This window comes from Lycium barbarum, chromosome 10 (genome assembly GCF_019175385.1).
Source record: "Lycium barbarum isolate Lr01 chromosome 10, ASM1917538v2, whole genome shotgun sequence".
Lineage (NCBI taxonomy): Eukaryota > Viridiplantae > Streptophyta > Magnoliopsida > Solanales > Solanaceae > Lycium > Lycium barbarum.
In genome coordinates, this window is record NC_083346.1 from 3,420,760 (window position 1) to 3,544,964 (window position 124,205).

General features: G+C 33.0%; 5 protein-coding genes and 1 pseudogene across 5 annotated transcripts; 5 read left to right on the forward strand and 1 right to left on the reverse strand.

Moving 5' to 3' along the window:
- The first annotated feature begins 4,114 nt into the window (after positions 1–4,114).
- LOC132615976 (plasmodesmata-located protein 7) lies at positions 4,115–6,232 on the forward strand. The gene is made up of 3 exons (XM_060330575.1): positions 4,115–4,926; positions 5,644–5,754; positions 5,885–6,232. Exons 1-3 carry the CDS (start codon positions 4,194–4,196, stop codon positions 5,890–5,892), a joined length of 852 nt encoding a protein of 283 aa, XP_060186558.1. The 5' UTR covers positions 4,115–4,193; the 3' UTR covers positions 5,893–6,232.
- Positions 6,233–28,950: 22,718 nt separating this feature from the next.
- Positions 28,951–29,539, forward strand: LOC132615059 (uncharacterized). The gene has a single exon (XM_060329614.1). It carries the CDS (start codon positions 28,995–28,997, stop codon positions 29,388–29,390), a length of 396 nt encoding a protein of 131 aa, XP_060185597.1. The 5' UTR covers positions 28,951–28,994; the 3' UTR covers positions 29,391–29,539.
- A 12,811-nt stretch (positions 29,540–42,350) lies between these two features.
- On the forward strand, positions 42,351–46,001 carry LOC132614133 (probable inactive receptor kinase At1g48480). The gene is made up of 2 exons (XM_060328500.1): positions 42,351–43,981; positions 45,095–46,001. The coding sequence occupies exons 1-2, from the start codon at positions 42,676–42,678 to the stop codon at positions 45,709–45,711; spliced, it is 1,923 nt and encodes a 640-aa protein (XP_060184483.1). The 5' UTR covers positions 42,351–42,675; the 3' UTR covers positions 45,712–46,001.
- Positions 46,002–61,091: 15,090 nt separating this feature from the next.
- LOC132615301 (putative F-box protein At1g50870) lies at positions 61,092–62,510 on the forward strand (annotated as a pseudogene).
- A 21,094-nt stretch (positions 62,511–83,604) lies between these two features.
- LOC132614761 (protein JAZ7-like) lies at positions 83,605–88,315 on the forward strand. Its single transcript, XM_060329286.1, has 7 exons — positions 83,605–84,053; positions 86,463–86,533; positions 86,638–86,741; positions 86,840–86,933; positions 87,047–87,173; positions 87,267–87,324; positions 88,024–88,315. Exons 1-7 carry the CDS (start codon positions 83,972–83,974, stop codon positions 88,130–88,132), a joined length of 645 nt encoding a protein of 214 aa, XP_060185269.1. The 5' UTR covers positions 83,605–83,971; the 3' UTR covers positions 88,133–88,315.
- Positions 88,316–88,938: 623 nt separating this feature from the next.
- LOC132615230 (ADP-ribosylation factor-like protein 8c) lies at positions 88,939–93,523 on the reverse strand. The gene is made up of 6 exons (XM_060329792.1): positions 93,269–93,523; positions 90,859–90,940; positions 90,724–90,756; positions 90,527–90,648; positions 89,613–89,774; positions 88,939–89,269 (listed from the first exon to the last, which is right to left on the reverse strand). The coding sequence occupies exons 1-6, from the start codon at positions 93,304–93,306 to the stop codon at positions 89,152–89,154; spliced, it is 555 nt and encodes a 184-aa protein (XP_060185775.1). The 5' UTR covers positions 93,307–93,523; the 3' UTR covers positions 88,939–89,151.
- Positions 93,524–124,205: the final 30,682 nt, after the last annotated feature.

The window sequence follows — 124,205 nt, forward strand, 5'->3', positions numbered from 1 at the left end:
ACTGTTCAACCGGTTCCGGTTTTACCAGTCCGGTTACCTGTTTGAACCGGTAAAACCGGACCGGTTGACGGGTTTACTATTACCCCCTAAATTTTTTAAAACAAAATAATTACCACCCGAAGTGCTGACGTTGCAAGGAGAGTGAAAAACACAAAATCTGACACGTATCATTTTTTAATTGGGCACTTCACATTTGATTACACCTAATTAATTATCATTAAGGTTTAAAGTTTTTTTTTCTAAACTGTTTTTTTTTTAATGCGGAAAATTTAATTTTTTTTATTAAAAATTTGTATTTTCTTAAAATATGAAAAATTGAATTGTTTTTAGAAAATGTGAAAATTTATTTTTTTAGAAAATAATTCTGGAAAACTGATTATTTTTTTCTATATAAGAAAAAAAAATCTAGTTTCCTGATTTAATTTTTTTAAAAAAAGGGGCTTTCCACATCTTAAAAAAATAATTAATTTTTCCAAATTTTTATAAAATTTTCACATTTTGACAAGAAAAAACACTTTTTCCAGATTTTCTAAAAAATAATCCAGATTTTATTTGAAAAATAAAAGTGTCCTAAAAAATGAAATCATAAAAATCCATTTTTTCCATATTTTAAAAAAATCCATGTTTTCAGATTTGTTTAAAAAAAATCATATTTTCAATTTTTTTTTAAAATATCCATTTTTCATTATTTTTAAAGAAAATTCAGTTTTTAATTTTTTTTTAAAATTGCCATGTAAACGAAAAGTATTAAAAAAATAGAAAACAAATAAATGCACATATGGCAAGGAGAGTGTATGTCACTCTCCCATAAGAGAGTAGATATCAGCGCTTAGGGTGGTAATTATTCTGTTTTAAAAAAGTTCACGGGGGGTAATAGGACCCCTGAAAAGATAAAGTGTGTCGTAACAACTTCGGCCAAAGTTCAGGGGGGTAATAGTGTCTTATCCCAAAATAACTTGAGCAAAAATTTCGTATATATTTTGTAAGAAATCTATTGGTATGTTTTGTAAACTGAAAATTATCGTCATATTTTGTAAATATACCATATTCTTATGTATATATATGTCATTCTCCCGAAAATATAAGGTAATATTGTACCTTTATCTTATACGATTATAATACTATTTGGCCTCTTCAAGGGTCATTATATGAATTCTAGAACATTTTTTCATATTGGATAGGAAATTCCAGGCATAAAGTATTGCAAATTGAGAATTCTCTCTCCTCAATGTCCAAAAAAAGCCCATGCACGCACAAACACAATATTTTGTATTTTTTTTGTACAAATTGATTTTTAATGTTATGTACCAAAATGAACTAACCTCATATTACAAGTACTTTCACTGATAAGGAAAATGGTTGAGGCGCTTTATCATGTTAGCCTAAGTACACAACTTTGGCTTTGCAAAAGTATACGTAATGTACGTTACACGTACACATTTATCAATTATCATGCATCAAAAGAATTTGAATCTCAAAACTTCAATATTGACATAACTTTCTCTAATATTCTTACTCTTTTTTATCGCCGATCATTTCACTTTTTCATTATTTCATTTCATTTCTAGTTTTTTTTTCCTAATCCGATGTCGGGTATCTGTATTGGGCCCCAATTAATCTAGATTTGCGCTACATAAGGCTCAATGGGAAGTACTCCCTAATAAGATTTTTTCCACACTCAAGGCTTGAACCCAAGAGTCCAGACCTCTGATTAAAGGTGAAGACATTTCTATTGCTAGCTAGTTAGTAGTTTGGAATCGCTATAACTTGACTGAATAATTATTTATATATTTTCAAATGGATCACTGTAGAAAAGGTTTTAAATACACTTCTTATCAAACCACACAACAAACGATCAATAGTATTTACAATGATGTAAAAAGAATGAGGTAAATCAAAATCCAGTGAAAAATGTTACAAATTGTTTATACTATATTAACCGTGAGGGTCACAAAGCCATATTTATTTATCCATGTAAAGTACCGTGCTTTGTGTATGTTCATCTAATTATACTCGAAGTTTATGTTAGAATCTTAGTACGATGGTCTATTACATGGAATTTCTGCCACATGTATTCATTTATATATATAACAATTTCCTTTCGAAGATTATGATGGAGTGATAGGTACTCCTCCATACTTAATCAAAAATTTGAATTCGAGTCCTGGAAATGAAGTCGCATATGGTAAGGAGTAGGGGTGTTCATGGTTCGGTTTGGGTTGGTTATTGATTAAAACCATAACCAAACCAATTTAGTCATTTTTTAAATGTCTAAAGCCATAACCAAACCAAATAAAATAATAACCACCGGTTTGGTTATTGTCGGTTTGGTTCTATTTTTCGGTTTATTACTAGCAGCCATGAGACTTATCAGTAAAACATTAAAAAGTTGAAAAAGACATGTCTTTTTATTGGTTCAAACGATAACTTTTATTTATAGTTTAAGGTGGAACATACATCATAGAAGCATTTTCACGATTAGTGATAGTGTAGTACTCAAGTTACCCAAACTTGCTAAACTATTACATATAGAGCTGAAAACTAACTTAGTAGTGGTTGCACCATTTTTGTCATCTTAATACACATACCAGGAAATAAAGTAGAGCATAAGAGTTTTTAGTTATTGTTACAAACATACATATTAATTAAACATAAAGACTACCTAAAATTAAAATTAAAATATATGAAATAAAAAAACTTTGTGTAATGATCCCAAACTTTGGGGCAGTACTTGCATTTTGCCGTCAATTCTCCCATTGTATTAGAAAAACTTTGTGTAATGATCCCAAACTTCAGATGTTTTTCTATCATTATTCCCAAGGCTAAGGTCTCGATTATAAGGAGTTGTTCTTTTCTGCTTTTTAGAAGGATTACCCACAGAAGAAGTATTAGGGCATTACCATGTGCTTGAGTTGCAGCAAATGCTTATGTTACTGAAGTATCTTTTATAAGAACCTCCAAATCTACAACCTCTGTCCTTTTCATATGAAAAATATTAGAAGTTTAGGACTCCTTCAGACAAGAAAAAAGAAAGGTATAAATTCGAAAAAAAAACAACAACAACCTAAAATCAAATAGCTGACAAAGAAAGACTAAAAATTTAAGTTAAAGACATTAGACTTTAACGTGAGCTTCTGTTAGTAGATTTACACTTAAACACTTAAAGACATGGGCTTGGACATATTCTTAAAAACATGGGTCTTAAATAATCATGTGAAATAAGTAGACTAAAAATCAAATTAATGATTAAAAAGTATAAAATATTTATAATTATTTACGAAAAACTAATATTATACATATAAATAATTATAAAATTTATGTATATAATTTATCGGTTTGGTTCGGTTATTTATTCGGTTATTTTTTAATAGAACCATAACCAAACCAAATATTATCGGTTTTTAAAATTTAAAACAAAATCAAACCAAACCAAACCAAATGTCGATTTTTTTATTCGGTTTGGTTAAATTTTCGGTTTGGTTTTGATTTTAACCAAAACCGTGAACAACCCTAGTAAGGAGTCTTTTATGACCAAAAAGAGATTTTTTGGCGGGAATCCATATTAATCGGAATCCAAAACGAATACCGAATACCGAATGAAAAATCAAAATAAAATTTATACAATAGTTTAGAAAAATTCACGTATAATTCAACCTTCAATATGCCCTCTAGAGGGGCATGGAGCTTATATATTAATGATTCAACTGAATTTAATATTTTTATCAAAGCACATATATATATTTATTGCAGAAAGTTTAATTAATTCTACAGTAAAAATCTTTAAGATTAAACCTATCCAGTATAAATACTCAATCTACGTCTGACGCCAAAAGACAGGAGCAAGTTGAGTCAGTAAATATAATATTTCTTTTAGCTCAAGTTTTGATGGTAAGCACTAAAAAGTACAACTTTTACTTGATCAAGAAAGTTGCTCTCTTTATACATTTTTTTTTTTTTGAAATATTTAATAGAAAAGTTACCAATTAAAAAGAATGCATTAGTCTGGCCCATAGCTTTATGCTATTTCCAATTTCTCCCCTTAAACTTTTTGCATGCAGTATGTTCAATAAATAAATAAAAACCATAATACAAAAGAAAGAAGATAACCTTTTTCCTTAAATACTCATTGAAGCAACCATATCTCAAACTCTCCCACATTCATAGCTATAGAGCTCTAAAATTTGCTCAAGAACATGACTAAAATTCTCCATTTTCTTCTCGTTTTCATGTACATTTTCTTTTCTTTGTTCTTTCCTATAATTTTCTCTGATTCTTCTGTTGATGGTTTTATTTATGGTGGTTGCTCACAAATAAAATATTCACCCAGCTCGCCTTACGAGTCGAATCTCAACTCACTACTCACTTCACTAGTCAATTCAGCAACTTACTCGTCGTACAACAAATATAGCATAGTGGGGTCCACCCAACAAGACATGATCAACGGTCTATATCAATGCCGAGGCGATTTGTCCATGCCGGAATGCGCCACGTGTCTAGCACGCTCGGTGAGTCAACTCACCGAGTTGTGCCCGCAGACTTGTGGTGGAGCTGTACAATTACAAGGGTGTTTTGTAAAGTACGATAATAGTTCTTTTTTGGGCTCGGAGGATAAAACTGTGGTGATGAAGAAATGTGGGCCGTCTAATGGGTTTGATTTAGATGAAATGGGCCGAAGGGATGCTGTTTTGGGAAGCTTAATGGGTGGTAATGGGCTTTATAGGGTTGGTGGGTCAAAAGATGTTCAAGGTATGGCCCAATGTGTGGGTGATTTAAGTATGTCCCAGTGTCAAGATTGCTTATATGAGGCGATCGGGCGGTTGAAAAAAGAGTGTGGTGGTGGTGTTTATGGTGATATGTTTTTGGGAAAATGTTATGCTAGGTATACAACTAGTGGAGCTCATCTTTATGCTAAACCTAATCATCATGGTAAGTATATTTTAAAAAATATTAAGGTACCTCTCGATATAATGTAAGAATTTACTCGCTTTCAGTGTTTACATAAAATTGGTGAATGAAAGACATATTTTTTAGACACGCATTTAAATATCAGTTAACTGTAGAGTAATATGCATTTACCAATCTAGATATGTTATGTGAGCGTACAAGGAGTAGCTAGAGATATTTAAAAGAGAGAGAGAAATTTGGCTTCCTATCAGTTTTGGGTTCCACTAATTCAAATTCTCGCAAAAAGTTTCACTTGGGGGTAAAATATTTTCTTTTGAGCTAGAATCCGAGATCTTTGATTAAAGATGGAGGGATACTTACTACTTCATCATAAAATTTAGTTATAGTTAGGGATATTCACATATTTTAGGTACAGCGGGATATTCACATGTATTCCCATGTAGTTTAAGGTTCTTTTTCTACAAAGAGTGATCTTGCTTTTAAGAAAACTACTAAAATAAGAGCATTTAGATGAATAAAGAAGATCATCTTTCTATATTTTGTTTCGAGTCATTTATAGAATTTAGCTATTATGCTTTGTTTTTTTAATATTCCATAGACAATAACTTATTTATCTTCTAGTGTCTATGATTAATTTTTTTTATATTAGATTATGCTTTTTTTAGGGGATTTGGTAGAATTGCCCTTTATATTTTAATTAATAATATGAAGTATGTATTTAATCTCTATTCATGGCAGATTCTCATAGTGAAAGTGAGAAGACATTTGCACTTATCATTGGATTATTAGCTGGGGTTGCTCTTCTCATCGTTTTCTTAACTTTCATGAGAAGAATATTTGCAAGAAATGGTAAATGCAATTAATTTCTTACCCTCATTTATAACATTTTGTTATCGATTTTTTTTTCTTTTACTTCTACATTTTGATTATAATACAGTAATTGATTTTGTTTTCCTTTTTTTTCTTTTTCTTTGTGCAGGTAAATAAATTGTATAATAAATTCTGCAAATTTGATCTGCTTTTGCTGGCCTTTTACTCCATGATCTACATCAAATTGTCCTTTGCTTTGCTTTTTATCTTTAGTCTTTTTAGGAGAAGATTTATTTTATATTATTTTTCATTGAAAAGGAGATTTCTAAGTGAAGATGAGCTCCAGGGATGTGTAGTGTGTACTATCAAAAATAAGAACATTGAAAAAGAGAAGAAAAAGCCTGATTCCACTCTTTCACTTTGATGTAAAGAAATTACTTTTGCTTTTTGTGAATGTTGTACTAATTGGATACTTTCACATATGACTTTGGATTATGAATTATTCATTGTTTCATTATTTCGGTACTTCCTCCGTCTCATGATAAGTGCCACCTTATCAAAAAAAATTGTCCCATAATAAGTGTCATTTTAAGAAATCAAGATATAAATTGACTAGTTTTTTCCAATTCTAGCCGTAGATAAAAACTGACAAGTTAAAGTAATATCTAAATGATGATTGGAAAAGTCACATAGTAACTTAGTATTGTTGGATTTCCAACATCAAAAGGTTTGCTTGTCACGACCCAACCAAAGGGCCATGAGGGGCAGGGGCGGATCCATGTAGAAGGACGGGGATGCCACGGCACCCGAACCCCTCGGTTGAAACTCTGTATATGTATGTGTATATGTATAAGAAAAACACTATATAACAATTTTGCCACCCGGACTAACAAATGAATGAAAAGTGCCACTGGCAGTAGGCTTAACCTGCCACCCGTGCGACTCGGGTTCGTACCTCTGCGTGCAGTACTTCTTCTGCCGTTTTTGCTTGCTTGATCTAAAATTAACTCTTTTTTGCTTTAATTAATTCTTCGCTCTTTTACTTCCTCTTTCTTTAAGTATAATATTTATATACACCCGTTGTGTGCGTGTCACATATCAATGAGTACTACATTTTAAAACGTTACATAAATATTAACAAGGATATATTTAAATATTAATTTAAAATTATAAAAGAACATTTTAAGTTTTAAAATGATGAATGTTATTGTGTTAAGAGTTTTACAAATTTAGAGGTTACTTTGATCATTCACCAACGTTCGTGCTAAGTGAAGATGAGTGGTTTAAGCTACAATTCTTGATTCTTTCTAAACTATATACACACAAGGGCAATAGAGTATGAATATATTGAGGTAATAATATTAGATGATTTATACAATTCAAATTCTTAACGTGGGAAATCTTTTTCTTTCTCATAGTTTTAGAGAATAAGGCCTCTTATTCCTACAAAAAAAACTTGGGCCGCTTAGGTATTTTTAATCTCAGAATATCTATCTAAAAGGGGTCTATATAAATCGAAAAAGATTAATGACCCGAACCGTAATCCAAATTTGAAGAAACCAACCCGTTTATCCTATTTGGACGGTGTGACACCCGGAACCTCCAAATCCTGGCTCCGCCTCTAATGACGGGCACCCGAAGCTAGCCTATCGAGTACCTCAAAACATACATCTCATAGTCATATCTGAGTGGGCCATGGAGCTAACTCATAAATATCATAACTGGAAGGGACACATGCCCAAAAGATATATAAATGTACATCATCAAACTGTACCCATACATACTAGTCAACATGGCTGTCAAATAATATAACACAATATGGACTGAAAGGTCACATAACAACTAATTGTACATATCTGTCTACTAGCCTCTACTTAGAGTACATAACATAATAAGGACGGGACAGGGCCCCGCATGCCCAAATGTACACAAAAGGATCATACCAAGCTGAGCTGCAACTCCGGAACAAGTGGAGTGCTCCTGTACCAACGGTGAGATGGTAGCCTAAGAATCTGTACCGTCTCCCTGTTTACCTTCGGGCATGTACGCAATCTACAAACAAAAGGACGTCAGTACGGATAAAGTACTGAGTATGTAAGGCATAAGAGTAACATAAGAAACTATCAGGTAAGTGAATGCAACTTGTATGTCTGAACTGTCCCTGAGAGTGAATCATGTATATAATTACTGCACATCTGAACTGCCTCTGAGGCTAATGCTATGCATAAATACTGTGCATGCATGCATGAGGTCATATATATGTATATATATATATATATACGTGTGTGTGTGTGTGTGTGTGTGTGTGCGTGTGCGCGCGCGTATATAACGCCTGTCAAGCCTCTGTGGGCATCCCATCGTATCATATTGTATCGGCCTCTGTGAACATCATCATCATTGTATCATCATATGACCAGCTGATAAGGTGGTAGTGCGTATATAATGTTGTCACCTTTCCCATACCCCATAAATATATATATAAGTAACTCTAAAGATTATACTGAATCTGAAGGAAAACTTTCTAAAGATACATTGTAGAACATGAATCAAATGAGTCATCCCTAACTCTAAGAGTAAAACCATTATGGATTAATGTTACGTGTATGTTCGGTTCCCAAGGATCACGCCAAAAGAAAGAAAGGGATAGCCTTACATACCTCGTCATCTCCTTACTACTCAACGCTTATCCTCCCGAGTTTGCAAATCTACATTCAAGATGATTCATAATAAGGTCAAGCTATTGAAACTCTGATAAGGTCAAGCTAGACTAATAAATAAGCTAACGAAAATTGGGCAGCATTTCCTTTATATCTTCTACTTCCATCCATCTTCTAAACAACACCCAAACATCAATAATAATGTCAAAAATTCCATAGTCAAGAGATTATATTCAAATTACACTTAAATCAATCCAAAACTTCCTTTCAAATTCCATTCATAGTCAACAACTACAACATAATACTTTATGACATTCCCTGCCATGATTCCCTTCTCCTTTATGACTTACTAACCTCCAAATCAACTCAACATAAGTAATAAAAGAAGGAACATACCTTATACTTGAAGAATTTAAACTCACACAATCTTGCTTCAAAACCAAATCCACCACAACTTCAACTAAAAGCAAGAACAGACATCTTCCATGAACTAGCTTAGGGTATTTAAAGCTTGATCTTCACTTGAATTAGCTTAAGACGTTTATGGAGGATTTAGGATGGTTGAGAGAGCTTGAAAGGTCAAGAAGAATCTGATTTTTGGTGAAAAATATGACCCCAAGTCGTGGCCCCTTTTATTTATAACAAAAAGAAAATTTCCACCACCTCAACTTCGACGATCAACTTGACGGATCGTCGATCTGCTCGACGACCGTCGAGTGGTGGCGTCAAACTGCCGGATCAGAGCTGACTCTGTGATGGTGGTTTGATGGTGGGGATTGACGGGCCGTTGACCTTCTACGGTCCGTCAAGATGGGCGTTGAGTTGCCCAATTGTCACACTCAGTTTCTTTTGGTTCGTTCAGCCTCCAATCTTCCCGATACTTGCTGGGCATAACTTAAACTCTCATACATATAGAATGAACATGTAGAATATCTTAAGACCTTGAGAAAAACTTCACTTTCTAACTCCATGTCGGCTAACATACAGTGAAACTCATCATATAAGGTACGGGGTGTAACATTGCTACTTTTGCATGCTCTAATCAAGAAGAAAAAATAATTTATTTTAATTATATAGGGATAATTTGGTAAACTTCACATACATTATTGATTTCTTAATATGCGTGTTTTTGGCTATGATACCACTTATTATGGGACGGGGGAGTAATAACATTACTTTGATCTCCTTCTCATCAACTGTGGCTTAAGCTATTTTTTTTCTTATATGTTTTCCTCATAAAGTAATTGAACTAATAATTCATATAACAATTAAAAAAAAAAGAACTAAACGGGAAACAGTACGACTATTAAACATCAAAAAGGGCTTTTTAGAGAAAAATTGGGAATTAGGAGGTCGCTCGTAAAAGTAAAGTGTGTAACTAATTTTTTCGAACAAAAAGATAAACTTATGTATTTACCCAAAACTTTATTTTGAGATACCAAGTAAACATAGTTTATTGTATTTTCTCTTTAGTCCATCTATCCCAATTAGGGGTGGGCATGATATGGTAGATACCGATTACCATACTGTAATCGAAATGCAGTATTTATCAATAAAATATCGAAATACCAAATACCATACCGAAGTATATAATTACATATACAATTCATATATATTAGTATTATAATTGTGTAATTATATAATTCATATATATTAGTATTATAATTGCAACAAATATATAAACTAGTATTAACATCGACTTCTCGTTGTAGATTATCCCATGGAGTTTTTTTTTGGTTTTTTTTTTTTGCTTTTTGGGACTTGGTATAATTAAAAATAAAGGAAAGAAAAGTCATAAGGATTGAACCCATGACCTTGAGGATGTAAACATAGCCTCTACCCAATGCTCCACTCAACATATTTTGACAATGTGTTCCTTTAGTTAATATTAGATATATTTTTAGAATTATACACATAGTATATCGAGTTTAGTTGAGTGACCATGTGTTCACGTGACCCAAAATTTATGCATAAATTAGCCCCTGAGTATTAGTACAAAACTAATTGTTTAGGTGTTCGAACTTTTACTACTCTATTTGATTGAAATGTCTTTTTTGTGTAATTGATTTATGAAGGGGATTGCTTGTACTTTTTTTTTTTTTTTTTAATATGTTTACATGTATGAGGTGCTAGTACAATATATTTGAGATGTTTTTTTAACAGCTGAAATTACAATTCTCTACGATATGAGTATGTATAAGTCGAAGTCGAACAAATTATGATACCAATTTACCGTACCGCAAAATATTAAAATCGAACTTAAAAAATACCGAACCATACCGAATTAATTTGATCTGGTAATTATATAGTATTTTTAGAAATTGAAAATCGAAATTACTGTATAAAATTTCAAATACCGTACAGTGACACCCCTAATCCCAATATAAGTACTTAAATTCGAGTTTTATGCCAAATTGAATTTTTAAATTGATATATCGTAGTACCTAGACTTCTTAGAATAATAAATTTTTCAGTCAAACTCCTAGATTAATCATAAAGGAGTCCTTGGCCTTGTAATAGATGTTTGTGCCATATTCTTTTGGGGCAAGGTGCCACTTGTGCCCCAATCGTCTCTAAATTTTAATTTTAGCTGGATGACCCTTTTCGGGTTAACTGTTTAGTAAATAATTATTTATTTATTTTTCTGCTTATGAAGCTTTTAGATTACAATCTACGGATTTTTATTGAGCAAATTAAAAATTTTAAAAAATGTTAGATCATGTTTAAAAATTTGTAAACGTTAGATGATATTTTAATATTTCATCAGTCTCTGCACTATATTTATTCGACATTTAAAAATATGGAAAAAAAAAACTAAATGTTGAACTAAAAAGGTGCGTAAATCAAGCCTTCAAAAGGAACATAATGTGGCTTGAATCTCACCAAGAATATTATTACACTTTTTTCTGTTGCCTTAGACATTGAAAGCGATAAAAACGTACTGCAAATTAAAGAGGCACTCTTATTTGTCTCGAATAAAAATTGGGACCACAAACGTTTATACCCCATGGAGTAGGGGATGAATTACATGGTCCGAAAATTTCAAAGGGTCAAGAATAATATCATTGAGATTGACATCTAGAAAAAATTCAGATCAAGTGAAAGAACTTTTTTAAAAATGATATAAAATTGATGAATAAGAGAGGATAATGACTATTTTGGTGAATCAACAATTAATGGAGAAAATATTATATCAATTCCAAACACTACTAAAAAATTACTATTTTCCCACTGATTTCCCACTGAAAAATTTTCAATGGTTATTTTCCACTGAATGTCGGTGGGAAAACCTAAATGATAGATTTCTCACAGGAAAAAATTAGGGTGTTTCCCACTATTTCAATGGGAACTTGTTTCCCACCATGCGTTCTCCCAATAAGATTATTCAGTGGGAATGAGGTGTGAAAATTATGTTTTATCGCACAAATTTCCAATTGAATGTCGATGGGAAAACACTATTTTTCTAGTAGTGAAAAAAAAATTTGGTTGTATATATCTTGTGTTGACCTACAAATGCATCGGTTTGTAGATGTGAAATTACGGTGATGGAAGATTTTTAATTAACCCCAAAAAAATTACTCTTTCATTGGACTATGATCTTGACTGTCTCTCTATGCTTCCACCATTTACAATCAATCAAAAATGTGAATAAGTAATACACACGATGAATGGAAAATATTAGTGGACGACATGTTATATCATCTATAAATAATAAAAAGTAATTCAATATTCCTTATCGTGTCACATAAAAAGTGAAAGGAATATAATGAATCAATCTTGTATATTCTCCGTTTAATTGCATGTTCATGAGCTTTTTTTTGGCAAAAGTTATAGACCAAAAAGAAAAAGTGTATAACAGTAGTTGCTAACTGGCTTTTAATTACATGATCAATCATATATAGGTAGCAAAAAGCTATAGTCTCTTTATGCTGAAAACATAAGCAATTATCCAAACATGCATGGGAAATATTCCCTACACTCATTGTAAAGTTAGGAGGGGCATATCAAAGATTATCTAATAAAGTTATAAATTCATAGTGGCAAAATCAGAAATTTCACTGAGAGAATTCAAAATATAATTAAAGTAAATATATAAAAAACTCAAAGAGATTCACTATTTATCATACATATATAAAAATAATGTTGATTTTTTATATACAGTATAATTTTTCGACGAAGAGGATTGGGATGAATTCCTTGCGCCCCTATCTCCAACCATATATATATATAGGTCCATGTAGTTTCGCTATTATACGAGTGTCTTGTACCAATATATAAAGATTTGTGTTGTTTTTCTAAATTAGATTGTAGAGATTTTCTAATTCCCGTCATTTAATTATTTTTTTAGGTGACTCGATAGTGGTAAATTTTTTTACATAGTCAGTGTATATATACATTTAGAAACATTACAATCGGGAGCAATTGCCCTCTTTAAGCTTAAAATTTAAACCTTTGGCTCCGCCATTGCCTCCTCCACCTCATAAAGAAAGAAAGAGAGAGAAAGAAAGAAAAATCAATTATATGGAACATATTATATATTATGGTGTGTATTAAGATCTATTAAACCCTAGTTTTGTTATGCATTCAAACGATGATTAGGTGAAAAGCAAATGACACGAGCTGTTTTGAGCAAAGAAATTAAATCTAGACAAACCAATTATGTGTTGGGAAGAAACAAGCAATAACCAAATTGCACGACGAGGTAACAGCGGAAAAAATACTCAAGTCGAAACTTCCCACACTATTTGAACCAAGAGAAGACAATAAACACTAGCACAAATGGAAATCCAGGCAGCAGCTATACCAACAATAAAATAGCAAAGCAAACAAAGATAAATCGAATGGAAGAGACACCAAATTTACGTGGGTAAACCCCTTCAAGGTGAAGAGGAAACATCCACGGGACCTCCGGCCCACAAAAGCTCCACTATAATCACCAAGAGTTACAACAATATTCTCCAAATGGCTAGAACAACAAAGCCAAGCACGGAGCAACAATACATAAAAGTGGCACCAAAACTAGCGAAGAAATGAGAGAAATCACCCCCAAAAATGAGCTACTGTTTGTACTCCAAAACTGGATCTACAGACCACAAAATCCGATCTCTACCGTTGAAATCGAAGAACCAGATGTTGAGAACCCCCAGTTCAAATTTCAGCACGATCCAACGGTTAACGAATCAGAAAATACAATTTAAAATGGACTTCTTTAGCAGAAAATTTCTGGACGAAAATCTGCTTTCTCTCTCACGTTTTTCTCTCTATATGGCTACTATGAATTCACTCTTGTGTTGTAAAAATAAGACCTAAATTGATCCTATATATAGAGGAAATTTTGGACAAAATTGGCCTGGTCCAAATTGGATTGAGTTTTACTAATCCAATTCTACATAGGAAGGGAAAACCCAAAAATCTAACAATTCCCCCCTCCCAACTATGTGGAGGAAACCGTCATCCTGGCGATCAAGCAACACTCTAAATTTAGACTCACAGCCAAGCCTAGGACAACCTGAATAGATGACATCTTCACAAATGGAGAAACGATTTCATCAAAATCAACTCCATTCTTCTAATTAAAGCCCTTGACAACCAATTTAGCCTTGTACCGTGGAACTGGGTTACCATCTTCATGTTTCACCCTAGAACCCACCTGTTTTTCAAAGCTTTTCTATCTCTAGGAAGCTTAACTAGATCAAATGTATGATTATCATACAAGAATTTAATCTCATCTTGCATAGCATCAAACCACCTTTCTTTTTCTTCACTATCCATGGCCTCGTTAAAACTTTCAGGTTCTCCCCCATCAGTCAAGAGTACAAACTCATTGGGAGAATAATGAGATGAAGGTACTTTCTCTTTAATAGATCTTCTGAGAGAACTCTCTTGAACATCAATAGCAACTGGTTGCTGGCCAACCACATCATCTTCCACTGGAGCATCAACAACATCATGCTGGTCATTCTGAACATGATCACTATCTTCATTATCAACTTGATCTTCATTATTTTGAAGATTTTCTTCAGGTGCAATAGTCACAAGAATTGGATCAACATCAACTAAGCTTTCATTGCTCTGAGAATCAACCTTCTCAGCTTTGTCAAAATCTTCAATTGTCTAGTCTTCAAAGAACATAAAATCACGGCTTCTAACAAGTTTCTTCTCAACTAGATCATAGAAACGATAGCCAAATTCGTCTTGAACATAACCAATGAAGATGCACTGCCTAGTTTTAACTTTTAACTTCCAGCTTTGACCTCTCATCCTTAGGAACATGCACAAAAGCCTTACACCCGAAGACTCTCAGATGAGCATAAGAGACATCCTTACCAAACCAAACTCTGTCAGGGACATCACCATCCAAAGCGACATTAAGAGATAAATTGATAACATAAGCAGCAGTATTAAGTGCTTCTGCCCAAAATGAATCTGGCAGCTTAGCATCTGAAAGCAAACATCTAACCCTCTCAACTAGAGTTCTGTTCATCCTCTCTGCTAGACCATTTAACTGAGGAGCCTTTGGAGGAGTTGTCTGATGCCGAATACCCTGCTGTCTATAATAATTATCAAAGGGACCAATGTATTCACCACCATTTTCTGAGCGGATGCATTTTAGTTTCTTCCCTGTCTGTCTCTCAACCAAGGCCTGAAAAGTCTTGAACACGTCAAGTACTTGATCCTTGGACTTCAAAGGAAATACCTAGATTTTGCGAGAATGATCATCAATAAAAGTCACAAAGTAAAGTGTACCACCACGAGAGCTTACTTTAAAAGGACCACATAAATCAGAATATACCAACTCCAGCAAATCCAGCTTTCTTGAAGGTGAATGACTCTCAAAAGAAACTCTTTTCTGTTTCCTGGCTAAGCAATGAACACATCTCTTTAACTTTGCTTATTTCACTCCAGAAAGAATTTTTTTCTTAGCCAAATTATCAATCCCCTTCTCGCTTATATGACTCAACCTTCTATGCCATAACTCTGATAAGTATCATTCTCCACTAAATTTACCGAGTCACTACAAATGGAGCCCTGAAATAAGTACAAGTCAGATATCTTGTTACCTCGAGTCATTATCATTGAACCTTTAAGAAGCTTCCACTGGGCACCACCAACAGTTTGATCATAACCCTCATTATCAAGTTTTCCTACAGAAATTAAATTCAGCCGAACATCTGGAGCATGCTTGACATTGTTAAGAACCAACCTCGAACCATGATTACTTTTCAAGCAAACTGTGTCAATACCAAGTACCTCAACCTCACTATCATTGCCCATTCGTAAATTTTCAAAATTACCCGGAGTATAAGAAGAAAATAATTCCTTCTTTGGCATGACATGAGAAGTGGCACCTGAATCCACAAACAAGGTAGATTCATCACAAACAAGATTGATATCATTTTTACCACAAGCAACAAGAAGATCATTTTCAGCAACAATAACAACACGATTTTCATTATCGCTTTCTTTCTTTTGCCTTTTCTGGTCTCTCTTAAAGTTGTAGCAATGTTTCTTGATGTGCCCTTTCAAGTGACAATAGTCACATGTAAGAGTCTTGTACCTGGTGTTGACACCCAATTTTGTCCCGCCTCTCCTCCGAAATACCTATTTACGCTTCTAATATTTTGGGAAAATTAAAAATATATATTTTGTTTTGCTATAATTATTAGCCTCTTATTAATACTCACGTTTTATTATTCTATTACAGTTACTATTATTATTATTATTTACTATTATTATTATGTTATCATTTTAGCACATTTTACCGGTTTACGCACTCACATCCCATTTATCTTCGCCTAATTAAATAATAATTTTATTTACTGTGGATTTTCGAAATATTATTGCACGGCTATTACAACGTCATTTTTTATTATCTGAGCACTAATAATTACATATTTTATATTAAGTAACATTTTAATCCATATTAATTCAGTCCATAATTAAATCCTAAAACTATTTTGGGCTAAAGCCTAATTTGTAAAACCAACCCACTTTTCGGACCAATCCACATTTTTAATACCCAGCCCAACATTTTTTCAACCCACTATTCATTCAAACAGACCAGCCCATACCCGTTTTGATTTGTACCCGACCCGGCCCAAATACCCTTTTAACAAAATATGAAAACCTTAGGGTTTCATATTTTTTCCTCCAGGCCGCCCCCCCCCCCCCCATCGTTTTCTCTCCCTTCCTCTTTCTTTCCTTCCTCTCTCTTCTCCCCTTTTCCCCATCCGCTCCTCTTCTTCATCATCTCCCAACCCCACCACCGCCGTCTACACCCCGCTCCCACTTCCCTCTGTTCCCCACTTTCCTTTGTCCCCGCTCCTCTCAAACTCAAACCCTAAAATTCGCCCTATATATAATCGTTTTCCAAGTCAAGAACAGGGAGGATTTTTGGATGGGTGAAATCCCTCAAAAACAGAGGATCTTTGTTCGATTCATGAAATTCCTCCAAGAACCCGTTTTCTTTTAGCTGTAGAAACCCCCCTAGAAATTGAAGTTGAGAAACCCCAAAGTTTTTTTTCTAAAATGTCAAATCTGCAGTGGTTATGGTGGTTCAAAATATCGAGTCGAAATACTAAAACGAATTTCTTTTTTTTTGTCTGTTCTGTGGTTGTTGTGAATCCGAGTCTCGCAACCTCGATTGAGTAGTGTTCGAGTGTAGATCGAAGATTCGTACCCATTTCGCTGCACCCGAAGAAGGTAATTTCCCCTTCCCCTTTTATTTTCTGTCTTATCTATTTTTAATCGCTATGTAGTTTTAGAACAGGCTGATTAGTTAGTTTAGTTTGGTTCAACTGATAGTTTGTTTGTATGTTGATGTTAATTCAGGCTTAATTAGTTTGTATGATGGTTTAATTATCGAGTTTGGCCCTGTTTATGCAATTACATATGCTATGTGTGATAACTTGGATTTAGTTAATTCAAATGCATGAGTTAATCGCGCTAGTTGGTTTAAGTCGCATATTGTTACATAAATCTGGACAATTAGTTTGCAGGATATTTGAGCTTGTTTAAGTGTTTGTTGTTAGGTTAGGCATGATTAGTGGTTAAATCTGTGATTGATTTCTGTTTGCTTCTGATTATAACACAAGTTTGTTTAATGCAATCCAATAATGACATAGTAATATGGAGGGCTGAAATTGTAACAGAGAGAAAGCATATCCAGTTTGTACTATGATAAGGGCGATGGTTTGTGGATAAGATAAATAAATCTGGTCTAAAATTAGCATAAGGTAAAATTGATGTGTTGTTTGGAGCTATTAACATCATCAGTTTCAGTTCTTGGGCTTAGTATATATTGTCTTAAGGAGGTTAGATGTTGTTTCAGGTTTAAACATCTAAAGATGTCTTTTGAACATACTTGACCACCTGACAGCCTTGATACATAGACATTGATCCCTATTTCTCCCCACCTCAACTCCCTATTCCTGTCGATGTGCAAATTGTTCATTTTTCACACCATCAGTCTAAAAACAGATCTGGCCTATTCCCTTGTTATTTTGGTTTTAGTTCCTATATAATAATAAGTAGTTTGTTCTGTGTTTAGCTATTTAGTTTGTCTTGCTTAGTGTCGTAATTGGTAAGAAACTTGTATTCAGTTATTTAGTTTATTTTTGCTTGGTATGGCAGTTTGGTAAGAAGCTGTATTTAGCCATCTAGTTCGTTTGCTTAGTATCGTAGTTGGTGTGACATCATGTTTAGTCATTAAGTCTATTCTGCTTAGTGTTGTAATTAGTATGAAATTTACACCCAAAGTGTCCTAATTTGTTTGCTCAATTTGAAACTGTAATCATAGTTGAAGTAGAAAGATCCTTCTGTTTGCTTGGTATTTTAATCATCTGGCCAGCTTAAGTTATCTTAATCCAGTGAAGCCTTGTATGATAAGTGATTTTATAATTAAGCATGACTGTATTTTTTGCCTGGTTTAAACCTCCTTAACTGCGTGTTTTAGCTTAAGCCTATATGAACAAATTCTTTATTTATAAAGGGTCTCGTCCTTTCACGGTTTCTTCATCCGAGATGGGTAAAGTATGATTATGAGAGTGAAAATTAATTTTGTATGTTTAAAGGGAATCAGATTTCCAGAGTTGTTTCTGTGCTATCTTTAATGTCTCTATCCTAGTCCATGAGTTGGTTCTGATAAGTTTTGGTGTTACATTGTGCCATCAGCTGCCTCCAACTTCTGAGATTGGTCTTAGTGTGAAGCTTGAACATGCATTTTTATCTATGTTTAGTTCCAGTTTTCTTTCCTTGTGTGTCACAAATTGCAATCTGGTCATCAGTTGATCACACATCATAAGTATTAGAGCTGAGTAAAAGTTTGAATGTGTAAGCTCCAAATGATCCTTCAGGTTTCCCATATACATGTTTCGCTAAGTATATTATGCATGCTAGGTGTCCAGGACTTGTTTGTCTGTAGCTGGGATGTTTTCTGAACTGTAGCTTTTGGCTTTTGAGACTTCTATGTGACTGTCACATTTCGGGATAAACTTGTTGCTTCCCTGTCTGCCATTTTGTTGATGTTGTTTGCAGTCAAGCATGCTGATCACTCTTAAAGTACTCTTAATGGATTAAGTGCTGGAAATGAGTATATATGATATACTCGGCGTAATGGTTGCTATTATAAATTTGCTGCCTTTTTAGAAGAAGCAGATTTCTATACTTTGATGAAATGTCACTAATTCAAATAAATACTCCAGACCCTGCGTTTGCTCCTGCTTTCTAACTTCATTTGTGTGCTTACACTTGCTTTCTTTTATCCCCATGACTACTTTATTGCTTTCTATACGCTGTATGATTCCATGTACGTCTCCAATTAACTCCTAATAATGCATATGTGTGCACCATTGCTGTTTTATTCCTGATTTATGTGTACGTATATACGAAGTATACTTCATGTATATGTACATCACTTATGTAATGTATAGTCTATATTATCATTTGGTGTTGTTCAAATTCTGCGCGTCGCTAAAAGCATATTTCAGTTAGTTATGTATATCTGCGCATACTACTGGTATATCTATATTTAAAACCGCTACAAATGTGTATACACGAAGTATACTTGAATATACATAGTATGTACCCAATCTACCGACTTGTTTGAGTTTATATTTCATATGTTTAACATTATTCACTGATCGTATACTGATCCTTTTCCTTTCGTTTTTTTTTTGCATGATCACCGCATACGAGTCCGAGGGACTCGTTCTTCTTCCATATTCGGGGTTGGGCTAAAAGCCCAACAAAACCATCTCCGCCCAGCCCAATCCGCAGCAAAAACCCAAAAGAAAGAAAAATGGAAATTCTGGGCCAAGGCCCAATAGTGTGGACAGTTCCCAGCAGTCAAAAAAATGGGCTGGCCCATTCGATATTTATTTCCCTATTTTATTTTATTTTGTGCATATTAATTTGTATTATGCAACTAACTCTTTGCTTGTTTTGTTTTCTTAATTTAGATAAATCCTAATGAATTAATAGGTTTAGTTTTAGTAATGGGTAGTTTAGTTTAAGGAAGACTAACAATTAATTCCATAAGTTATTCTCTTCTTTTCATGCTTTTATTTTATTTGAAATAATCGATTTGCAAAATGACATGACTATACATTTTAAGTAAAGGGAATCACATTTTTATCATAAACGTTTCAAAACGTCACTAATACGCAATTATAAGTATATTTTATAGATAACCCTTCAAGTTTGAATCAATCATGCATATTTTTAGCTAAGCATAATTAATAAGAAATGACTCACTTCCTTTTGAATCCTATTTATAAGCCTAGATTTTCTACATTGCTACATTCATATAATATAATTTATCCAAAGTTCAAAATTGCTAAATCTTTTCTCAAAAACTATTATTTATGGGCAAATTATCATATTTTATACAAATCTTATATTAAACAGCATTTTATTTTAAAGTTTAGCCACATTTATAAGTCTTCTTTAAATGACATTTTTTATCTTAACAATGCTTATAAGTTTTATTTCATGCAAATTATCACATTTCCTATAAATCTTATTAAATATTATCTTTTATTTAAGGCTTCATCAATATTTTCAAGTCCCATTTAAATTTTTAGAATCTTCTCTTACACACGTTATTATGTTTTTCTACGAGTATTATTTTAAACAGCACTATTATACTTTCGTCTAAAACCTTAACAACATTCATAAATCGTATTTTCAAAAAATGGCATTCAAAGTCTCTGTTATACAAATTATTATATTTTCTGTAAATCTTATTTTAACTAACATTATTTTCTTTTAAAACTTTAGCAATATCTAAAAATCATTTTCTAAATTTTAAGCATTTTATTTACTCTCAATTAATTAACCTAAGTTTGGTCGGATAACCGTAAGTTAACGGATTCTAAAGGATGTCTAACCCCTTCCCTTTAGGATAATATAGAGCCCTTACCTAGAATCATACTGGTTAAGCATATTATTAATTGAGGTTTAGTTTTAACTTTACCTTAGTTAACATTTAGATGTCCTAATTCATCGTTAAATTAATTAGGTGGCGACTCCTTAAAATAAAGTAAAAAATAGGAATCACCAATACGTCATACTCCTAATTTTGACTCCGGGTTAAAATGGGGTGTGACACCTGGAGGATCTTAACTTGCTTCTACTTTTGCCTCTGTCATTCTGACCTCTGAAGTTACTTCTCCCCCTGCATTCAGTAACCAAAACATCGGAGTGTGAAGTTGAAGAAGACGAAGATAGATTGAGATCTTCTTCTCATCTCTTCATTCAAAACACCACTCTTAACATATTCCATCGTTACACTATCACTGGGAGCAGAGTTAGTCAAAGAAACTCGAAGATTTTTCCAAGAGTATGACAGAGTATTAAGAAGCCAAAGTCCTTGTATTTCTTCATCAAACTTGACACCCATTCCAGACAGCTGATCAAGGACACCCTGAAAATCATTGATATAATCAGAAATAGGGCTGCCCTCTTTGTATCTAATCCAAGCACGGAGCAACAATACATAAAAATAACACCAAAACTAGCGAAGAAAGGAGAGAAATCACCCCAAAAAATGAGCTACTGTTCGTACTCGAAAACTGGAGCTACGGACCACAAAATCCGATCTCCACTGGTGAAATCGAATAACCAGATGTTGAGAACCCCCAGTTCCAATTTCAGCACGATCCAATGGTTAACGAATCGGGAAACATAATTTAAAGTAAAAATAAGACCTAAATTGATCCTATATATAGAGGAAATTTTGGACAAAATTGGCCTGGTTCAAACTGGATTGGGTTTTATTAATCCAATTCCACATAGGAAGAGAAAACCCAAAAACGTAACATTATGAAGATTGAAGTGTGTCGTTATATTTGGATGCACGGCCTTTCCACATACTCAGATACCTTTTTTCCCAATATCCCTTTCTCTTTTGACTGTTTTTATATTAGGAATTGTGAGAGGAGGAGCCGATCCATGAAAGTTAGTATGTAAGTTGTAAGTTGTGAGCTATCTCGTTTTTTATTTATTTAAGGAGGGATGAAACACGAGGGCTTTTAGTGGGTTACCCATCCTAGTAATACTCTCATTCAAGCACAGTTAACTTCGGAGTTCTGATGAATCTGGTGCGTTAGTGCTGATATGCTGTCTCTATTAAGTTAAAAACAAATTCTTGGGAGTTCCTTTTATGGTGCAATTTAAATTGCATCCATAAGAATTGTGATGGAGTGGTAAGTTATACTCCTTTATCCTTAATCTGTGGTCTCGAGACCTTGCTATATACGAAGTTCCCTTTGTTAGGAAACGGTTAAGAGCGGAAGAATCATATTCATCCCTCGGCAATCATTGTTGGTGGTTGTGTGTTGTCTCCATACATGAATTGTATAAGAAAATCAAGCCAAATTTGCACCTCCAATTTAAATTCACATTTTGCTATTTTAGTTATCTATTTAGCTTATTACTTTGTTCATGAATCACATTACTGTTTTATAATAGAGCAAAAGAAGAAGCACTAACCTTGATAAATTTTATTACATTCAAATTTTTAATTACTGTTTATATCAAAATACTAATTAATATATATCAATAAGTTTACCTGTAGTTAAAAATTTAGTTATGTACTTTGTGTAAAAAAAAAAACTTTCAGAAGCATTTATAAACTCTTCCCTTTTAGGGATCTAGTAGCTCAGTTGGTTGACTATCTAAACTTTCACCTTATTGGTGAGGGTTCAAATCCCCACATTGTAATCTCCTCCCCATTTCCCCTTCCCCTACCCCTTACGTAATAAAAACAATTTAAAAAAAAAAAACTCTTGCCTTCGATGCGGGACCATGTATTGATAGCAAACTGGATACTAATGGTAAAATGAATTGGGTCATTCTGAATGACTGGGCCTCCCCATTCCTATTTATCTTTTTCTTCTTTTTTTGGATTTTTTAAATTTTTCTCCTTCAATTTAGTTGACGCAAAATGGAGTACTAAAGAAAGAAAATGTTTCATCCGTTTAATTTGCCTAATAAAGCCCAAGTAGCCAAATAAAGGATGATATCCATTTTCTTAAACAGAGCCCACGTAGTTGTAGCACTTAATACCATCTGCAGTAGGGCTGCTCAAAACCGAACCGCCACCGATAACCCAACCGTAAAATTGATTTATTGGCTTATTGGTAGTGGACTATCGGATTAGCGGTTGGAGAATGGATTAAAATCTTGTAGTTAACGGCTTATCGGTGAGGGGGCGGATTACACAATTTTCTTATCGGGCAAACCGTTAACCCGTTAAGAATTTATCATATTTATATTTTTACCCCTAAACATATAAAATATGTATTGTAAACCTAAAACACTAAAATCTAAAGCTAAAGCACTAAAGTGAAAAGTCTGAAGCATCAGTAATTATCTTCGGTAAACTCTTCCATTAACCATAAATTATTATTATTATTATTATCATTATTATTATTATTATTATTATTATTATTATTATTATTATTATTATTTTGTGTTGGAAATTACTATTGCAATAATTGTGGTTCCAGAGAAAGGTGGTGAAGAGATCACCATCGGAAGGGTTGAGATTAAACTTGTGAATTCTTAACTGTTAAGTCCTGCCCTGTGGCTATGGGGCTTAATTGACTTCCTAGTTGTTAAATTATAAATAAAACCTTCGTCTTTCAAGGCAAAAAAAAAGAATAGTAGTTACGCAATTTAACCGATACATCGCCCGATAAACGTCCGATAATTGCTAACCCGATACCGAACCAACCGATATCTTATCGATTGGCTAGCGGATTAATACTTTTAAAAGCCGATAACCATTAAGCCAAACCGTTAAGTGTAGTTATCCACTCAATCCGCCCGATAAGCAGCCCTAATCTGCAGTTATCTTTTTCTCTTCTTTATTTGTTTTTTTCTTCTTTATTTGCTTTAAATTTTGAACCCAAAAAGCACTACTTAAATTTTCTTAATTGCCACTTTTCTCCTTTATCTTCTTTCTTGGATTTATATTTCACAAATCTATAGTTTCTTTCATCCAAATTCTGCTCCATCCAAAAACGTAACTATTTCTTGCTATTACATAGTGACAGCGTGGTAGAATCTGGAGCATTTACTTTGGTATTTTTCTTCTATATTTTTATGGTTAAATTTGTTAAAATAATGTGTTTGTAGTTTAATTTTCTTCTTAATTTATTCTTTGTATGTTCTCTATAATACCTCTTGAGTTTAATTTGTATATGACTTGTGATTGTGGTTACTAACAAATAACAACGAAATGCATAGGGTGGTTAAGTATATATTCAAGTGAAACTTTCCACCATCCTGGACATTCATAGAATTAAAAAAAACTCATGCGGCGTACTCCTTTGTTGGGCTAAACTTTATCTTAAATTTTCATGTTGGCCATTTTCTTTCAGAATTGAAAGCGTTGAAATACATTTTGCTAGAAGCTTCTCAAATTTTGTGTTACATTTAACCTTTTTTATTGACAGTCTGATAAAAAAAGTTCATTTCATGCATGGAATCTTACTGGTTAGACAAGTACAGGAGCATGCCTCGTGTTGAAGATTGAACTGAATGTATACTCATGAATTTTGACAACAAAAAGAGGGGGAACATGTTGCATTTCATCAAGTTTCCGAAAAAATAAAACTCTTTAAAATGTTGAGAGAGTGAGTGAATGGCTGGTTTTCTCTTTGCAATATGTTGCATTTCAGCAAGTTTCAAAATTTATAATTGATTTTTTAAGAGGAAGAAATTTAAACATTGAAATACATGGTGTTTGTTATTTTTAAGTTTAAGGTAATTTAAATTGTTTGATATGCATGATGAAGAATAATTTATGTTTTATTTAAATATTTATTTATTTCTTCTTTTTTCATTTATTTTAGACATTGAAATTGTGTACCTGTGTGATTTATTTTAAAATCGGTGTAAATTGTAAGAATAAAAAGTGTGTTCTTACAATTTATAAAAGTCGGGTCGTATGTATGCGTTCATAAATAACTTCTAAAATATAATATTGCTCGAAGTATGAAAATTGTCATCATATCATTGAAAGTGCTTTATATTACTGATTTCATCAATTTAAACAAATAATATATATACACACTCACACACACACTTATTATTGTTTTTCATGATTGCGCGAAGCGCAGACAAATTCACTAGTATCTCTATAATGCAGACAAAGAAGAAATTGTACGTTTTGTCCTTCAAATAAATTAGTTGGTCTTCAAGTTTTGCCTTTTAAATGGGTTGGTCTCTGATTTTTGCCATTTACCAATTGAATTTATGCCTAGCTGGTTAGTTAAGGGCGTGTGACATAACTTGGAGGATATTATGGTGCGAAAATTTAAGGAAAAATTAAGTTGGGTGTCCATTGAAGCATTTAGTTTGTCATTTTTAACTCAACTATCCACTTTTTACCTAGATATACCAAAATTTCCAGAATACTTCACGCATCATTGTCTTCTTTTATCAAATATATGAAGGATGATTGAATGAGAGGTCGGGCCATTACAAAGATGAATTGAATACAAAAGGGGCTTTGTTGATTCGACAATTTAGTAGCCGTGTAAACATTTTTATAGAGTTCTGACATAAACATTAAAAGTTGGTTTGTAGCATGTGAGTTTGTTGTTGTGTTAGATCTAACTACATAAGTTACAAAAGAAGTTTAGCAACTTATATATAGCTTCTACAGAACAAATACATTATTTATACACCCATGATACAATGGGCTACATCAGTTGCAAACTAGATGCATAGCTGTATATATGGGCTATTTCCCCAAAATTTAAACTTATGTCAATGAAGAATTTATTTGTTACGAATGACAAAAATTAAAGACCAGACACAAAATACAGGCACAATTGCCAACGACGGGTCATTTGCACTTTTGTCCCTATATTTTGTGCCCATCTTTACTTTTTTCTCCTCAAATAAAATAATTTTTTCACAAAGCATAAATTTATATTTTCGCATCATAATATCTCATAAGTTATTTCCTGCACAAGAACTTACGCCTCACTAGGGATTGCTAAGGGCAAAACTTAAAAGACTAGCCCATTTGAAGCCCAGCCCAATTCACTTAAGTGGCTTTTTCAGACTCATAACATCCTATCTTTTGTTAAACCAAACTTGCGTCCTCCCAATGAGATAGCTCGGTGAAAATGAGGTGAAAAATCATGTTTTATAGCACAAATTTACCACTGAATGTCGATGGGAAAACCCTATTTTTCTACTTGTCTCCCTATGCTTCCACCATTTACAATCAATCAAAAATGTGAATAAGTAATACACACAATGAGTGGAAAATATTAGTGGACGACATGTTAAAAATTGATTCAATAGTCCTTATCGTGTCACGTAAAAGTGAAAGGAATATAATGAATCAATCTTGTATATTCTCCCTTTAATTGCATGTTCATGATCTTTTTTTTTGGCAAAAGTTATAGACCAAAAAAAAAAAAGTGTATAACAGTAGTTGCTAACTGGCTTTTAATTACATGATCAATCATATACAGGTAGCCAAAAGCTATAGTCTCTTTATGCTGAAAACATAAGCAATTATCCAAACATGCATGGGAAATATTCCCTTCACTCATGCTTTAAAGTTAGGAGCGACATATCAAAGATTATCTAATAAAGTTATAAATTCAAAGGGGCAGAATTAGAAATTTCATTGAGAGAATTCAAAATATAATTAAAGCAAATATATAAAAAAAAAGTCAAAGAGATTCACTATTTATTAGACATACATCAAAATAATGTTGATCTTTTATATACAGTGTAATTTTTCGGCGAAGAGGATTGGGATGAACCCCTTGTGCCCCTAGCTCCGCCCATAGATATATAGGTCCATGCAATTTCACTATTATATGAGTGTTTTTGTACCAGTATATAAAGATTTGTGCAATTTTTCTAAATTAGATTGTAGAGATTTTCTAATTCCCGTCATGTGAATAATTTTTTAGGTGAATCGATAGTGTTAAATTTTTTTACATAGTCAATGTATATATACATTTAGAAACATTACAATCGGGAGCAATTGCCCTCTTTAAGCTTAAAATTTAAACCTTTGGCTCCGCCATTGCCTCCTCCACCTCATAAAGAAAGAAAGAGAGAGAAAGAAAGAAAAATCAATTATATGGAACATATTATGTATTATGGTGTGTGTTAAGATCTATTAAACCCTAGTTTTGTTATGCATTCAAACGATGATTAGGTGAAAAGCAAAAGAAACGAGCTGTTTTGAGCAAAGAAATTAAACCTAAACCAATTATGAAGAATGAAGGGTGTCGTTATTTTGGATGCATGGACTTTCCACATACTCAGATACCTTTTTTCCCAATATCCCTTTCTCTTTTGACTGTTTTTATATTAGGAATTGTGAGAAAAGGAGGTGTTTAATTATCCATGGAAGTTAGCATGTAAGTTGTAAGTTGTGAGCTGTCTCCTTCCTTTTATTTTTTTATTTTTTAAATCTAAGGAGGGATGAAACATAAGGCCTTTCGGTGGGTCATTCATCCTAGAACTACTCTCTTTCAAGCAAGGTTAACTATTGGAGTTCTGCTGGATTCGGTGCGTTGGTGCTGATAGGATCGCATCTGTTGTGAGCTGTCTCTATTAAGTTAAAAACAAATTCTTGGGAGTTCCTTTTATGGTGCAATTTAAATTGTATCCTTTGGGATTGTGATGGAGCGGTAAGTTATACTTGTTTATCCTTAATTAATGGTCTCAAGTTTGAACCTTGCTATATACGAAGTTCCCTTTATTAGGAAACGGTTAAGAGCAGAAGAATCATATTCATCTCTCCACAATCCTTGTTGGTGGTTGTGTGTTTTCTCCATACATGAATTGTATAAGAAAATCAAGCTAAATTTGCACCTCCACTTTAAATTCACAATTTGCTATTTTAGTTATCTATTTAACTTATTACTTTGTTCATGAATCACGTTACTGCTTTATAATAGAGCAAAAGAAGAAGCTCTAAGCTTGATAAATTTTATTACATTCAAATTTTTAATTAATGTTTATATCAAAATACTAATTAATATATATCAATAAATTTACCTGTAGTTACAAATTTAGTTATGCACTTTGTGTTAAATAAATAAATAAATAAATTCAGAAGCATTTACAAACTCTTGCCTTCAATGCGGGACCATGTACTCATAGCAAACTGGATACTAACGGTAAAATGTATTGCGCCAATCTGAACGACTGCAGTCCAATATCTCTATAATGCAGATAAAGAAGAAATTGCACGTTTGTCCTTCAAATAAATTAGTTGGTCTTCAAGTTTTGCCTTTCAAATGGGTTGGTCTCTAATTTTGCCATTTACCAATTGAAGTTATGCCTAGCTAGACATAAGTTGTTTAAGGGCGTGCGACATAACTTGGAGAATATTATGATGTGAAAATTTAAGGAAAAATTAAGTTGGGTGTCCATTGAAGTATTTAGTTTGTCATTTTTAACTCAACTATCCACTTTTTACCTAGGTATACCACAATTTCCAGAATACTTCACGCATCATTCTCTTCTTTTATCAAATATATGAAGGATGATTGAATGAGAGGTCGAGCCATTAGAAAGATGAATTGAATACAAAAGGGGCTTTGTTGATTCGACTATTTAGTAGCCGTGTAACCATTTTTATAGAGTTCTGACATAAAGATTAAGAGTTGGTTTGTAGCATGTGAGTTTGTTGTTACAAAAGAGGTTAGCAACTTATATATAGCTTATATAGAAAATACTGATAACATAATGAGCTACATCAGCTGCAAACTCGATGCATAGCTGTATATATATGGGCTATTTCCCTAAAATTTAAACTTATGTCAACGAAGAATTTATTTCTTACGAAGGACAAAAATTAAAGACCAGACACAAAATAGAGGCACACTTTTGTCCCCATATTTTGTGCTCATCTTTACTTTTTTCCCCTCAAGTAAAAATAAATTTTTCATAGAATATATATTTACATTTTCGCATTTTAATATCTCATAAGTTATGTTTTGATCATACCCCTCGCCTAGGCGAAGCCCAACCCAATTCACTTAAGTGGCTTTTAAGGCCCGTAACATTCTATCTTTCTTTAAACGAAACTTGCCACTTTCCAATTGTTCACTTTCCTCTTTTACCTCAATGGCTTTGGAATGGGTTGTTCTTGGCTACGCCGCGGGTGCAGAAGCAATCATGCTCCTTCTCTTAACACTCCCGGGTCTTGACCCGCTTCGTAAAGGTCTAATAACCGTGACCCGAAATCTACTCAAACCATTTCTCTCAATCATACCCTTTTGTCTTTTCCTCTTAATGGATATCTACTGGAAATACGAAACCCGACCCGCATGTGAATTACCCGAATCTTGTTCCCCATCCGAACACTTACGTCATCAGAAATCAATCATGAAGTCTCAACGCAACGCGCTTTTGATCGCGTGTGCGATTGTGTTTTATTGGTTGTTGTATTCTGTTACGGGACTTGTTGTGAAAGTTGAGATGCTTAATAAGCGCGTGGAGAAATTGAAGGCTCAAGATTGATCGTGTCGGTTTTGTTTTTTCGGGTCGGATAAGGTTTAATTTTTTATGGTGTTGTTTAATTTGGATCATTTACTGTTTTATTGTGTTAGTAATTGTATTAGAGATGTTATTATAAGACTTGAAAAAGCTGATAAAGGGTTGTTTTATTAGTTGTCATGTTTTCTTCACTGTCGTATTTCCTTTTTAATAAATACTTTGTTTTTGCTGCATTTGAGCCGAGGGTCCTTCGGAAACAGACTATCTACTTTCACGAGGTAGAGGTAAGATCTGCGTACACACTACTTTCTCGAGAACCCACTTATGGGATTACACTGGGTATGTTATTGTTCTTGGAGCCCGTTTGGATTGGCTTATAAGTTGATCAAACCAGTTTATAAGTTATTTTTTTAAAGTAAAATAGAAAACAACTTAAATTAAATTGAAAAGTGCTTAAAATAAGCCAAAATCAAGAAGAAGTTGTTCAACCCAACTTATTTTTTTTTTGGCTTAAAAGTCATTTTGATTTGACTAACAACTTTACCTTTTTATCGATTATATTTTCTATTAATTTCAATACTACCCTCACTTCTAGAAATCTTTAAGCACTTTTATCCAAACACGTAACTGTTTATTTATAAAATAACTTTCAGCACTTAAAAAGTACTTTAAGCACTTATACTTAAAAACTATTTTTTTTTCCAGCTAATTCAAACGGGCTCTAACTGCTAAATTTATGGGTTTTTCGGCTATGGAATGGGAATCTGATTTATAATTTTTTAGTATCTCGTGCGGATAATTTGGATGCCGATTTTTTTTTGTTGGTTTTTACATGTGTTCATTGCTTAATGTTGTCGCACGTGTGGTGGTTGCATACATTGAATGAACCTTTATATTTCTTTGTACAGTTCCTAATTATTGTTAGCATTGTTGGATTGGTAGCTGCATGTATAGTTCTTAACTAGTGTTTCTTACTCTTTGTGTTTTCTTCTTTAACTGAAAGTTGATTTCTAACTTGTAGTTTAAGGATGAATTTTTTGTACTCGAAGCTAATTGGCCTGACTGAATAAGTATCGGAAGCAATGTAGGGAAGGAAAAAGTAGTGATAGTCGTCTGTCTTACGATTCTTTGATGAGCTATTAGTGTCCTTACAACTTTTACTGTGTGTCTTCTGGAAGGATGAGTTTTCAAAGGTTTTTAGTATGTCTGAATAAGATGCGGATAAAGGAGTGTACAGTAATGAGACATGATGAACTTGCTTTGTTGGTTGATGTGCGTTCCTGTTAGTATATAATGTCATGTGTAATAGCTGCTTGCATGTTGATGTGCGTTCCTGTTAGTATATAATGTCATGTGTAATAGCTGCATACATTTCCGATGTTTATTGATTGTGTATTGTCCATTATCTAGATTAAGAGTCGAAGGTAATCTTGAATTGGCTATGACTGAACCTAGATCCATAAGTAGTAGTTGACAATAAAATCTGCTATTAAATTCAGTAATTGGCCTAGTTGTGAAGTCTGTGAAGAACTGCAGAGAATCTGAAACACAAAGAGGTAATCATTTTATGTTTCTACGGAGAAATATTATAAGCTATAGGTCCTCAAGAGAGGTCTAGGCATCTTTAGCTTTTAAACTGTCTTTTTTGATAGATGAGTTCGGGAGTCGACTTGTGCAAAATGTGTTCTTTTAATTTCTTGGCTGTCACCTATATGTCAAAAGATTATGCCATTTTTCCATTTTACAAGATGTTCTTTTGAAATTTCAAAGATTCATTGCAGACACTTGATTCGGCACTTCGGCTTGCTATTGATTTGATGTGTTAGAGTTCTCTTATGTTAGGAAAAACCTGTTTTGGAAGTGATTAAATTGTAATGTAAATCTAACATCATTCTCTTACCTTGCATTTAACTGCTAATTTCCTTGTTAAAATTTAACAGCCTTCTTTCCTTCTGTTGATCTTTATTCCCTTTTTGGCGAATGCGCTTTCCAAACCCCAGCTAAGGCAAATTCCTTTTATTGCTGTTTACTGAAAAGGCCTATTTGGTAGCCAGTATTTCGATTGTGAATATAAGCCTAGTGTCTATACTTGTAATATTGTGAGTTATTGCTGTTAGTCGATCAGTTCAGTATGCATGTGGAGAAGTTGAAGCTAAGGACTGGTTGATTCATCTGAAATTAGATCCATCTCCTGGGTTTTTAGTTTGCTGAGTACCAGGTTGGGTTTATCTGTAGCAGCTAATTTTATTCTATGGCAGCCGTTTCATTAGTTACAATCAGACCTTGCTACCTCAGTCATCCTCTATAATAACATTAAACTATAATGGCTATATTCTCTTTGGAACCAACTTTTCATATTATGTTATATCGTACGTGTTTTTATAACAGCAGTTTGCTATAACAACTAAAATAAATCTTGACAAACGACGTTGTAATAGATAGGTTTGACTACTAGAGATCAACATGGAAAACTGATTAAGCCTTGTCTTAATCTGCTGATTTTTAGAATTATGCTATTTATTAGTTAGTGTTTGTTTATGGTTATTCTCTTGAGCCGAGGGTATTTCGGAAACAGCCTCCCTACCTCCCAAGGTAGGGTAAGGTTTGCGTACACCCTACGCTCTCCAGACCCCATATTTTTTGTTTGTTTATGGTTGCTTGTTGATTTCTGCTTGGTGCTGCAGCTTGATATGTTTGGATTGGAAGAGTACTGTTAAATTTCTGACTGATCGCCGAGTTGGTGTTGTCTCATTGGTGGTTTGTTTTGCATGTTTAGTTGCTAATTCTAAGCTTCCAACTATTACAGCAAAACATTTTTCTACATCGAGGCTGTTGCGATGAGGATCTGATATATCAGAGGTATATTATCGATATTTTCTAACCTTTGTGTGTTAGTTGCAACGAGTGTCATAAATTGTTGTTATATAGCGTTGTAAGTTGTATATACATTGTATATTGTGCGTATAGTTCATTTATGTTTGGTATTAGAAATACAGTAGGCGTAACTGCTGGAACACTGGTTTTTTCCTAGATTGCTCTTTATTGCTTAATCTTGAATGCTGTAAATGCAATTGAATTGCCAACGTTGTTGTTCAATGCCGAGGTCTATAAATGGTTAATTTGCTTAAGTAATTTACTTTAGCAAAATAAATAGGAATGGTTAAAGAAGTATGTAATTGTCATGTTTTTATAGAAGGTTATTACTAGTAATGGAGGACGGATGTAGAATACTGGTACTATTGGTACCGGAAGCATAGATTTATGTGAAATTTTTTACGAAATAATAAGTAGTAAACATGAATTCATAATTTTAAAAATACAATGATTTAGTCCTATAAACTTTAAAGATTGAATTCATAAAACCTATATCTCTAATCTGCCTCTGCTAGTAATGATTGCATTAGATGTCTCTAACTTTACGTTACTATGCTTCTTATTATTTGTGGAAGACTGGCATGATTCTAGTTCTAGACTGGCATGATTCTAGTTCTAACTTCTCCTCGTTTGGCATAAAGCTTTTGATTCGTAGGGTGTAATCAATCAGAGAAAATCCGGTTTGTTGCCTTGGTAGGGAACAAAGGAACATATTGGGATATCATCTTTTCTTCCATTAGTAGGTCTTTTTGGCTAGTTTTTCTCTAATTATAGTCTAGCTGCAGTTTAAAAGAAATGGGACCTCATTTAGCCAACAAACAAGATTGGTTAGCTTACATGTCCTTTAACTACTTCATCATGTGCCTTCTATCTTCCCAATCAATCGGTACTGAATAATTCTTGTTGGGCCTTAAAAGTCTTTGAAGTGTTGTAAAGGTTAGTTTACCTCATGTTCAAAATATTATTCGTCCTCAATCCGATTATATATTGTAAAATATGTTATTATATTGAAGATAGAATACTATGACCCCATTTGGATGTGGTTTGAAAATATGGTTTCAAACCATGATTTCAAATCATGTTTGGACATGCAATTTGGATGTTTTAAGTTATATTTTCTCTTATAGACATAAAAACCCAATAAATCGTGAAAACTATCAAAAGATTCTCATTTCTTATACAATCTTACCAAATGAGCAAGTCATATTTCATAACAAAATTAATACACTATTAGAAGGTCTTTCTAAAAAATACAACATCAATTAATCAAATTGTAGTTCAATAAAAATGAAAATTTAACATGAAGAGTAATGTAACTACTCTTTAATATAATCCTCCCACATAAATTAAAGGTTGGTAGACATAAATAAAGGTCGGTGGAGGTTAATGAGATTGGTAAATGATTGATGAGAGTAATTGTTAAAAATATCTACCAATTTATGAATCTTTTTTTACAAAATATAAACTTATAGGTTAAATTTTATATTTAAAAATGTTGAAACCATGGTTTCAAACCTCAAACCATGCCTTTTTGGATGATTTGGGGTTTGAAACCATGGTTTGAAATCATGAGTGAAAACGCATGTCCAAACGCTGGTTTGGGGTCACGGTTTCAAACTACGGTAAACGCATGGCCAAACGCCTACTGTAAGTTAGATTGTGTTTGATAAATACACTTAAAAACGAGTTGATTGTGTTTGATAGATACACTTAAAAACGAGTTGAGTGATTCAATATTTAGTTGACATGTCAAAATAAAAAAATAAAAAGGGATAAATTTAGGGAGTCATATATGCATTAAGCGTTTTGTAATTGAAATGTGGTTTGATTGATTTAACATTTAACAAAATATACTAACATTCGTTTCAACAAATATAGGGGGAAAAGAAAATCAAAGTGTGGGACCTACAAGGAATAAAAACCATAGGACTGATGTCTGCCCGAACCAATGAAATAAAATCAAAGAAAACTAAAGAATTTGGACTTACAGACAAAAAAAATCAATAAATCAATTCCGATCAATGTGGCAAGAAGAATAGAAAATGCAACTAACATGCGGTTGGTACGTTATGTCGTTCCTAATAAGTATTATATTATCGTTTTTCCTGCTTGATATGTTGTACCTGTTGTAGACCTCAATTAATTCAAATTCATATCGTAAAATTACATTTTAGGAATAAAATGCCTCCTACAAAAAAAACTTATTTTTAAAACTCGAACTCAAAATCTTTAATTAAGAATAACGAAGTATTTATCACTCCACTACTGCCTTACGGATAATTTTCATTATCATTACAACCGTCTAAATTTCTAAATTTATCACAGAGTTTTCAATATTCATGATCCAGTTGGCCGAAAGCTCCCCTATCTTTTGACTTAATTACATTTCCCCCCTCTTTTGTAACATTTTCTTTGGCAATCGCGGCTGCGCAGTTTTGTTTTATTGCGAAAATTTGCTAATTAATTTCTTTTTTCTTTTGTTGATTTAGCAGTAGTCATGAGTATTAAGTTACAATTTGTTATTTTATTTTTCTTTTAATTGATCTTGTTATCTTTGTATTAGGTCGAGTGACTGTAAGAAAGTTTTTTTTTTTTTGGTTATTGCGTGTTACTACGAGGATAAATGTGAAAGTTAGATTCTAGAATTTTAAGTATCGCTTATCACTAGTCGAATTAAATGTGATTGAACACACGCTATATAACAAAGAGAATTAGAAAGAAATAATCTTTGAAAAGGCTAGACATGGAAGGTGGAGATCTATAGTAGCAATTACAACAATTAGACAAATAATGAATGAGATGAGAGATAAAAGACGAAAATTTTCTGATGTATAGGGATAATAGTTATAACTTAGGTCAAAAACAAATAAATCTCCTTTAAAAAGGTTACAAATGAAAAGAGGAGACCTTCATCAGAAATTGCAAACAATTAGAGAAACCTGAGTGACACGAGTGATCAAAGACGAGGACTTTCTGATGTATAGGAATAATAGTTACTATAACCTAGGTCAAGCTCAAATAAATCCCGTTAAAAAGGTTATAAATGAAACGAGGAAAAAAAGAACATTTAATAAATGGTCTAGCGATAGAGTTGTTCAATTCCGGGGTATATACCTGGATACGATTTCAAATTGCTACATTTTTTTTTTTTAAATGAAACAAGGAGATCAGCATCAGAAATTATAACAATTAGGCAAATAATGAATGACACGAGAGATCAAAGACAAAGAAGATTTTTTGATGTTGGTGTCCGCAATGAATAAAATACAGCACGAAATTGTAACAATTAGACAAAATCACACTCTAACTTGGTGTAGTTTCCATACGATTCATAAATTGAATATTCTAATTCCAAGGTTTAATTATTGTATTTTAATCATAGTTATCGATACACGAACCTAAAGACAGCTAAGAAATCGGCGCAAGTGTTTTTTTATTTTATTTATTATTTATTTTGGTATCTGATCTCAAGTTGTTCTCTTAAGAAGCTGTCAATTCTGTGTCTTTGGTTGGTCAATCCACTTTTTTCTTTTTTAAATAAATATTAAAAATACCAATTTACAATGAGGAAAACACAATGACTTTTTAAGACGGTGGCAATGGTACTGCTTTTAATAAATGAACTTGGACTTTTGATTATCCAACCCGGTTGTATTGGAGTAAATCACAATTTATCACAGACGAATCTGTAGTTTAGTCGTCGGGAGAAAATGCTGAGCAAAGCTGCTTCGCTCTGATGTTCTGTCTTAAGAAAATCTCCGAGCTACTTTGCTAGAGCGGACTTTTGCTCACCGTCAGTGTCGTTATTCGAAAGTTATTTCCTTTATAAAGAGAGTGGGAAAACTTTGATGTGAGGAAAATCAATCTATAAAAAAGATTAATTATCTGAAAATCTCCTAATTTTTAAAGTAATTTCTGCTAAGATAATAAATCTTATCATAGGTGCACACCAAGTGGTTTGAATAAGCATTCCTTATCTAGAGATATTGTCACGAAGATAGATTTGAGGGGAAGAACTAAGAAGCGACATTTGGAAGCACACTTTTTAGATTTGGGAAAAGGGCCTGATTTACCCCTCTACTTTGGGAAAAAGTTCATATTTACCTCCCGTTATACTATCAGCTCATTTATACCCCTATCGTTATAATAGTTGAAACATTTGCCCCTATTTTTAACCCCTTGTCTCTGATAGTATAACGAGGGGTAAATATGAACCTTTTCCCAAAGTAGAGGGGTAAATCAGGCCATTTTCCCTTTGATTGCCGATTCTTCTATTTTTAGATAACGTTGCAGGTTTCCTAACTAGTTCTGATTTGCTAAAAGAATAATATACACAATAATTTTATGCAAAAGTAAGACATTGCTTCATCCAAAAGAAGGTTTTACAATAGATATATTATAACAACAATTTATCCAAGGGAGAAGGGCCTGATTTACCCCTCTACTTTAAAAAAAAATTCATATTTACCCCTCGTTATACTATCAGAACATTTATACCCCTACCATTACAATAGTTGAAATATTTGCCCCTATTTTTAACGAAGGGGTAAATATGAACCTTTTTCCAAAGTAGAGGGGTAAATCAGGCCCTAAAAAATAAAACACCCTAAAGTTTCCAAACAAAACTTACTTCGGGTACCTTTTCAACCCCTAAAATGACTATCCGAACGTGTACATATCCTTGATGTATTGAGCCTACATTATTGTACGCAGAAAAAATATCCGGTTCTATATAAAATATTGACGTTTTGGAGTCTTAACACACCACTAATCATTGGTCAAAGTATGAATAAAAAACTAAATTTTTTCAAACAAAACTTACTTCGGACACCTTTTCAACCCCTAAAATGACGATCCGAATGTCTACGAATCCTTGATGTATTGAGCCTACATTATTGTACGCAGAAAAAAATATCAGGTTCTATATAAAATATTGACGTTTCGAAATCTTGACACACGACTAATCATTGGTCAAAGTATGAAAAATAACACTAAGTTTTTTCAAACGAAACTGGTGAGAGTCCGGAACCAAAATGCCTAAAAAAAAAAACAATGTGAACCAAAATACCCCAACAAAAAAAAAGTTACTAAAGTACCTATAGCGCAGTATTTTACTGCGCTATAGCACTAACGGAGACTGACCCGTTAAGTGCTATAACACAGTATTTTACTGCGTTATAGAAACAAAATTGGTGCTCCTATAACGCAGTATTTTACTGCGTTATATAAACAGTAAACAAAAATTGGCCAACTTTATTTTTTGCAACACTTAGTGTTATTTTTCATACTTTGACTAATAATTAGTCATGTGTCAAGGCTCCGAAACGTCAATATTTTATATAGAACCTGATATTTTTTTCTGCGTACAATAATGTAGGCTCAATACATCAAGGATTCGTAGACGTTCGGATCGTCATTTTAGGGGTTGAAAAGGTGCCCGAAGTAAGTTTTGGTTGAAAAAATTTAGTTTTTTTTTCATACTTTGACCAATGATTAGTGGTGTGTCAAGACTCCGAAACGTCAATATTTTATATAGAACCTGATATTTTTTCTGCGTACAATAATGTAGGCTCAATACATCAAGGATATGTAGACGTTCAGATAGTCATTTTAGTGGTTGAAAAGGTACCCGAAGTAAGTTTTGTTTGGAAACTTTAGGGTGTTTTATTTTTTAGGGCCTGATTTACCCCTTTACTTTGGAAAAGGTTCATATTTACTCCTCCGTTAAAAATAGGGGCAAATATTTCAACTATTGTAACGGTAGGGTATAAATGGCCTGATAGTATAACGAGGGGGTAAATATGAACTTTTTTTGAAAGTAGAGGGGTAAATCAGGCCCTTTTCCCATAAAACGAGGGCATTACATTACATTCATCCAAACAAAGGCATTTAAAACAACTTTATGATAATATTTTTCAAGTTACACCAAAAACATAAATACTAGTCTCATAAGGGAAATCACTTCATCATTGGAGCTGTAATGAAACCTACGAAAAGTGCCAACGAAACTATAATTACCATCCACATCTTTGTTACTTTGTCTTCCAAAGTTGATACTTTAATCACTTGAGAATGACTTATAGCCTCCAATTTGGCTACTTCTTTCCTCAAATTGGATGAATGTAATGTAATGCCCTTGTTTGGATAAATTGTTGTTATAATATGTCCATTGTAAAATCTTCTTTTGGATGAAGCAATGTCTTACTTTTGCATAAAATTATTGTGTATATTATTCTTTTAGCAAATCAGAACTAGTTAGGAAACCTGTAACGTTATCTAAAAATAGAAGAATCAACAATCAAAAGGAAAAGGGCCTGATTTACCCCTCGGCTTTGGGAAAAGGTTCATATTTACCCCCCGTTATACTATCAGGGACAGAGGGTTAAAAATATGGGCAAATGTTTTAACTATTATAACGATAGGGGTATAAATGGACTGATAGTATAACAGAGGGTAAATATGAACCTTTTCTCAAAGTAGATGGGTAAATCATGCCCTTTTCCCTTTAGATTTTCGAACCTTTGAATTTGAAGATGTAACACAAATAATGACTCTCTTTGTTGGGATATATCATGATTTTTTTTTCCGTTGAAATCTTATAGTACGTATTAAGAAATTCATCAAAATATTTATAAATGTTTGATTATAAATTAAGTTATTATTATATAATTACATATGAGAATTATTTACGCGTGCAATTTCTCGTATTTTGTTTGTTTTGCCACGTCATTTAGAATCTTACGTAATCTCTTCTTCTTTTTTGTCTCTTTTTTATAGAAGGTAGATTTGTTTTTTCTCCGTAAGTTACATTGTCTTCTTCTTTAACCATATGACACATCATGATTTAAAATTTATTAATATACAAATTAACATTGTAAACAAAATCAACAATTTACGTAAGTTTAAAGTAAGAAAAGAAAACATTTTGTCTGATCTCAAATGGCTCCGTTACATTGATTAAATTCAACGGAAATAAAATGGAACTCTTACCAACGGTCTCAGAAATTATTTAATAACGATCTTTGTTAATAACAGTATAAAAAGTTATAGTTTTGTTATTTATTGAGGAGCCATTATATTTTAACTTTATATATTATCAAAATATTAACAAGTTTCGCTGGAAATTGTAAATGCAACATATAAATATGAAAAAACATTACTCATCATACCGAAATTTTTGTTTGTTATCCCTTCTTGAGACAACTATTTAGTAATGGCCTTTTTATTTTTTACGCAATTCACGAATCTTTTCACTACAGTTTAAAGATTAATTCCTTTTGAATAAAGTGAAAATCTTATGAGAGAACGTTTGATTACGTCTAAAATTTGTACAAGACATCTAATGTTTTGTCAGTTCCGAGAGCTATATATATTTACACAACTTTTAAAAATAGTGATAGGATCTAAATAGTGACCTAAAATGGATATTTACGTAAATCGGCTACAAAGTTTTTATATTCAAATTATTTTAGTTATAAGAGATTTTGTTTCTCGTACGCGGATCTTGTTTATTTTTTTCTTCTTTTGAAACGGACTGAATAATATTATTGAGTATTGACTTTATATTCGGTTGGAAAAGGGATTATTTTTTAAAGAGTTGTTAAAATTTCAAACTTTGGATGACAGCTATACGTTGGGCATGTTAGCCTTTCAGGTGAATGGTGTCCTATTGTTCGAACTTTCTTTGCATTATCTTTATTATTGCCTTTCCAGTGAGACAAAAAGGAATTAATAATACAAGTTGATTAAAAAAAATAGTATTTGTTTCTCATCTTGGTATTTATTACTTGCTGAGACTCAGACTAAGAGGATTTGTATAAAAAAAAAATCACTTTGGGAGTAAATAGTTTCCTATCAAACACGGCTTCATCCTCAAGCTGTTCGAAGCCGAGATCTATTGTCTCTAATTAAGGATGAAGAAATATTTATCATTCCATCGCAAAAAAAAAAAAAAAATTATGAGAGTTTGAATCTATTTGGCAATGATCACAAGTGGTTAAAACTTGGTAGGATTTAATACGACGCAAACTTGTCGGAAGTAGGTGTTTGAGATTATTCACATTTGAATTTGATACGAATATGTTGGAGCATATTTTAAATAAGTATTTGTTTATACATTGGCCTGTTATTTCGGTTTTAAACTTGAAATATGAAATTTAAACTCTGAACAACAGGTTTACTCACAAAAATTCAACTAAACTTTCTTGTTCAAATACAACTTCATACTACTTAAAAAAAAAAAAAATCAACCAATTCTTGTCCAAACTCATCTTAGTTCAACATTGTGCTCAAAATATCTGGAGGAAACTCGAAAGTTTTAGAAGTGAAGTTATTGAGTATGATTGTTGTATAAATCCAATTCAAAATATATAAGAGTTAGCCAAAAATTTAGGCTAAAACAAGTGAAGTTATGCACCAGACCAAAATCCTATTACTAAGCACATACGACAAGATCAAGGGAGATCTCGTCGGAGCAAGGTGTCATCGAACATTCAACAGGTAATTTCACAATCGGATGCTCATGCCCCGACATTGTCATCTTATGCTCACGCAGTTCGGAAGGCGTCGAGAGAAGGAGGGCACACTAGGCGAGATCAGAACGATTGTCTAATTCAATATCCGAAGTACGAATATCTAAGGGAAAGAACGTAACGTCTTACAGCTCTTAAACTAGATTAAACTTAATAAAAATCATATAAAAGTAATTAGGAGAAGGAAAAAAATACAAGAAGACATATTGTTGGCGTGAGCGTCCAAGTACTGTACCGCGCTAGCAATACAGTCAGTTCAGACCTCTTTTCAGCATAGCACCTGAGGCTAGCATTTGCATTGTGATAGCACCTAAGCCTCAGTTTCTAGCGCGATAACACTTTAGCCTAGCATGTGCATCGCGCTAGAAACTGAGGTTCAAACTAAGCGTGACACCTCCGCATTGAGCCACTTGCCGCCAAGAGAGGCTCAAACTTTTTAGCAATGAAGTAATTCCAATTCAAAAAAGACAAATATAGAATAAGTCTTACAAATTACTGGTACTAGCAATTACATCTGCCGTCGTGCTCTTGGTTATGCATAGAAGACTTTGAAACCTCCAAATTTGATAATTTTAAGCATTTATTTATTTCTTCATGTATTAATATTTTTTTGCCTTTTCTGCCATTAATCTTTAAAATCTTTTGCTCAATTTTTTAAGTGGGATCATGTTTTTTCACCTTTTTAATAGTTTTAAGTCCTAAAAACTGTCTTTTCAGACATCCAAAATTACTAATTCCAAATTTCCAATAACTACTAAAAATGAAGTACTATCCAAAAATGCTTTCTTCCCCAAAGTGAAGTTTATTTTTGAATGAAGAAATGCTTTTTCTACTTTTGAATTTGTGATTTGCTAGTTGTTAACTTTTTTTTTTTTAAAAAAAAAAAAACTTTATATAATGGGAAAGATGAGGTAAGCTCTTGGGATCTAAACCACAAAAGAAAATTTAAACGAAATATGAGCTACTTTATGAAAAGCTTTGACAATGTTATATATTTTTTACCAAATTAATCAAGGTAAAATATGAGTAATTCATTCACATATTTATCACTTAATTAGGTTATACTAACCTAAATTTGTAACAGTTAAAGTTAACTTTTTCTTATTTGATATAAGCATTATCAGATGAGTGTTTATCCAAGTTTTAATTTTATTACCGTTAAAAGTTATGACGGGATGATAAATATTCTTTCATCCTCGACTAAAGATCTCATATTCGAACCCTAAAAATGAATCGTCTTCAGTAATGAGCGCTTTACCTCCAAATTGAAATTTCTCGACGCTCTAAAACCTGTATAGAACATCAAACGGATTTTTTTTTTTTAAGTTTTAACATAAGAACATGTTCGAACCCTAAAAATAAAATCTACTTTAGTAAAGAGCACTTTACATCCAAAATGACCTATATATAACATCGAAAGGATTTTTTTTTTAAGTTTTAATCCCATAAAAGAACTCTTTATTTCTCTACCTCCTCTTCCCACAAGATTCACCGACAATTCCGACCTAAATGACTACCATTTTTTTTTTTAATCACTTTATTTGCTTTCATTTTTTATATTTTAGTAGTTAAACCCTTACTTCTTTTTCTTCAATTTTCTATTCTACTATACTCACTCCACCTATTTTATTAATTTTATATTGAACAATAATTGTTTTAGAGTACCAAATTACAGCAAAATCCATCAAATTCATACACTTCTTTCCCAAATCCCAACTAGTATTTCTCTATCTTCCCAGCTCGCTCACACACACACACAAAAAAAACACACTCTCTTTCTCTCTCTCTCAAAAAAAAGTAAACTATCAACATGATATCCACACCTTTGAAGAACAATTGAAACAAAAAAAAAAAACATCAAAAAACCTCTTTGGGGGGGTTTTAGGTTTTGTGTTTCCCTCAAAATGAGCTCAAAAATCTTGATTTTTTTCACTATTTTAGTTTCAATTTTCATTCTTACAACCTCAGACATTGTCTCAGACCGTGCTACATTATTATCTATTCGATCTGTTTTACGTGGTCGTTCACTTTTATGGAATATTACAAGTCCGACATGTTCTTGGCCTGGAGTTATTTGTTCACCTGATAAATCATCAGTTCTTGAACTTCATTTACCTGGTATGGGACTTTCAGGTCAAATCCCACATGGTTTATTCTCAAATCTTACTAAGTTAAATTTCATTAGTTTAAGGTACAATTCACTTTCAGGTGTAATACCAAATGATTTGTTTACACCACTTCATGATTTAAAGAACTTGTACCTTCAACATAATTTGTTTACAGGGAAAATTCCTGATTCTATTTTTAATTTGAGTAATCTTGTAAGGGTCAATCTTGCTCATAACAATTTTTCAGGGTTAATCCCTGAAGATTTTAATAAGTTGAGGGGTTTAGGTACACTTTATTTGCAAGATAATGGATTTTCAGGTCAAATACCTGATCTGAATTTACCTGGTTTGGTTCAGTTTAATGTGTCTGATAATCAGTTAAATGGTTCAATTCCTAGTAAACTTTCAGGTCAACCTAAAGATGCATTTTTGGGTACTTTACTTTGTGGGAAACCACTTGATTCATGTAATGGTGAGGTAGATAATGGGAAAAAAAAGAAACTTTCTGGTGGAGCAATTGCTGGTATTGTAATTGGTTGTGTTGTTGGTTTGGTTTTGCTTCTTTTGTTGTTATTCTTTTGTTGTTGTAGAAAAAAGAGTGATAATCAAGAAACAAGATCTGCTGGTGTTAATAATAAACAAGTGGAAGTTGAAATTCCTGAAGAAAAAGGTGTTGAGAGTACTAATGGTGGTGGAAAAGATGGGTTTTTGGGTAGTGCAATTGCAGCTATTGGAGTTGGTGGGGGTAAAGATAAAGGAAAAGCTGAGGCTGTTTTAGGTGATGGAAAAAGTTTGGTGTTTTTTGGTAAAACGGCTAAGAATTTCAATTTGGATGATTTGTTGAAAGCTTCTGCTGAAGTTTTGGGCAAAGGGACATTTGGTACTGCTTATAAGGCTGCTTTGGAATCTGGTATTACATTGGTCGTGAAAAGATTGAGGGATGTAACTGTACCTGAGAAAGAGTTTAGGGAGAAAATTGAAGATGTTGGGCAAATGAATCATGAGAATTTGGTTCCTTTGAGAGCTTATTACTATAGCAGAGATGAGAAGCTTCTGGTTTATGATTATGTCCCAATGGGAAGCCTTTCTGCACTTTTACATGGTAAGAATTTTTTTTTTTCATGCCATTATAGTACAGTAGTGTTGTTTACCATTTACATGGTCTGCAAATTTTATTTCTCTGATTGACATTGATACTGCTGCTTTCTGTGTTGCCCGGACTGGCAAAATGTTGATTGTGCGTGTTGGATCCTCCAAAAGTAGTGTATTTTTGAAGGATCCGATACGGGTGCAGCAAGATTTTTGGAGAGTCCGAGCAACATAGACTGCTTTTGCTGATTTTGTGGAACTAGTGATTTTGGACATTCATTTGTTTTCTTGGATCTTGTTATCTGAGTTGTGTAAAAGTTGTTGCTTTTGGCTGATGTGCTGTAGTTGCATTATTATGTCCCCAAATGTGTTCACGAGATGCGTGTAGAATAGTTCAAATGAAGCTTCCTTTGGCATTGGAATGAGGACCACTTTTTTTGTTTTTGCCTTTAGATGCTGAATTTTCAACTTATATTGTCAGTAGTATTATGTAAACTTGATCTATCATTGAAGCATGCTCCTACATTGTGTGATGTTTAAGCTGATTTTATCTTAATCTGATGTGATAAACATTGTGTTTAGTGAATATGAAATCTGCCATGTCTTATATGTTACTACACCTGGAATGGCTTTACAATCTACAATTATGCTGTACGAACTCGTGTTTTCATCATTTAGATTGACACTAATTTTATCCACAAGTGAGTGATCTGCACAATTTTAGATTTCGAAGGAGTTAAGGATGAAGTTGTAAAATTGCATTTATGTATAGGACAGAACTTGTTAGTTCACTGTGTTCAACAGGGCGAAACAAGATCATATGACATTTGATCTGTTTGTATGGATATAAGCCAAATGTACCTTTGTTTGTTAACGTATCAACTACATTCTGTTAAAATTTGATTGTATAACAGTCATGCTTTCTGTGGAACCGATCTTTCATGTGATGGTATATTACATGTTTTCTATAACATTAACAGCATTTCGCTATAGTAGCCAAAAAATATCGGAACAAATGGTGCTGTTATATAGAGGTTTGACTGTATATGTTGGCAGTTAGAAAGCTAGTATTATTGCATAACTTTCATGTCACAATAGTTGGTCATTCATCTCATCTTTTCTACAGGCAACAAAGGAGCAGGTAGGACACCATTGAACTGGGAAACAAGGGCCGGCATTGCCCTTGGAGCTGCACAAGGGATTTCCTACCTTCACGCACAAGGCCCCTCGGTTTCACATGGCAACATTAAGTCATCCAATATCCTCCTCACCAAATCCTATGAGGCCCGTGTTTCAGATTTCGGGCTTGCTCAACTTGTCGGTCCGTCATCAACTCCCAACCGCGTTGCAGGTTACAGGGCACCAGAGGTAACCGACCCTCGTAAAGTCTCCCAAAAAGCTGATGTCTACAGTTTCGGAGTCTTGTTGTTGGAACTCTTAACGGGGAAGGCTCCCACGCATTCAGTTATGAATGAAGAAGGTGTTGACTTACCAAGATGGGTTCAATCGGTTGTACGAGAGGAATGGACAGCTGAAGTATTTGACCTTGAACTCCTTAGGTACCAAAACGTCGAGGAGGATATGGTCCAACTCTTGCAACTTGCAGTTGATTGCACTGCTCAGTACCCTGATAGACGCCCTTCAATGACCGAGGTCACTAGCCGGGTTGAAGAACTCTGCCGTTCTAGCTTCAACGATTCTGGAGGCGACATAATTGACAATGCAGAAGTGCAAACTGCATGAAATTGATCAAGAAAAATAGTTCCATCACATTATTTCCTTCTTTTTTTTTTCTTTTTAACGTTTTCGATTGAGCATTTTGATTTCTTTGTTCATTCTTGGAGTTCTTCAGTGAAGATCAATTGTTCATTTTTTTTTTAAGGATTTATTTTCCAGTAGCAACAGAGTTCCATTAAGTTCTGGTTGGCAGTTGAAATGGGGCTGTTTTTTAGATATTAATGTATTCTTTTCTGAAGGTGTGATGAACTGTATAAATAATTGAGATGACCTTGTAGTTACAACTCATTGCATAATTTTTGAATTCTTTAAGATTTGCTTCTGATTTAAGATTGATTTGTTGGTAATTACCATTAATGTTGTGTAATGTCAACAGCCAGCAATGCCATGTGAGTTTATTCCTTTCAAGGGGTCTAAAGAACCTTATCAAAATTTGAAGAGACTTTAATGTCTTTCTCAGTCCATTTAATAGTTTGATACTTTCACTATTATTTTATTACAAGCAAACAGGTATCTAGGATCATTTCTGTATCATTTCAATTAGGTAAACATCAAAACAGATTAAGAGCCCGTTTGGATTGGCTTAGCTTAAAGCTGTTTGCAGCTTATAAGCTGAAAAAAATAAGTTGGGGTAGTCCAACTTATTTTTTTTGGCTTATAAGCTGTTTTCAGCTTATAAGCTGCTTTAGATAAACTAAGTCAAATGGGTCCAATTATTTTTTTGAGCTTATTTTAAGCATAAAATGACTTTAAGCTGGCCAGCCAAACACTCAAAAAAGCTGAAAACAGCTTATAAGCCAACTTATAAGCCAATCCAAACGGGCTCTAAAGCCTACCAACCACTGTGAAAACTAGTTTTAATTATATACACTGACTGTGCAAATGGATTTTTACGCTATCAGCGTATTTAGCTCGTTGTAGCAGATTACTTAATTTATTTTCCAAGTTGATTCTTACTTATTATGGTCGGTTACCAGTAGTTATTTTACTTTCTTTCTTTCAGTATCACTGTATATTTTGTAGCAAATTACTTGATTTATTTTCAGGTTGATTCTCACTTACTATGGACGGTTAATTGTAGTCAGGGCAGATCTAGTCTGCTTACTGGCTCATGTTTACAACAACAACAACAACCCAGTGAAATCCCACAACGTGGAGTCTGGGGAGGGTAGAGTGTACGCAGACCTTACTGGCTCATGTTTATAAGTATTTAATTGTAAAATCAGTTATTATTGTAGTATTAACTTGAGGTCGTTATAGAAATGCATAAACTTTAAATTCTGGATCCGTTTCTGCTTGTAGTTATCTTACTTTTACAATATCGATGTATTTAATCCGTTGTAGGAGATTAATTGATTGTTTTTCAAGTTGATTCTCACTTGTTATGAATAATAATTACATTTAGGTGTCTTTTACACATTCATAGAAGTTATATTCAGTAAGAAATTTACTCAAACTTTGGAGATAAAGAGAGGTTGCTTGTATAGTTAACAAAAAGAGACATTTTTCCAACTATACAAAGAGACGTTGTTCCAAAATAAGTACAAGTTTGAAAACGATTTTAAAACTGCTTTCCACCAGACAAAATTGAATTAGAAGCAAAATCAATTTAATCAAGTGTTATTATTCTTGAAGTTATGAAAATCATTCATTTGCTTTTGAATAAACTATTATGTACTGATTAATATTCGTTCAAAAGAAAAAAGGACCTCGAAGGAATAAAAATATATTTTTATAATAGTAATATAAGTTTAATAAGCCTATCTGACTGGTATTGCATGTGATTTTATAATTTATTTATTTTAAAAAAAACCTTTTTAACAGAAAAGAAAATTTGAAAAGACAAGGATAGCCTTCAGCACCATAGCTACAAGAATTAAGGAGTCACAAAAAATCAGACTAATAAACTCTTGTGCATCTCATTTCACAAAACAGATTTAACTCAATGTTTAAGACGTTAAAGACACCTTATTTATCATATTAGTGATAATAAAGGTATAAAAATGAAATGGAAAAGTTAGTTGTTAAAGAAAAAATCACATGAACTGAGAGAGTGATAGTATTATACATTTTTGAAAGTTCTGACTTCTGACCTATAAAGAGTATCATATATGCCGTATTTCAAGTAGTCAATATGCCAATGCCTATTATGAACAATAATACTTCTTATGTATAATTTATTACACTTAATAGCTGCAACCAAATATTGAAACAGATAAAATAACGAGGTAAAGTAATTTTTGAAAAATCCTGCAACTAGTAGGGAACTTGAAAGCAGGGTCCCAAACTTAGTAGGAATGGTATGAAGGGTGCTGTAGAATTCTACTTTGAATTGCTTTGGCCCTGGATCTGGTTTTCCCTCGTCTTAAATCAACTTAGTTATGAGTTATGACAAACCCCCGCCACCTCACCCCTCAATGTGAACTAAAACTCATGTCAAATCACTTCTTCTCAAACTTGACTCTTATGTATACATGCCATACGAAACGTTCTGTAACAACTCCAAATTCATGATACAAACATTGCAGTATATTATAATCTTAACTGAGAATTAAGGGAACAATCGAGGGATAACCATAAGGAGATGAGAAAGTAGAACTCAGAGAAAGGGATAAAGGAATACAGACTTCATAACAGTTAGCTTAACTGCCAAATCACAACGATAATTGTGTCCTTTGTTTTGAAGAGCTTTGAAAGGGGAGAGAGTTGATGATGTACACGCCTTGCTCAGATGAGTTTCATGGAGATTGCATACAACCTGGTTACAGAAAAATCATTCTTGCCCTATTTGTCGTTATGATCTTCCATAAGTAGCTACGGGCAAATTCTGTTACCTACGAGCAATTTAGTGACAAATTCGGTTAGCTATAAGCAATTTAGCGGCTGAATTTTTTTAGTTAGCTACGAGCAATTTAGTGACAAATTAGTAAGGGGTGATCAAAAAATTCTATTGGCTATGAGCAATGTAGCAAGGGATTAGCAATGAAGTTCATAGCTAATTATTCCATTTTATTTTTTGGTGGTGCTAGCTTCATCTTTTTTTCCAGTAAGAAGCATTAGTTGGATAAAACACTTGGAACAAGATGAGAATTCCAAGCTCACTTACATAGGTTGCCTTGATAGTTTTTATACATTTGATATTGATATATATTTTATGGTATAAATTCATATCACAAGCAATTCCTTTTGATCCCTGTTGTTTAATTAAAAGCTCGAGGAACTTGGCCACAGTGGGGTGTGGATATAGTGTTTTTAGGTCATCCAAGGGACCATTTGGAGGATTGTGGCCTAGATCTCTTTTTGATCAGGGATTTGTTTTTACAGAGAGTTCTTCAAAAATTATTTACTTAGTTTCTGTTTATGTTTTAGAGAAAAGGACCAAAATCATACATTATGTTTGGGTTTAGATCAAAATCATACATATTCTTTCACATGGAGTACTAATAGTACATTATGTTTGCATAAGTGGTGCACTTTTAGTCAAACTCCCAAATATTTTTTTAAAAATTTAACGGAAAAGAACAAAAATGCCCCTGAACTTTTAGAAAAGGTATAAAAATACCCTTTATTCATCTATTTTGCTAAAACTACCCCTCAATTCAACTTTTTGGCTCATTTATTCCCCTTGACTAACGGACAACACTATTTTTTTTAAAATTTAAATTGCACATGACATTTTATTACTGAAAAATTGATTTATTCTTTTAAAAAGAAATCTGAAAAATCGTTATTTGTATAATAAGGAAAAATAATTTTTCAACATCCGTTTCTTTAAAAAACAAATGTAGTAATCCTTTTATATATATATAAAAACAAAACAGAATTGGATTTTCATTAAAACATGTGGAATTTTTTTAAATTTGGAAAACTTTTTTTTAACGGGTGGAAACCCCATTTCTTTTTAGAAAATTCAATTTTTAAATCTGAAAAACTGATTGTTTTTTTATAAGTAAAATGTGCAAAACTAATACTCCATAATTTTCTTCTAGATTTAAAAAAAGATAGTTTTCTAGGTTTTTTTTAAACACAGTTTTTCCATAAAAAAAATTAATTTTTTCAGATTTTTATAAAAATCCAATTTTTCACATTTTGAAAAGAAAAAAAATTAGTGTTGTCCGTTAGTCAAGGTTTTACTCGTTAAAAAAAAGTTTTCCAAATTTAAAAAAATTCCACACGTTTTAATGAAAATCCAATTCTGTTTTTTTATATATATATATAAAAGGCTTACTACATTTGTTTTTTAAAAAAACGGGTGTTGAAAAATTATTTTTCCTTATTCTACAAATAAGGATTTTTCGGATTTCTTTTTAAAAGAATAAATCAATTTTTCAGTAATAAAATGTCACGTGCAATTTAATTTTTTTTTAAAAAATAGTGTTGTCCGTTAGTCAAAGGGAATAAATGAGCCAAAAAGTTGAATTGAGGGGTAGTTTTAGCAAAATAGATGAATAAAGGGTATTTTTATACCTTTTCTAAAAGTTCAGGGGCATTTTTGTTCTTTTCCGTTAAATTTCTAAAAATATATTTGGGAGTTTGACTAAAAGTGCACCACTTATGCAAACATAATGTACTATTAGTGCTTCATGTGAAAGAATATGTATGATTTTGATCCAAACCCAAGCATAATGTATGATTTTGGTCCTTTTCTCTATGATCGAGACACCGATTATTCTTTTAGAACTCGTGTCACAACCATTTAAATATATAAATATAAATTTATTAGCTAGCCAGTTTTTGGTTTCAAAATGTATTTGCGTTTGGTCTATGTAAAATATAACACTAATCATTAGCTTACTATTTTCTCTTAAATCTGTTAGATAAAGATGATGGAATTTTCCGAACATTATTAGATTCAAATCTCACCCCCAATTAGTAAAAAAAATGAAGTTATTTAAGTATTGATACTTTATGCACAAACTGATATTTCTTAGATGGAAACGGTTACGAGTACTATTCAAATGGAAGGAACTATGACACACATGTATATTTTAGTAGTTTTCAAGAGATGAAATTACATCCGCTAGCCAATATACATAATCTCTATATATATATACATATTATACATCTGTTGGGTGGAACGAAACCATTGGCTAATACTTTAATGGCGATGTGGTCTGACATCGAATGACTAATTTCCATTCCTTGTCATCGCCCATGGAATTCGTCATCAAGATGGAGTACACACTAATGGTTGATCAAATTTGATAGATTCACCCTCAGAAACAAGAAGTTCAAATGAGACTTCAAAAGACGATCTTTTTCTCCACGGCTTCATTGATAGAAAAAGATTGTTTGGGCTTCCCTGCATTTGATCCCACTCATACCTCCCAGCCCTGCAATTTTGGGACGACAGTTTTAGAAGAGATTGCACGAATTGTCCTTCAAATGGGATGGTCTTCCATTTTAGCCTTCAAATGGGCTGGTCTTTATTTTTTGTCCTTTAGCAATCATTTTTTTGTGCGGATTGGCCTTCAAATGCACTGGTCTTTAATTTTTGGCCCTCAAATTGTTGGTATGTAATTTTTGCTCTTCGCTAATACCGTGAGGTTTGGGGATTGAATCCCGGGACAATTTAAAAAATGCGAGGTAGAGTTTTGTAGTAAAATTAAGCCTATTCAGGCTAAAATTAGACCTTAAGGCAAAATTTTGCAAAATTTCAACCAAGTTAAAAAAAATAATAAAAAAATGCCTTCATACAGACCTTTACCTTAAAATAGAGTTGTCTTGTGCCTGAAGACATAACTCTGTCTTAAGGTAGAGTTTGCCTTATGCCTGAAGGTAAAGCTCTACTTAAAGCAGAGTTAACTCTGTCTTACGAATCTAAACTCTACCTTGCGATTTTTTATTTTTTTTTTAAATTTTGATTGAGTGGAGTTCGAACCCGGAACCAAGAGATTTCAATGAAGGAGAAAAATTAAAGACCACCAATTTGAGTGGCAAAAATTAAAGACCCACCCTGAATAAGGACAATCATGCAAATTTCCCTTAGCAATCGCGCTTATATGCCTAATGGGTCATAAGTTCGTTATCATGCGGGCATAACTTGTGCCCTATTATGATACTAAAATGAGAGACAAAAATTAAAAATACCAGCACAAAACAGGGACAAAAGTGCCAATGACCCGGTTATTTATGTAAATTTTCCTTATATAACTCCTTAAACCTTATGTAGCAGCTCCATTCTTTCTGCCTTGTCTTGAGTTGGAAAAAAGGTTAGTCCATTAGAAACCTCATCGTTAGTTTCTTTTACTTTGAAAACATAATAATAAAAACGTTATTTGTAGAAATAGGTAATCATGTTTTAGGTTTTAATAATCTATTTTGTTTTCCTCATAAGATGTTTGACACAGAAATCATGCCCATAGGATTTTGACGTGTTTTATTCGCAGAGGCAAAACAAGGATTTTAACTTTATAGGTTCTTAATTTTAAAACTATAACTTTTAAGTGTTAATAACTAAGTTTAAAATTTAATATGAATGCACATCTGATGAATTTGATTAACATAAATATACAGTTTGAGCAAAAGCTATTGATTTCGATCGAACCTGTATCTGAGTTGCTACCTCTACCCCCGTTTATTTGGAGTAATACTCTTATGTGGGCAGATAGTATTTTCTGTTAGAAATACTGATTTGAGTTCTTGATTTTAGAATCATGTTCATGTTATTACCCGTAAAGCACAACAGTGATTATTATATCAGTTTGTGTTTGTTAATCAAAACCAGAAACAGAAAAATAGTGAAAACAGAAATGTAGAAGAAGTAGAAAAAATCTTCCGAGCCCACAAGTTGCTTGTGTCTCCTTAAGGAATTATAACCCCTTCACTGTTGCCAAAGGATCTGGGTTACTTCCTCCCAGGATAGAACGGAAGAACGTTTCTGTAGTGGCGGCAATGCAAACCACAGAACTCCGACGAACTCAAATTAACGGAGCAAATCACGGGACACTTACGGTTAGTAATTGGTAAAACAATGCCTGAATATAAAGAGAAGAAGTTGAGAAATTTTAATTGCAGAAAGTTCAGAATTTTGTTGTGTGTCAAAATTAGGCGAAGCCTCTGAAATTTATATGGGGGAAGAAACTGTTCTGAACAGGCAAGGTGACCATTCAGGAATGACTTGCCTTTTCAAAAAAATGGTTGTTGGAAATTCCGCGAAATGAAACATTAAACTGAATTTTTGCGCGGAAATGATATTAGATAATATCCTAAACGGAAATTAAATTATGACTTTGAAAAAATAAATTTGGTCCAAAAAGATTATCAATCAATCAGATCATTTGACCAAATCCAAATCCGAAGCCGAAGCCGAGCCGAGCGACGACGACGGCGAGGGGAATCCCTCTTCTTAACAATCAGATCATTTGACCAAATCCGAATCAGAAGCCGAAGCCGAGCCGAGCGACGACGACGGCGCGAGGGGAGTCTCTCTTCTCAACCCTTTATGAGCTAGAGGATGTGTTTTGATATATAAACACACAACTCTCTCTTTCCACTACCAATGTGGTACAAAGTGCTCTTTCTAAAAGGAACTTTGCTCAAATTTTCAATTTTCCCTCCATTTCTCATTCACACCAACTAAGCTTAAGCTTAAAATCCTAACAATCCCCCACATGAATGAGGAATGGCTATAATGAAAATATGCATGAAAAACTATGTGATTTGCAAATAAGGATTAATCGCATCTGGATAAGTAGGTTTTCCTTTTGAACTTTTCATAGTGAACATAGATCGGGTATACTCGGTCAATCGGTAGATTTGATATTCTTGAACCGTCAAGCTTTTGTGTATACCTAGACAACATAGGTCACACAATTAATCCTTAACTGTCTTCGGTTCTCATTGGTGTGCTCGTTTCAGCCATGAACACCGCTTGGTTTCATAAGTGTGTAGAGAATTAGCTTGACAAAACTCTCCTTGAAGCGGCTTCCACTTATCACTTACATAGGTGATTCCTAAACGTGTAATCCTTTAAAAAAACACAATTTGATATACCATGTATCAACCTTAGAAATCATTAAAAAGCCTTAATGTTTTATCCTTGTTACTGAATATTGTCTTCATCATGAGAATGGACCAAGGTTGTTGTTTGACAATGTTGAACCGTCAATCATAACTTTGTTTGATCTCTTTGAACCTAGAGCTTGGGATCTCCAGTCTTCTAGGTAGAGTTACCGCCGTGATGACTTGTCCTCGGCCATAGTCTCATTCCTTTTGATGATTTCTCAACTGCCTCTCTAGCTAGGCCTTTTGTAAGTGGATCCGACACATTATCCTTTGACTTGACATAGTCAATTGTGATAATTCCACTAGAGAGTAGTTGTCTAACGGTATTATGTCTTCGTCGTATGTGATGAGATTTTCCATTATACATAACGCTCCCAACCCTTCCTATTGTGGCTTGACTATCGCAATGTATGCATATATGTGCCAGAGGTTTGGGCCAAAATGGAATGTCTTCTAAGAAATTTTGGAACCATTCAGCTTCTTCACCGGCTTTGTCCAGCGCTATAAATTCAGATTCCATGTTAGAGCGAGCAATGCACGTCTGCTTAGATGACTTCCATGACACTGCTCCTCCACCAATGGTAAAAATATATCCACTAGTGGATTTAGTTTCGGTTGAACCGGTGAACCAGTTTGCATCACTATATCCTTCAATTACCGCGGGATACTTGTTATAGTGTAATGCATAATCTTGGGTATATTCCAAATACCCCAAAACTCGTTTCATTGCCATCCAATGAGTTTGGTTAGGATTACTTGTATATCGACTTAGTTTACTTATAGCACAAGCTATATCAGGTCGTGTACAATTCATTATGTACATCAAACTTCCTAACACTCGAGCATAATCCAATTGAGACTTGCTTTGACCTTTATTCTTTACAAAGGAATGGTTCGGATCAATTGGAGTTCTCGCGACTCTGAAATTCAAATATTTGAATTTTTCAAGTACCATTTTAATATAATGAGATTGAGACAATGCTAAACCTTGAGGAGTTCTTTGAATTTTAATTCCTAGAATTAAATCAACAACTCCTAGGTCTTTCATATCAAATTTGCTAGCAAGCATGCGTTTTGTAGAATTTATGTCGGCAATGTCTTTACTCATTATCAACATATCATCTACATATAAACAAACAATGACTATATGATTTGGAGTGTTCTTAATATACACACATTCATCACACTCGTTAATCTTGAACCTGTTTGCCAACATTGTTTGGTCAAATTTTGCATGCAATTGCTTGGGTGCTTGTCTTAGTCCATAAAGAGACTTAACAAGTCGGCACAACTTCTTTTCTTTTCCTGGAACAACAAACCCTTCAGGTTGTTCCATATAGATTTCTTCCTCCAAATCTCCATTTAAGAAGGCTGTTTTAACATCCATTTGATGGATTTGAAGATTGTACACGGCGGCTAACGCTATTAGCACCTGAATGGATGTAATTCGTGTTACCGGTGAGTACGTATCAAAATAATCAAGACCTTCTCGTTGTCTAAATCCTTTGACAACAAGTCTTGCCTTATATTTGTCAATAGTGCCATCGTCCTTTATTTTCCGTTTGAAGATCCATTTGGAACCTAAGGGTTTATTTCCTGGAGGAAGATCAACTAATTCCCAAGTATGATTGTTTAATATGGATTCTATTTCACTATTGATTACCTCTTTCCAATATTGTGCTTCTGAGGAAAACATACCTTCTTTAAAAGTCCGAGGTTCATTTTCCAACAAAAATATTAGAAAATCTGATCCAAAGGATGTAGACGTCCTTTGACGTTTGCTCTGTGTTGGATTTTCCTCACCCTGAATATTGTCATTTACTTCTTTGCCAGGTCGTTTAGATCTTATGCTAGACGTCTCACATTCATTTTTATGCGGATATATATTTTCAAAAAATTCAGTGTTGCCTGATTCAATTACCGTGTTCACTTGAATCTCGGGATTTTCTGATTTATGAACCAGAATTCGATATGCTTTACTGTTCGTTGCATATCCAATAAAAACATAATTAACTGTTTTTGGTCCTATTTTTACCCTTTAAGGTTTAGGAACTTGCACTTTCACCAAACACCCCCACACTTTGAAATATTTCATGTTAGGATTTCTTCCTTTCCATTTTTCATATGGGATGAATTGTGTTTTGTTATGGAGAACTCGATTAAGTATTCTATTGGCAGTAAAAATAGCTTCCTCCACAAGTTCTGTGGTAAACCAGAAGTTATCAATAATGCATTCATCATTTCTTTTATGGTTCTATTTTTCCTTTTTGCAATCCGATTGGATTGAGGCGAATATGGAGCAGTTGTTTGATGAATAATGCCATATTCCAAACAAATTTCTTCAAACGGAGATTAATACTCACCACCTCTATCACTTCTGATCATTTTAATCTTTTTACTTAGTTGTGTCTCCACTTCATTTTTATATTGCTTGAATGCATTAATTACTTCATCTTTACTATTAAGTAAATAAACATAACAATATCTTGTGCTATCGTTAATAAAAGTTATAAAGTACTTTTTTCCACCGCGAGATGGTGTTGACTTCATGTCGCAAATATCGGTATGAATTAAGTCTAAAGGATCTAAATTCCTTTGAATTGACTTAAAAGGACGTTTAACATACTTTGATTCCACACATATTTGACACATGTTTTTATTACATTCAAACTTAGGCAATATTTCTAAATTAATCATTTTCTGCAATTTTTTGAAGTTGACGTGACCCAAACGTGAATGCCATAAAGAATTTGACTCAAGCAAGTAAGAAGAAGCAACATTCTTATTCATTTCAATCGCTATTACATTGAGTTTGAAAAGGCCCTCATTCAAATAACCTTTTCCTAAGTACATATCAGTCTTGCTAAGTACAATTTTTTCAGAAACAAAAACGCACTTGAACCCGTTTTTAACGAGAAGTGCAACATAAACTAAAGTCTTCCTAATCTCTGGAACATGGAGAATTTTATTGAGCATCACTAGTTTTCCTGACGTCATCTTCAAGCAAATCTTTCCAATTCCTTCGACCTTGGCAGCTGATGAGTTTCCCATAAAGATAGTCTTGTCTGGACCTGCGGGAGCATAGGATGAAAATAATCCTTTGTTAGAACACACGTGACGAGTAGCCCAGACTCAATCCACCATTCTTTAGAGTTTCCCACCAAATTACACTCAGAGAGCATGGCACATAGGTTCTTCACTTCCTCGTTTGTTTCAATCATATTTGCTTGACGCTTTTTGTTTTCTTTCTTCGGAGCTCTACACTCCGCAGCCTTGTGACCTATTTTTCCGCAATTGTGGCAATTGCCTTTGAATTTCTTCTTTGGCGGAAAATTCTTATGTCCAGACGACCTCTTTCTCTTTTTGTTGTTCTTTGGTGCCTCTTCAACAAGATTTGCCCCCGCAATTGTTGAACTTGCTCGTGACTTCTTTTCCACAGCCTTATTGTCTTCTTCTATTCTTAGGCGCACAATCAGATCTTCAAGGGTCATCTCTTTTCGTTTGTGTTTCAAGTAATTTTTTAAGTCTATCCATAGTGAAGACAACTTCTCAATAACTGCCGCTACTTGAATCGAGTCGTTTATGACCATACCTTCAATTAATAAATTAGCATTAGTAACATAATCAATATATTTAATAAAAATATTGATTCGGATTATACCTTCCGCTAGAAGATCATGGATTATGATTTGTAGTTCCTGAACTTGTGACATAACGGACTTGCTGTCCACCATTTTGAAATCCAAGAACTTTGCAGCCACAAATTTCTTCAATCCCGCGTCTTCTGTTTTGTACTTCTTCTCAAGTGCGTTCCACAATTCTTTAGACGTTTTACACACACTGAAGACATTATACAAGCCATCCTCTAAGCCGTTGAGAATGTAGTTTTTGCACATAAAATCAGAATGTTTCCATGCCTCAAGTACCACAAATTTCTCCTTATCAGGAGTGTCCGCAGGCAAGGCGGGAATGTCCTCATTGATAAATCTTTGTAGGCTAAGGGTGGTCAGATAAAAGAACATTTTTGCTGCCACCTTTTGAAGTCGATACCGGTAAATTTTTCTGGCTTTTCTGCCTTGGCCAACGCTGGTGGCGAAGTAGTGCGACTCGACGACGCAGTAGCCGTTGCCGCTATGGCGGTACCATTCACAGAATCAGTTTGTTGTTATGTTCCAGTAGTCATTTTTCTGAAAAGAAATTGACACACAAATGATATTAGTAAATCAGTGAAGTTTTTAATCTTCAAACTTAATATAAACTCGATGAAGATTTTATATCTTCAAATCGATTACAAACGACTAAATAATCTCGATGAAGTTTTTATATCTTCAAATCGAGTAACAATATGAGTAGAAAGTCACAAGGACTTTAATCTCAAAAAGTGTAAATATTTTTTTTCCTTTCCTGTTGAACAAATTTACAGAATATTTAAACACAAATGTGTATAATTCCTTAAGCTTGTTATTACTTGTAAAGCACAACAGTGATTATTATATCAATTTGTGTTTGTTAATCAAAACCAGAAATAGAAAAAATAGTGAAAACAGAAATGTAGAAGAAGTAGAAAAAATCTTCCGAGCCCACAAGTTACTTGTGTGTCCTTAAGGAATTATAACCCCCTCACTGTTGCCAAAGGATCTGAGTTACTTCCTCCCAGGATAGAACAGAAGAACGTTTCTGTAGTAGCGGCAATGCAAACCACAGAACTCCGACGAACTCAAATTAACGGAGCAAATCACAGGACACTTACGGTTAGTAATTGGTAAAACAATGCCTGAATATAAAGAGAAGAAGTTGAGAAATTTTAATTGCAGAAAGTTCAGAATTTTGTTGTGTGTCAAAATGAGGCGAAGCCTCTGAAATTTATATGGGGGAAGAAACTGTTCCGAACAGGCAAGGTGACTATTCGGGAATGACTTGCCTTTTCAAAAAAATGGTTGTTGGAAATTCCGCGAAATGAAACATTAAATTGAATTTTTGCACAAAAATGATATTAGATAATATCTGAAATGGAAATTAAATTATGACTTTGAAAAAATAAATTTGGTCCAAGAAGATTATCAATCAAATCATTTGACCAAATCCAAAGCCGAGCCGAGCGACGACAACGGCGCGAACGACAGCGCGAGGGGAGTCCCTTTTCTCAACCCTTTATGAGCTAGAGGATGTGTTTTGATATATAAACACACAACTCTCTCTTTCCACTACCAATGTGGTACAAAGTGCTCTTTCTAAAAGGAACTTTGCTCAAATTTTCAATTTTCCCTCTATTTCTCATTCACACCAACTAAGCTTAAGCTTAAAATCCTAACAGTTCATAGGATGAAGTTATCGGATTCTATTTTTGTTAAAATTCAATTAGGTTTAGGATTTTATATTGTCAGGAAATCATGTTTAAAAGCCCTTTTTTCCGTGCCCATGACTATTTTTGTTTAATGAGAAATTGTTCTGGAGGGTCAATCACAGTCTTCAAAATTCTGGAATGATGTGCCCGCTCCTCTACTTTTTTCCACTTAAATATCAAAGCTAGTTTGCTTGACACAGAGCTCGAACGTGTAACCTAGGACACAAGTCCCTCACCTTATGCCTGGCAAGCTAACCCGAGGCATCCTTGTCCATGACTATTACAGTCTTGTACAGATTGTATTGGAATGAACTGAGAAATTTGTTTCATCGAACATGGACCGTAATGGTATAAATTATTCGTACCCGCGCTTACACCAAGTCAGTAGATGCATGATATGTGTTTCTATATAGACTTTTAGCATTTAACTCGTAGTTAATTAACATGTATCCTCACCAGGGGCGGAGCCAGCCCTTCGGGTGTGGGTTCGGCCGAACCTAGTAGCTTTTGTCCGAACCATATATTTATATTAAATTTTTTGTCAAATATGTACAAATTATTAATTAAGAACCCAGTAACTTTAAAGAATTAAAACTGAGAACTCACAAGCTTCGAATCCTGACCCCGCCTCTGATCCTCACTTCATTAATCATTTGACTACTGTGAATTTACATGATTTGATGTAAACACCCGATACAAATAGGATTTTACCTTTCTTGCACTGACGTAGGACCGCTAAAACTTGGAACATTACTCCACTCATATATATAACTTACGCCTATAATAAGAAATCGTATATCTCATTAGAACATCTAGACTAGGCTTTTAATAATCCAGAGGCATTGCAAGTTAGCATTATTATGTTGAAGTATGTATACTTGTTTAATTATTCATTTTTCTCTTCTTTATATCTTTTAATCTTCTATGTCCTTTATTTAGTCGTAGCTAATATTTATATGGTCGTGCTTCATAAGAAAACTGTATCTGGCTTGGATGCATGAATCATGACTAATGAATATTCTTTTACTTATATATTATTTTGTTTACTCTTAACATTATCCACCAATTTATGCAGACGATCGATACGAATTTTGAAGGAAATCAACGCGCCAAAACTATTTTGTGGGGTATGTCAGAGAAGCGTTATACTAGTATTTCATTTTTAAAAATGCTAATGTTGTTTTTCAAACACATTCATAACATCTTGAATAATGAGCGAGGTATGATTTTTTCTTTATTTTTCGCCTGAGCCATATATCGGAGCATATTTAATGTATATCGATATGAGCTGATAGTGAGTCCACTTCACATATATTCGTTCAATTTCACAAGGCTTAATGCATATGCAGCCCCCTAAACTTATCCCTTTTTTTCATTTTGGCACCTCAACTAACTGTTGCTCCTAAACCTCTGAACTCATCCTCAAGTGTGTCTATCAAACCCTCTAAATATGATTTTTATTAGAAGCAAAAAATAAATTGTGGTAATGAAGGTAAAATAATATTTTAGACGTGTGGTAAGCTATTCTTTATGTCATGGATGTGTCGGTTTATGCTGGTTCTGCTCTTTCACTGCCAGCTTAATTAAGAGCTTACTCTTTTTTCCCCTCTCGATTGCTGCTAATCTTAGCTAAAAAATGACATAATTAAATTAAAATATATATTAGCATGTTGCTGCATTGAAGATATAATACTATGTAAGTCAGATTGTGTTTGATAGACACACTTGAGGACGAGTTCAGGAGTTCAATAGGAACAACACTTAGTTGAGGTGCCAAAATGGAAAAAAGGGACAAGTTAAGGGGGCTGCTACAAAATCAAGATAACTTGCAAATTATAATATGAATGTACTTTGTTTTTTTCACATTATAATTAGGTTTGGCAATTCAAGTAGCTTCAGCAATAGCTTTCAAAACCATTGGTGCTCTATTTCCTATTGCTTCCAAAATTATTGGTGATCTAGTACATATTGCTTCCAAAAACATTGGTAATAAATTTACTTAAAAAAATTCTTGCTCTGCCTCCCAGTATATGTGATGAATAGGAAAGCCCTGCACAATGCTTCTGCAAATCCTGTTGCACCTGTCAGAAAAGTTGATAATATTGTGCCCCGTGAAGAAATGACAGACTTATACAATTATGTAAGTACAGTAGAACCCCTCTAGAACAGCTTTACTTGTCTTGATATTTTTTTTGCTGCTATATTGAAATGATGTTATAGGAAACATGCACATTTGTGTAGCTTTCTTCTTTGATATTTGTTCCTGGTTTTCGTACACACACACACATATAGTGAACTGCTAAAGCTTTTATCTAGTCCTATCTAGGCTATGGAAATCCACTTTCCAGAGTTAATAATTATGGATATGCTCAGCAGGTAACCACTGCGGTCTCTTCTTCTATTCAAATGTGTTTCAAAATATTGGAACACATTAATATCTGCACCGTACTTCAAGATGAAGCATTTCAATCATGCCAAGGATAACCAAAAGTCTCAAAAATTTCTTATTAACCGAGTATGCTATAAGGATTGGTACGATCGACTTTGTTCTATTCTTCTTCTTTATCAGTGGTTCAACCTATTGAGGAAGTACAAAAGCTTGATTGCCCTTCAAATAATAAACCGTGCATTTGTAAATTATTATGTTGTTGCGATGGCTTGGCTCTGTTTTGGTCTCGTAGAGAACTTTTGTTGTGGAACCCATACAGAGGAGAATCAATAGTACTTCCTTATCCCGAATTTTCACTAGCCAGTTTTTGCAATTACGGTTTGGCATATGACTCAACTAGTGATGACTATAAGATTCTTAAGATTGAGAACGAACGTGTTGATCCCAAAGCACCTAGTGAAATTCTTGAACTGAAGGAACTGGGTTTACCCTGTGCGCACCCAAAGGGTAGCGGCTGCGGGTTCCCATGTCATCAAAAAAATAATAATCTTGAACTGAGGAGTGGTTCGTGCAGAAAAATTGATGAACGTCCTAGTTCGTGGCTAACGCAATAAGCTGGATGGTAAGGATTCTTTGGCATTTCTACATGGAGCATTTCACTGGATTGGTATGGATGTTTCATATAATTATTCTGTTGTTTCATTTAGTGTATCAAATGAGGTGTACGGAGAGATACAGTTGCCAGATATAGTTTGCTCTAGGTCCAACGAGGTTTACCCAAAACAAGGCATTTCAGTATTGGGAGGACTGCTATGTACTTATTGTACTAATAGGGATGGGGAAATGGGCACTTTTAAGTTATGGGTAATGAAAGACTACGGTGTTAAGGAATCTTGGATTGGATTGTTCACTATACAAGAGACCAAACTTTCTTTAGCCATACCAAAATATAGGTCTGCGGATGGTGAAATGCTACTCCACTTCGAAGAGAACAGAAATCGTGGTTTTAGGACATTCAAGGGACCATTTGGAGTGTGGCCTCATTTACTTGTTGCTTGTGTTTGATTGATCGAGACAGATTTTTTTGTTTTTGCTTATTCTCGTAAGTTTAGTGGTCTCAAAAGATATTTGCCTAACATACGGGCTGCTACATGTGCATCTGTTTCTTTTGTGATGGGCTAACTGATCTGGGGATCAGAACGGGTCAAACCCACCAGTCCAACAGGAAAAAGTCTGTTACGTAGTTATTTTATTTTAATTTCTGTTAGCTTCTTTTAAGTTTAAGCACTAAATTAATCGCCTATTTGATTCAATTGAAGGTCGAATTTGTAATGCGAATAAAAAGTGTACAAGCAGTAGAGGATGCAAGAGTTTTTGTAACTGCTATCGATGTTTATAGAACATATACATGTGAACATGTAAAGGTAAGAGATAACCTTGACCCATTGGTTAAATTTTATTTTAAGCTATTAGAGGTCGTGGGTTCGATACTACATAACCACAATTTTTAGCCATAGAGATTATATTTGGCCTCGATACTAATACTACATAACAACAATTTTTAGCCATAGAGGTTATATTTGCCAAAGGTATACTTACGTTGAGGTTCGAACATGCAACCTCAAAACAAAATCATGCGCTGAACCGACACTTCAAGCGACACTCAATGTTAAGGGGTGTCATTTTTTTCCTATATATCAGTTTGAGCACAATATATATATATAAATTTCTGATAAAGCGATGTCGCATGACACCCCTTGATTTAACGTGGATCCGCCCTTGTATTTATACATTCTAGCTGGTTTAAACCAAATCTTTTTTATTTGGTTTTTCGGTCTTATCACTATTATGAGACTATCTAGCTTGGTTCGGAGAGCACTTGTTGGGTGAAATATTTTTTGGGCTGAGCAAAGAGGTATATATCACACTCATTCACAAGCGCAAGGTGCGGCCCTTCGCCTAACGGATTGGCAGACAAGCTACCTTGATCCGTCTTCAGTGTATACAAGAACTGAATAAATAATAATTGAGAAACTAAAATTACTAGTATATTTTTATACTTTTGGGGAAAAAATTAAAAAGAAATGGCATATGCTCATATGAGTTTCAATAGTGGAGGATTTTCTAAGCGTGCATAGTTGCATGGAATATATGTATTTTCTGATAATGAACAATTGTTAAATAACAAAAATGGAATTTGATATCCGTCGTAAGTTCATCTTTTCGTTTTCTCAATTTTTTTCTTTATCATGTTTTCCCTACAAATAAAGGTATAAGCTTGAAATATTTTTCTCCTTTTATTGAAATTATTTTAAAAATAGAAAGTATTTTAAATTCATTTTCAAACTTGTAGTAACATTTTCGACTGATGTCTCCTCTCACAGCTAGCTACCTAAGAGGTAGCTAATTAAACAATGTCTTAATGAAAAAAAATTACTAATTACTAATGACTTTTCATTAATCATCTAAGATCTTCAACCACTAGGGCTTTCCAAGTTTTGTTTTGTGCATATTGTAAAAGTTTATAATGGAATCAAAATGATTGAGGCTAAGGTAATTTTCTCACTTTAACTAATTTTTTTCATTAGTTTGATTGTTTGGTTACATGATATAGGAGTCCGGAACCAAAATGCCCCCGAAAAAACTTTTTGAACCAAAATACCCCAACAAAAAAATAAGTTACTAAAGTACCCATAGCGCAGTATTTTACTGCGCTATAGCACTAACGGAGACGGAGCCGTTAAGTGCTATAACGCAGTAAAATAATGCGCTATCTAGAACTGTCTCTCACCTATAACGCATTATTTTACTGCGTTATAGGAGCTTCCCATTCCCACCACCTTCGCTTCTTCTTACGTAATTTATCTTTTTTACGTAGTTTAACCGTATATTAATCATGCTTTAAGACTCCGAAACTTCAATATTTTATATAAAACTCTAGTTATATTTGTACAATTAATAAAATAGGCTCAACACATCAAGAATACGTTATACTTTGGATTGTCGTTTTAGTAGTTGAAAAGTGCTCGAAGTCCTTTTTTGTTTGAAGACTTGTAGTCATTAGCTTTAAGTTATTTATCTTTTAGGGTTTCGTCTTATTTTTAAATTAATGCTTAACTTTATTTCGAATGTGTCACGTTTTTTTAATTATCAATTTAGGATATGAAACTATAAACAATAATAAAGACTAATGATAATATTTATAAATATGCAAAAAATGTATAATATTTATGATAAATTGTACAACACTAATGTATATACACTATCGAGGATGGGTCCCACATGTAGTATGCCGGAGACTATCCCTAGGCCTAAGGCTCATACCATCCCCACCGCCCTCGCCATCGACTCCGTCGCCCTTTTCCTCTTAATAACCGGGCGCTCCAAGTCATGATCATCTCCTTTTCCCCTAGCCCTTGCGCCCTTAACTAGAACGTGCTTCTTCTTGGGATCTTGTCCCGCTGGCACGCTCAGAACCTCAGGCTGAGCTGGGTCTGGAAACTCGACCTCTTCCTCGTCGGGAGTCGCCACCGCAGGCGCCGAAGGATGAACCTGAAAAGTATATAAATATTAGTACCATTTCTTATTTATATTGAATACATTAACGTTATTTATTTAATCAAACCTGTGTGTCAACGGGCGCCTGAGAAGGCTCCTGAGATGGGTCTGTAGGCTCCTGAGATGGGTGTGATGGTGAATATGAGGTAGTCTCCTGGACGAGATGTTGTTCGAAGTCCAAGTAAAGGTTATAAAAATTAAATAAATATTTGCCTTATATTGAATAAAATTAGTTTTAAGTAAAAAACTTACATGCGCCTCGGTAGTCTCATGAGAAGACACCTCTGCCTCGGCAGGCCGATGAGAATGCTCCGGAATGGGCAGCTCCTGTGTACCCACTGGCGCCGAATCCTAAAATATGAAAAAAATGAAATAATAAGTACTTTAAATGATCAAATATGTATATTAAATATTGACCTTATATTGAATAAAACTAATTTTAATTAAAAGCTTACATGTGGATCGACAGTCACATGGGAAGACATCACTGGCTCGGCAGGCCCATGAGAAACTGCCCCGCGAGTGCCGAATATCCTACATCCCTAGGGGGATGCAAAGCTGGGTTGCCGATCAATCGGCGTGTGATCTGATGATACCAGCGCATGTAATGCTAAATGGGAGTCAAATGGTCGACCACCGCTAAAGTGCCCAACCTGTTCTCCCAACGATGGAGCTGGACATCTATAAAAGCCAAAAAAATCATCATCAACGGCAGCCCGATCGTCCCGCTGGTAGTGTCGGAGCTCATGACGAACATCAGGGGGTATACTCTGTGTATGCTGTCGTAAGACACGCTCGGGCATGTGATCCTCTACGATGTCCAGGTGTATCAATGGACACCGCGACCTCCAAATCCCCTGACCTGCCCTACAGAAGGGGGGCAAACCATCTAATATAGCAGCGTACGACGTCCATATAAATAGCTGCATAACATATAAATACAAATCAGTGATCACCAAGTAGAAAAGAGGTTTAATTAAATTATTAATGTAAATTTAAATAGTTTTACCGCATCGTCCGTCATGAGGCATCTACGTCTCTCCTCTTCACATGCCCAAACCATCTCAGTCTCGCTTCTCGCATCTTGTCTTCCACCGAGGCTATGTTGACACCCAATTTTGTCCCGCCTCTCCTCCGAAATACCTATTTACGCTTCTAATATGTTGGAAAATTAAAAAATATATGTTTATGTTTTATTATAATTATTAGCTTTATTTATACCGACATTTCATTATCCTGTCATTATCTTTACTGCCGTCACTACTACCGTTATTATCATTATTAATTATTATCATTATCATTATTATTATTAATTTATTATTATCATTATTATTATTATTATTATTAATTTATTATTATTATTATTATTATTATCATTATTATTACTACTAATTATTATTATTAGCATTATTATCACCGCTATTCGTTACTTTCATTTTATTATTAGTATTATTATAATTTTTACGTTTCAGCATTTTTTACCAATTTCTGCACACGTATCGCATTTTATTTCGCACAATTAAATGACAGCGTTTATTTATTGTTAAAATGATATTACACAGCTATTATAGCATCATATAATTTTATTACCCGAGTCCTAATAATTACACATTTGTATTAGGCAATATTTTGTCGTACTCAGTATATTACTAATCAATATGGGTCTTTATTTCAAATTTTAGAAGCTGAACCATTTCTTGCACTCGGTCCGTATTTTGACTTACCGGACCCCAAATCAAAGTCCGATTAACTCCTAATATTTTTTTGGACTAGACCATTTTCTATCTCAATTTTTTTAGACCAGTCCATGTTTTAATTCTAACACATTCTTTCAATACTCAGTCCAAAAAATGGACCCAGTCCAAAAAAGAACCGGGTCCGGCCCAATCTTGTTTAAGGGAAACCCTAAAGGGTTTCCCCTTCTCATTTTCCTTTATCCTTTACCTCTTCCGCCGCACCCTCCCTTTCTCTTCTTCTCCTTCCTTTTCCCGCCTCTCCTCCGCCGCTTCTCTCTCTCTTTCCCTTTCTTCCTTCTTCTCCGCTCCCCCACCATACCCTGTTCCCCACTTAGCTTTGTCTCCCCCGCTCCTCCTCACTCTGTCTTCAGCGCAAAAACAAAACAAAAAAAACCCTATAAAAAGAAGATCGGAGAAAGGAGAGAAAGGAGGGAGAAGGAGAGAAAACCAAAATCGCCTCGCTAAAACAAGTTCGTGTCCCTCAAACCCCCCTGAAAATCCCTTGCAAACTGAGAAATCAGAGAGTTGAGGGAGAAAGAAAATCAGTTCGGAAAAAGGGGAGGGGGGGGATCCCTTGAAAAATGTTAAGTTCGCAGCAGTCACGATATTCTGGGATCGATTTAACATACTAAATCAGTTTTTCTTTCTGTGATATTTCCCCCTTGGTATTGCGTTGAATCCGAGGTATGCAAGTTCAGATTCGATAAGTTCGAGTGTAGATTTAAGACCCCGTCTCAGTTCGCTGCACTCGGAAAAGGTCAGTGATTCTCCTTTCTCATCTTAGGTTTTATCTCCATTTTAGTTTTGTGTATTTAAATCCTATGATCAGATTAGTTAGTTTGGATCGTTAGTGTATGCATTCGGTTATAGTAATATAGTCTTTCTTTAATCTTTTCTTAGTATAGGAATAAAACTTGAAACTGTGGGTTTGCTTATAAGTTGTTCGAGGCATAAGAATGTGTTCTTGTGGACATCTTAAGTATTTGTATGTTTTCAGGATTTAGTTTAGTTATGAATTATTCATATTTTTTTTTCTCAATGCCTTAAGTTCGGGTTAGGAAGTTAAGTGTTCAATAATGTCTCTATCATTTTCTCTTTGTTCTTGGTCAAGCAGTAGCCTTAACATCCTCTTCTTTAGTTTCATCTCTTTGTCTGAGTGTTTGATTTGTTTAAAAGTCGAATGGTGAAATATCATCGTGGAATATTAAGATTGTCATGGATATTATGTTGATTGTCTTGCCTTATTAGAGTTTTCATAAGAAGAGGATCTTCCAGCCTAAAACTGCTCGTATAGTAAAATGAGTCCAGATATGAAGTAGTTTTTGCATATAGGAAGTTATCAATACTATCGCGTCAATAGGCCACATATGTTCGGCCCTCATGGAAGTGTTCAAGAATAAAATCTGAGTAAGCTGTGGTCGCGCATCATGCTAACTAGATATAAGAAATTAGTATAAACCTGTATTCATTGCTTGCAATCTTGTTAGAGTAAGTTGATGTGTTCTGGAAAACATATTTCGTGTCAAAATGGTTGGGTTGTGTATCTGTTCAAACCCCTTTGAAAATAAAATAAATTATGAGTTTGCATTTAAACAAATGGTTTCATTTTTTAGTGTTTAATTCTAAAAGAAAAAAAAATGAAATTAAGATCTTTCAAAAGCTAGATTAATCTTTAGACTTAGTCGGCGGATTATAAAACTGAAACATCATTGCCTCAAATACAGGTTATAGCGGTGCAATTTCATCTTTTGAATGTTTTAAATACTGATAGGATATTGACAAGCTGGAACTTATGGAACCCTCTAAAACACTTAAAACAATTAGGGACCTATATATCTTGTATACTGTGAGTGTTTACTCTGTGGGTAACCTTTAAATTATTCCACTTAATCACATCCAGGTAAAAGGTTTGAATATTTTACCTGGATATATCCTTTATGCTGTTTGCTCTCTGAATCATTGGCTAAGGTGGACATATTTCAGTATGCAATGAACGTACCATCCATGCATATCATTAGCACGAAATCATCATGTGTGTTTGGGTTTTAGATTTATTCCCTCCATTTTAAGTGTTGAATCTTATGCTAATCTTTACCTCCCCTTTCTTTTACATGTACACAACGGAGCAAACGGAGTCTTAATTCGGGACTTTATCAAAACAAAGTCTCAAGATGAGACTCGGCACACCCGTACATAGAGTCATCTCACTCCGCAATTCTTAAATCATATCAGGCAGGCGAAATTCGTTAGAGACCGCCTATAACATTTTATTATTTTCTTTCCTTACCATTCATTTTCTTTCCTCCATTTTTTTACGATTGCTAATTTGTCTGTGTTTTGGATTATGTGCGGTTTAAAATTAGGTGTAGAACCTATGATTCACGTAGGATTAGAAAGGGGTAGATTCTGTCATTTAGGATTACCGCTCTGAACATTAGGTACTTATTTTCACCATATAGAGTGCATCATTCATATAATAATATTTTAAACTTTGTTAAATAGTAAGTTTTTTTTTTCTTTTTTTCTTCTTTCTCAAAGCTATTTTCTTAAATTTTAAACCTTAATTAATTAACCTAAGTTTGGTCGGATAACCGTAAGTTAACGGATTCTAAAGGATGCCTAACCCCTTCCCTTTAGGATAACATAGAACCCTTACCTAGAATCACACCGATTAAGCAGACCATTAACAGAGGTTTAGTTTTAACTTTACCTTAGTTAATTAGGTGTCCTAATTCACCGTAAAAATCAATTAGGTGGCGACTCTTTAAAACAAACAATATAGGAATCTCCAATACGTTGTACTCCGCTTCAAACCAGTTAAAATGGGGTATAACAGGCTACTCCCACCTAGTCCCGAATAGCCTCATTCCTAATCCTGTCACTCCTCGTGTGCCCACACATCCATCTCAACATTCTCATCTCGGTAACTTTCATCTTTTGAACGTGAGAGATCTTAACTGGCCAACACTCCACCCCATACAACATAGTCGGTCTAACCACCACTTTGTAGAACTTGCTCTTAAGTTGTGGTGGCACCTTCTTGTCACATAGCACTCCGGAAGCGAGCCTCCATTTCATCCACCCTGCCCCAATACGATGTGTGACATCATCGTCAATCTCCCCGCTGCCTTGCATGATAGACCCAAGATACTTGAAACTACTTTTCTTCTGGATGGGTTGGGTACCAAGCCTCACTTCTACGCCAATCTCCTGAAGTGTTTCACTGAACTTGCACTCCAAGTACTCTGTCTTGGTCCTACCCAGCTTAAACCCTTTAGACTCTAAGGTATGTCTTCAACCCTCCAGCTTAGCGTTAACTCCGCTACGAGTCTCGTCGATCAGGACTATGTCATCCGCGAAAAGCATACACCATGACACCTCACCTTGAATTTGCCGCGTCAATCCATCCATCACCAAGGCAAATAAAAACGGACTAAGAGTTGATCCTTGATACAACCCCATCACAACTGGGAAGTGCTCTGAGTCTCCTCCTACTGTCTTTACCCTGGTTTTGGCTCCCTCATACATGTCCTTGATCACCCTAATGTACGTCACAGGTACACCTTTAGCCTCTAAGCATCTCCATAGGATCTCTCTTGGAACTTTGTCGTAAGCCTTATCTAGGTCGATGAATGTAGCTAAAGCATATAATAATAAATCAATTAGAATTCTTTTACAACAAAACTGTCAGGAAAATACTTTGTGTAATTATGAATTATATTACCCCAATTAATACACAATTCTTTATTTCTTATTTATTTGATCAATTACGTGTTCAGTCTTTATAATAAGTTAATAACCTTACCAATAACAAAATCTTTTTCTATTAGGACCGGGTCACCCAAATAACCTTACCTATTCTTTTTCATTCAGCCCAATTTTAATTTAGACAGTACGCATATTCGGACTGCTCAATTTCAATTCTACAAATTCACATTTTATCTGTTAATCATCAACATTCTACTAACATCAACAGGGACATTTGCACTTTTGTCCCTATTTTGTGTTGGTTTTAAATTTCTGTCCCTCTTAACAAATGGAGCAATTTTTTTGCGGGGCCATAAGTTTATAATCTCGCAACATAATATACCACAAGTTATGTCCTGCTTGGAATAAGTTCGATTTTAAAAGTCAAAAATTAAAATCATGCTCATTTAAAGGACAAAATTAAAGATCCGCCCATTTGAAAGGCCAAGCCGTGCAATTTCTTCAAATCAACACATTAAATAATTTAGTGATTATTAATTACTTTAGTAGGCGTTTGGCCATAGAAATCAAAAACTTTTTCACTTTTGGTTGTGAATTCTTGAAATTGTATTTGATCATAATTCTTGAAATTGTATTTTTTTGTTAAAATGTAGTTGTTTTGGTTGTGAAAAGGTGAAAAACTTGAAAAATAAGTTTTTTTGTTTTTTCAAATTCCGAAATATAATTTCAACTTATATTTGAAATTTTTATGATTAAATGTTGATTCCGAAAAAAAGTAAAAAAAAAATTGAAAAAGTGAATAATTCTTATTGTCAAACGAGCCCTTAATCTTGATGCGAAAATTAGGCAATTTCCTTTTTTTTTCTGTTTTCTTTTTCAAAAGCAAGGAATAATTGAATGATTGACGGACACTATATCTGTCGGTGACAGAAGAGCAATAATTCTTTTCTCCCACTTGCTTTTATATACCGTCTTATCTTGCATTTTTAGAACTTATGGGATTATTTTATTTGGGGGATGGAATAAGTAGCTTTCCAAATTAGAAATTTGAATTTCCGTTTTGGAACTTGAATATTTCAGCTTTTCTGTATTGAAGGATAAAGCTATTTAGGAACCTTATCTTTACTTTTGCTTCTGTCTAAGCAAGTCATTGTCCTATATATGAAATTTTTTATCATAACCAGCACAACTCTGTGAGGCCACCTTTTAAATTTTGACATGTAGATTATTGGGGCCCACAGATAATTAACACAGTCCACCATTTCTCGCTGCACCTAAATCCTCTAGCCGACACCTCTCTTTGGCCTTTCTCCTCTTTTACCTGTTGCTTCTTTCTTCTTCAGAAATTATTTACTTTTTACTGTAAATTACTTATCTCTCCGTTTTAATCTATGTGAATTCATTTAATTGGATATGATATTTAAGATAGAATGAAAACTTTTGAAACTTATGGTTCAAAATAATTCTTGAATATTTATGTGACTGTAAATTATTTTATAAAGTGAATTTGATTTCAAATTAGGAAAAGATCATATATTTTAACACGAACTAAAAAATAAATAAGTTCACATAAATTAAAACAGAGAGTATAATTTTTTTTGTGTTTTAAGATAAACAATACCAATATTATTATATGGAAAAACTCCCAAGATCCCTCTCACTGTCAAAAAGAAAACTAAAAAAATTAAACCACCACCATTATAGTTATGTGGTTGGCCGTGAAGTGTTCGAAAGCTGGTTTTCGATCTGGCGAGGTTGTTCTTTTGCACTGAGTTGTTTCGGGTGTTGTTCTTGAATGAAATTGTGCATGAGATAGTGACAATGGGAGATTCGTTTTTTTTTTTTTTTAATAATTGTTTTAGGTAGTGTTTGGACTATGAATGGTGTGGGTCAATAGGATGGTTATGTGGAATAGTTTCTCTGTGCAGAAATTAAATAAAAAATGGTAAAGAACGGAGGAGATGGAATAGGTGAAATTATTCTAGATGTTGAGGGCCAGAGTTACCCTTGTCACTTAAGGAACCCCTCTCACAAGTATCACATGGCATACCTCCCTCACACATAGTGAAACTTTTCTCCTGTATATATATATATTCATTCCTTTCTCCCTTTTCAGAAAGTTGGAGAATAATTTTAAATAGGGACATTAGTAATTTTAAAATTTTGATCCTTTAGTTATCAGTAAATTTTAATTTAGTCTTTATAATATTTGATAACGTATATTTAATCTTAAATTCAATCTGTCGATTCACTCATGTTATGATTTTTTACATCTTGGATCTTTCCGTTCCACTAAATCACCCCCCCCCCCCCTCCCCCAAGTTAAATTGGTGCTTGTTGTTGCATCAAGAGTCATTGCACCAGGTGCTAAAGCATGAGTGTAAAATGTATAATTTTTAACCCCTTATGTAGCAAAGAAGTTATATATGGATTATTAGAACTACATTACTGTCAAATATGGAGTAAATGAAAAAATTTAACATAATACATAAATAATTAAGTGGTGGAACAATGGCTATTCATGATAACAACAGCAACAACAACAACAACAACATATTCAGTATAATCCCACAAGTGAATCTAAGAAGGGTAGAGTATATGCAGACCTGATAGAATATACGAGTCCACCAAACAATATAAAGAACCAGGTTCTCTATCTGTTTTCTTAAGTCAGATAGAAAGTAAATAACACAAGATATTTACGTGGAAACCTCCTTTCTCAAGAGAGTAAAATCATAACCACTGCAGTATACTTTACTATAACCGAGCAAACTTCATATTACAGACTATTACAACCTAAGAATTAAACTATTAATCCCTCCCCCTTACAATAACTCTATTGCAAGATCTTTACCATAACTCTATTGCAAAGACAGACCTTGACTAACTTTAGCCAAGTGTACAGCTCAGAATACTTGAGAAATAAACCTACTAGGCACTTCTTAAAAGCAGTGTAGGAATACAAGTTAAAGAACAAAAGCCAAAGACTCAATAAACCTAAAGACTTAAGATATCTTCAGTGACAGGGGATCTGGTCCTTCTGTTTGTTGCAGCTTTGTTCTTGATGAGAGCACTTTGAGAGGCGACAACTTGCAGTTAAGATATGAGAGATTTTTTGATTTGCAAGTGCTAGGGTTTCACTTGGAACATGCTGTTTATATAGTTAACGCAAGTGGATCGGTGAGAAAGTGACATTTCATTTGCTTTTGACCACTAGTACTCTGCTACTGTGCTACTGCAGTGCTACCAATCGATACAATGTCAACAGTTTTACAGCTATAGAGTTGACCTTTGTAACGGCTAGAACCTGATCCCTTCTGGTTCCTCTAAAAATGTGTCTGGTTCCTCGAATTAGTTTGTCAAATCATCAAAACATAAAATAGCATAACTTAATCAAGACCTCACCCAGGTGGAGATGTTGTTTTTGATAGACCATGGGCTGAAGTAAAAGCATTTCAAAACAGGTTGAAAAAAAAAACAAGAGTGAAAAACCTAGGGGTATCCAAAAAAAAAAAATGACCGAATCGAACCGTACTGAATCGATTTTTAAGTTTTTTAGCTAAAAGCATAGGTTTTCATATGAAACTATGACCGTACGAAATAATTAGGTTAGGATTTTTATTTTATGAAAAATTCCCAAACCGAGTATTAGTAAAAAAATATTCTTGGACCATGGTACTTGGGTCTTGGTGTAAATTTTGTTAAAAGGGAACAATACCAAATCTAAAACCTATTGTTGCTACTACAACAACTCAAGTACTCAACACTACTTTATTTTTCGTGGTTATCTAAACTTTAAGTTTCAGCATAGCAGCAAATGACATGTTAAATCCATCGGTGATAGTTGTAGGGTACTAGACTTTGAGGTGAGATTTTCAAAATAGTTGCTTTGTACATTCAATCATAGATTATTATTATTAAAAAAGAAAAATATTTGTTTTTGAAACCTCTATGGCCGACTACATATAATAAAACACTTTCTTGATAGAATAGTGATTCTGTACAGCCAAAACAAACAATCCACGTCACAAAGGATGCTAAAGTACGCAAATTTAATTGTTCAACGAAATCAAAAATAGATTCCAATTGAAATATAGTACAATATAAAATTTTCACATGCCTCTTCACAATAAGAGTGGGGTATCATGTGATTATGGTAAACTTAATGAGTATGTTGCTTCTGTCTATTGTCATCGTAGGATATCATAAAGGGAAAAATATTTTCATTGCATGTTATTGTAACTTTTGGGTATTTATTTCTATCAAATTTTATCGGTTGTGATAGCCATTAAATGACGTTTAAAAAATAAAAAATTAACTGAACCATACTAAAACCGAGACGATTTGGACGGTTTCAAAAGTCTAATTTTAGTTATACATCATAGAGTAACCGAAAATTGATATGAACAAATTTCTAAATATAACCGACCGAACTAAACCATTGACAAGCTTAGAAGAACCCATGACAGAAAAAACAAACAAAAAAACTAAGGAAAGTATGATAGAGCATTCTTGAAAAGGGACACTAACTACAATAGATAATACGATTGCTATTCATGGTAAATCTATAAATATCACATGCAAATAAATTAAAAGTATATTTCAATTAATTGATGGCTAAATATGCTTAAGTGGATATCTCAAAGACAAAAAGGTGGATTTATCTATAATTGTGGATAACAATAATATTAACGCTTTTAAATGTCTTGAATTTATCAGGAGAAAAGTTACGAGCTATAGCTGCTTTTTAAAGTTCTTTTACATCTTTTATGCGGATAATTATTAACGGAAATAGAAATAATAAAGTAAGACTGGGTATGATCTAGAGATTATTAGTTGGAATTGGAAACTTACAAACGAATTAATATTAGAAAATATGAATGAATAAAATTACCAAAAGAATGAATGAATAAATTATATACGTCATTCGAACCACATAATTCAACGTATTTGCGCTATGAGTGGCCGCTAACACAATTTCACATGTTTATTTGCGACCTCATCACTCCAATTTCCACAAGTCTCATAAATTTTTCATATTGATTTAAGTTCTTATTCCTCTTTTTTACGTCATATATGTTCCATCAAAGAGATTTTTTCATCCAGAAATGGTCGATGCGAATTCGAAACTTATAATTAAAATGATATCTATGGATTTACGAAAATCTCATAGCTTTTGTATATGAATATTTGATGGTAAATTCAATTATTATTCCATATTAATTTGAGATTTTTATAGAAATTAATGATAAATTTCATATCTTGAATTCGCCTCGAATAGTATTTATTATTTAATAGAAACTTAGACTTAATACATATTGATCATGCTACTTTTACCACCTGAAAAGATTATGAATTGAGATTTTATCAATTAAAATCTAGAAATTGTTCTTTTATCTAAAATTTATGATAATGCATGGATAATAGACTGCCGTGTCTCACCATTAATGACTAGTGAGGCTACAAAAGGACCACGTCATTTTAGTTCACATTGGAGCAGGTAGTGGCGTACATGGACCGATTTGGTTCGGATTTTTTAAAGATCAAACCAAACCAATTGCATCGGGAATCTATAAACCAAATCAAACTAACAAAAGTCGATTTTTTCAACCTCGAGTTTTCTCGATTTTTTCGGGTTGTTTGGGATTTTTGGATTTTTCCTGGTAAAGTCTTCATACAAAACATATAACTTGTACTTCAAATATTTCTTTAGTCCTAGTAAGATATGATTATCTAATTAAAATATTTATTAAGAAAATAACACAAAACGTGAGATGAGAAATGAACTGTACTAAAATATTCAACGAAAAAAATTAATGAAATTGCATAAAATAAAATTATCATAATCTAAAAGTACTAAGTCGTGCTACAATAAATACGGCTAATTTATAAGGCATGTAGAAAATGATCATAATCTAAAAGTACTAAATCATGCTAAAATAAGTAGGACTAATAAGTATTAATTACATGACTAGATATTAAAGAAAAAATAAAATTAAGTTATGTATTTTCACTTTCTAAACTAATATAAAACTAAAGAATAGATATCAACATTATTGTCATTCCAGTGTTAGATATGAATTACTTTTGTTAGCATTAGTATTGATTTGATTTTTGTTGAGTTTTATTTGAGTTACTAATATCATTGGGCTATAAAATTTATTGGACCATTCAAAATTCTAATTCCAAGCTTGAAATAATATGTTAAAAGATTAAAAAAAAACTATCGAAAAGTTAAAGAAACATTTATAAATTACATTATAAATAAATATTTTTATGTATAAAATATGTTTGAAATTTTATAAATGTAATGTCGGGTTGGTTTAATTCGGTTTGACTTTTTCTAGTTAAAATCAAATCAAACCAATAGTGTTCGGGTTTTTTCTTTTTAAAACCAAACCAAGTCAAACCAGACCACTAATTGAGTTTTTTTTTAATCGATTTGGTTCGGATTATCGGTTTGGTGCTGTTTGTCGATTTGATTTGTACACCCCTAGAAGCAGGTATATATCTTCATAGACTTTGATTCTTCAATTTTATTAAAAACCTAATTAAAAAGCATAAATAAACTACTACTTATCTCCTTAATGGAAATTCAGTAACTACTTCAAAATTTGAATACTTTTTTGGGGGTGATCGTTACCACATGAACTAGCTTTTGGAGTTAAGTTAGGCTAGATCCATTTTCTTAACATGATACGAGAGAGAGAGAGACCCGTCTCAAGTTTTGATTTGCCCGATGTTAGGCTATCATATTATGTTCTCCCCACACTCTAATCAGCAGACCCGAACTTGAGTGGGTATTTAATGTCCCACGTTAGGTTTGATGTGGATCAGTGGCGGAGCTACAAATTTTGTCAAGGGTGTTCGAATTCATATAATCTATATATTAAGGTTGTTCAATATGTAATATATGTCTGTACTACACAAAAATTGACATGTCTACACAGTATAATTTTTCGGGTAAGAGTGTTCAATTGAACACCCTTGCCAGGCTTTGGCTCCGCCACTGATATGGATATGTGGTCTCTATATATGGTCTCGGCCGATTTTCATTTCTAGGCTAGCATCTGCAGTGTCTTGAATTTACTGGCCAACTAATCCAATTACGTATCACATAAAACTTCTTGGGGATGTTTTAGCGTTCTTACCGGAGAGAATTTCATTTTCTAAAATCAAACATGAGACCTCTAATCAACAGTAAGGAAACTCTTACCTTCCCATCCCACCCGTAAGAGCGTAGAACCAAAATGACCCAAAAAAAGTGCTTTTGAACCAAGATACCCTAAAAAAAAATGTTATAAAACTACCTTTAGCGCAGTAAATTACTGCACTAAAGGGTATTCCGTCTTTTTTTTCTTCTTTTGGTTAACCTGTCTTTCATTACACTTTTTAACGTACTTTAACCATAGATTAATCATGCTTCGGGACCCCAAAACTTCAATATTTTATATAGAACCCTACTGATTTTTATGCGATTAATAAGGTAGGCTCAATACGTCAAGGATAAGAAAATCTTCGGATTGCCGTTTTAGTGGTTGAAAAGTGCTCGAACTCCATTTTTGTTTGAAGACTTGGTGTCATTAGCTTTGAGTGTACTATGAAAATACTTAAACTTATTCTTAATAATAAACCAAAAGTAGTAAAAATACAATCATAAAAAAATTAAAAAAAACTTAACATACATTCATCAATTCATGCCCTTGAGTTGATGAAAAACTAAACATGCTAATATTCTTCAAAATAACAACATCATCATAAATTAAACTTAAAACTAAAATCACAACATTTTTAATCAGCATTAGAATAGAAGTCCTCAATATCGTCTTCAGAAAAATATTGGCGGTTTCTTAAGACACATCTTTTTTCAGTAGATGTTAGTTCTCTACCGGTTGATGATGCTTGTTCGTCGGCCAACTTTAGCATGTAAAATCTACATCGTCTTGCCAGCATTATGTTGTTTTCTTTTCTAATCCTTTGTGCAGCAAGCTCGCAAGTTTCTGGACCTACTCGAGGCATGGTTATGGAGTACCTTGTTGGGATTGGAGCGTTGAGATTTTCCAAGTCACGAACAAGACGTTCTGATTCGGTAAGCTGATGTGACCATTCTCGGCGTAAACCGCAATAATATTCTTGGGGATTTGAATATTTCACACTGCAGAAATCATCATTACTCTCTATAAGAAGGTGGGGATTTAGCTCGTCTAGTTTGAAATCACTGGTATCACTCGAAAAACTACTATGATTTGAACTCTGATCATCACTCCTATTTGATTCTTTTGGAAGGAGTAAAGACCAAACTGAGTTTCTTCTACTCGACATTGAATACGTTGTAGTCTAATAACAAAAGAAAGTGCTACTTATATAGTTGCAAACCTCTATGTACTCCTAGTTGGGGGGGGGGGGGGGTCTTTATGACCCTACCTACTTACTTTAGATAAAAAAAAATATTAATCTTCATCGGACATCTCACAGTCCGAATCCCACTTGGATCTAAATTTTGTGCTACCATGTACACTATATTCTGCCCTAAGGTAACGTATTTGCATCCGATTGTTCTCTTCGCGAAAACGGTTAAGAGCAAAATTAAACTCTTGTGTAGTTCCATGAGGCATTGACATAACACATTTTTTGAGCGTTTAAGCCCTACTGACGCTAACTTTTGCTCCAGTGCTGCAGCCTCGCTAACATGCCAATTCCACTCTTCTGTCATCATATTGTTGTACCGTTTGTTGTATCTCTCGTTCGGATTGTTCGAGTATTCAAAATCTTCACCCAATTCCTATGTCCTACCCATTGCGTCGAATATGTTTTTTGGAGAGAACGATATAATATGACTAATATCTCTAAACTGATCAAAAAAATGACATAGTAATTCAATTTTGTGTGGTTGGTAACTATTCGTCAAATTACGTTATATAACACTTGCTGCATGAAACCCAAAGTTTGATTCGAATTATGACGTTTTTCTGTATGACAGCTGAGGTAACAACATAATGCAGTGGTATAGCGCAGTAAAATGCTGCGTTATGTCAGAATAACGTCCTTTGCCTACCGTCATTATTGTTTAAGGCAAACTTCCAAAAGGCATATCGAAGCCCAGCACTTTGCAATTGGATGTAGGCGGCTGCAATAGAGCATCAAGAGAAGAAGTTTGACCTGCAGATGGACATTATTAGGCGGGCGGATGAGGAAGTCTTCCACTGGTTGAATGCAATTGATAAAGACAAATGGACATTACACCAGGATGAAAGTAGGCGATGGGGTATGCTGACAACAAACAGCTCTGAGTCATTCAATGGCTTGTTGAAATCTGCACGAGGACTACCCGTCACCGCAATAGTGAGAATGACTTTTAAGCAGGTTGTGGAGCGGTTCGTCAATAGATCAAAAGAGGCCAAAGCACATGCGGCAGAAGGTCTAAGATGGATGCCAAAACCATCAAAACTATTCGAGTACTACAAATTTAAGGCTCAGCAATACAACCAGAGGGAGTACAACTCTGCAGAGCTCAGATTTTAACTCACAACAAGTGTGCACTAAGGTAAAGGAGGTAACGTCCACACAATTTGTTAGATTCCAAGAACATGCACGTGCGGCAAGTGGCAATCATATCACATGCCATGTTCTCATGCCTTCAAGTGTTTTATCGCAATAGGAAAGAACGCCTCCCCGTACATGACTGAGGAATATACAATTGAAAATTATGCAAAAACGTATGCTGGAAGGTTCTACCCACTTGATAGTGAGAGTTACTGGCCACCGGATCCATTTTCAATGGTCGCAAATAAAGCATTTATTTGTAAATTCAAAAAGAAGCTCCCGTATTCATAATGAAATGGATGTTCCACCAGGGAGATACACTCGAAAATGCTCATTTTGTGATTATGTTGGTCATGATAAGCGCAAGTGTCCCTTACGGCATGGTGGTCAAACTACATCTCGCGGTGGAAGTACCTCTCGTGGTGGAAGAAACTTTCGTGGTGGTGGCAGATCTAGTGGTGGTGACACATCTCGCGGTGATGGCGGAAGATCAACTCAAGGGCATTAATTGATGAATGTTTTTTAAGTTTTTTTCTTTCTTTGATGATTGTATTTTAAAAAAGTTTGGGTTTGTTATTAATGAACAAGTTTAAGTATTTTCATATTGTTATGAATGATGAAATTTAATTATTTTGAGATTGGTATGAATGCTGCAATTTTGACTAAAAAATAGTACACTTAAATTTAAACCTTAAATCATAAAGAACTTAAAGCTAATGACACCAAGCCTTCAAACAAAAATGAAGTTAGAGCACTTTTCAACCACTAAAATGACAATCCGAACTTTTGTGTATCCTTGATGTATTATGCCCACTTTATTAATCGCACAAAAATAAGTAGGGTTCTATATAAAATATTAAAATTTCGAAGTTTCAAAGCATGATTAATATGCTGCTAAAGTATGTAAAAAAGTGTGAAAATGTAATAAGAGGCAATTTTGGAAAATAGGGACTGATATAGCGCAATATTTTACTGTGCTAGAGCATTTAACGGTGTCGTCACAGTTAAGTGATTTAGCGCAATTTTGTAATTTTTTTTGTTAAGATATTTTGGTTCAAAAACACTTTTTTGGAGTCATTTTGGTTCCGGACTCCACCCTTAAATGGTGTTCACAAAAGATAATTACGTACAGAACTTGTCATCCACCACAATATCTGACACATGGTTAAATTAGTAATTTTCACTTCATAAGAATCACACATCATTATATACGTACGACGTAGGTAGTACATGTGACCTTTGGGATGAGCAGAGGGACATTTGAATAGACGTACTCACGTAAGTACGTCCCTCGTTTTAAACATTTCTGTAAGACGGAAACAGTAGATATTATATTAGTACTCAACTTCCACAAGTCTATTTAAAATTTCATATGAATTCAAGTTCTTAATCTTCTCCTCAAATCTGAATTACACCACGTATAATCTATTAAAGGAATTTGAATTCGGAACTTTGAACTAAAGGAAAAAGGGAATACAATTTACGAATTTACGACAATCTAATGTCTTTTGCATGCCCAGATCTTGTATATTTATAATATTTGTAAAGGTAAACTCAATTATTATTCCATATATTAATTTGAGATTACTGTAAGAATGATAATCTTGAATTCGCCTTAATCCGCCGGATTATATTTGATAAAAACTTAGACTTAATACATAGGTATTATGATATTTTTACCACCCTAGCTAAAAGATTATATGGATTGAGTCAATTAAAGTCTACAAATTATATTGTTCTTTTTGATGGATCTAAAATTAAAGTCTAGTAGGTGTTTTAGGCAGAGGAATATATCATAAGCATTGACAAATAACTCAGCCATTTCTCACCACTAACGGGTGAGGCTACAAAAGGAACACGTCATTTTAGTTCACATAATCACATTGGAGCAAGTATATATCTTCATAAACTTTGATGCTTCAATTTTATTAAAAAAACTAACTAAAGAACATAAAGAAACTACTAATTCTTTCCTTAATGGAAATTCAATAACTACTTAAGAACACTTTTTTGGGGGAAAAAGAATACTTCAAATCTCTTGTATATATCTTTTTGGTTTAAATGTCAAGAGAGATCTTCACTATTAGTTGACAAAAAGAACCTTTTTTTCTTCCTAACATTCGGTGTTTTGAATTTACTGACGGATTAATCGATCGCAATTGAGCCATATAAATCTTATTAGAGGTGTTTCAACGTTACCTATTATCGATGATGTTCATTTTCCGGAGTCAAACCTGAGTCCTCTAGTTCAGAGGCAGAGTTAGGATATGCAAGAGGTTCATTCGAACTCCCTCCTTACTTTGAAAAAATTTCATTGTATACACAAAGTCATAATTAATTTTATGTATATATATAGAAGATGCATGCCAAATTTCATTAGCTTCTTCCATGTCGGATCTAGCTAGCCTTAAATCATTGGGTTCACATAAACCCAACAATTATTGTCCAAACCATATATTTGTATTAAGAAATTGATTAAATATTTATAAATATTGAACTGTGAACTCGATCCATTTTTATTGTATATTAACTTGAGATCGTTATAATAAGATGCCATAAATTTCAAATCCCAAATCTACTTATGACTTTCCTATGTTAATTTCTTTATATTTTATATCTCCATAGTAAAAAATCTGACTTGATTACTGCTCTAATCAATAGTAAAAAAATCTGACTTGATTACTGCTCTAATCAATAGTAAAGAAACTTTTATCCTTTCACCGCACCCTTAAAATGGTGTTCACAAAAAGATAATCACACAACTTATCATCCATCACATCTTAGGCCCCATTTGGACATGGTTTGAACATACAATTTGAACATTTTAAGTTGTATTTTTTTATAGACATAAAAATCTCATAAATTGTGAAAACTATCAAAACATTCTCAATTCTAATATAATCTTACCAAATGAGCAAATTATAGTTTATAACAAAATTAGTACACTACTAGAAGACCTTTCTAAAAAAATGAAACATCAATTAATCAAATTTTAGTTCAATAAAAAACGAAAATTTAACATGAATAGTAATGTAACTACTCTTTAATATAATCTTCCACATAAATTAAAGATTGGTAGACATAAATAAAGGTTGGTGAAAGTTAATGAGAGTGATAAATGATTGATGGGGGTAACTGTTAAAAATATCTACCAACTTATGGGTCTTTTTTTTACAAAATATAAACTTATAGGTTAAATTTTATATTTTAAAAAGTTAAAATCATGATTTCAAATCTCAAATCATGCCTTTTTGAAACATTTGGGGTATGAAATCATGATTTCAAACCATGATTCCAAACGTATGTCCAAACGATAGTTTCAAATCATGGGTTGGCCAAACGCCTACTTAGTCGGTGTTCACAAAAACATGATTACACAACTTTAATTATCATCCACCACAATATCTAACACATGGCTAAATTAGTAATTTTAACTTCATAAAAAAACACACATCATAGTACGTACGTAGTACATGTGACTTTTGGAATGAATATAAGACATTTGAATAAGACGTAAGTACTGTCCCTCGTTTTAAACATTTCAGTAAGATATTATGTTAGTACTCAAAATAAATATCAACCAATCATTTTATGTTCAAATCGATTAACCACAATTCCCCCCAAAAAAAAAAATGATGAGGAAGAAGAAAAAATAAAAGCAACTAGTTGTGGCTACTTATCAATTCTAGAGCAGTAGTGGACCAATTTAATCAGCACGTGTTTTTTCTGTGTAATTTTATTTTTAGATTTTAATGACAGATTCTTCTTTTTTTCTTCTTCATTTTTATGTTCCATCAATTTGTATTCTCTTATTGCATGGAGCTCATAAAAACTCTTCTCAATCTTATCTGATATTGAACTTGCTACTACTTTCTTCTTTCTCGACTACTTTTAATAAGAATATTTCTTCTTATCTTATTAGTTTCCATTTCTAGATTTCTAGTTTTTTATTCTACAAATCTTTGAAAGTGAAAAAAAAAAATGGATTCAAGAATGGAGATAGATTTCTTAGACCTCAACAGCAGACCCCAATTATCAGAAATGGCGAAGCAACACACCAAAGGTACAAAACACATCTTTTTCTTTTATATTTTTAATTAATAACAAAAGAGAGAGAGAAAAAAAAAAGGTTTTCCTTTTCTTCTCCTTGATTTCAGGTTTGATTATGAAATTTTGATAGAATTTACTTATGGAATGAGAAAAGAGAAACGGGTATTTAATTAATTCTGAAAATATAGTCAAACTGAGAAATTAAAATAGCTATTGTTATAAGTAGATCTCAAATGAGAGTAAGTTCAATTGGCCGAAAACAGTGAAAGCGAACTTTAATTTGTTAACTAAGTTGTTTTTCAGTTATATCTTTTGCTCTAATCTTTATGATTAGTCTTCCTCTGTTAATTTCAAATATCATAAATATTTTTCTTTCACAACTTCTGTTTGATTCTAACCCTATTTTCACATCACCAAATAAAGAATCCAACTGTTTTTGGCAAACTGAAGACTATATGTGATTTAATTAGTGATTTTTTCTTATCTGCTCAAATCTTGGGGGACAGTATTATCCGTAGCAGGTATCCGATGAAATAATCAAAATGAATGCAAGCTGGGTGCTGGCTAAAAAATCACCGTCAAAATATAACTATGTATCTATCCTTGGACCATGTGTAGGGTTAGGGGTGGACCCACCTTATGCCTAGGGTTGTAATCCGACACACTTTCGTCGAATTTTTTTTGAAAATATACGTAGATATAAAAAATCTGAAAAACCGGACAAGAATATAAATTATCTAAATGTTACAATCCAAACAAATGAAGTTGGGCCGCTGGTTTGGTGCCAACCTAGTGCGGTGGTTTCCCCGTGATCGAGCCTCAACAAGCGCTCAAAGCTCCATGTTATTTTTACGGTTTTTTATATTTAGTGTACTTAAAAAATACTCCTCCAATATTGAGTGGTTGTGAAAACTCAAGAGAGTTGTAATAGTTTACTTGAATTATGTTTTATTCACAAATATCAAATAATAATTTTATTAATATAATGTTTTTATATCATTTATTATTTTTATTTTTTAAATGTCGACATCGCTTACAAAAAATCCTGCATACGCCACTGATAGAGTTGGTACTTGAAAGACGAACATAACTATGTACATGCATCTATCCCTAGATCATCATAACATGTAGGATTAATACTTGAAAGAAGAAGCACGTGATCTAACTATTACCATGATGTGGATGTATTGGCGGTAGAAGTTCCGTGGGATTCAGTAACTCTAATTCATAGTTTATACTTATTATTTTAAAATTTATTTAATATTTATAGAAGGGAAGCATTGGCATAACTGGTAAAGTTGTTGTTATGTGATCAGGAGGTCACAGGTTTGAGCAGTGAAAACAACCTCTCGTAGAAAGGCAGGGTAAAACTGCGTATAATAAACTCTTATGGTCCGGCCTTCTACGAACCCCGTGCATAGCGGGAGCTTAGTGCACCGAACTGTCCTTATTTAAAAATATAAATAATAAATTTAGAACTCGACCAGTAACTTTAAAGGGCTTGATACCAAAATTTATAAATTTCAAACTTGAATCCACATTACAAAAGATGAGATACAACTTAAATTAGTGTAAAAAGATTTTACATTGTCAATGGATATAAGAGCTATTAAAGATACAAAAGATGAGATACAACTTAAGTTGTTAATATTATACAACTATCTACATAGCAATAAGTACTATGCCTTTTGGAATCCATGCATCTTATGGTTAAACAAATATTAATTGTTTTCTTAATTTGTTGTTGTTGTTTATGTCATGAATTTTGTGAATTTTAATTTTACCAGATCTCATAATAAATCTAGGAAACCCATTTTTCTTGTAGGATTGAGAAACCTGTTGTCCTTGTAGATTTAGGAAGATCATTTTCTGTAGGTTAGGTTCTAATGCTTTGTGCCACTAAGGTTGCATTAGGGTAGATTGTCTAAATCACACCCCTTGGGATGCGGCCCTTTCGCAAACTCTATTAACGCGGGATGTTTTGTGCACCGAGCTGACATTTATTTTCTGTAGGATTAGAAGCTACCCAAGATCTTATATAAACGGGTTGTAAATGGGTTTTTTATATACAGTCACTACTAAAAAAGGGAATTTCTGATGGACGCTCGATCAGAAATCCATCAAAATTTGGCCCGTCGGTAACGTTCAGACGAATTTTCGACTGATTCTGTCGGAAACCATCCAACGGAACTTTCAGTTTCTTTTAATAATGAGTTACAGTTCGATCTTCTCATTCATATGGAAAACTCTCTCTGCTTCTGCTCTAAGGATTAGATTTGTTGGAACCTTATTGAGTCCTTTTATTAGTTCTTTTTAGGCTTGGTCAAATCTCGTTAAATCCTTTTAGTGTGTATCATTTGCATCTACTAACTATCCTTTTATCTTTATTTTTCTGTCTTTTTTATTTATTGCTTAAAATTAGCTTCTGGGATGAAGTGGCCATTTTCATCTATGGCTGAGTTAGCTACTCAACCTGAAAACACATTCTTTCAGGTAATTCACAATATTTCGTATTGAATTATAATTAATTCCTACTTCATTTATATAAATTCTTATAAACTAAAATTTAATCGAATTTTCTTCTTATATTTTTCCAGAATTATAACTCCAGCCCAATAGTTTCCAGTAATTCAAAATTTTCATCCCAATACTATGGAGGGGCTTTTCCTTTAGCAATAAAAAATAGCACTTCAGATTCCAGGTATTTTCATTTTTTATTTTAATATGCATTTTTTCATATTTTTTTGAATTATTTTACAAAAAGTAAGATGATAATTTTTTAAATAAAAAAAAATTCAGGAAAGTTTATGACCGCTTGAGGCAAAATGAGACAACATTGACCATATTCTACATGGGTGAGGTCCATATTTTCCAGGATATATCACCAGAAAAGGTCCTTGGAACTATCTCTTTAATTTATTTATATTTTAGTCTCTGCAGCTATTTTTAATTTTTAAAAATTTAATATTATATTCTTATTCAGTATTTTTTTTTAAAATTATATAGGCTGAGCTAATAATTGACATTGCTAATAAATCCACGACTCTCCACATGAGTGAGATTTTAGAAAAAGTGAAAACTGAAGAAAATACATCAGAGCCTTCAAATGCATCCATAAATCATGCTAAAGGAGGTATCAACTCTTTTTTTTTTTTCTTATTAAAGTTTAGTATTTATCTATCTTTTATATTATCAAATAAATTTATTTTTTCTTTTTAATTTGCAGCACTGGCAATGGCTCGTAGAGCAACCCTTGCCCGATTTTTGGAGAAGAGAAAGCATCGGTATAAATTATTTTTAATTTCTATTACTATTTACACAATTTATTATTACAATATTTTACAAATTTCTAACAATACATGAGATAATCTTATGTTAATTTCATGAATGATCACTCAATTTTAACTTTAATGATCAAAGTCACTAGCTTATTTTTTGTAACAAAAAGATTACTCAACTTTACATAAGTGTAAAAAAAGTCGATAAAGATTTTTTGTAACCAACATGTCACTCAATTTTACCTAAGAATCACAGGAAGTTACTAGGAGTAAATAAAAGGGGATATTCTTTTTGATACTCAAGTAAAGTTGAGTGAAATTTTTGTTACAAAAGATTAGTTAGTGACATTCTTTGATAATTAGGCAACATTGAGTGCCTTATTTATTACATAAAATACTCTAATGACTTAATTTAGTTTGACAAAATAAAAGTGAGTAATCATTCATAAAATTATTCAGACAATCACAGACAGAAAATTGATCGAATATCAAAATACCTGTCATCTAACAATTTAAAAAAAAATGATTTTCAGAAGAAATATTAAATATTTGTCACATCAATCCTTAATAAGAAAATAAGACAGCCAAATTTAAATAGGGAGTATCTTTTCACGAGTATTTTTATGTTCTAATAACATTATCTCTTTTTTTCTTTTTTCTTTTTTCTTTTTTCTTTTTTCTTTTTTCTTTTTTCTCTTTATGAAGATTGATCAAAGCAAGACCCTACCAATATGGTGAAAAAATACCAAAGTTTCCTTTTGAAATGCACCAAGAAGAAGAAACGGCGTCATCAAGTGTTCATTGGGAAAGCTAATTCAAGACAAATGCATTGTTTTGAATTTTTATTCTTTTAGCTATATTGAAAAAATTATTGTTCTAATGTTTGTAGGACTATAAAAAAATTATAATGTTTTATATACAGGTTCCTATAAGTCATGTTGTGTTTAATTATATATTTGTAGATCCAATATTTTTACTTGATGAGTTTGATCTTTAATATTCTTAGCACTGAACTTATTATATGTTAATTATTAAGGGTTGAGATATAATGTGATTGAAATTTTAGTAATTTTTTACATATATATTATTCTCGGCGTCAGAACTTCTGAGTTTGAATCAACCTGTTATTGAAGGCTAAGACAGGTCCCTGCCGATAAGAGACCTACAATCCCTTTCAATCCACCCAGACCAAGCCAAAATAGAACATAATGAAAGAAACTATTCATGTAGTCAATACCATTGAGCGTCAAGAAAAATGAAAATTCAAATCATCCACTTGAACTTGTTTGTAATTAGGGCGTACTAGTTTCAAATTATCGACTTGAACTTGCTTGTAATTAAGGCGTATTAGTTGTTTTAACTGGTTCATTGTTTAATTATTCTATGATTTCTGCTTCCTCGAAAGATCAAAGATTATTTGGTTTAAGATCGCGATAAGAAAGGATAAATGTCATGAGTTTGAACTCTGCCACGAACTGAAAGCTTGGCTCAAGTGGGAAAAGGTAGAAGAATGGACTTATTGTTTCCCACTTTCGAACCGTGCACCAACTAGCCCTCAAGGATTTTTCGATTATTAATTAAAAAAAAAAAAAAAAATCTGAGTGTAACTTAGAAGCATGATGACAGACAATGCAAATTCATAATGAAAGATGTGCGACTGTTCATGCACCTATGACACAGAATTGTAATCAACAACTATATAGAACCAACAAAAGAATATCAGCCAGAAAATATATTAGCAGATGATTTCAAGACCCTCAAAAACTACATTCTATTTTCCAGATTACTGTATCCTCCACGCGAGGCATCAAGAACGAAGCCCAGCAGCGCTCTTCATTTCGCTGTCTTTGAGTGCTTAATTAGCCAATTGATAACAGCATCAATATTTACGGAATCCTTGCACGAGATCATGTAGCAGCAGACTTCTCTATCTGTTATCGAATCAAGACCTCTGATCCAACAAGCATCACAAATAGTTACGAGAGCAAATTTGTAAAACGAAAAGATTTGGCAGAACACGTAGACAGACAGTTAAACTTGTCACGATTTTTTATACAGTCACCTAAACTAAGAGTCCGAACTATTGAACACCGTATTCTGTCGAAAATGTGCCTAAATTTTGATATCTAACCATTTCTTTTCAACTCGCCTTCTTTTTTTAGGTATATTAAAGTGTTCAATAGGTCAGGCCCTTAGCTTAAGTGTGTAAAGGAAAAATCCCGATAAGTTTAGGTGTATGTCGATGTATTCTGCCAACGAAATTCTTGCGTGAAGGCTAATGTTCAGCTACTTACAGTTGATCGACCAACGACTGCTGTGAAAGAGCTTCTGATTTGTCAATTTTGTTTCCCAATATAAGCAAAGGAATTCCAGTTAATGAAGGTTTCTTCAAAAGTTCATGTAACTCAGTTCTGGTTATGGGTACACTGTCTCTATCAGCAGCATCAACAACATACCTGTCATATAAAAGATCCCGAGTCAATTCAACTGGTATATGTAATGCACAGTCACTTCGTACTCAACGCCTCAAAGTTAAGCTTTGCTTTTCGTCAAAAAAGTCAGATGAAAAAGGAAGTTTCCACAGGAAAACTATTGAACTGTGTGACTATCTCATCTAAAAGCTTAAATTGTTAGAGGAGTACGCTTTATACAGTTAATTATGTCCTCAAAAAAATAAATTCTCCAACATTGAATTTAGTTCCTTATTGTTAATAAGGCAAAGTTCGAACAAAGAGAAGAGCCTAGAACTGAGAAGCCAGTAATTGTAGTAACACTAAGTATCTCGGACATAAGCCATCAAACTTCCATGACAAGGATGAGGCAAGCGAAAGGTATGACACACCCCAACTAAAACAAACAGCAATGTTGTTACCACTTTCCTAAGGCAGGAAAATAAGAGGCTCACGAGAAAGAAGACACCGAGTACTCCTTCCCCCCTTCCTCCCACCCAACCCCACCCCCACCCCCACCCCACAAACGAAAATGACGTCAACTTTAAAGAGTGGTTTATAATTTTATATAGCTTTCACAACCTTGCATTTGCACCTTGTTACAGGAACTTGAGGTACAGTACATACTCACTTCAGGAGAAATTTCATCCCTTAAAGATGTCAAAATCTTGAATTCAGGCAAAAGCATAACGCATATGGCAGTAAACCAAAAATAAAATAAAACAAAATAAAAAATGAGAAGACAGTTAAGGAATTACAATATCGCAGAGACACCCCGACAATAGCGCTCCCACATAGTGCGAAATCTTCTTTGGCCTCCAAGGTCCCAGAGTTTTATGGTCACATTTCCTTTTGTAACTTTACGCATATTAAATCCAACCTAATTATAAGAAACTTTATTGAGCAAGTAACCGAGAGAAGACAAGACTACAAGTTTACTTCTAAAGGTACTAACCGTCGGAATCATGTCCTCGCTGTAGCCTCCAGTCTGATAAAGATTAAAATATCTAATGTCAAAAAAATGTTACCATTAAAATGAAAAAGGGATTGGGAGAGAGGGAAGAGGGGAGAGAGCATATAAGGTCCTTACAGCAATGGCATTGACTAGAGATGTCTTCCCCGCATTTTGAAGGCCTATGAGGGAAAGTTCCATTTCCTGTTTAAAAAATAGGCTGAAAAAGAAAACAAATAAAAAATTTAGGTACCAACAAAACAAATAAAAAGTTTAGGTATCAACAATGTCATTCGGGCTCACACGAAGCACCAGTCATTCTTCCAACAACATGAATTCGAGATTACAAGACTAAATGTGAATAGTAATATCTAATTAAGTTTTCAAGATTAATCCAAGATAGTGATATCCAGTTATCGTAGTAATAATATCACGTATTACAAAAACAACAATAGTTACACGGTTGCAGAAAACCTGAAACACCACTAATACCCACCCAAAATATAGAAAAAGCAAAATCATCACTCATATATCTGATACAACGTATTTCTTTGATAAGGTAAAGGATTTATTGATGATTAGTACCAAAAAGGTACTTTAGAAGTACAAAAGAAATCAACAGTTTACGTACTTATACGACATTCATTTTTGACAAGTAACCTGATACGACATTCACATTCATCAATAACACTGATGAGCATATAAAGATATATTCCCTATAGTTGCTTGTTTGACTAGCACCCAGATACAGCTCTCTCTTGAATTTATACGTGATTGCTTGCGGACGTCCCTTACTTTAAAAGTTCTACTCAGCATTACTGACAGAAAACCAGCCACTGCGCTCGGAGGGGGGGAGTAAATTAAATATGTTGACAACTCTATAGGGAAAAACTATTGGAAGGAATAGCAATCTACTTTGAAATGAAGTATCTTATCTGGAAAATGCAAGATGATGAGAAAAGCTCCTATGTCCGGCTTTTTTCTTGATAAACAAAGGGACCTGAACATCAGTGTGTGGAAGCACCACTCACACAGCATTCTGACCAAGAATAGGTACTATTCTTTTTCCCAATCATGATTAACAAGATATCCCTTTTCCAATATTCCTAGGGCTGGGGGTTGGGAACTCGTTATGTGAAGTAATTACCAAAGTTATGGAAGTTATTCCCCATCTCAGCCAGACAATGATATTTCAAGCCATCCAACATTCCACTAGACATAATGACTACTCTCTAATGCTTTCTGAAATTGGGAATTACTACTTGAAGGAGACGGAATTAGAAGGATAAGATTACAAAGCTAATAGACTAAGGCAGAGATGCACAGCCTTCTCATGTACAAAGCATCAGCAGACATGTCGATTGTTCTTCCATTAAATTATTGTTAATGCAAATTTGCTAACTTATATACCAGACTGGAGAACCTTCTGCAGCATAGCTCTAACCAAATGTTAATGTAGTCCGAGAACATAATGTAATCTATGTCTTCCCATTCTGGGTTGGTGCGAACTAAATAATTCACTATTCAAATTATTCTCTCGGATACACACCCAAGGGTGTGGCCTAGTGGTCAATAGTGTGTTGACGACCATGAAATCTTAGGTTCAATTCTCAACGGCTGCAAATACACTATGTGATTTCTTTCCATCTATTAAGCTTTGGGGGACAGAGTTACCCGATACTTGTGGAATTAGTTGATGTGCGCACAAGCTAGCCCAAACATCACAGTTCTAAATAAAAAGTTATTCCCTTGGATACATTTTTAGTCTCTGTTGTTCTGTTAGTCTTTGCATAAAATTTGCCAATGTTCTTCATCTATCATTTTATATTCGGGATTTTTCCTAGATCACTATATATATAACGTAGCTCCCGTGATTCTTTACTCTGACTAGTACGATAAATGAGAAATACGAGATATTATTTCTTTATCAACCAGAATAAGAAAAACAATGAGCTGAAAAATCACATTTCGATAACAATAAGATAATCAAACTTAACAAGTTCTACTGGTTTAACTGCGAAACTCTTAATTACTCTAAAATGACACGTTTTATAAGTTATTTACATGAACCCGTCCTTCACCAAAAGAAAACTGTCCCAACAAGTAAAAAAGGTAACAAAATTATACCCTAAAGTCTATTATTCCAGATAGTTCATGGAACTGAGTATTATTTGATCATCAGGTATAGTTTCTACATTCAAATTCAAAGTAATTTTCTTCTAAATTCTACAACTTTTCAAGTAAATATAAACATAAACAACTCAATTCTTCCAAAAAAGGGACAAGAATAATTAATTTCCAATTTCCACCTTTCACTTTTTTCCTTTCTCACAGAACAAAAAAAAAAAAGTAATTCCTCTGTCTTCCCCACATACTATTTGAGTAAAGAATCATACTATAGCAAAGTAAATTGAACTACAAAAGAATACCATCAGCCAAAATGACATAAGAAAACAAAACATAACATTTCTCAATATGGTTTCAACCAAACAAGGAATAACTAAAAAGGGGTTTCTTTAAAATAGCAAAAAGGATGAAACTTTATTACCTGCGAAGCCAATTGAGTAAAGAATCCCAAAGACCCATATTCAAGAAAAGTGAAAAAAAAGCAGACAAGTTTGATGTAATTAAGATGAGCTTATTATAAAAGAGATATTGTTTGTTGGTGACAAGTAATATAGGAGTAGGAAGGAAAGAAAAGAAAGAAACAATAGGAAACTTCGCCGACTGGAACAAGGACAGAATCTAAATAGGAGTACTTGTGTTTGTTGGATTGTTTTGTTGCTGCTGCCACATAATGACTTCACTTATATACATCTTAAAACCAGATAATCCCAAGGAAAAGAAATGAAATGAATATTGATAATCGTAAAGAACTTTTCTAGCAAACGCTATAATTAAAATCATTTTTTTTTGCACGGATTTCCCTTTAATGGCGCTGGTCTTTAATTTTTATCCCTCAAATTACTGGTCTTTAATTTTTGTCTTTCGCTTAAAAAATGTCAAAAATACCCGAGACAATTAAAAAAAAAATCGCAAAGTAAGGCTTCAGATAAAGTTTGCCTTATAAGAGGCAAATAAAAAATAAAAAATTACTCTGCTGGAATTTTAGGCCTAACTTGTGCCTGAATAGACTGAATTTTACAATGAAACTCTGTCTTGTGAGTTTTTTTTTTCAACTGAGTCGGATTCTAACTCAGAACCTCGGGATATTTTAGGCGAAGGAAAAAATTAAAGACCATCAATTTGAGAGGTAAAAATTAAAGACCACACCAAATAAGGACAATTGTGCAAATTTCCCAATTAAAATTGAAAAGCTTATGAAAAAATATTAGACCGTAATTTAAATGTTATAAGTTATTATAAACTTTAGAGACAAATTAATAATTTGCATGTAAGACTAAAAATTTTATATGATTTAGGTTCAATCAAACAATCGAAAATTATTAGGATTGCTATTAAACAAGTTATATGCAAATTTGAAGTAATTTGGATCAATTTTTAGAAAAACATATTGGTGAATTTCTATACAACATGTGATGGTGATCACCAAGATTTGGCCACTAATTATGATAAAATGCTGAAGAAATCATGGCGAATCCATTAAAATTTGATCAGAAATCCTAATGTATCACCATAACTTAGTCTTAAGGCAAGTCTTGTTCAATACCGAATAGGCCTTGCGATAGTCAGGATTTTACTCAAGAAATCTTGACGAATTACAAGAGTCATCCTAGCATTAGTAAGGTAGCTTCAGTTTATGGCATCTGCCTATTTTCTCAATACTTTTTTAGTGCGGTCATCGAAAAATTCTACGAAAAATTAATAAAAAAGCTACCTATTGGAACTTTCCTACCAATTATAGCTACCCTTTTTTATTTACCAAACGTAGCTACCTTTCCAGCTTTAAGTGTAGGTTTTCGGGTGTATGTTTAACTCACAAATACACGGTCAAACAGTTAAAAAAAAAAAACATACGCCTAAAATTATGCCTAATCAACCGTGTACCATTAAAGCTGTAATTAATCCTATATTTGGTAAATTCAAATTTTAGTTCCACAAAATCAGCTCAAAATAATTTTACTTCATCAATCAAATATTCAAAATCAAACGTAAACAAGTTCAAATTTCAAAATCTACTGAACCTTCAACTACTCTGTTTTTTTCAAAAACAAAAAAAAAAGATCACCAAGAAGATCATCGTTTGAGGTAATTCAATCAATACGTATTTGTTATATCAAAAAATTTGTTCATAAAGTTACGTCAATCTACTGTTTAGATTTTTTTACCGTAAGAATCATGTATTTTTAACAATCTGTTGAAATTTGTTTTTTTACGAAAATTAAAAAGCTATAGATCATCATTTCAGGTTGATCGATCAAATACATTATAGTGAATTTTGAATAGGTGTATGTCAATCATCAAGTACTGTTTATCTGTTTTCAAATTTACAATCAAAATCACTAGTTTTGAAATTGATGAAAAAAATATTTGAAAAATACTTATCTTAAGGTGAATATGTTCTTAAATTGGTATAATTTCAAACAAAAACATCAATTATAAATCTCTTTAACATTACAGGTATAAATTTCATCTAGTATTTCTATTATGTATTTGTCAAATACTACTGAGTATAATGTATGTTAGATATTATTTCATGCAAACTGCAAATAAATCCATTTTTTGAAAATTTTGATTGACATATTTAATGTTCTTAATGGTTTAAGTTGTTGAAACGAATTATATATTTTTCGACTGTAAATTGAATAATTTGATGTTGTATTTTTGGTTTATATGTTACCTGTCAAAATTGTACGTATTTACAAATACAATAACATAATTGAGTGTATGTTGTATTTGTAATGTTAATATTAACTTTTTTCAGATGTGTATTTTTCAATTTAACAGTATGATGTTTGCTGTATTTGTCAATATTTACGTGTGATGTATGTTAAGCTTGGTAGAATCTGGTTTTTATTCATGTTAAATTTTTTTAATGCAGAATAATTGAATAAAATTTGTTGTAAAACAGATGTCGAATATTTCATCGTTAATTAAATACTCTGGATTTTGGAACGATGAAAATAAATACGTCAATTACAAAATTGATGCGATCACATTCAAAGAGTATTCTACGTATGTTGAATTTTTAGAAACAATTGCAACACAGCTGAATTTGGATAAATTCCTAAAGAACATATACGTAAACTACACTGTTGAAGGTGATGAAATCCCAATTGAAATTCACAATGATATGGGTGTAAAGGTGTATGTGGAGTTGAAGAAAGATAATAAAGCATTACCAATGTATCCGCAGTGTATAACTACAAGTGATAGGAGTTTGGAGATATGTTTATCCGGAGAGAGTTATGTTTATGGTAATCACTTGCAAATCGGTTACACTAATCAGTCATCATTAGGAGAAACAGTTGGTTCGATAGAATTAGCATCATCTAGTTGTGGACAGGCTGATGTGTTGTTTGAAAACAAACAATTCATGGTTATAGACGACCTAAACCAAGAGGTAGTTGTTGTCGATCAAGTTTACAAAGACTAGGATACTTTAAAAACTGTGATGGCAAATTATGCGATTACAAACCGATTCAACTTCCACACAGAAAGGTGTAATGCAATAAGGTATTTCATTTTACCATGTAGATTGTGTATTTGAAATTGTGACTATGCTTATTTATAATGTCAGTAACTGTGTATGTTTAAAACTGTTACAGTGTATGTTTAGATTGTATTTTTTACAAATTTATACATGAAAACAGTTTTCTTTTACATTATGTATTTTAAAAACTTGTTTTTATATATTTCAGTATTTAATAATGATTTGATTATATTTATTTGTGATCATTATTGTATTTGACTTTAATGTATTTTTAACTCATGCTCATTATATGTAGCTACACACTTGTCTGCGTATCTGATGATTGTGATTGGAAATTGAGGGCGTCAAGTATAGGGAAGTCTGAACTTTTTAGAATTAGAGAGTTTCAAGATAAACACACATGTCCCCTAAAGGAAAAGGGTAATTCCCAACGACAAGCTACGAGTCGATTGATAAGTGGAATTGTTAAACCAAAAATAGCAAATCATAAGAGGAAATACACTCTTAAAGACATTGCAGAGGATATAAAAAATGATTTTGGCATGAATGTTTCATAAATAGTTGCGTGGCGGGCAAAGGAAAAGGCGATGATTGATTTGAGGGGTACAATGGCTGAATCGTATAACCGGCTACCTATATATATTGGATAAAACATATCCTGGTTCAAATATAAAAATGCGTAAAACCAGAGAGAATGGATTTCTGTATGTTTTTATTGCTCTCTATGCATTTATCAAGGGATTTAAGTGTTGTCGACCAATTGTGGTTGTTGATGGTAGCCACTTAAAAATACCGTTCAATGGGACATTTGTATCTGCAAGCACATTAGATGGTGCACGTATGTCTAAAATTCACGATGCCTTTTGTTTATTAATCTTAATAACTACAAATACAATATGTTTTTTTACAGAAGAAATACTTACATATATGCAGGTAATATACTGCCCCTAGCATATGGTGTGCTTCATTCTGAGAATGACAAATCTTGGACATGATTTTTCGAGCGTTTCAGAGAAACATACAGAGTAAGAGAGCAGATGTGTATCGTATCTGATAGGCATGAGAGTATAAACAAAGCTGTTTTCAGAATCTATCCAGAAGTCACACATTATGCATGTATATGGCATCTATGGGGTAATGTATGTAAAAAATACAGGAAAAGCCATGATATTTTGTCGCTTGTTTTTTATTCAACGGCAAAAGCATATACGCAAGATGAGTTGATGCTTAAGGTTCAGAAAGTAGATATGCGGGTTGCAGAGTATTTGGATGAAGCTGGTAGGGATAAGTGGGATAGAGTTTATGCAACTGTTAACCGAGGTTGGACGATGACTTCTAACATTACGGAGTGTATTAACAAACATCTTCTAGCTGCTAGAGAACTGCCGATATATGACTTTCTGGAAGAGGTTCGAAAGATGTTTGGTAGATGGAATTACAATAATAGGAGAAATGGAACATACACGTTCACCACACTCGGTAAAAAATTCCAAGAGATGTTGTCAATCAATGAGTATTTGTGTCTACGAATGACGTTATGTTTCAAAATCGTGTGTTTTTCTAAAAAATAAATATATTTATAAAAAAAATTAATTCTAAATACTGTTTTTTAATAAGGAACTCCGTTTTTTTATTGAATGTATTTTTGATCTTAAAACAGTTTATATTGAAAAACCTTGAAATATGTCACGCCCTGAACCATGGCCTGGGCGAAACAAGGCACTCGGTGCCATACTGCATGTGACCGAGCGAACCACATGGCTTACTGAATCATCATGAGGCATACATGAGTGAAAATATAGCATGAATGTGATGAGCTTTTATAAAACATGAGATGTCATAATAATTTAATGAAATACTTGTTTAAATCATAAATGCGGAAATAACATGAGTTGAGCCAAAAATGGCTAAACACCTTGCATGTCAGACATAACTAAACTGACCAGTCCATGAAACCTCTAATCATGAGTCCTGACTGGAAAATGTACTTGCTGGGACAAGGCCCCCAACACACCTTTAAATGCAAAACTAAATAAAGAAAGACAATGTCTAAACCCCGAATGAGATGGGGCTCACCAATAAGCTGGTACGTGCAGATCCTAATGAGCAAAAGCGTCGTCCTGTAAATCCGTACCTGCATCATGAAATGCAGGCCCCCGAGCAATAAAAGGGGACGTCAGCACATTAAATGTACTGGTATGTAAAGAAACTGAATGAAATAACATGGGATATGGAAATAACATAACAGAGACTGGACTGAAATATGATCATAAACATGAGTACATATACATATATAACATGCGTAAAGTATCGTGAGTAGGGAGAGCAGTAAATATAACCGACAATATGGTCTGGTACTTGCGTCCTACCAGCAGAACACTCATACCTTGCTAGGGACATGAGATTTAATAATATTATGAAAGGATCCAGTCATTATGAGAGATCGTCCTAAGCTTGGGTGGAGCAATCCTCATCCTACGGTGGTTACGTAGTTTCAGGCTTTTTGAAGCCTTTTCGGTAATTAATACAACTCCCAAAAATATGAACATGTAAAATAAGTGGCATTTGCTGCCCATGGTTTTCATGAATATAACTTGCTTGTACATGGATATCATGAATTATAGCTTGCTTGCATGAACTTATAAAACATGTATAGTCTTTCCTTGAAAATAGCATAATATATCATAAACTAGCATGCATGAACCCATGGAATGAGATATATGGGTTTTTCATGGATTATGGACAGATTCTTAATAATCATAAAGAAATATTAAGAACTCAATGATGGAATTATAACAATTCATACATAATATAATCATGGACATGGACCTAGGATTAGCATGAGCATGGTATAGAAACCCTAGTTTTCGTAAAGAATCATAATTTATGGATTATGAGGCGTGGGGAAGAACAATGATGTTCTCACACGTAGATAGTAACTCTACATACCTGGTAATGCTCCAAAACTTGAATTAAAGACTTGAACTTTGAAGAAGATTTCCAAAATCTTGAACCTTGAGATGGGTTTTCTTGAAAACCCTAGGTTAGGAATGATGATTTCTTGTTTAGATTACAAGGATATATATTAGAATTGACTTGGAATGATTAGAATAGGCTTACCTTGGTGTTATTCATGATGGGAGAGGGTAGAAGGTCGTTCTAGGGCTTGAGGATGTGAAGAATGAAGTGAGAAAGCCTTAAAACGAAGTTTTAAAATTGCTACCGGACCTGTTTTATGCCCTATTTTATGGCCTGTAAAAGTTTTACGGTCCTTAGATCCCATCGTAAATCAATTACAGTGATTTGGGCTTTCTGGACCAGTTTTACGGCCCAAATCTATGGCCCGTATAATTTTACAGCCCGTAGATTCTACCGTAAATCGGCAGAATACTATTTTAGTAAAATGGGCATAACCTTTTTTACAGAGGTCTGTTTGACCTCCATTAGAGACCGTTGGAAAGGTATTTCAAAGATCTACAACTTTCAAGAAGGAAATTTTCTCAAATTCCTTACAGATTTTTCCGTATACTCATTTTAAGTGAGATATAGAGCAAACTCACTTGAAAACACGCTCTGTAGGATAGCTTCCGACTTTCCTTTGCTCAAGGACGCTTCTCATGTCTTGATTGGGTTTCAAACCATTTCTATATTACTCAAATTGGGTTTATTATATCCCTCCGTCTTACGAGTCAAATCTTAAGCCCGAATGCACGAGGTGTTACAAAATATATGGAGTTTTTTTTTTTTTTTTTTTTGTGACAGATTGAGAAAAAAACGTTTTAGTTTTTTTAATCTGAAGACTGATTTTACATAATGAAATCTGTTTTTTTATTGAATGTATTTTTGTTCTTAAAATAGTTTATATTGAAAGAAATTCAAATACATAATGTTTTTTTTGTTTGACAGATTGAACCATCAACAAAATTTGTGTACACGGTACATGATGGACGAAGGCGTTTTATTATTAATCTGAGTAACAAAACATGCAGTTGTAGTATGTTTCAATTAGAAGAAATCCCATGTCTGCACGCATGGGCTGTTATAAAACAGAAACATTTGGTTGTTGATGATTATTGCTCTGATTTATTCAAGCCGGAGACAGTTGTAAATACATAAGATATTGCTATGGATCCTCTACCAGATGAGCGTGAATGGAAAATTCCAAAAGACATCTTGGATGAAGTGGTGTTGCCGCCGAGATACAAAAGACCACCTGGTAGGCCAAAGAAGAGGCGTGATAAACCTTTACATGAACTAATGACTGGAAAAAAGAGACATGCTTGCAGTACTTGTGGACAACTTGGACACAATAGGCGTTCGTGTGGTTTTGAGCCTAGGAGGAAATGATTTGGTTTCAATTATGTTTTTATAATTGTACCCTTACTTAGGGAAATACTCCGGGTTTTTTTAAGAATAAGGACAAATGTGTCAATAATTTCTATTGACACTTATTATCTGTATTTCTATAATTCTCGTTTTGTATAAATGTTTGTCGTAAAATTCATTGATTATTGTCAACATATGTACAAATACATCTAGTTTACAATATAAAAGTCATCAATAATTCATGAATAGAGGTTAAACAAATATTAAGATTAAATTTGGTATTATGACATACTTGAGTAAATAACTGTGTATGTCTGTTAAAGAAACTTAATGTGATTACTTGAAGATTGTTTTTTTGTTCATTCAAACATACAACAACTATATAGTATGTGGATTACAAGAACATTAGGTTTTTATATCAAAAAAATGATATGTATTTTTAGCTGTTAAGTTGAAAAAACATTATGTATTTGTAAAATACATATTTTACAGATGTTAATGATGTCAGTATTTGAAGGCCACTTTTTGATATTCAATGAAATTTTCTTATTTCCGAATAGTATGTTCAACAGTTAAATAATTGTCAACATTAATAGTAATCTTACAAAAAAAAGTTGCACATTCATTTCACAAAATTATAATCCAACATCAATCTAATACATCTAAAACAACAAACTAGCTACTAAAGAAAAAAAAAAAAAAAAGAACAAAAACATCATTTATCCTAACATAATTGTTCAAACATCATGAACATCAACAGTGTTGTAATCTATCTCAGTCCTAATTGGTCTTGGTGGAACCTCACTATCACTCTCAGCATTGTTGGCCAACTTGACTTCGGCGTATCCCCACAAAAGAGTGTCATATTTCATACGCAGCATATGTGCATCAATATTATCTGGTATACTCCCAGCCGTGATCAAATACTCAGCATATGCTGCCACAAATACACCACAGTCCCTATGATAAAAAGTGGATTTTCATAAATAGCATTTTCGAGGCATTGATAGAGAAGATTTTCCGATACTTAGCATCTGTACATAATTTTTACAACTTTACAACTAGCCTTTTTAATTAACTCTAAGTCCGGTCGGTTAACCATTTTTAATGGATCTTAAAGGATGCTTATTACCTTCCTTTTAGATTAATTGAACCCTTACCTAGAATCTTTAACTTAAGTAGACCATAAATGGGGTAACTTTAGATAATAACTTTATATAGCTTTTGGTGTCCTAATTCACCATAATAATTAGGTGGCAACTCCTTAACTTTAATTAGCCCCGAAATTACCAGAATGTTATAAACCATTTTGACTTCGGTTAATATGGGGTTTAACAACTGCTACCTGTGTATTTATGGAAAAAAATCAACAGTTGCTCCACTTTAAAAAATGTACATCAAACAACAAAAAGATGTAAATACATACCAAATTCTGTGCACCATGGTGAGGTCTGGTATTTTTTCGGGCCGCATAGTCTGAGGAACTGATAGATGAAGAATTATCTCTTTTCCAGGAGTTTGACTTGGCCAAGCTTCGTCGGGCAGATACCACTCAAATATAGGTTGCACGTCACAAACTTTTGCACCAGGATCCACAAAATCATTAAAGCTAGTGTTTCTCACATTTTTTTGTGGTGTAACTTGTTCTTTTGGATGCTCTTTTGCTATATGAGCCAATACCTGTGCAATAACCCCTACAAATACAATATGTATTTATCAAATAAATTTGAAAAAACATACTGATTCTGTCCTTATTGACAAATGTATTAGTTAAGTTAAGATACCGTTTTTGAATTTTGATTCAGTTTTTTATTTTTCAAAAGCTTTATTAATTTTTCATCCATCGCAAGACGGAAATTCTTTAATTCGGTAAATATAGACTTGAATGCATCAACAACCTAGAAAAATCAGAAAAACAAGATCAGGAAGATTATAAAAACATTTTTTTAAAACATAAAATGCATCATATATGACAAAAACAGATTGTATTTTTAAACATAAAATGCATCATATGTGACGGAAAAAATATAAAACTTACATCTTGTTTGAATTTATTGAAATCTTCCTTCAAAGATTTGATGTCATCTGATTTGTTGGTGGATGAATCATCAACAGATGCGCGGTGTGTACTTGTACCAATAGTTTCTTTTCCTTTTGATTGAACGGGCTGAACTGGGACAGAAACTCCTGTTGGAACTAACGGTGGGATGACAGTTTGTTGGACTGTTGATTGTCGATTTTCCACGGGCAACGGTGCCGTTGACATCTTCCTAGATTTCTTGCGTGGTGGAGACTTTGAAGCGTCTTTCCGTTCTTTTTCTTTGGCAGCAGCAACATGTGGTGGTGTTGTAGAGAAATCAGCATACTCATCCTCCGTTTCTTGTATTTGCGTAGGTGAAACAGGTCTGTCTACAAAGAATGGATGCAACCCGAGCTCTTCAACTTCATTGGTCAGAGGAACAATGTTCCTAAAGTTAACATGATCCTATAAATTTGAAAAACATTGCAACTATCAGTCATGTATTTGTCAGACCTGTATTTCTCAGTCATGTATTTGTTAAAATACATTGAAATAGAAAAGTATGACTACTGTCAAACAATGTATTTCTGTGAAGATAGTAGTTAAGAAACATGTATTTGGCAAAAACATATTATGAAGGATCTAATTTAATAAAGGATTAAGTAATAAGAATGCATTTTATTTTAGAAATTCTACCTTGGAAACACCTTCTCTGAACATGCTCGACATGAGTAGGGAAATCGTTGGTTGTGTGTTAATTGTTTTCCAGTTGAACATTATTGGAATTCGATTTCCTGTCTTAACAGCTAAATTGGGGCCAACATTGGAACAACACTCGTATATCCAAACTTGCATAGCATACGGAAAACCCCGAAGACAGTAAAACTGAAGTATCTTTTGCATCCTGTTGTGAACACTAACAATCAGATCATCAAATGCTTCTTTACCCCATGTATAAAACTACTTATCGTCCACTCACAACCAAATCAAAATGTTTTTTTGGTATTGTCTCTTTTCACTGGACAGTAAATAATTATGGATGAAATATAAGATCGCAATCCTAACAGCATCTCTATCAGCATTAGCCTCGACACCCCTGTCATACCCCATTTTAACCGGGTTGAAGCGGAGTACAACATATTGGAGATTCCTATATTTCTTGTTTTAAGGAGTCGCCACCTAATTGATTTTACGGTGAATTAGGACACCTAGATATTAACTAAGGTAAAGCTAAAGCTAAACCTCTGTTAATGGTCTGCTTAACCAGTGTGATTCTAGATAAGGGTTCTATATTATCCTAAAGGGAAGGGGTTAGGCATCCTTTAGAATCCGTTAACTTACGATTATCCGACCAAACTTGGGTTAATTAATCAATGTTAGATATAGTATTTCAATTTTAAGAAAATAGCTTGTGCAGATAAGACTTGTAAAATATCACAATTTGTGCAAAAGAGGATTTTAAATGTCATTTTATAAAAAAGGGACTTCAAATAATAATGTTGTTAAAATGGGACTAGTAATTCGCATAAAAGGGGATTTTAGAATGCTATTTAAAATAAAAGTTTATAAATGTTGCTAAGGTTCTTAAAATAAAATGCTAATAAAACCTATAGGAAAGAATATAATAATTTGTATAAAAGAAGATTCTAAATGCCATTAACAATAGAATTTATAAAAGTTGAATAGAATTTATAAAAAAGTTGATAAGGCTTTAAAAAAAAAGCTATTTAGAATGAGATTTGTGGAAAAACATAATGATTAGCATAAAAGGACGTTTCAAATACCATTTAAAATAAACTTATAAAATAACGCTATTTAAAATAAAATTTACATAAAATAATAAATAGAAGAAAACGCAAGTTTGTGCAGCGTTTTGATGAAGATTTAAACAATTCTGAACGATGATGTATTAATTGACTTTGAGTTTTAAAAGTATAAATGAGATACAAAATAACTGATAAGCTTCTTCATCCCTTTTGTTATTTTTTATGAACTATGCTTAATTAAAGACATGCATGATTGATTCAAACTTTAAAGGGTTATTTAAAATATGCCTGAGTTTATATTTGCACATTAATGACTTCTTGGAAGTAATATAATAAGAATAAAATGTGATTCCTTTAACTCAAAATGAATTTATGCCACTAATTATTCTTGGGGTAACTATTATGGGTACCGTCAATATAAAGAAGAAAGATGAAACTTATGGGAGATTGATTTGTGAGTTTTTCTGCTAAATTTACTACCCAATATGTTAAAATTAACTCACTAAATTTACTAAGTTCATCTAAATCAGCAAGGATAAAACAAAAATACAAAACGTTAGTCACATAATACACAATCAAACGAAAATGAAATAAAAAATGGATCAAATGGGCCTAGCCATTTTGGGGCTGTTGGGCTTCGGCCCAGCAGCTCTATTTTTTGCTGGGCCGCTGCTGCTTATTACTGGGTCACTGCTGGGTTTCGGCCCAGCAGCCTTTTTTTTTTTTTTTTTGAACTGCTGTTGGGCTGACACGGAGAGGAGATTTACGTTGGGCCTTAGCCCAAACCGAATGCGGAGTAGAACGAGTCCTCCGGACTCATACGTGATGGTCATGCACAAAAAAATGGAAGAAAAGGGATTAGTGTATAATCAATAAATAAAGCCATATATAATGCAAGATTCAAAACAAACAGTTCAGCAACTTGTGTGAATACTATGTATATCCAGGTATATTTCATATATACACATTCTTACACAATACACTTGCAACACACGGATTCTCAATCTTTTTTTTTTATAGCCAATCGCACAAAATTAAGCAAAGATGAATACGTTAAGTTCATATATGATGGAACCAGCAAATTGACATTTCAAGCAGCCTTAATCAATACAAGCAACTTCGATATATCTAAATAACTGCCAATCGCATATAGCCTGTGAAAACACCTAAATCAGTATTTCAGTTCATTGCTTCAGGGGCAGACAAATAGACCACAAGCATTTTATACCATAAATATAGAGACAACAGTTACAGATGGACTAGGTTCCTAATTCAGATCAGATTTAGTTAATCTATGCTTGGTAAAATAATACACAGAGCTGAGAGATAGTTATATTTCACCCGATAGATCTAAATGAAGATAGAGGGGCAGAAGTGCTCTAAACATTACTGGGCAAAATAAAATCAGCGAAAGAAGAGCAGAATCCAAAGAACATGAGGATCATTTAGCCTATACATGACATCCATGAAACTAGCAATTAAACAAACTGCATCGAAGTGACAGTGAGTAAAAGAAGGCAATCCCTGGGGCCTTTGAAAATGTTTCCATGAATACAACAATGAATCTTTAAGGCTCATGCTTATGATCACAATGTCTATTTCAAGAGGTTAAGCAAATCAGACCAGATTTCACCCTTTTAAGGTAACAACAAACCAAATTTCAATCATCTTTACCACAAATTATCATTCTTATCATAGTGCAAGACTGGATATACTTAACAAGTTAGAACCAGATATATGTATATCATCAAAGCTGCCATTTCAAAGTAGATGAGCATAGAAGTTACAAACACAGATTAATACAAGCAAGAGAGGAGAAAGGCATAACTAATTATTTCAAATTTATCTTTAACACGTAAAGAACCTGAAGGCTAGATGAGATTAATATCTAATTCCCATTTGGATCATGGTTAACGAATGAACCAATAGAAGTCCAAACCTTTGTACTTAGAACATGCTTGCATAGACACAAGGTTTTTAAAAGCAAGTTCCAAAATAGGCAAATTAGGGTTCAAATACCTATATAGCTAATTAAAATTCTAGTTTAAATCTTCAACATGATCATGTCAAGCTATTTAATGAATGTCAGACACCAAATACAACACAATAGGAGTGCTGCCAGCTCCAGAATAGCCTAGAACAAGGTATTAACATGAGCATGCATTTGGAAAGAATAACCAGGTCATTTTTTAATGGCAATATCATCTGTAAGCTAATGTGGATTTTCTGCAAGAAAACAGAGATGGCATGTTTCAAATCAAAACTTGACATTACCAGTTTAAGATTTTCTCTTTCAACCTCTCAAGAGAAATACCGAAAATGATTCAAGGTTTCTAAACTTTCTTCCAGAAAACAGCATTCGAAATTCAAAGAAAAAAAAAGAAACAAGTTGGAGTTCTTATTTTGGAAGAACAAATATAAATTAGCTTTAGATTAAAGCAGCCTCATACTAAACTTGTATATAACTTATCATCAAGGCTTAATATACAACAAATTTAAGCTCCTTAAGAATTAACATCATATGGAATAATCATTCTATATCGATCTACAACCAGACATACACATGCTTAACTATGACTTTATGCTATCAAATACCAAACAGCTATTTAGGAATCATGTAAATCATCAAAAACAGGCTACATAAGTATTTTCGATAATCCTGATCAAACCAAATTTCAAGCTAACACAATATAATCAAAACCAGTAATTTACACAAGTAAACAAATTTCTAATGGACAGGGTGATAAACGCAGGAGCAGAAACAGCATACCCTTCTATATTTTATATGAGTTCACACAATTCCAACAAAAGCCATACACAAATTGATTCTAGCTCATTAACTTAACTAACATGCAGATTCAAGTGATTCAAGACCAAACTTATACTTAACAAAATTTAAAACTGATAACGTCTAACCCATGTCACATAAAAATTTAAACCGAAACTTAAACCATACTTAACCATAAAACATATTAATCTAACAAAAGAAAAACCAAACTACTAATGACGAAAGAAATTGAATGATAAAAAATGTAGAATAAATGAAAGGGGTTTACTGACCTTTCGCAGGTGCAGCGAAATGGGTACAGGGCTTCCAATCTACACTCGAAACATTTCAGATTTGACGTTGCGAAATTAAATCAAATTCTGGATTTTGTGTATTCTCGGATCCGCGAAAATAGAACAAAAAAAAGAAAGGCGGTTTGGACTCGGATTCGGTATCAAGATGAGATTGCTACTGCTGAAAAAAAAATGATTTTTAGGGGGGTTTGGTTCAAGATCTGGTATATTTTTTAGGAGGTTTTTCAGGCTTTCGATAATTTCTCCCCCGATCGTTCCTGTGTTCCTCCTTTCTTTCTGTCGTTGTTCACTGTTGCTCTTTATAGCTTTTGTTTTTTTGTTGTTTTGTACTGAAAAAGGGAAGGAGGAGCAGGAGAGAGAGAAGTGGGGGACAAGGGTGAGTGGGGAGCGGAGAAGAAGGAGGGAAAGGGGGAGTGGGAGCGGCGGCGAGGGTTTTCGGGGTAAAGGGAAGAGAGGAGACGAAGAGAGGGGGAGGAAAGAGCGGCGGGAGAAAAAGATGAGATGAAGGGGAAACCCTAAAAAGGGTTTCCCTTATTTGGCTGAAAAAATGAATTGGACCCGGTCCATTTGTGGACCGGGTCAAATTTTAGACTGAGTATTAAAAGGATGGACTAGTAAATTAAACATGGACTAGTCTAAAAATTGAGATAAAAATTATGGTTTAGTCCAAAAAAATATTAGGAATTAATCGGACTTTGATTTGGGGTCCGGTAAGTCAAAATACGGACTGAGTGCAAGAAATAGTTTGGCTTTTAAATTTGAATAAGAGACACATTTTGATTAACGATGTACTAAGGGTGCCAGAATATCACATAATACGGAAATATGTAATTATAAAAAGACTCGGGTAAAAATTATATGATGTCGCAAATGACCGTGCAATAATATTTAATAACAAATGCTATCATTAAAATGTGCGAAGTAAATGCGATGTGTATGCGGAAGTTGGTAGAAACGTTGAGAAATGCAAGTTTGAATAATACTAAATAATAGCAGCAAATAAATAGCGGTAGTAATACTGCTAATAACAATAATGATAATGGTAATAATGATAATGGTGATAAAAAATAATAATAGATATAATAATAATAGTAGATAACAAACATTGATAATTAAAAAATGATAATAATTAATAATAATAAAGGGGATAATAATTAATAATAAGATAACAATAATAAATAACAATTATTGATAGTGACAAAATGTTGATAAATTAATAATAATAACAATAATAGTGATAATAATAAGATAATAATGATAATAATAATAAGAAATAATAATGATGATAATAGTAATAAATAACAGTTGTTGATAAAACAATAATAATAATTAATAATAAAAATAACGATGATAATGATGATTAATGATTGATAACAAAAATAACGCTGATAATAATGATTAGTAATTAATAATAATAATAATAATAATAATAATAATAATAATAATAACGATAATGGAAATAACAGGAATAATAATAATTAATGACAATCAGTAATAAAAATGATAATTTAAGAATAATAATAGTAATAATAATAATAATGATAATAATAATAATAATAATAATAATAATAATAATAATAATAATAATAACTGCAGTGGAATAATAAAACGTGGGCGTTAATAAAAGACTAATAATTATAGTAAAATTAAAATGCATATTTTTTAATTTCTCAAAATACCAGAGGTATAAATAGGTATTTCGGGGGAGAGGCGGGACAAAATTGGGTGTCAACAACCCCAATCTTGATCTTCAAAACACTTGTTTAACGACATCTTTAAAACATTTTTTGTTGCCCCAAGAAAATACTTTGTCATGAATTTGTTCTCAACATCCGGAAATTCAATTTCCTCACCATAACACTTGAGCCCAGTAATTAATGCAAAATCAAATAGAGTAAACGTGAGTTCGGTCCCATTGATATCAATAACAAAAACATCCTTCGAACTACGTTTCAACTCCCTAATCATCAGACATTTAAATATTTGACACTGAACCTCGGATTCAACCAGCATATCCAAATATTTACCAAAAATAGTGTTCTCAAACATCTCAAACTGTTCATCAGTAAGTTTGTCCCTCAAATCATCTCTGATTTTTTGATACATGTATGCTTTAATACGTACTGGAGCAGTTGGAGGACGTTTCAACATGAATTTAGATCCCTGAAAAAATAATTAATAATATGAGAACAAATACACATTGTATACTAAAAAATACATATGACTGAATATTAAAAAAAACACAAAAAAACAAATTACTGGTTCTTAAAATTTAAAAACTACAGCACAAAATAAACATACATACTTTAGAAAAAATATTCCCATAAGAAGCAAGTTAAAAAAACAACCAACATAAACAGCAACACATATATATTTAGACCTAAGTTTTACCTCCAGAAAAATAGACATACATATAATAAAAAAATCTGAGAAAATACTGGATGTCAACAAATACACAAATACACAATAAAAACTAAAAAATACAACATCTATCTCGCAAAAATATATGAGTCTCACAACTAAAAAAAATCAACACATACATTCATATAGATTAACGTATGTGTTTAAAACATAAATATAAACTGAAAATATGATAAATCCGACATCAACATGAAAATCAAAAAAAGAATAATCAAAACATACATTCATAAAAAATTACGTATGCGTTCAAATACATAATCAAAAAATGAAAATTTTTTTTGAAAAAATACTTGATTCTGCACTAATAATTTTGCTACTGGAAAATCTTCATCAACAACAACATTCTTCCCTTTTTTAGCAGAATCAACTTTGGATGTATTTCTCCTCTCTGATGTTGTAACAGAAGCTTTTTTAGTCTCAGAAATACGTAGTTGAAGACTCATTTTTCTATTAGGATCATGTATTTTCTTTGATCTAATCTCAGCATATTCTTTCTCTGCAGAAGCTGCATCAACATTGATTTTTTGTTGAAAAATACCCAAATCAAAGGTCAGAAAATCTAAATTTTGAACACTATGTGTTATACCTCTAGTTACTCTCCTATTAGGTGTGGTTTGATAAGCTATTAGAAGAATGATTTAGTGATTAACACCTGAAAATTAAACTTTGATTTAAGTTAAAATTATAAAATAGTAACATTAAAAAATGAACAATACACAATATATATAAAAATACTTACACAAATACACAACCGCCCGAGAATTTAGGGCACAAAATCGTGGTTGAATCGTGGATGAAACGTGATTGAAGGTTGAAAGTAATTGAAAAAAATTGAAGAGAAAAAAAGGGCCAAAATTTTGAGTAATTAAAGAGAGAGAATCCTAATTAATGTGTGAGTATGTAATTGTACCGTTATAAGGGGGAACAGGGATTGGGCAACGTGATTTTAGGTGTATTTGTGTATGTTTTACCTTTTTTTACCATGGTAGCTATAATGGTAATATTGAAAAGTTTTAAGTTATTATTAATAATAAAAATAAATGATAGTTATGTTCATTAAATATGATTAAAAAGAAGCTATGGCAAGTAATTTTCTATTTGTGCAAATCATCTGAATTTTTGGGCAAAGAGATTAGATCGAGGAACCTCATTAATCCAGGCCTTTGCCACATGGGCTTTGGGCTGATGAAATAATATCCATATCTTTGTTAAGGTTTTATTCTTACTTTTGCTTTGATGGTGCCAAATAGGACCAATACCGAGAAGCTAAATACAAAGCCCATAAAAGAAAAGAGAAGCAATACATATACAATGGACCAACTGAAAAAGCGAACCTTTTTTTGTGTGGCTTGCCCTTCAAAATTCAAATGCACTGGTCCCTCAAATTAGTGGTATTTAATTTTTGTCTTTCGTTTAATATCATGAGGTTTAGAATTTCAACCCCGGCTTAGTAGAGAGAAAAAAAGATAATTTCGCAAAGCAGAATTTTGTAACAAAGTTAGGCCTCAAGACAAACTTTTACCTAAAATTAAGCCTGTTCGGGCAAAAGTTAGGTCTTAACGCATAGGTTTGTAAAATTCGAACTAAGTTAAAAAAAAATGTGAAACTCTGCCTTGAGAATTCAAACTCTACCTTGCGATATTTTTTTTAATTTTTGACTGAGCGGAGGTTCGAGAACTAAACCAAAGAATTTTTAGCGAAAGCAAAAATTAAGACCACCAATTTGAGGGACAAAAATTAAAGACCAGGGCCTTTGATTTTCCTTCAAAGGCGCTGATCTTTAATTTTTCCCCCTCAAATTGGAGGTCTTTAATTTTTGTCCCTCGCTAAAAATCTGTTGGTTTCGGGTTCGAACCCCGCTCAATCAATTTTTTTAAAAAAAGAAATCACAAGCAAACAATGCGTTGAGATTTTTGTTTTTTTACTGAGCTAGGGTTTGAACCCAGAACCTAGCGATATTAGGCGAAGGACAAAAATTAAAGACCACCAATTTGAGGAGCAAAAATTAAAGACCAGTGCCTTTAAAGGACAATCCGCACAAAAAAATGAATTTAATTACACTAGCAGCCCATATTATGTGTAATTGAGTATCCATCGTATATATTGTTGGTTCGTATATTTCATTTTGTTCGCCATAGAGCTCGTTTGGATTGACTTTTAAGTTGGTCAAACCAGCTAATATGTCATTTTAACTTATTTGGGTGTTTGACAAAAAAAAAAGCTTAAATTAAGTTAAAAAGTGCTTGAAATAATCCAAAACCAAGAAGTTGTTCAATCTCATTTTTTTTTGGCTTAAAAGCCATTTCGGTTTGACCAATAATTTTACTCTTCTATCCCTTATATTTTCTATTAATTCCAATATTATCCATACTTCTAAAAACCCTTTAAGCACTTTTATCCAAACACGTAACTGCTTATTTATAAAATAACTTTCAGCACTTAAAAAGTACTTTAAACACTTATGCTTAAAAGCCACTTTTTTTCAGCTAATTCAAACGGGCTCATAATTGAGAGCCAAATGACTTATGCAGCTGATTAAGAAAATCGTACAGCTCTTTTGATTTTGTTACTATACAAAATGAATTATACATTGTACAAAAGAAATAGAAGATGCAAAGGATTCATACCATGTCCAAAAATCAACCCAACATTAGACAATTTGATCCCAGTACTCATATTTTATAAAAGTATTTCTAAATTAAAAATAGTTGTTTTTCATCTGACACAGACAAACGGTTCGGTTCCTCAATCTGTGAGAGTGTCATATAACATTATGACGCAGGTGACAAGGGTGGGTTAAAAAAAAGGATTGGAAAGGCTTTTAGGCTGATAAGTTTCTGAAAAGGGGTGTATATGATCTTAAACGAATCCCACATTGAAAAAAGAGAGGAATTAAAGTGAAGAAATTTATAGGCAGGGGCGGATCTAGAGCCCGCCGAGTGTTCACCTCACTTTCGGCAAAAAATTACACCGTATTTATAGGGTAATTTTTCATTTTTTATGTATATATATAGATTTTTGAACACTCTAAAAACAAGAGAAGAGGTTGATTCAGTGGTTTAGGGTGTTTAAAATTCACCTTGAGATTCCAAGTCCAAATCTCAGTCACTATATTTTTATTTTTCGAACGTCTCAGTGTAATTATAGGGCATAACACAAGTTCATGTCTTATGTGCCCTTTTGGCTCGATGATAACGTATATACCAAAGGACAAATATATGAGATTTATTGAGCCAAAAATAGAGAATATGTGTTATGGCCTTATGGGCTTGGATCATATACATATCATACACCAGAAACTTCATGTCTAGCCTAGGAGTATTATATATTTTTAATATTGCTGAATTTCATGTTTAATATTGTAGAATTTTCTTATATTAATCTAAATCAGATGATAGCTGAATTTTAACAAGAATACATATATATTTGATTCGAGCTAGCTAGTCTACTGAAGGAAGCGTGTTAACATCACACAATTGAAATCGCACCCAAAAAGAAACCTCGTGAATTTTCTTTGTGGACATATATAAATTAAAAAGAAGGTTCACTTTGAAAATTCTCTTAGTTTGCCTTTTTATAATTAGGTTATATTTAGGTTTTTGAACTCGCTAGACTCTAATATGAACCCCTATGATCTTTCAAACTTAGAAAATTTAAAAATAGTTCATGAAAACAAGATGTTGAGTGGTGACAATGATATTTCCCATAGTCTCGATATCTTAGTTAACCGTTTGGGAATACTTTTTTGTGTTGGATTTTGTGGTACATATATGTCTTTCTAGATGATATTATATTTCAATAAACATATTCAATTTATGAAGGGGGAAAGGCCCATCAATGTAGCTTGCTACCTGAGCCTTTGCGTGTTGCCTTAGTGTTGCACTACTGCTTGGGCTTGGTGCACCCCTAAAAAAAACATAGTTTAATTGAAGACGATATTTTTGTTTTTTGGAACTATCCTCATTCTCAGTTTAATTTTCGTGAAGACTTTAATTAATGGAACTGAATTAATAAGGTCCTTTTATCAATTTATTTATTGAAGTTGTTCGATTTCCCTGTTAATTTAAAATGCTAGAAAAGAATTATATTTCAATACAGATCGACAATCGTCGGAACGAACGAGTTTGAGACCAAATATATTACAAGCTAGTGAGTTTATGTTCTATACATGCACTGACGGCTGTGAAAAAAAAAAAATTACGCAAAAAGGTCATTATTTGGTAATTACATGTAATTGATAATCTAAAAAAGATGGTAATTAACGTGCTATTACAAGTTAAAATTCACTGATAATGTTATGTGTATATTACCAGTGTATATAACTTTAATCCTCCAATAAGCTTAAAATGCATTTTTACATTATTATGAGGTAATAATTGTTTTCTTTGCCATTTGGATCGTAGACGTAGTATAATATACTCAATCCATATTAAAATATCCTGACTTCTTTGGTTTGCACGCATTAATTTCTTTTTTCATTTTTGCTTATTCACGTTTCTTGTAACCTCCCTTTTTCTCCTTTTAATTGAAGCTTATGGATTATTCAAATATAAACAACCAGTTGTCAGACATAAAGGTCATATCCATTCGCATGCACTAGTATGTTGACTAGTTAAAATTTTAAAATATCAGTATATTTTAATAATAGTCAAAAAACTTGATAGCATTTGTGCCATGGTCTCTCTCTCTATATATAATAACTCCGAGATTTTTTCTCGGGTTTTAAAAGGTAGATCTAAAACGAGTGTGTCTGGGTATAATTCTTGAAAAATACTTGTTAGATATTTATCATAATTTCATTTTAATTGATTTCACACAATTTTTCCATATTAAATTCTCGCAAGGATCTCGCTAGTAACTTAAAAAATAGAGATGATAATTATCAACGATCCATCAATTTAAATAATTTCCATTTATATATTACATGCCTGGAGAGCTATATATATAATGATAGAAGTACCTCTTGCAAGGTGAAGTTTGATTTCACTTATGATTAAGTTAAATAATTCGATATTCTTTTATTTATAAAAACAAAACGATATAAGTTTATTAGGTAAAGTCAACACCCTATTCAAATTCATATAGCTAGGTAAATTAATTTTTAATAATCACGACTTATTCAAAATCATAGTAATAAATAACTTAATCGAACCCGAAATCTTCTGGCTGTAATTGGAGTCAAATGTCTCTCAATGTCTTGTCTTAAGTAATTAATTAATAGAGAAAGTGATCGCTTATTAATTTAAAGCATTTACTTTATTTGATTTAGTGCATGCATGCATTTGTTCCTACAAATATTTGCTGACCACTCATCAGATACGGTATTGCATGTATATACTCCCTCCTTCCAAAATAAGTGTTGTTTTTAATTCCCTTCTACGTGAGCCAATATATTGACTAATCTTTATAGCTAAATTGAATTAGATTAATTAAAATTTTAAAAATTAATTTTAATGTTAAAATTTATCCGACAAGTATTATAAACAGTAATTTTGCTCATGTCTATATGATAAGAAATATATTTTAAAATGTTAGTTAGAGCTCTCATAATTTTTGTCTCAAGAAGAGAAACAACGATAATTTTTTATGGAGGGAGTAGGTTTTTTCCTTCACTAAATTCATTGTCTTCTTTTTTTTCTCGATTTTCAGAAGGAAAACATGCATTGTATTAGATAAAAATGTTATACCAAAATTTGATTTAGGAAATTAAATTTTTTGCAGCAGTCTTTTGAGATTAGGAATTCACTGATAAACGTAATAATATACTATAATTAATTGATAAACGTACATTAAAAAGCACTACGTATGTCATGCACTTATTGCTTTGATATATGGAGCTGGTCTTGTATGTATTGCCCGTCTAGCTCGCCATCGTCGAGAAACTAATGAAATGTCATGACTCCCTCATTCATCATGCCAATGTCGAAAAAGTAAAAACATCTCAATATATATAAAAACACACAAACACTGATATACACACATACTTAGATATGTATGCACACAATATGGTAAGAAGTCTTCATTACACATGCAGTATATACAAGAAAGCACAAAACAGGATAAAGAAAGTTCGTCAGCTTCTCCAAGCAAGAAAAACATATAGTATATCACAGCCACACATGATCCAAAGCCAATATGCATTGGTTAGGTAATTCGATGGCTTTGAAAACCTGTTAAATCTTAGCTGTAATACATTCAAAAAAGAAAAAACTATGCACATTAACTTTTCAGTATTCGGATAATGGAAAAAAGATAAAAGTGGTACAAGACAAATTGATATGCTCAAGTCTTGAACCACTTGCAAAGAGACAAATAATAGTATTCCTTTTATGAAATTCTTCGAACTAATTTTCAAAACTGTACTATTAGTAACATTGATGGTGAAGTGAGAAGGTTCTTGCACGATATTAATTAGGTTAAGTTGACCCAAACACTTAAAAACTGCCATAGCTAGGTGATACTGTGATAAGACTATACGGAAAAAAAAATATAGTTTGACCACTAAGTTTTAAAGCGTGTGCAGAGCATTATTTATAAATTTTGGCTTTTGATTCCTCTTTTTAAAAAGCACTAAAAAAAATTTGAAAGAAAATTGTTTCTTAAATTCGCAAGTTGACGATGTGCATTTTGTTTTTTTTTGAGTTGGTACTGTGCATGCGGAACAAACAAGGTCATTGTAAGTACAATGGTAAATATCCTAGCATGTTACAATGGAATTATGAGAATAAAGTTTATTTTGAAAAAGCTTTTTATAGTATAAATTCGGATTAATTGAACCAGTGAAGTTGGACTGCCAAATGGTTGAAAAAAAGAAGCTAAAAACACTCGTTGGAAATAAATACGTGTAGCATTAGTTTACACTAGTTAATATAATTATATTATCTAGAAGTACAATTTCACTATTGGTGTGTTTCTTGCTGTTAGCTGATAGTATTACTAGTACAAAGGAGAGTTTTCTTTTCTTTCTATCCCTTTTTTCCCCACAATTTTTTCTCCAAGAATATCTAGTCACGAATTTCACCTATAGCGTGCTGTTGATTAATCCAATTATCCATTTGATTCTTTCCCTTGTTTATCTAATGAAATTTGAACAATAATGGTGGTTTTTATGGAACATAGAATACTAAATAGTAGTAATTAGTTAAGGTCTTTGTGTTTAAAAGTCTCTCTAACCAACTTGTCGTAGCAAATTAGCTTGCAGGAACATGCTATGTACCTAATTAACATCTAATAAATTAATATCATTTTTAAGATATTCTATTATTTTTGTCCAATAAGTAATTAATCATTAGGATTTCCTTAGATACTAAATCAATATTTTCAAAGTACAAATGGTACATAATGTATCATTGCCTTTGTTTTGATTAGGAGGCAAGGGTAATAATTTGTTGTAAATATCCAACACTCAGTTGCTCTACCATCTTCGTCGTCTTCCCATTTGAAATAAAATTGGTGTTTTAGAGGTTCGCGGAGAAAAATAAATATATATCAATTAAAAATATAATTAAGTAAATAAAAAGTGAGCTCTCTCTAATAACTTAATTTCAACATGCAGGGTACAAGGTTGGCAGCTAGTAGTCATGGGTTCTATAGTTTCACCATCACCTATTATGAAAAAGAATTAGGAAAGCAAACCTGGCGGCTGCTCGCTCTTTGATCAGTGATTCACCGGCCACTAGATCGATGAAGAATCTCTCCAAAATTTGCTCTTTGATCAGTGATTTACTGGCCACTAGATTCAAGAATCCCACCTTATTCTCAAACCGTTGATGTTTATATATATAACTTAACCTATCATATTTATATATGAGACTTTGACTATGTCGTCATCTATATGTTATCAGGAATGACTCTTTTGTCCTCTGGTAGGCAATGCTCAATTAGTCACACAGATCGAGGTAGATCTACCGTGTGATATATGGGTCCACATGAACTCAATAGCTTTTGTTCAGACGTTGTATATGTATTAAAAATCTATTAAATACTTTGAATAAATATTGACTTTGAACCCAGTGCCATTATATATTAACTTGAATTTGCTATAGATTTAATAAATATTTGATTGCGAACCCAATATTATTATTATATAATTAACGGAAAAGACTCAAATATGCCATTGAGCTATTGGAAATGACTCATTTATGCCACTCATCAATAGTTTGGCTCATTTATACCATCGAACTATCGGAAATGACTCATTTATGCCACTCATTAATAGTTTGGCTCATTTATGCTATCGCTGTTACTAAAATGACTCATCCATGCCATTTTCATTAACGCCGGTTTTATAATACTAGATATGACAGGTAACCTCCAATTAGAGGTCTACGTCATTTAATTAAATCAGCCAAATTTTAAACCCCAAATTAATAAAAAAATTCGACCCGTACACCCGACCCACCCACAACCATCTAGTTAGAGGTCACGTATCATATCTGGTATTTAAAACCGGCGTTAATGAAAAATGACATGGATGAGTCATTTTGGTAGTGGCGATGACATAAATGAGCTAAACTATTGATGAGTGGCATAAATGAGTCATTTCTGATAGTTCGATGGCATAAATGAGTCAAACTATTGACGAGTGACATTAATGAGCCATTTCTGATAGTTCGATGGCATATTTGAGCGTTTTGCGTATAATTAACTTGAATTCGCCTCTCCATAGTTGCACATAATTCTGTCATTCGCTCCACTAACTTCCTTTGAATACATTGGACACGTACCTTTGAATCTGGTTCAAGAGGTATCCACAATACTTTTTAACAACATATATATAGAAAATCTGGTTTCTGGTCAATGAATATTTTGTCTATAATACAACAAGTAGTCAAGAAAACAAATGTGAAATTTAATAAAGTAAACGACGTACGTTTTCTCAACCGTTCAATATTTTTCTATTCGAGTTAGCTAAGTCATATATTTGATGATGTATAAGGGAACAAGCGTAACTTCCCATCTTTCTCTCTACTAGTTCATCTGTATCGATACAGATTTTAAAATTATCACACTAGAATTTTCGTACTCTCTTTTAGCAAAACGAAAAAGAAAGATAAGACGGGTTGAAATTTTTGCATGTAAAATTAAACCCATCCCGTCCTCTGCCGGTAACATAATTGCCATCCCTATGTAAATTATATTTGATGTATGTACAAAAGGTGCAAAGTTAAATTAATTTAATTTGCCAGCTCTAACTTCAGTAGTTACAGCCTTAAAGGACACAAAATGTAACAACTTAGTCCAATAATGATGTTGCTCACTTTGGGTCTAGTCTCGTACAAATTTAAAATGCATTATTAGGTTCTTAGTCTTGTTTCCTTAAAAACCTGATATCTTTCCCATATTTTTTGTAATGAATTTGTCTAGAATGTTAAACATAAGAAGGTCCAATGTGATTTTTACCAAACAAGTTGATCAAGATTGCTTACATTAGTTGATAGCTCTCCTTAATAAAAGTATCTTTGGAACCAGAAGATCAAGTATTTTTCTTCTTTCTTCATGATAATCACATATAATTATATTTTGGTAATTGCCAGATCAATTAGATCCACAAGAATATGGTGGCTTTCAACGTTATTTCATGGGGTTAGTTAAAGTCTTATATATAATAAAATGTTCTGTATTTGCAGCAGCCGTATGGCCCATGCAAAAACTGGTAATTCTAACAAGTATTATAAATTAGGACTTGATTAATGTCACTAATAACCAAATTCTCATTGTCATTAATTAACCTCCATCCCAATTTGCAAAAAAACATCAGTTCAGATATGTAGTATAAAATAGCTTATTGGATCTTCGCGTGCACAAATAAGATAATCGGTTAGTTTAATTATTTTTCATGATGGAAAATATATTTCATTTTCTCTACGCGAAAGTGACCCGTGAAATATAAAGTATAAAATGTAGATCCTTATTTTATGCTATTGAAAATACTATATTAGTACCATGATAACTTTGCATGTCTATATAATAATTTCCATGGTAGTTGATATACCAATTAGATGCTCAACCACCTTTTACTTCTTATTTCTAAAATAAATGACGCGAATAATAATAATTATTATTTTTAGATTTGGCAGGATCTTTAAATCTACTTGTATTTTACTTAGTAATCATTGGCATGTACATATTGCACCTTAATTGGTTATTTTAATCCCCAAGTTAAAGAAACAAATTTAATACATGCATTCCTTTTTTGGTCCCCCCCAGTGTACTTCCATTGGAGCGTGATTTATTCGAATTCGGGTAATTATGTAAGACCCTTTAAAGGAGAATCGCTTCTTATTATAATTTTTTTTCTAATTTTTTTAAGCTCGAACTCGAGACCTTTGAAAAGGATAGCGGGATCCTATGTACATATATTTTTGGGATCTTAAGTAGCCGGCTATATTCATTGTTTACTTTTCCTAGCCGGTATACATAGATTATACATATATGATATACACGTTATACATATAATATACATTTGTGGGCCATTTTTAGTTTAAGCGGTTGGATGGGTAGATATTTAGCCTTAATTCCTCTATCATTTTTTTTTTTTGGTGAAATAAGTAAATTATCAATTTTTTAATATCAAGAATTTTTGTACAAAATGAAATAATTAGAGAAAGAAAGAAAGAACGAACACAGGGATTGTGATATGGAAATTAAGAGAAATTGGGATCGAGAAATGAAATTTCTGGAGTGTCAATTCAAATTTCCATCATCGCTCAAATATATTCAAGAATTTCACCACCAAATTAGGTACATGTGCACTTATATACTTATATATGTATTACTCGGGGCGGAGCTAGAAGTCGATGTATGGGTTCAATTGATCTCAATAACTTTAGTTTAAATTCTATATTTGCATTAAAAAATTTATCAAATATGTAACAAACTTAAATTTAGAACCCAGGCACTAATATCTAATATCGGTATTTTAAAACTTAAAACCGATAAAATTCAAACTCTGACCCCGCTTGAGTATTCACTCTTAGTCTCTATTACAAGTACACTAATTAATGAGATTTGAAATTTCTGAAGTGTGAAAAGAAATTTTGAAATTTAATCAAAATCAAGAATCTGACGACCAAGTTGGGTAAATTTGCACGTATTATTTTTTAGTTTCTTTTTTCTTAACTCAAACTGAGTCTTCCAGTAGACTTAAGTATATTTTGAAATAGCTTTGTATATTACACCATAAGTTTGACCACCAGCTGGCAGATGAAATTTTCTTTGGTTTTAATCTAACGATAAGGGTTGGACAATTTTTTTTTTTTTTTTTTTTTTTTTGCTTAGTACATAAGATTGTGGGTCCATTTTGGAGTACTATAAACGTAGACCTTTGTTGTTGGTCAAATAATAATTGAATATAAATCTTACTTTAATTAGTTCCTTAAACATCTCTTGAATTTATTGTTAAGGAAAGATCTATATTGTTATTTTTACATTTCGACATGAATTTAACTTTAAGAAAACAATTTCTCTCAATCTCATGCACAAGGCAAACGTGAAAATATGAACCTGATTTGGTTTTCTTATCATTTTGATACTTTTTTGTTTACTCTTATTATTCTCTTGCTATTTTTTTTTTCCTTTTACATGAAGGATAAAAAAGGAGAAGGGAAAAGTAGTGCGACTAGAATCGAACATATACGTACTATATAAATTATAAAATATTTAATCAGTCCAATTATGTGCTTTAATTACGTATACTAAAAGCACAAAACAGGACCCTTGCGACAAAGATATTCATGAATATAGCCCGGGTGGATCTGCTTAGGGGTTCACATGAATCTACTAGTTTTTGTTTAGACCTTGTATATATAAAAGAAATCTACTAAAATTGATTGTGAAGGTAATTATCATTATATTATTAATTTAAGATTGTTGTAGGAATCCATAAATATCAAATCATAGATCTGCCTCTGAATACAACGAGTACTAGAGTTCTAGTTCGATTCTAGGTCCAACATAAAATAAATATTTTTACCATCAGAGAAAAATTGACTTACAACAACAATTAATTCTTCATAACAAGCGTGGTCTTGCAAAATGTAAAATAGTGTAATTCCACATTATAAGCAACTAAATTATATTAATAATATAAATATTACTATGTAACTTATATCCAGCCAAAAAGAGCCCAATCCAAGTCACTTTATCTAAAAAATGCGCATTGATAAGTAAATTTAAAAGGGTCAACATTCAAAAAAATACATATAAAATAGCAAGAGAACTTAACGTAATTATACAACATTAAAAATATCATTACATATTGTTAGCATAAATATTAATATACATAAGTAGTCAAAATAAGTTCCTCTTTTTCTCAACTAGTTCCTAAAAAAGGTTACCCTCTTCTCCCATGCATAATCCATAAGGGATACGTATCTAACATAAATAAACTCCCCTTTTTTTTTTTCCAATTACTTCCTAAAACAAACGAATGACATTAATGGTTGTCTCTTGAAGATTCTTTTTTTTTTCTTCTTTCTAATCTCTTTATTTCTTACTATTCTTTTTATATTAGCTGAATTCGTTTTTGTCCTTTCCTTTCTAGTGTCTTTGTTTTTCATATTGTCATATTTTAAATAAAATAAAAGTTAAATTTGGATATTACACATATTATATAGTGGTGCTTATGTATTTTCTATTTCAAAAATATATACGATAAATCATATATAAGTGGTATTATCAAATATACTGCACATATTTAAATATTACTATGTATGATATATTTTGTTTAGTTACATGTATTATATTGTACATATACAATTCGTATATTTTGTATAATATACGTGTAAACAGTATATATGTTATATAAATGAATATTTACATTATATAATATGGTAATAATATAATATAATTGAAATATTATATAATTACCAGTAAAATAAAAATGAAATATGCTTTCTCTGGCAGTTTGGCATTCAATCCCTAATTTTGTGATACATTAAGGCGTGTGGGAAGAGAGGAAAGCGAAAAAGAGAATAAAAGATATTTTAGACCCCAATTTTAATTTAGTTTGACTGAGAAAAAAAAATGTATTCACTTATTCAATCCATAATTTCGTGGGAAAAAGAGATATATAGAAAGAATTAAAGTTGATCCATCATTTATGAATAAGAGAGAAAGAGGATATAAGTCATAATTAGAAAAAGAACTAATACCTAATTTTGGGGACATTAATCACGTTTAGATGTTGGCTAATATATTCTATTACTTTAGAAAATTCTAAAAAAGTTCCGATATTAATGGTAATAACTTTTATAAAATGACCTATAACATAAATTTCTCTTAAAAGAGACAATGTCCATATAACATCAAATGGATGTAATTTTTTTGAACTGAAAAGGGCAAATATACACTTCGTTATACTTTGAGCCTAAATATATTCCTCATCTATTAAAATTGTTCAAAGTGGATACCAGATCTTCCATGGCACTGACAAGTCCGTGAGATGGATGCCTCGTGGCATGTCATCTCACCACCCAACCCACTTACCTCCCTCTTCCCCTTCTTTACCCACGACTACCACCATTAGCACCACCACCCCACCACCTCCACCTTCACTCTCTGACCGAGCAATTTTTACTTCGAAATGAAGTTGCAATTAGTTGCAGTTGATCAAAAAATAAAATGACTTTTAACATTTAATTGTTTTATCAACTAATTAATGTAGCATTGAGGCATAGTTGATTAATTAATCAGATATTGCATCAATAGTTTCTTTTGTACTAGTATTCAGATGATACTAATATTGTTAATTGATAAAGTGGCTTTGTAAATGAGGGCTTCACTCTCGATGCGCTATTGCTTGTTTCTCTTTTCGTTTTTTGCCTTGGTTGCTCTTGAATCCCTCTCTGTATAGAGGAGAAGATGAGCAGAGGGAGTGAAGGTGGAGGTGATGGTGTGGTGGGTGAAGAAGAGGGAGGTAAATGGTTTGGGTGGTGAGATGGCATGACACGTGGCGTCCACGTCACTAGCTTGTCAGTGCCACGTAAAATTTAGTGTTCACTTTGAATAATTTTAACGGAGGAAAAATATATTTGAACTCAAAATATAACGAAGGATATATTTGAGCTTTTTAAATAGTACAAGAGTATATTTGGCCCTTTCTCTTTTTTGAATTAACAACTTTATCCTAAATGGGTATTCACGGAAGTTAATAGTACTTTATTGAAATTTGCAATTTTGTTCTTCTTTTCTTGCTGAGGTGTGTGAGAATTGAGTATTTTCTCCATACTTTATGCTTCAAGCTCAAGCAAAGAGA

Excerpts from the sequence above, each read along its gene's own strand:
- LOC132614761 (XM_060329286.1), top strand. The coding sequence starts at position 83,972 with ATGGATTCAAGAATGGAGATAGATTTCTTAGACCTCAACAGCAGACCC. Across the intron at positions 84,054-86,462 it reads GGCGAAGCAACACACCAAAG|CTTCTGGGATGAAGTGGCCA; the intron begins GTACAAAACACA and ends GCTTAAAATTAG. Across the intron at positions 87,174-87,266 it reads CATAAATCATGCTAAAGGAG|CACTGGCAATGGCTCGTAGA; the intron begins GTATCAACTCTT and ends TTTAATTTGCAG.
- LOC132615230 (XM_060329792.1), bottom strand. The coding sequence starts at position 93,306 with ATGGGTCTTTGGGATTCTTTACTCAATTGGCTTCGCAG. Across the intron at positions 90,649-90,723 it reads GCGAGGACATGATTCCGACG|GTTGGATTTAATATGCGTAA; the intron begins GTTAGTACCTTT and ends TCTTATAATTAG. Across the intron at positions 89,270-89,612 it reads CAGTCGTTGGTCGATCAACT|AGGTCTTGATTCGATAACAG; the intron begins GTAAGTAGCTGA and ends TTGTTGGATCAG.
- LOC132615059 (XM_060329614.1), top strand. The coding sequence starts at position 28,995 with ATGGCTTTGGAATGGGTTGTTCTTGGCTACGCCGCGGGTGCAGAAGCA.
- LOC132614133 (XM_060328500.1), top strand. The coding sequence starts at position 42,676 with ATGAGCTCAAAAATCTTGATTTTTTTCACTATTTTAGTTTCAATTTTC. Across the intron at positions 43,982-45,094 it reads CCTTTCTGCACTTTTACATG|GCAACAAAGGAGCAGGTAGG; the intron begins GTAAGAATTTTT and ends TCTTTTCTACAG.
- LOC132615976 (XM_060330575.1), top strand. The coding sequence starts at position 4,194 with ATGACTAAAATTCTCCATTTTCTTCTCGTTTTCATGTACATTTTCTTT. Across the intron at positions 4,927-5,643 it reads TGCTAAACCTAATCATCATG|ATTCTCATAGTGAAAGTGAG; the intron begins GTAAGTATATTT and ends TATTCATGGCAG.